Source organism: Aotus nancymaae, unplaced genomic scaffold, assembly GCF_030222135.1.
Source record: "Aotus nancymaae isolate 86718 unplaced genomic scaffold, 86718_ANA_hifiasm-v0.15.2.pri h1tg000006l, whole genome shotgun sequence".
Taxonomy (NCBI): Eukaryota; Metazoa; Chordata; class Mammalia; order Primates; family Aotidae; genus Aotus; species Aotus nancymaae.
This window is the reverse complement of record NW_026988417.1, coordinates 1,015,281-1,158,256: the sequence shown is the minus strand read 5'-3', so window position 1 is coordinate 1,158,256 and position 142,976 is coordinate 1,015,281. Positions and strand designations below refer to the sequence as shown.

Genomic DNA, 142,976 nt, shown 5'->3' with positions numbered 1-142,976 from the left:
GCACCGCGTCAGTGGCCGCCATCTTGACACCGGTGAGTAGCGGGTATAGACAGGAAAATGGAGAGGAGGAGCCCCGCAATAGTCCTGAAAGAGGGATTTGGGCCTCAGAGACATCCCTGGAGATGGTAAGAAGTGGATGAGTGTGGGTTTGTTTGGATGAAAAGGCAATGTGAATACTTATAGACCTGCATTTAACATGATTCCCAGAGGTATCTAAGCAGCCGACCCCATCCCAGCTTCAGGAAGGCCTTGACCCAAGTGGGTCAGCATGGGGAGCCTGAGCGAGTGAGGGCAGGTTCACACCTGAGGGTCCCATTCATGGCCCCCTGCACGCTGAGCAGCCACAGGTGGATGGGGGCACCTGGGCCAGAAGGAGGAGCCCCACGTCTGCACAAGACTGCATGCTACTCACATCAGTGGAACACGGGTACGTGGGCTCCAGGAGGCTGCTGGGCCTATGGGGTGGGGTTGGCCCAGCCCAGCGTGCTGAGGAGGAGGAAGTGGTCAGCAGTCCGCAGCATGCAAGCCATAGAAGGATAATCATGGGAATGGCCACTGTGCTAAGCCATGGGGACTGCGGCTGAGGGCTCTGTGGCACTGGGGCAGGAAGACAGAGGGTAGGACATGAAGAAGCAGTGAGCAGGGACTTCCTGGCAAAGATGGTGGACTGAGGAACTGGGCACGGACACCTGACTCCACTCCCGTCCATACTCCACTGGAGCTGCAGAAGAGGGTGTTGGGACGGCACAATCCAGATGCCTACCTTGGTACTTTCAGGTGACACCCTCCACTCACAGAATGGCAAAGCGGGATGGACTCAGCTCTGAGACACTGCCCTTTTCATAAGATGCATGGAGGACTCCACTTTCTACCGCCACTTCGAAACATAAGCAAACAAAAACATTGAGGCTGGAGCAAGGGGGAGCTGGTGCCAGGCCTAAGAAACAAGCTCACGGGCAGCGGGGAGAGGCAGGGCTCCTCAGGGCTGCTGTGAGCATGGCCAGCAGCAGAGTGAAAAGGTGAGCATGGCACCCCACACAGAGAGAGACCCTCGAGGCCAGCAATGCCCTGTGACACAGGCAAGTACAGGAGCGATTCTCTCCTCAGGAGCTTTCCCAGTCCCTAGTGTGAGCCCCAACGATCAATATCAGACGAGTGCAACACAAAGATTAAATAAACAAGAAAACAAGTCGCTATAATTGAAAGCCAGGAAAAAAAAAACTGAACAGACGCCTAAGATCTCAGGTAATTAACCTGTCAGAAAAAACAAGTAGAACAAAAATGACAAACCAACAAGGGGAATTAGAAACAAACAGATACATTTGGGAAAGAAAAATTATCAAATGGGGAAGCGTTCGTCAGTGAGAGCTAATTAGCATAGCTGGAGAAAGAATTAGTGAACTGGAAGATCTAGCTGGAGATATGCAGAATGCAGCAGAGAGAGACAGGAAATGGGAAATTTCAAAAATATGGAAGACAAGATGGAAAGTTCTAAAACGTTTTGAATCAAAGATTCTAAAGGAGATAATAGAGAGCGCGGAGAAGAGATAATATTTAAAGAGAAAGTAGCGCAAATTTACAGCACTGCTTAAAATTAAAAGCTATCTCCAGAAACAGAAAGCACAATGTACTCCAAAGAGGACAAATGAAAATAGTCCATGCCTATGTACAGCATATTGAAACTAGGAACACTAAACACAAAGGAAAAACCTTCAAAGGACTCGGGGGAAGGTGCAGATTGCTTACGAAGCATCTACTGAATGACAGCAGCTTCCTAGCAGCCCAAAGGGAGTCAGAAGGCAGCTGGATAATGACTTTTGAAACGTTCAGAAAAATTAACTGTCAGCCCAGAGTTGGGAACTCAGCAACATCTTTCGAGAATGAGAGAAAAACACAGACATTTTCCGATTAACAGAAAGGGAAGAACCTTAATACCCAGATAATTACAGTGAAAAACTTCTAAAGGATGTGGTTCAGGGTGGAGGAACAAAAAGATGGTCTGAGATTTCAGGAGTGGTGATACAATTTTCTTTTTAAATCTCTCAAATAACAAAAGTATAAATTCCCCAAAGATGGAGAAAAAAATAACAGCAAAATTAGAGAAGCTGAAAAGTAGTGGTAAAGTGAGAGCTGATCAACAGGCCTGAGGAAAAGAAATCGTAAGCTGGAAATTAGCTTCACAAATTCAAATAACTGGCAGGGCATCGGGGGGCACGCCTGGAATCCCAGCACTTTCAGAGGCCAAGGTGGATGGATCATTTGAGGTCAGGAGTTTGAGACCAGTCTGGCCAACATGGTGAAACCCCATCTCTACTAAAAATACAAAAAATTAGCCAGGCGTGGTGGCATGCGCCTGTAATCCCAGCTCCTTGGGAGGCTGAGGCAAGAGAATCCCTTGAACCCAGGAGGCGGAGGTTGCAGTGAGCCGAGATTGCGCCACTACACTCCAGCCTGGACGACAGAGTGAGACTCCTTCTCAAACAAACAAAAACCAAATTCAAATAACTAGGCAAATTTTCAACCACAGAATCTTTCAAAGCACAGGGAATTGTCAGTTCAAAACACATTTATTATTAGATTCTATAATGTCATAGTATAATTTTGGTATAGGATAATGTTGACTTCATAAAATGAATCCAAGTGCTCTCCTCTCTGAAAAACTTTGTGAAAAACGGATATTAACTTTTTCATAAATGTTTTATAGAATACTTCACAGAATTCACCAGTGAGGCCGTTGAGCCTAGAATTTTCTTTTCGGGAGGAGTTTTTAATTACAAATAAAATTTCTTTATTAGATTGAATGTATTAGGATAAAATTTATTAGGCTATTAAATTTTGTTTTCTTGTGACAGTTTTTGTAATTTCTGCTTTTGAAGATTTTGTCAATTTCATCTAAATTGTCAAATGTATTGGCATAAGTCATTCGCAAAATTACTTTATTTTATTTTTAGACAGGGTCTCCCTCTGTCGTCAGGCTGGAGTGCAGGGGCGCAGTGACTGCTTACTTCAGCCTCAACCTCCTGGGTTCAAGCCATCCTCCCGCTTTGCCTCCCAAGTAACTGGGACACAGTCACCCACCACTACACTCAGCTGATTTTTCACGTTTTGTAGCAATGAGGTCTCACTATGAGGTCCAGGCTGGTCTCAAACTCCTGAACTCAAGTGATATCCATCTTCCTCAGTCTCCCGAAATGCTGGGATTACAGGCATGAGCTACCATACCCAGCCCATAAAATGTATTACCCTCTTAATACCTGTAGAATTTATAACAACATCCCTGTTCATTCTGATATTGGTGATTTGTGGGTTTTCTCCTTTTCCCCGATGGGACTTACAATCTCACTGATCTCTCAAACACTTTGCTGTCAGCTTTCTCTGATGTTTGCTCGTTTCGTTTCAATGGTTTCCACACTTTGCGTTTACTTTTTCTTCCATCGGTCTTTAATACTTCCTTCCTTCTTACTTTAGGCTTAATTTGCTTTTCTTTTTGTAGTTTATTAAGGTAGAAGTTTAGGTCATGGATTTTAAACTTTTCTTCCGTTCTAATATAAGCACTTTTTTGTGAGACAAAGTATTGCTCGGTTGTCCAGGCTAGAGTGCAGCGGTACAATCGTAGCTCACTGCCACCTCAAATTCTTGGGCTCAGGTAATCCTCCTGCCTCAGCCTCCTGAGTAGCTAAGACTACAGGCACATGTCACCATGCCTGGCTAATTAAAAAAAATTTTTTTTACGGAGACAGAGTCTCACTACGTTGCCGGCTTGGCCACAAACTCAATATAGGTATTTAAAGGCATAAATTTTCCTTTAAAAATTGCTTTAGCTGGGTACCACAAATGTATTTTCATTGCAATTCAGTTAAAATACTTCCTATCTTCCCTGTGACATCTTCTCTGATGCGTGGTTTATTTAAAACTGTTTAATTTCTCAATATTTGGATTTTCTCATATATGTTTTATTACTGATTTCTAATTCAATTAAGATATGGTCAGGAACATATTCTGTATGATTTCAACCCTTTTAAATTTATTGATACTATTTTACAGCCCAAAGGAAGACCCATCTTGGCAAATATTCCCTGTGCATCCTGTCACGTCTGAGTGTGGTTTTTCATTAATGTTAGTCTGGTCAAGTTGGGTCACATTGGCTGATGGCGTTGTTCAGGTCTTCATTATCCCTCCTGATTTCCCTTTATCTGTTCTATTATTAATGGAGGAGTGTTGAAGTCTCCAAATATAATTGTAGATGTATCTCTTTCTCCTTCAGTTCCGGCAATTTTTGTTTCACGAATTTGGAAGTTTTATTATTAGGTAATATATATTTAAGATAGTTGCCATTTGTCATTAAGAAATGCTCCTTTATCTCCAGTAATATTCTTTTGTTTAAAAGTCTACATTGTCTGATATAAATGTTGGCACTCCAACTTGTTGGATTAGAGTTTGCATAGAGTATCTTTTTAAAAGCCCATTTCTTGTAGACAATAATTGTGGGAAGTAGAAAAGTTCCTCTTCAAAGTTTCCTTTCTTGTTTAAGAAAAATTCATAAGTGTTAGAAATAATAGCTTGTTTTAAACACTTTCTTCAGAGCCTTCTTGCTTTTTGCTGGTAGCTCTTTGTTAATCCCCATCCTATGTAGCTGTTAGACATGCTCACAGGCACGTAGTACATTCTATGTCCTTGTACTTTAACCAAGATATCTGTGCTGGACGTGCTCACAGGCATGTCCCAGCTCCCAGCCTATGCCCCTTGCTTATTTGGACTTCCTTTTTGCTCTCCCTCGCTTTTACCTGTTTAGAAAAGTTGTAAGTTATTAGCCAATCGGGTTTCAGTTTAGATTGGGAGGTCTGGCTCCAGCCAATGGAGTTGAGACACAGCAGTGAGGACAACCCCAAATGCGTAAGGGATAAATATGTCTGCTTTCCTTTGTTCATTGCACTCTTGTAGCAAAATTGCTAACAAGGGTACCCTTTCTGCAGGAAGTAAAAGGATCTCTTGCTTTGCTGAGAGATCCTTTGTCCCAGTACTAATTTTTCTTTTCAGCACCAAAAATTTACACATAACAATAATCATTTGGGTCTTGCTTCTTTACTGGTCTGATAATCTCTGCCTTTTATGTCATTTACATCTAATGGACTTACTGATATCATCAGGTTTAATCTACCAATTTCATTTTCATTTTTTTGTCTTATCTGTTGTTTCTTTTCTTACATATAATATTATTATTGAACCATGTAAATGTTTTACATAATTAAAAATAAAGTGGACTTTAAAAAGGCAAAACTACTAAACCATAAATATTGAAAACAAACTGACACAAATGAAATATACTTTATATGAAAATAAAATAATTAGTAACTTTAAATGGAGTTTTTGTGCATATATCCCTGGGAAGAGACTAAAGAGAATGGCAAGGAAATCGCCGATGACATTTAGCAGTCTTTTTGATAGTAGCGATGTTGGCGTGGCTCCTTGGAAACTCTTGCGGGCACCCCTGCTTTACTGTGCTTTGCTTCATCGTGCTTTGCGGATATTGTGCTCTTTATAAATGAAAGGTTTGGGGCAACCTTGAATTGAGCAAGTCTGTCCACCCTATTTTTCAGTAGCATGTGCTCACTTCATGTCTCTGTGTCACATTTGGTAATTCCTACAATATTTCAATGTGTATTATCATTATTATATCTGTTATGATTATCTGTGGCCAGTGATCTTTGTTGTTACTGTTGAAATTGTTTTAGGATGCCACCAGTTGTACCCATGTAGGATGGCAAACGTAGTAGATAAATGTTGTACGTGGTGTGACTGCTCCAATGACCGTCCATTCCTTCATTTCCCTCTCTCTCCTCCAGTCTATTTCCTGAGACACACCAATATTGAAATTAGGCCAACTAGTAACCCTAGAGTGACCTCTATGTGTTCAAGTGAAAGGAGGCGCCGTCTCTCTCTTTAAATCAAAGACTAGAAATGATTAACATAAGGCTGATATAGGCTGAAAGCTAGGCCTCTTGTACCAAACAGTCAGCCAAGTTGTGAATACAAAGAAAAAGGTATTGTTATTATTATTTTTTGAGACAGGGTCTTGCTCTGTCACCTATGCTGGAGTGCAGTGGCATGATCCTAGTTCACTGTAACCCTGAACTCCTGGGATCAGGGGATCCTCCTGCCTTAGCCTCCAAACAAGTTAGGACTACAGGCACACTGTATTTTATCAGCATATAAATATATATTATTTATATATTAAGTGTTAACATATCTTTACATATTTATTTGGTAATTCCTAAAATATTTCAATGTATTTTATCATTATTATATCTGTTATGATTATCTGTAATCAGCAATCTTTGTTATTACTGTTGAAATTGTATGTATTTCAATGTATTATACATAATATATACGTAACAATATATATATTTCTGTTGAGACAACGTTTTGCTATGTTGCTCAGGCTGGTCTCAAACTCCTGGCCTCAAGCCATCCTCCTGCCTCCATCTACCAAAGTGTCGGGATTATAGGCATAGGCCACTGTGCCCAGCCAAGAAAAGGTCTTGAAGGAAATTAAAAGTGCCACTCCAGTAAACACACAAATGATAAAGTGGAAGAGCCTTACTGATGATATGGAGAAAGTTTTGTGGTCTAGATAGAAGATCAAACGGGACACAACGTCCCCTTAAGCTAAAGCCGAATCCAGAGCAAGTCCTTTTCTTCAATTCTATGAAGACTGAGAGAGGTAAGGAAGCTGCAGAAGGAAAGTTTGAGACTAGAAGAGGTTGGTTTATGAGGTTTAAGGAAAGAAGCCATCACCATACCATGAAAGTACAAGGCTTTCCAACTACCCCACCCCCCCCAAAAAAAAAAGAGAAAAGAAAAAAAGAGGACAAGGTGAAGCAGCAAGTGCTGATGTAAAAGCTGCAGCAAGTTACCCAGGAGATGTAGCTAAGATCGTTGATGGAGATGGCTACGCTAAACAGTAGATTTTCAGTGTAGACAAAATAGCTTTCTATTGGAAGAAGATGCCATCTAGAACTTTTATACAAGACAAGCTAACTCTCATTAGGGGTAACGCACCTGGTGACTTAAAGTGGAAGCCAATCCTCATTGATCATTCTGAAAATCTTAGGTTTCTTAATTATTAAGCTAAACCTACTCTGCTGTGCTCTATACTTAGAACAGCGAGGCTCGGATGGCAGCCATCTGTTTACAGCTTGGTTTACTGAATATTTTAAGCCTACTTTTGAGACCTACTGCTGAGAAAAAAAAATTCTTTCAAAATATTACTGCTCATTGACAATACTGACAATGCACCTGGTCACCCAAGAGCTCTGGTGAAGATGTATAAGGAGATTCCTGCTGTTTTCACACCTGCCAATACAACATCCATTCTGCAGCCGTGGATCAAGGGGTAATTTCAATTATCAAGTCTTACTATTTAAGAAATATACTTTGTAAAGCTACAGCTGCGACAGATACGGATTCCTCTCGTGAATCTGGACGAGTAAATTAATAACCTTCTAGAAGGGATTGACTTTTCCGATGCCATTCAGAACACTGATGATTCACAGGAGTACATAAAAATATCAACATGAACAGGAGTTTGGAAGAAGCCGATCTCAGCCCTCATGGGTGACTCTGAGGAGCTGAAGACGTCAGTGGAGGAAGTCACTGCAGATGTGGTGGAAACAGCAAGAGGACTAGAATTAGGAGTGGAGCCTGAAGATGGGACTGAATGACTGCAGTCTCAGGACAAAACCTGAATGGATGAGCAAACAAAGTAGTTTACTGAGACGGAATCTAGTCGTGGTGAAGATGCTGTGAACACTGTGAAATGAAGCCGAGGGTTTAGAATATTCTATAAACTTGGTTGATAAAGCAGCGGCAGCGTTTGAGAGGATTGGCTCCAATTTTAAAAGACTTTCTACTGTGGGTAAAATGCCATCAAAGTGTCATATGCTACGGAGAAATCTTTTGTGAAAGTGTGAATTGATGTGACAAACTTCACTGTTGTTTAAGTCACTGAAACAGCCACTGCAACCTTCAGCAGCCACCACCCTGATCACTTAGCAGCCACCCACATCAAGGCAAGACTCCACCAGCAAAAAGGTTACCACTCCATGGAGGCTCAGATAACCATTAGCATTCTTTAACAATGCAGTATGTTAATTAAGGTACATACATTGTTTTTGTAGACGCACTGCTTATTACACACCTAGTAGACTACAGTAGAGTGTAAATATAACTTTTATATGCACTGGGAAACAAAGATCTGTGTGTGACTTGTTCGATTGCAATATTTGCTTTATTGTGGCGGTCTGGATCTGAACCCAGTGTCTCCAAGGTAAGCCTGGATAGCTATACCGAAGGATAAAGCAAATAATTAATGCCAGTAAGTAGATTTTTTTTTGCATAAAAGAGATACAAGTATATATTCAATGAAATTACGTAAAACTCTTTAGTCTTACGTTTCGATTGGACATGAGAGTATGATCTCATATTTAAATTTAAAAATAAGCCCACAAAAAAACATTTCCTAGCTCTGTCCTCCGAGAAAGCGCAGGGCAATGGCAATCTGCCGAAGCAAATGTTCCTCACGTGATCCCTTTTTATATTATACTAAAGAGCGAATGTTATTCTGTCTAAAGGACACAGGAGTGAAACTGAAGGGCCGCCATCGGCCAAAGGCTGAGTAATTTAAGTATTAAGAAGAATAATGATTGCAATATATCAGAAAAACACTAAATACCCAACAACTCACGGATTCATAATGATACTTTAAAGAATCCCCATTGGTTACCATGGTGGCTCTCATACTGCCTTGAAAACTGCTGATTTTAGGAAGAGAATCAAGCCCGTGGCCGGCCTTTCCTGTGCAAACTGCTTCAGGGCAAGCAGCTAGTTGGTGAGAAGTTCTCCTGTGGCAACCACTGAGGAAAGAGGGAGAGGGAGAGAGGGAGAGAGGGGGAGAGGGAGGGAGGGAGGGAGGGGGAGAGGGAGGGAGGGAGGGAGAGGGGGAGAGAGAGAGAGAGAGGAGAGAGAGAGAGAGAGAGAGAGAGGATGTCAAGACCGCCAGGCAGGGGCTGAGGGAACCTGACAAGGGGCAAGCTGGGGACAGTACCGAGCTCCTGACGGGCTGTGGTCACTCAAGACAGGACAACCAGACCTTGTGGCCTCCACTGCGAGGCACCAGGAGGCACTCACCAGTGACTCTAGCTTAAAGTCAGGCCAGTGTCATCAACTCCAGCTGCACATGCCAGTATCCGGGAAGCTGGAGGAAGAGCCAGCCGACCCCTCGCCACTCCCAGCACAGTCTCTGGAGCAGCAGCGTCAGCGCCCGGGCCCCATCCTAGCCTCCGGAGCAGGACGTGTGCGCAAGAAGAACCCCCAGAGATTTGCAGTCACGGCGAAGGTGTGCTGAGTCCAGTGGCACCTGAAGACGCTTTCATCCACTCCTGGGATGCTGGCCGCATGAGCAAGGGCCCCACGGCCTGCAACAAATTGCTGGGTTAAGAAAGAGACTGGCGTGGGGAAGGTAGACCCCATGAAGTAAAAGAGGTTTAACGGACATGGCAACGTGTCATGTGTGGATTCTGTTTAGATGCTCATCAAAATAAACCAACTGCGAAAAAGACCTTTTAAGGCCACCAGGGAAACGTGACTGTGAGCTGGTGATCGGATGACAGTTAGGGGTGATGATTGACTTTGTCGGGTGTTACCGCGTGGTGACTGTTCCCTTAGCAAGGTTCTCACTAGTTAGTGATGCATACTGAAGCGCTGATAGGTGGAAACGGCCCTGATCTGACGTACTTTAAAAATGCATTCATGAGTGTGTGCTAAATAAAACTAGTTTGGGGTTCATCACACAATTCTCTAGTAATGTGCTAAGAATACTCTAGAATATACGATTTGGGTTTTTTTTAGCTGTGCGTGGAAATGGAGAAGTGGAGCTAGCTTATCTGGCAACCCCTTCAAGATGTCAAGCTATAAAATAACCATAGCAAACATTTACATAGTGTGTGCTGTGTGCCAGGGGCTGTTCTTAGCACTTTACACGGAGAGTATCATTTCATCTTTACAACCACCACAGAAAGCGGGCTCTTTATTCTCTCAATTGTATAGATGAGGAAACTGAGGCAGAGAAAAGTAAGGAACTTGCCCAGGATCACACCGGAGGTAAGGGGCAAAGAAGGGACACTGGGACAGTGTGGCCCCAGAGTCCAGGCTTGTGAACATTGTGCTACAGATGTCTCTAAAGGAAAGCATTGGGGAGACTGAGGCAGAGGGCACAGGCCAGCAGAAAGGGAAAGAGAGGTCTCTGAGGAGGAAGGAAAAGGTGGGCTCTGAAACCAGAGTTGGGTTTAGGTAGGAGGAAGGGCAGGTCGTGGTAAAGACGGCTGCCCACGTGTGCCTGGCGGCCCCGAGCACACACTGGGAATCTAGCCGCAGCTCCACCCGGCACCAGAAAAGCAACAGCTACACCCTTCACCAGATGCCCTCTGTGCACCAGACCAGGGCTCAGAAGCCCACACGGCCCGTGTCGTCTGATCCCCGCGACGATGCTGTGGGGCAGCGCTGTCCTGCCTCATGGGTGACAATCTGAAGGGACGCTGACCTGTCCACACTCACGTCCCTGAGAAGCAGTGTAGTCAGACAGCCCAGGCCCTCGGCTGCCAGCCCTTGCGCCAAACCACACGACGCATTCTTTCCGTCTTCCCACTTCTTTCCAGAGTGCTCGTAAGGGCTCGCTGAAGCGTCGTCATAATGGTGCACTCACATACAAAAAGAGCTGTGATTTAAGGCATGAAATAGAAAACAAGTGTGTGCAAAACCAGCACATGAGCTCTCAGCTGAGCTAGCCACCCTGTGCCACCGCCAAAGGCCTGCTTCCTGCGACGCAGTCCTGCAGCGATCTTAGTCACAGACGTTGCACTGGGGGCACGGAGGGACGGGTCACAGGACCTCTCTGCACTATTTTCATAACTTTTTGTGAATCTACAAAGATTTTAAAATAAAAGGTTTGCAGGGAGGACAGTGGATGTCACAGCTGAAAGGACCTAACGGATCACTCAGTGATTTTCACTCCTTTAAATGCGGAAACAGACTTGGAGTCTCCTCAGGGCGCTGCTTCCTAGTCCTGGTGGTTCCATTTCAGCTCGCTGCCCTTCCTGCCACCCACAGGTGCACACCTGCCTCCCCACACACCCAGACTCCCCCAATACACCCAGACTCCCACACACACCCAGACTCCCCACTCACACCCAGATTCCCCACCCACACCCAGAATCCCACACACACCCAGAATCCCACACACACCCAGACTCCCACACACATCCAGACTCCCCACTCACACCCAGATTCCCCACCCACACCCAGAATCCCACACACACCCAGACTCCCACACACATCCAGACTCCCACACACACCCAGACTCCCCCCTTACACCCAGACTCCCCACTCACACCCAGATTCCCCACCCACACCCAGAATCCCACACACACCCAGACTCCCACACACACCCAGACTCCTCCCTTACACCCAGATTCCCACACACACCCAGACTCCCACACACACCCAGACTCCTCCCTTACACCCAGATTCCCACACACACCCAGACTCCCCACTCACACCCAGATTCCCCACCCACACCCAGAATCCCACACACACCCAGACTCCCACACACACCCAGACTCCCCCCTTACACCCAGACTCCCACACACACCCAGACTCCCCCCTTACACCCAGACTCCCACACACACCCAGACTCCCCCCTTACACCCAGACTCCCCACTCACACCCAGATTCCCCACTCACACCCAGACTCCCACACACACCCAGACTCCCCACACACCCAGACTCCCACACACACCCAGACTCCCACACACAGCAACTCCCCACACACACCCAGACTCCCACACACACCCAGACTCCCCCCACCCAACGTCCCCCCACACACCTAGCCTCCTACGACACCTGCCTCCCGCACTCACACCACGCTCCTCCCCACACACCCAGCCTCATCCCTCCAGACATAGCCTCCCCCCAACCCAGTCTCCCCCAGACATGCCCAGTCTCACCACCCCCTGCGCCCAGCCTCACCACTCGCCACACCCAGGCTCCCTCCCCTCCTGCCTACACCTGCCTCCCCCTTCTCACTCCTCAGCCTCCATGGCACCATCTTCATTAGAGATTTGTCCTTCACTCCATCAGAATACTTCAATATCTTTACAAAGTGACGGATCAGAAGGAACTCTGCGTCATTAGCTTGGAAAAGCCCCAGATTCAGACACCTTTTTATCTTGTTCATGGGATTTGCTGCAAATATCTGCCCAGTGTCAGTGCCATGTGTCACTTCTCACAAAAATCAATTTTACAAAGTTAGCCCATGAAATGCAAACACTCAGCAACCAGTAGTACTTTCACCGACCATTTCAAAGAAAGTATTACCAGGAGTGGCTCGAGCAACAGAAATGCAAAGGTTAACATTTCTGTTATGTGTTGGCTTTCCATTTTCAACTGCCTTTTATTTCCACGCAGGGGAACGCGAGGAGAAATGTCTAATAGAAGATCTTCCAAGCGACACGTTGGTAACAGGTAAGGAAAACGTGTTCCGTTAAACGCTGAGCTCTAGAAGTGGTTTTGTGGGACAATGCCACCCTCTTGAAATCTCTTTTACTTGGCAGTGACCATAATGCTGCGTGGTTTTCTCTTGATAGTTTATCAAGTCATTGAAACCTATAAAAATAGCCTTAAGAGAGAATTGTAAAATTCATACAACAGGAAACCCGGACACGGCTCCCTAAGATACAAGCTTGATTTGTTTTTCCAGTTGTCAACTTTTCTTAAGTAAAAGGATCTTGGATGCCGTTTTTCACTCAGATAGTGGTTGAACATTCAAAACGCAAGTGAGGTCTGTAGCCCGCGCAGCAAGATGGAGCACAAGTCGCACGTCCTCCGCACCCTCCCTTGCGGCGCCCACAGAGCCGTGGGGAGAAGGCATTGTGGCCGGCGGGCGGGCAAGTGCAGATCGGAGACTGCTTTCCAAGCAAAGTGCTCATAAAAGCTGCTGACACCATGGTGACTTTCACACATTTTCCACACTGCCACCAAGCACAGCCCCACACAGCTCAGCTTTCCTGCCTTCTGAGAAAGAAACAAGTGCTCCTGGTGCTGGAACTGTGTGGAAAATCCAGTATGTGCTTCACATCCAAGTCAGAATCAACGTCAAATTCCCTGGTGTTACTGCAAAAAAAAAAAAAAAAGGAAGAGGAGGAGGAGAATTTGGTGACATTCCTCATAAGTGCTGATAATGTATTTTATGTCCCATTCAATTTTACATTGAATAGTGTTGAATTCTCTTTTCAATTTATCTTGGTCATTACCTTTGAGTGTGCTATTGCAAAAGGTAATGACCCATCCTGCAAAAGATTAAATAAACGCATCAAGCATGGAGGCAGATAAAGAGAGAGCAACGTGAGATCAAGCTTTGGGACGAACAGAATGGAAGGAATACCCACAAGGAGAGCTGTGTGGTCTCTGAGCCCTCAATGCTGCTCCGTCACTGGGGATGAAGCCATGCTGGGGACTGTGGAGTCTGCACCAGCCTGCCTGAATCCAAATCCTAGCTCTGCCACCTGAGAGCTGTGTGCCACTGGGCTTCTGTTTCCTCATTTGAAAATGAAATGATGATTTAAAAAAAATGTACTTCTTTTGCTTGTGCTGATGATCAGGTTAATCTTGGTAAGGCGTTTAGAACTGAACCCTAAGTGTCTGCTCAGCATGTTCCCTGAGCCCAACGACCTCATCCCAGGGGAAGCTTGGCCCCTAGGGTGAATAGCCCTGGGTAGCTGGCTGTTTTCCTGGTAACGGGAATTTTCCATTCCGTCGAAGGGGCAGAAGAGGAAGAGGGATGGTGCTGGCCTGCCCACTTGCCTGCTGCCTCATGGCCTATCAGCTGGATGGGCTCACTCAGGACCCATTAGGATGTCTCGAGGAGCTGCAGCCACCTGAGCAATGGAGACATTGGAGGCAGGAAAGCAAGTGTGGCTAGAGTGTCCTGACAGCTGTGTCAAGGTGGGGTCTCAGTGATGGCAGCTCGGTCCGTCTGGAGTGGCCGCTGCCATCATGCCAGCAGCAGCAAGGAGACACAGCTGGAGATGCATGCTCCATGGAACTGGCAGCAGCGGGGGACAAGCAGGCACCCCTTCTGAGCTGGGGCGGGAGCTCTCTGCAGACTTGGGCATCCCTGTGCTCTCAGGGCTGGGAGCAGATGGGAGCCCCACTCCCCTGGGCACAGCTGCAGCCACTGAAGTCACAGCTGCAGACCCAGACCTCCTGCTCCACAGAGCAGGCAGGAGCCCCACCCTCCCAGGTGTGGCTGCAGCCACTCAAGTCTTGGCTCGGGCACAGATGCAGCTGCCCGAGTCTTGGCTGCAGATCCAGGCCTCCTGTTCCATGGAGCAAGCAGGAGACCCTCTCCCCGGGCACAGATGCAGCTGCCCGAGTCTTGGCTGCAGACCCAGGCATCCCTGTGCTCTTGCAGGAAGCCAGGAGCAGACAGAAGCTCCACCCTCCTTGGTGCAGCTGCATCTACCCAAACCATGGCTGTGGTCCCAGGCATCTCTGCCCTCTTGGGGGCGCAGGAAGGCCCCCCCAACCCTCACAGGTTCAAAATTGCCTCCTCCTGCTGCCTGGCCTCTCCCTGCTGTCAGTGTCCACTTTGATCTCAGAGTAAAGTCGGAACCAAGCCTGGGCACTGTCACAGCCTGGCCAGGTGTACACACGCTCAGGGCACTGCTGATATGCCAGCCCCTGCTGCCTCAGCCCCTCCAGACTTCGAGTGCCAACAAGAATAGGAGAGAAGCCAAGAGCGGGTACTGAGGGCAGCTTGGTGCTGGCCTACAGGCACCCTTTGGCACCTACAGCCTGGGAGCTATACACAGTAGCAGGAGGCAGACAAGTTCCTGGGTGGAAGAGGGCAGGTCCCTGGTGAGGCCCCCACCTTCAGGTCAGGGAGGTCTTAAAGGCTTGGGGCTGGGCTGTCAGTCCCACAGATGAGAGTGGGAACTTGTGGTGCCTTTACCCATGGCTGCTGATGGACCAATCAGAGTGCACTTCCTCCCCTCAGAGGCCCATAAAAGCCCCAGGCTCAGCCAGAGCTGAGCAGACATCAGGGCAGCCAGATGCAGAGAGGAGTTACCCACTCCAGGGCCTCCTCTCTGCTGAGCCACAGAGATGACGGAATGGCCTGCCTGCCAAGAGGAGCTTCCCACTCTAGGGTCTCCTCTGTGCTAGGAACTGAACATTCGTTGGGACAGTCTGGCTGAAGAAAGGAGCTGCCCCTGCAGGTTTCCTCTGAGCTGTTCTGTTGCTCAATAAAGCTCCTCTTCATCTTGTTCACCCTCCACTTGTCTGCATACCTCATTTTTCCTGGTCACAGGACAAGAACTTGGGACCCATCGAGTGGCAAGACTAAAAGAGCTAGTGTAACACAAGCAGGGCTGAAACATGCCCCTTTCTTGCCATGTTGTGGGTGGAAGAGAAGGAGAGAAGAGCTGCAACCCTTCAGAGAGCCCAGATCTAGGACCCCCTGAGCCAAGGACAAGCAGGAGCCCTGCCCTTTCTGAATTGGACTCCCTCTTTGTGGCCCTGTGGTTCCTGGCACCTCCAAGCTTCAGGGTGCTACTGCATTCCCCAGTACCAGCTGTGGAAGCTGCTTGTCGTGTGCTTGGTCCAGCCACAGCCTTGCAGAGAGCCAGTGCCCATGCCAGCACCTGGAGATACCCACCCCGCTGCAGCAGCTGGTATGCCTGATTGTGCAGTGGCTGGACCCCATGCTCACACACCCCTCACTGCTCTGTGCCTGACTCATCTTTGGCAGATGTGGGATCCTGACCAACAGCATGAGCTGAGTGCAGCATGCCAGGCTGAGTGGGCATAACAAGCCCAGGGGCCCAAGCAAAACTCAGGCAGAGGTGTCACCAGACACAGAGGTTTCTAGCCAGAAATGCAACACCCCGAGGACCCTGTGACACCAGTCCAGTTTGGCTGGAAGCCTGGAGCCTGCTATGGCTGGCTCCTTTGCCCAAGTCAGGAGCCTCTGGAGTCCTCCCTCCTCGGACGCTGCTGTCCACTCCTCCCTCCTAGGACGCTGCTGTCCACTCCTCCCTCCTCGGACGCTGCTCTCCACTCCTCCCTCCTCGGACGCCGCTGTCCACTCCTCCCTCCTCGGACGCTGCTGTCCACTCCTCCCTCCTCGGACGCCGCTGTCCACTCCTCCCTCCTCGGACGCAGCTGTCCACTCCTCCCTCCTCGGACGCTGCTGTCCACTCCTCCCTCCTCGGACGCTGCTCTCCACTCCTCCCTCCTCGGACGCTGCTGTCCACTCCTCCCTCCTCGGACGCCGCTGTCCACTCCTCCCTCCTCGGACGCCGCTGTCCACTCCTCCCTCCTCGGACGCAGCTGTCCACTCCTCCCTCCTCGGACGCCGCTGTCCACTCCTCCCTCCTCGGACGCTGCTGTCCACTCCTCCCTCCTCGGACGCTGCTGTCCACTCCTCCCTCCTCGGACGCCGCTCACCACTCCTCCCTCCTCGGACGCTGCTGTCCACTCCTCCCTCCTCGGACGCCGCTGTCCACTCCTCCCTCCTCGGACGCCGCTGTCCACTCCTCCCTCCTCGGACGCCGCTGTCCACTCCTCCCTCCTCGGACGCCGCTGTCCACTCCTCCCTCCTCGGACGCCGCTGTCCACTCCTCCCTCCTCGGACGCCGCTGTCCACTCCTCCCTCCTCGGACGCCGCTGTCCACTCCTCCCTCCTCGGACGCCGCTGTCCACTCCTCCCTCCTCGGACGCCGCTGTCCACTCCTCCCTCCTCGGACGCCGCTGTCCACTCCTCCCTCCTCGGACGCCGCTGTCCACTCCTCCCTCCTCGGACGCCGCTGTCCACTCCTCCCTCCTCGGACGCCGCTGTCCACTCCTCCCTCCTCGGACGCCGCTGTCCACTCCTCCCTCCTCGGACGCCGCTGTCCACTCCTCCCTCCTCGGACGCCGCTGTCCACTCCTCCCTCCTCGGACGCCGCTGTCCACTCCTCCCTCCTCGGACGCCGCTGTCCACTCCTCCCTCCTCGGACGCTGCTCACCACTCCTCCCTCCTCGGACGCTGCTGTCCACTCCTCCCTCCTCGGACGCAGCTGTCCACTCCTCCCTCCTCGGACGCTGCTGTCCACTCCTCCCTCCTCGGACGCTGCTGTCCACTCCTCCCTCCTCGGACGCTGCTGTCCACTCCTCCCTCCTCGGACGCTGCTCTCCACTCCTCCCTCCTCGGACGCCGCTGTCCACTCCTCCCTCCTCGGACGCCGCTCTCCACTCCTCCCTCCTCGGACGCCGCTGTCCACTCCTCCCTCCTCGGACGCCGCTGTCCACTCCTCCCTCCTCGGACGCCGCTGTCCACTGCTCCCTCCTCGGACGCTGCTCACCACTCCTCCCTCCTCGGACGCAGCTGTCCACTCCTCCCTCCTCGGACGCTGCTGTCCACTCCTCCCTCCTCGGACGCTGCTCTCCACTCCTCCCTCCTCGGACGCTGCTGTCCACTCCTCCCTCCTCGGACGCTGCTCACCACTCCTCCCTCCTCGGACGCCGCTGTCCACTCCTCCCTCCTCGGACGCCGCTGTCCACTCCTCCCTCCTCGGACGCCGCTGTCCACTCCTCCCTCCTCGGACGCCGCTGTCCACTCCTCCCTCCTCGGACGCTGCTCTCCACTCCTCCCTCCTCGGACGCTGCTCACCACTCCTCCCTCCTCGGACGCTGCTGTCCACTCCTCCCTCCTCGGACGCTGCTGTCCACTCCTCCCTCCTCGGACGCCGCTGTCCACTCCTCCCTCCTCGGACGCCGCTGTCCACTCCTCCCTCCTCGGACGCCGCTGTCCACTCCTCCCTCCTCGGACGCCGCTGTCCACTCCTCCCTCCTCGGACGCCGCTGTCCACTCCTCCCTCCTCGGACGCCGCTGTCCACTCCTCCCTCCTCGGACGCCGCTGTCCACTCCTCCCTCCTCGGACGCCGCTGTCCACTCCTCCCTCCTCGGACGCCGCTGTCCACTCCTCCCTCCTCGGACGCCGCTGTCCACTCCTCCCTCCTCGGACGCCGCTGTCCACTCCTCCCTCCTCGGACGCCGCTGTCCACTCCTCCCTCCTCGGACGCCGCTGTCCACTCCTCCCTCCTCGGACGCCGCTGTCCACTCCTCCCTCCTCGGACGCCGCTGTCCACTCCTCCCTCCTCGGACGCCGCTGTCCACTCCTCCCTCCTCGGACGCCGCTGTCCACTCCTCCCTCCTCGGACGCCGCTGTCCACTCCTCCCTCCTCGGACGCTGCTCACCACTCCTCCCTCCTCGGACGCTGCTGTCCACTCCTCCCTCCTCGGACGCAGCTGTCCACTCCTCCCTCCTCGGACGCTGCTGTCCACTCCTCCCTCCTCGGACGCTGCTGTCCACTCCTCCCTCCTCGGACGCTGCTCTCCACTCCTCCCTCCTCGGACGCTGCTCTCCACTCCTCCCTCCTCGGACGCCGCTGTCCACTCCTCCCTCCTCGGACGCCGCTCTCCACTCCTCCCTCCTCGGACGCCGCTGTCCACTCCTCCCTCCTCGGACGCCGCTGTCCACTCCTCCCTCCTCGGACGCCGCTGTCCACTCCTCCCTCCTCGGACGCTGCTCACCACTCCTCCCTCCTCGGACGCAGCTGTCCACTCCTCCCTCCTCGGACGCAGCTGTCCACTCCTCCCTCCTCGGACGCTGCTGTCCACTCCTCCCTCCTCGGACGCTGCTCTCCACTCCTCCCTCCTCGGACGCCGCTGTCCACTCCTCCCTCCTCGGACGCTGCTCACCACTCCTCCCTCCTCGGACGCTGCTGTCCACTCCTCCCTCCTCGGACGCTGCTCACCACTCCTCCCTCCTCGGACGCCGCTGTCCACTCCTCCCTCCTCGGACGCCGCTGTCCACTCCTCCCTCCTCGGACGCCGCTGTCCACTCCTCCCTCCTCGGACGCCGCTGTCCACTCCTCCCTCCTCGGACGCTGCTCTCCACTCCTCCCTCCTCGGACGCTGCTCACCACTCCTCCCTCCTCGGACGCTGCTGTCCACTCCTCCCTCCTCGGACGCTGCTGTCCACTCCTCCCTCCTCGGACGCCGCTGTCCACTCCTCCCTCCTCGGACGCCGCTGTCCACTCCTCCCTCCTCGGACGCCGCTGTCCACTCCTCCCTCCTCGGACGCCGCTGTCCACTCCTCCCTCCTCGGACGCCGCTGTCCACTCCTCCCTCCTCGGACGCCGCTGTCCACTCCTCCCTCCTCGGACGCCGCTGTCCACTCCTCCCTCCTCGGACGCCGCTGTCCACTCCTCCCTCCTCGGACGCCGCTGTCCACTCCTCCCTCCTCGGACGCCGCTGTCCACTCCTCCCTCCTCGGACGCCGCTGTCCACTCCTCCCTCCTCGGACGCCGCTGTCCACTCCTCCCTCCTCGGACGCCGCTGTCCACTCCTCCCTCCTCGGACGCCGCTGTCCACTCCTCCCTCCTCGGACGCTGCTCACCACTCCTCCCTCCTCGGACGCTGCTGTCCACTCCTCCCTCCTCGGACGCAGCTGTCCACTCCTCCCTCCTCGGACGCTGCTGTCCACTCCTCCCTCCTCGGACGCTGCTGTCCACTCCTCCCTCCTCGGACGCCGCTCTCCACTCCTCCCTCCTCGGACGCCGCTGTCCACTCCTCCCTCCTCGGACGCTGCTGTCCACTCCTCCCTCCTCGGACGCTGCTGTCCACTCCTCCCTCCTCGGACGCCGCTCTCCACTCCTCCCTCCTCGGACGCCGCTCTCCACTCCTCCCTCCTCGGACGCCGCTCTCCACTCCTCCCTCCTCGGACGCCGCTCTCCACTCCTCCCTCCTCGGACGCTGCTGTCCACTCCTCCCTCCTCGGACGCTGCTGTCCACTCCTCCCTCCTCGGACGCTGCTCACCACTCCTCCCTCCTCGGACGCAGCTGTCCACTCCTCCCTCCTCGGACGCTGCTGTCCACTCCTCCCTCCTCGGACGCTGCTCTCCACTCCTCCCTCCTCGGACGCTGCTGTCCACTCCTCCCTCCTCGGACGCTGCTCACCACTCCTCCCTCCTCGGACGCCGCTGTCCACTCCTCCCTCCTCGGACGCCGCTGTCCACTCCTCCCTCCTCGGACGCCGCTGTCCACTCCTCCCTCCTCGGACGCTGCTCTCCACTCCTCCCTCCTCGGACGCTGCTCTCCACTCCTCCCTCCTCGGACGCTGCTGTCCACTCCTCCCTCCTCGGACGCTGCTGTCCACTCCTCCCTCCTCGGACGCTGCTGTCCACTCCTCCCTCCTCGGACGCCGCTCACCACTCCTCCCTCCTCGGACGCCGCTGTCCACTCCTCCCTCCTCGGACGCCGCTGTCCACTCCTCCCTCCTCGGACGCTGCTCTCCACTCCTCCCTCCTCGGACGCTGCTGTCCACTCCTCCCTCCTCGGACGCTGCTCACCACTCCTCCCTCCTCGGACGCTGCTCTCCACTCCTCCCTCCTCGGACGCTGCTGTCCACTCCTCCCTCCTCGGACGCTGCTGTCCACTCCTCCCTCCTCGGACGCTGCTCACCACTCCTCCCTCCTCGGACGCTGCTCACCACTCCTCCCTCCTCGGACGCTGCTGTCCACTCCTCCCTCCTCGGACGCTGCTGTCCACTCCTCCCTCCTCGGACGCTGCTCACCACTCCTCCCTCCTCGGACGCCGCTGTCCACTCCTCCCTCCTCGGACGCCGCTGTCCACTCCTCCCTCCTCGGACGCCGCTGTCCACTCCTCCCTCCTCGGACGCCGCTGTCCACTCCTCCCTCCTCGGACGCTGCTCTCCACTCCTCCCTCCTCGGACGCTGCTGTCCACTCCTCCCTCCTCGGACGCTGCTGTCCACTCCTCCCTCCTCGGACGCTGCTCACCACTCCTCCCTCCTCGGACGCCGCTGTCCACTCCTCCCTCCTCGGACGCCGCTGTCCACTCCTCCCTCCTCGGACGCCGCTGTCCACTCCTCCCTCCTCGGACGCTGCTCTCCACTCCTCCCTCCTCGGACGCTGCTGTCCACTCCTCCCTCCTCGGACGCTGCTGTCCACTCCTCCCTCCTCGGACGCTGCTCTCCACTCCTCCCTCCTCGGACGCTGCTCACCACTCCTCCCTCCTCGGACGCTGCTGTCCACTCCTCCCTCCTCGGACGCTGCTGTCCACTCCTCCCTCCTCGGACGCTGCTGTCCACTCCTCCCTCCTCGGACGCTGCTCACCACTCCTCCCTCCTAGGACGCTGCTCACCACTCCTCCCTCCTCGGACGCTGCTGTCCACTCCTCCCTCCTAGGACGCTGCTCACCACTCCTCCCTCCTCGGACGCTGCTGTCCACTCCTCCCTCCTCGGACGCTGCTGTCCACTCCTCCCTCCTCGGACGCTGCTCACCACTCCTCCCTCCTCGGACGCCGCTGTCCACTCCTCCCTCCTCGGACGCTGCTCTCCACTCCTCCCTCCTCGGACGCTGCTCTCCACTCCTCCCTCCTCGGACGCTGCTCACCACTCCTCCCTCCTCGGACGCTGCTCTCCACTCCTCCCTCCTCGGACGCTGCTGTCCACTCCTCCCTCCTCGGACGCTGCTGTCCACTCCTCCCTCCTCGGACGCTGCTCACCACTCCTCCCTCCTAGGACGCTGCTCACCACTCCTCCCTCCTCGGATGCTGCTCTCCATTCCTCCCTCCTCAGTTCCTGCCAGGGCTCTTCCCTGACTCTGACTGCTTCTCCTCACCTGGTCTACCCAAGCCTCCCTCTCTGTTCTCACTGTGCAGTCTTCTTAACCATCGTCCTTGGGGCAATTACTTAGATTTAGAGCTCAGCTACTTAAAATTCACTGTTACAAAAAACTTTGAAAGTGCATCTGGGCCAGGCATTGTGGCTCACACCTGTAATCCCAGCACTTTGGGAGGCTGAGGTGGGTGGATCATCTGAGGTCAGGAGTTTGAGACCAGCCTGGCCAACATGGTGAAACCCCTGTTTCTACTAAAAATACAAAAATTAGCTCGGTGTGGTGGTGGGTGCCTGTAGTCCCAGCTACTTGGGAGGCTAAGGCAGGAGAATCACTTGAACCAGGGAGGTGGAGGTTGCAGTGAGCCGAGATCATGCCATTGCACTCCAGCCTGGGTGACAGAGCGAGACTGGAAGGAAGGAAGGAAGGAAGGAAGGAAGGAAGGAAGGAAGGAAGGAGATGCATCAGGCCGCAGTTTTTTCTTTAAAAGAGGACAATATGACCTTAAAGTCCAAGAGGTACAGACTCTGGTCCTGGAAGCCATACTGTGAGTCTGGTGCTCCTGCACCCTCTGCCCTGTGGTGGACGAGCCCACGCCTGCCCCACACCCTAGTGCCCAAGGGAACCTCTGCACTGCGCTTTGGGGTGGCTGCTCACCTCTTCCTCGCTGGGGAGCACAGCCCACCGCTGTCCGTGGTGGCAGGAACTACATCTCCACAACTGTAACCAATCATCCTTGTTCTGATATCTGGGTCTACTCAGAATAAATCCAATTTTTTTGCACCTTAAAGTCCTTCATAACTGAAGTCAAAGATTCCACTCGTCCCAGAGTGCTCTTTGCAGGCTAACTCTCCTTATTTGCCAAGTGCGCGGTTTCACTCCGCTCTGTAACACGCATGAGTGAAGCATCTCGTTTCGGCCAAGCTAAGAGCTGCGAGCTGGAGACTCCGCAGGGCAGGGCAGGCAAGGTCCCTGCCCCTGACCCTGGCTACAGCCAGCAGAGAAGCAGCAAAGCAAGTGACCCAAGAAAGAAGGACTCACCGCTGAGGAAGCCGAGGGAGCAGGCTGTGGAGACTGAGGCAGGAGGGTGAAAGGCTTTGGCAAAAGTGGTGGCTGGGCATAAAACAACAGGATTATTATTCAGATATGGAAAAACTGAGACCAGAAAACGGGCAAATAGTATAAGGAGAGAAAAGCAAACCAAACTCGTCAAAACGAATTAAACAAACAACCACAAGTAAGTCATGTTCCAAATATGATGCCCTCAAAATGGGCCACAGATTCCCACAGACTGAGCAGTGTGAAGCTGGCTGCGGGAAGAGCCAGAATTGGCCTTTTCTTTTGGTCGCTTGGTCCACCAGCAGCTGGGACACAGGCCCTGTGCCGGGGGACGGGGATGGGGACAGGAGGACATCTGGGTCCCTTACCAGTTTCACTTCGCTCAGAAGAGTGGTTGTTTTGCTCTGTGTCAGCAGGGACGCTTCAGGTTTGAAGGTGAATTAGGACTCAGCAAGCTCTTTGAGGCACGGACGTTTCTATTAACCTTTGTATACCCAAAGCGTACTGCAGTGCCTGGCACGTGGGGAATGAGTGCTTTTAATCAGAACTGAACTAACAGGTTCCATGATATCCACGGTGGTCTTAGCGCTCCCTGTTGGTACCATTTCCATGATATCCACAGTGGTCTTAGCTCTCCCTGTCGGTACCATTTCCATGATATCCACAGTGTTCTAAGCGCTCCCTGTTGGTACCATTTCCATGATATCCACGGTGTTCTTAGCTCTCCCTGTTGGTACCATTTCCATGATATCCACGGTGTTCTTAGCGCTCCCTGTTGGTACCATTTCCATGATATCCACGGTGGTCTTAGCGCTCCCTGTTGGTACCATTTCCATGATATCCACAGTGTTCTAAGCGCTCCCTGTTGGTACCATTTCCATGATATCCACGGTGTTCTTAGCTCTCCCTGTTGGTACCATTTCCATGATATCCACGGTGTTCTTAGCTCTCCCTGTTGGTACCATTTCCATGATATCCACGGTGTTCTTAGCTCTCCCTGTCGGTACCATTTCCATGATATCCACGGTGTTCTTAGCTCTCCCTGTCGGTACCATTTCCATGATATCCACGGTGGTCTTAGCTCTCCCTGTCGGTACCATTTCCATGATATCCACGGTGGTCTTAGCTCTCCCTGTCGGTACCATTTCCATGATATCCACGGTGGTCTTAGCTCTCCCTGTCGGTACCATTTCCATGATATCCACGGTGGTCTTAGCTCTCCCTGTCGGTACCATTTCCATGATATCCACGGTGTTCTTAGCTCTCCCTGTTGGTACCATTTCCATGATATCCACGGTGTTCTTAGCTCTCCCTGTCGGTATCATTTCCATGATATCCACGGTGTTCTAAGCTCTCCCTGTCGGTATCATTTCCATGATATCCACGGTGTTCTTAGCTCTCCCTGTTGGTATCATTTCCATGATATCCACGGTGTTCTAAGCTCTCGCTGTCGGTACCATTTCCATGATATCCACGGTGTTCTTAGCTCTCCCTGTCGGTACCATTTCCATGATATCCACGGTGTTCTTAGCTCTCCCTGTTGGTACCATTTCCATGATATCCACGGTGTTCTTAGCTCTCCCAGTTGGTACCATTTCCATGATATCCACTGTTCTGCACTCTTGCTGTAGGTACCATTTCCATGATATCCACAGTGGTCTTAGCTCTCCCTGTTGGTACCATTTCCATGATATCCACGGTGTTCTTAGCTCTCCCAGTTGGTACCATTTCCATGATATCCAGTGTTCTACACTCTTGCTGTAGGTACCATTTCCATGATATCCATGGTGTTCTTAGCTCTCCCTGTCGGTATCATTTCCATGATATCCACAGTGGTCTTAGCTCTCCCTGTCGGTACCATTTCCATGATATCCACAGTGGTCTTAGCTCTCCCTGTGGGTACCATTTCCATGATATCCACAGTGTTCTAAGCTCTCGCTGTTGGTATTCCCTAACAAAAAAAGGAATGAGACTTGCACAGTATAATCTGCTCTTGGTGAAGCCACAGGCTCGCTGCAGTTCTTCCTCAGCACTCGGAAACTACCACAGTTGCCTGGGACTTAATTTCAAGCTCTCTTAACAACTGAAGACTTGGAGTGTGTCTGAGGAAGAAGAAGGCAGCCAGTGAGGTTGGACCGGCTGGAGGATAGAAGGTGGAGCTGGGGGGTCAGCATCATGGCGACTTGGTCCACAGCCACAGACAGACTTTGAATTTGACTGTGAGAAGGCTTTTGGTACAATCCACACTTTAAATGCCACAAGGCTGCAGAAGCAGAAGTATCCAGGGACAGGTTACATTCTAAGAATAAGGACAAAACCGAAATAGACCAGCCCTGTTTGCTAGCAGGAAATAACCCTTGCTGGAGGAGTATAGCATTATTCAAACCCCTATGATATACAAATAAAATAGAAATAAAAACAAAAATGTAAACCTCTACGGTATACAGCATCCATTCCCAAATTATGAGGCATGCTTTTAAAAAAAAAAAAAAGACTGACCAGAAGCCAAAATATTAAACAGGCAATAAAAAGAGATACTCAGATAATTCAGAGAGAGACTTTAAACTTACCATTAATATGTTAAAGAAAATAGAGAAATTGATGGACAACATGGATGAAAAGATGAAGAATTTCAACAATTAGGATTTCTTTTTGAAAAACCAAATGGACATTCTGGAGCTGAAAAATACAATGTCTGAAGTTAAGAACTCATTGGATAGAGTCAACAAAAGACCAGGAAAGATTAGTGAAAGAGATTAGATTAGTGAACTGAAAGAGATTTCTCTTATCCTTTTTATTTCCAATTTTTAAACACACTTTAAGTTATGAGATAGACGCACAGAACGTGCAGAGTTGTTACATAGGTATACACGTGCCATGGTGGCTTGCTGCACCCATCAACCTGTCATCTACATTAGGCGTTTCTCCTAATGCTATCCCTCCCATAGTCCCCTACCCCCACAACAGGTCCTGATGTGTGATGTTCCCCTTCCTGTGTCTATGTGTTCTTATTGTTTAACTCCCACTTATGAGTGAGAACATGCGGTGTTTGGTTTTCTGATCTTGTGTTAGTTTGTTGAGAATGATGGTTTCCAGCTTCATTCATATCCCTACAAAGGACATGAACTAATCCTTTTTTATGGCTGCATAGTATTCCACAGTGTATATGTGCCACATTTTCTTTATCCATTGACTGGCATTTGGGTTGGGTCCAAGTCTTTTCTATTGTGAACAGTGCTGCAATAAACATATGTGTACATGTGTCTTTATAGTAGAATTATTTATAATCCTTTGGGTATGTACCCAGTAATGGGATTGCTGGGTCAAATGGTATTTCTGGTTCTAGATTCTTGAGGAATCGCCACACTGTCTTCTACAATGGTTGAACTAATTTACATTCCCACCAACGGGATAAAAGTGTCCCTCTCTATCCACAGCCTCTCCAGCATCTGTTGTTTCTTGACTTTTTAATGATCGCCATTCTAACTGGTGTGAGATGGTATCTCATTGTGGTTTTGATTTGCATTTCTCTAGTGACCAGTGATGATGAGCATTTTTTCATATGTTTGTTGGCCACATAAATGTCTTCTTTTGAGAAGTGTTTGTTCATATCCCTCATCCACTTTTTGATGGTGTTGGGTTTTTTCTTGTAAATTTGTTTAAGTTCTTTCTAGATTCTAGATATTAGCCCTTGATCAGATGGATAGATTGCAAAATTTTTCTCCCATTCTGTAGGTTGTTTGTTCACTCTGATGATATCTTCTTTTGCTGTGCAGAAGCTCTTTAGTTTAATTAGGTCCCATTGTCAATTTTGGCTTTTGTTGCCATTGCTTTTGGTGTTTGAGTCATGAAGTCTTTGCCCATGCCTATGTCCTGAATGGTATTGCCTAGGTTTTCCTCTAGGGTTTTTATGGTATTGGGCCTTCCATTTAAGTCTTTAATCCATTTTAATTTTTCTATAAGGTATAAGGAAGGGGTCCAGTTTCAGTCTTCTGCATATGGTTAGCCAGTTTTCCCAACACCATTTATTAAATAGGGAATCCTTTCCCCATTGCTTGTTTTTGTCAGGTTTGTCAAATATCAGATGACTGTAGATGTGTGGTATTATTTCTGAGACCTCTCTGTTCTGCTCCATTGGTCTATATATCTGTTTTGGTACCAGTACCATGCTGTTTCAGTTACTGTAGCCTTGTCATATAGTTTGAAGTCAGGTAGTGTGATGGCTCACACTTTGTTCTTTTTGCTTAGGATTGTCTTGGCTGTATGGGCTCTTTTTTGGTTTCATAAGAAAATTAATGTAGTTTTTTTTTAATTCTGTGAGGAAAGTCAATAGTAGCTTGATGCGGATAGCATTGAATCTATAAATTACTTGGGGCAGTATGACCATTTTCACAATATTGATTCTTCCTATTCACGAGCATGGAATATTTTTCAATTTGTTTGTGTCCTCTCTTATTTCCTTGAGCAGTATTTGTAGTTCTCCTTGAAGAGGTCCTTCACATCCCTTGTAAGTTGTATTCCTAGGTGTTTTATTCTCTTTGCAGCAATTGTGCATGATTTGGCTGTTTGTCTATTATTGGCAAATGAAAATGCTTGTGATTTTTGCACAGATTTTGTATCCTGAGACTGCTGAAGTTGCTTATCAGCTTAAGGAGATTTTGGTCTGAGATACTGGAGCTTTCTAAACATACAATCACGTCATCTGCAAACAGAGACAATTTGTCTTCCTCCCTTCCTATTCAAATACCTTTTATTTTTTTCTCTTGTCTAATTGCCCTGGCCATAACTTCCAATATTATATTGAATGGGAGTGATGAGAGAGGGCATCCTTGTCTTGTGTCAGGTTTTAAAGGGAATGCTTCCAGCTTTGCTCATTCAGTATGATATTGGCTATGGGTTTGTCATAAATAGCTTTGATTGTTTTGAGATATGTTCCATCAATACCTAATTTATTGAGAATTTTTAGCATGAAGGGGTGCTGAATTTTATCGAAGGCCTTTTCTGCATCTATTGAGATAATCGTGTGGTTTTTGTTATTGGTTCTGTTTATGTGATGGATTACGTTTATTGATTTGCGTAAGTTGAACCAGCCTTGCATCCCATGGATGAAGCTAACTTGATCATGGTGGATAAGCTTTTTGATGTGCTGCTGGATTTGGTTTGCCAGTATTTTATTGAAGATTTTTGCATCGATGTTAATCAGGGATACTGGCCTGAAATTTTCTTTTGTGTGTGTGTGTCTCTGCCAGGTTTTGGTATCAGGATGATGCTGGCCTCATAAATGAGTTAGGGAGAAGTCCCTCCTTTTCTATTGTTTGGAATAGTTTCAGAAGGAATGGTACCAGCTCCTCTTTGCATCTCTGGTAGAATTCAGCTGTAAATCCATCTGATCCTGGGGTTTTTTTTTGGTTAGTGGCTAATAATTACTGCCTCAATTTCAGAACTTATTTGTCTATTCAGGGATTTGACTTCTTCCTGATTTAGTCTTCGGAAGGTGTATGTGTTCAGGAATTTATCTATTTCTTCTAGATTTTCTAGTTTATTTACATAGAGATGTTTATACTATTCTCTGATGGTTGTTTGTATTTCTGTGGAATCAGTGGTGATATCCCCTTTATCATTTTTTATTGTGTCTATTTGATTCTCCTCTCTTCTTCCTTATTAGTCTGGCTAGCAGTCTGTCTATTTTGTTGATCTTTTCAAAAAACCAGCTCCTGGATTCATTGGTTTTTTGAAGGGTTTTCATGTCTCTATCTCCTTCAGTACTCCTCTGATTTTAGTTATTTCTTGTCTTCTGCTATCTTTTGAATGTTTGCTCTTGCTTCTCTAATTCTTTTAATTATGATGTTAGGGTGACAATTTTGGATCTTTCCTGCTTTCTCTTGTGGGCATTTAGTGCTATAAATTTCCCTCTAAACACTGCTTTGGCTGTGTCCCAGAATTCTGGTACATTGTGTCTTTGTTCTCATTGGTTTCAAAGAGCTTACTTATTTCTGCCTTCATTTCATTATTTATCCAGTAGTCATTCAGGAGCAAGTTGTTCAGTTTCCATGTAGTTGTGTGGTTTTGAATGAGTTTCTTAATCCTGAGTTCTAATTTGATTGCCCTGTGGTCTGAGAAACTGTTACGATTTCTGTTCTTTTGCATTTGCTGAGCAGTGTTTTACTTCCAATTATGGGGTCAATTTTAGAATAAGTGCGATGTGGTGCTGAGAATAATGTATATTCTGTCAATTTGGGATGCAGCGTTCTGTAGCTGTCTATTAGGTCCACTTGGTCCAGAGGTAAGTTCAAGTCCTGAATATCCTTGTTAATTTTCTGTCTTGTTGGTCTGTCTAATATTGACAGTGGGGTGTTAAAGTCTCCCACTATTATTGTGTGGGAGTCTAAGTCTCTTTGTAGGTCTCTAAGAACTTGCTTTATGAATCTGTGTGCTCCTGTATTGGGTGCATATATATTTAGGAGAGTCAAAGAAATATTAGCACCCCATGTTCACATCAGTACTATTTACAATAGTCAAAATGTAGAAACAGCCTACAAGTCCGTCGATGGACAAATGAGTAAAGAACATATGGTCTATTCATACAATTGATTATTATTTTGCCTTAAAAAATAAGGAAATTGTGCAATCTTAAGCAACATGGATGAACCTTGAGGATACTATGCTAAGTAAAATAAGCCAGTCACAGAGGGACAAACACTGGAAGATTCCACTTACATACGGTATCTAAAACAATGAAATTTATACAGTCAAAGCGTGAAATGGTGGTTGCCATGGGCTGGGGGGAGGGGGAAATGAAGAGTTACTAATTAATGAGTGTAAAGTTCCAGTTAGGTAAGATAAATAAGTTCTAGTCATCTACTATACGACATTGTACCTACAGTCAACAATACTGTACTGTAAACTTAAAATAAACCTAATAAAGTTTAAAAAAGAAAGAAAAAACACAAAGCCAGATTTCTAGATTTTTGTACTCAATGAAAATATCCTTCAAAAATGAAAGTGAAATAAAAATGCTTTCACACAAGCAAAAGCCCAGAGATTACTTCGCCATCAGATCTCTACTACAAGAACTGTGAAGGGAGCTCTTAAAGTATACATATATTGGCTTGTGGCGTTTGCAACGCACGTAGCAGTAAGACATATAACAAAAACAGCACAAAGGAGGAAAGCAGGTAAACGGAGTTAAACAGCTGAAAGATTCTCGCAACGTTCAGTAAGTGGTAAATATGCTAAAAGAGAAGAAATGAAAAAAAAATACGTAAACCAAAGAATGGCAAGAAAAGAATAAAGGAACAAGGAACAAACAGGACAAATGAAAAACAAACAGCAATATGATAGACTTAAACCTAAACATACTTTACGTTACATGAAGTGTAAATGGACAAAACACTCCAATTAAAAGACCAGACTGTCAGATTCGATTTAAAAACAACAACAACTACACGCTGTTTCCAAAAGAAAACTTTAAATATCAGAAAGTAAAAGAGTAGAAAAAGACATACCATGCAAATAAGAACAAAAAGAAAGATCGTGTAAGTAGACTTTAAGAAAACAAATATGACTGCAGTTAAAGGGGTACACATATCACCAATGTTGGTTTTAATAACAGAAAGATGTTTAGGGGGTGCCTCCTACTCAGCTGTTATGAACTTCATTTAAAAGAATGTTGAGGCCAGACGTTGTGGCCCACACCTGTACTCCCAGCACTTTGGGAAACTGAGGCGGGTGGATCACCTAAGGTCAGGAGTTTGAGACCAGCCCGGCCAACATGGTGAAACTCCATCTCTACTGAAAATTCAATAATTAGCCAGGCGTGGTGGCAACACCTGTAATACCACCTACTTGGGAGGCTGAGGTGGGAGGATCGCTTGAACCCAGCAGGCGGAGGCTGCAGTGAGCCGAGATTGCACCACTGCACTCCAGCCTGGGCGACAGAGCAAGACCCTATCTCAAAAAAGAAAATTCAAGAGAGATGACTTTAGAGCCAGTCATCAAAATCTACCTAAAAGTTTGTTTTTTCTCATTGGGACTAAAAATAGTTTGCAAGGAATTGGTCTTCCATCTTCCCCAAGTGGAGGTAGCCGAAAGCAGCACAGAGTAAAGGCTTTGTAGACAAAAACACAAGCCTCGAAATCCACCTTAATTGCCCAATAGCCAGGTGACTTTGACTCTGTCTCCTTCTCTGTAAACTGAAGATAACATTGACTTGGAGCAGCAGACACCGGGCACTTGGCACAGCCTTGGCAGTGCTGCAGGTGCCCCATCGGTGCGGGTCCCACGCTCTCTTCACCTTGGCCTCCGGGTAGCCTAAGACTGCGAGAGAGCAGGTGTGGCTCTGACTCTGGCTCAAAGCTCTCCCTGACAGAAAGAGCAGCTGCTCCGGAAGCAGAGAAAGGCCTGCATTCCCTGACTGGACACTGAGAGGGGCGATACAGGGCTTGTGCTCCTGCCCACAGCACCAGCTGACAAACCTGGGGTCGGAAAGCCTTACCCTGTAAACTTACCTGAAAGTTCCTAAGCCAAAGGTATTCTGTACTTTTTTGTCTTGTTTCTCTTCGGTCTTCTAATTAAGGTCCCCTAACAATAAATTCCAAATTGCCTGGAATTTTTTTTTTTTTTTGAAAAGGGATAAAGTAACTTTGATGGTAAGTTTGAGGGGTAGAGATGAGAGGAACAGGAGGGAAGACTCTGGTGGTAAGTAACTGTGTACGTTCTTCCCACGTGTCTAGTGAGTTTTAGTTTTTATCTTTGTTTTTGAACTTGTTTTGAGACCGAGTCTCCCTCTGTCACCCAGCCTGGAGTGCAGTGGCACCATCTTGGCTCACTGCAACCTCTGCCTCCCAGGTTCAAGCAATTCTCCTGTCTCAGCTTCCCGATTAGCTGGGATTACAGGCATGTGTCCCCATGCCCAGCTAATTTTTGTATTTTTAGTAGAGACAGGGTTTCACCATGTTGGACAGGCTGGTTTTGAACTCCTGACCCCAGGTGATCTGCCTGCCTTGATCTCCCAAATTGCTAGGATTACAAGCGCGAGCCACCGTGCCCGGCCACGTTTTAGTTTTAAAGCCTTTAAAGCGACTTGCTTTCTGGTCCTTGGGGCACTTAAAAAAAAAAGTTGTTGTCCCTTATAAAAAGCAAGGACTGTTAAAAAGGGAGAAGTGCCATGAAGCGTAGTGATCATAATGCAGGAGACTGTTGATTAAAAAGAAAATGTTCAGAATTCAAAACTGGCAAGCTAAAACATCTGCTCCTGGATGCTCTCTTTCAGAGGGTCCCCCGATCTACCTCAAACATTCTGCAAAATAGCCATGGTTTTATTTTTCAAAGTACAAGTCTTAGAGACTAGAAGGGGAAAAGGAGAGTGAGTTAAATGGGTATCGTCCTTCATCCTTCCACTGGGGCAGACTCCACTCCTGTCTTCATGGGAGACCTCTCGGCCTCTCTGCACTGTCTTGGGTTGGGTGGTCTCCGAAGCAGGCCCTGAGCCAAGGATTCAAGCGCAAGTGATACGCTAAGAAAATGCTCCCAGAAGAAGGGAGGGGAAGAAGCCAAGCAAGGGCATTATTTCAGGTCAACCCCAGACTCATTCTAAGCCCTGGAGGAGCCCAGGAGCATGAGATAACTACAGAAGCAGCAATTCTGCTCCTAGATCCATGCCCAAAAGAACTGAAAGCAGGGACCGAGGTCTTTGCATACCAATGCTCACAGCAGCCAAAACGTCGGAACAACCCAAGTGCGCATCAACAAATGAACGGATAAACAAGTGTGGTCCATCCATACGACGGATACAATTCAGCCATAAAACGAAGGAGACTCTGTTACCTGCCACAACACAGATAGATGAACCGTGAAAATGTCATGGTAAGTGAAATAAGCCAGACACAAAAGGAGAAATACTGTGCGGTGTTACATGTCAGGCACCTGGAGCAGTCAGACCCATAGAGGCAGAGACCGTCGGGAGTCGGGGGGCGAGAACTTTTGCTTAAGTGGGGAGACTTTCTGCTCAGGAAGATGAAAACATCCTGGAAATGGATGGTAGTGATGGTTACACAACAATGTAACTATACTTAATGTCATTGTATACTTAAGATGGTTAAAATAGTAAGTTTTCTGTTACATATATTTTACCACATTTTAAAAAAACATTTTTTAAAAATCTGGGTAAGATATGCCAGAGCTTGTCCCACCTCCAGGCAAAGGAGCTGGGCATTTGTACTTGCACGGCATTGGCTGGCACTGGTTCAGGCTGGGGCAGTGCAGACCCTGCTCAGGCTCTCCCTGTCCTCTGTGGGGGGCATGGCTTCGGCACCCGAGACCTCCGCTAAGGCCACAGGCTGCAGCCAAAAACCCCAAAGCCGGGGTGGCTACAGAGCAGGGAGGGACCTTAAGGGCCAAGGGGCCATCAGCAGTGGCCACCACAGCCCTGTGGGCCCGCGTCACGGCAGCTGTCTTCTCTGTGGCCAAGGAAAAGTGCTCTCACCTCAGGAGTGTTGCGGATGCCCTGCCAGGCCCTGCCACAGGCCCTCTGCAAATACTCATGGTTTCTCAAGATGCTGACTGGGGTAAGGTGTCTGCCCTTTCAGTGGTTTCTCTTTGGTGATGAAGAATGCCACACATCTAAGAATAAATGCAGTACAACGCCTGCACTGAGAACAACAAACCAGCCATGGAGGGCTATCCCACATTCACAGGACAGAAAAACGAACAGGCGATCAAGATGCTTCACATGAGAGGAGACCTCAATGGCCAGAAGTGGATGAGAAGGTGCTGGAGTTTCTTAATCGTCAGGAAAAACACAAAGCAAAGCCCACTGGGATATGAGTGCACACTCAACAAATGCCAAAGTGAAAGAGACAGAGAATAACAAACACACAAGCAGATGTGGAGCCCTCACACACCGTGGGCTGCCAACAGGCACCGGCGTTTTTGTATCTACCGCAGTCGAACACGGGCACATACCGTGACGGATAAACACAGGATGTGATCAACACGATGCAGGCACTGGTTCACCACGAGACATGCAAGGAATCTTCATGGCAGCACGAGGTGTAATAGCCAAAAACTGGACACTGCCCACATGTCCATCCATAGGAAACTGTCTAAGAATACATTGTGTACTCAAAGAAGCAGTATTAAACAGCAACGTCAGGGGTCTACGTGGACACACAGCAACACAGATGGCGCTCACATAGTGTCGATTAAAAGAAGCCAGACAGAGCATACGTTTTTATATGAAGTACAAAAACAGTCTGTCTTCAGAAGTCAGCGTCGTGGCTCCCTTGCTGGGGGTGGTGACAGGTGCCATGGCAGCTTCTGGAATGCCGGTGATGTCTAGATCAGGGGATTCTGTCTGTGAGAATGTGCCGAGCTGTACTCTCATGATCTTTCTGTCAGCAACGTGCTTCCTCTGCTGAGACTCTCCAAACATTATAGGGGAACAGAAGATCCCCCTGGGAAACGGGGACTTTCTACAAGAGCTCAACGTGTTCACAGCTCCTCTTGAAAGCCACTGCTTTCTATGCCCAGGTCTCCACCTCGCCAGCTAAATCAGAGCACGTGGAGCAGGAGCTGGGCATCGGCAGCACGTAAAGGTCCCCAGATGGCGCCAACGTGCAGCCAACTTCAGGACCCGCTGGACAATCTTTCCTCCCACCTGACAGTGGGAATTTACAGACCTCGTCCTCCAGCCTGGAAGTCTCCCCTCACCTTTGGAGTCTCAGTCTAAATGTCACTCACCCTCCTCAAGGCTCTTCTTACCCCCAGGATAGGAGTAGGTGGTATGATCAATGAGAAAAAACGGCCAGATGCTAGAGGTCTGAGGAGCTCTTTAGTGAATCTGGATTTCGTTCTGAGAACAAGGAGGCATTGAAGAAACTAAGCAACCATCATCCCTCTTCCGTCACTTAACCCATTCTGCCTCAGGTAGACACGAATTAACTGTAGTTAGCACATTTTGAGTGATTACTATAGGCAGGCAGCGTTCTCAGGGCATGCATTGATTAATTTCCATGAACACCCTTACACAGAGCCTGCTACTCCTCCTCCTCTGACTTCTGAGAGGTTTCGTAAAGTCACTCGAGATCACACAACTTGGAAGTGGTGGAGCCACAGCCAGGGTCAACCAGATAACTCCGCCTTAAACTACCATGTGGCCGGGCCTCCCATTCCCTCATCCATTCCTCAAGCACAGAATGACCCTCAGTGTCTGCCACGCTGAGCTCATACTCAGCACTGGGAAGATGATGTTGAGTCTTTCTTCAGCCCTCTGAATAGACCTGGATTCACGTTACAGAATAATATTTAAAACAGAAACACAGTCACAAAACATTGGGCAGAAAAATCAATCTACAGATACTATGTGCAGTATGATCTCATTTTTTATAAAATATAAAAATGTAATTATAGGAAAAAGGCTAAAAGGATAATATGAAATACCAAAAACTTCTAGAGATTTTACTTTCTAAAGCCCCTACAATGAATGTATTTTATTTTTCTTTTTTTTTTTTTTTTTTTTTTTTTTTTTTGAGACGGAGTTTCGCTCTCGATACCCAGGCTGGAGCGCAATGGCGCGATCTCGGCTCACCGCAATCTCCGCCTTCTGGGTTCAGGCAATTCTCCTGCCTCAGCCTCCTGAGTAGCTGGGATTACAGGCACGCGCCACCGTGCCCAGCTAATTTTTTTGTATTAGTAGAGACGGGGTTTCACCATGTTGACCAGGATGGTCTCGATCTCTTGACCTCGTGATCCACCCGCCTCGGCCTCCCAAAGTGCTGGGATTACAGGCTTGAGCCACCGCGCCCGGCCTTTATTTTTCTAATACCAACCCAAATGACTCACAGCGCCAGCCTCAAGGACTCATCGTCTGAAGCCAATGGGGCAGCCATGCCAGGGATCACAGGGAAAGGCTGGCTGCCTTATCAAGGGTGAGCACAGGGTACCAGGGAGAGCAGGAGAGGTGCAGCCTGGGGACAGCATCTGCATCCCTGGGGCAGCTCCCCTCCACAGGGTCCAGATGCTCCTGGCACCCAGTAGGTGCCCAGTGTTTACTGAACACCCAGGAGGAGTAAGGCCTCTACCTGGAGGCTCTGCAAGAACCACATATGGGTTGGTTTACAACACACACCACAACCAAGTCTGTAGGGAGTGGGGTGTGGCTTCTGGTGGCCAATGCCCTGAATGGGGGAATCAACCCTGTTAAATTCTCATCTTGGTGCTGCCACTCATTATCTGGATTTTAGACATGTCATCTTAGCCTCTTCAGGCCTCAAGCCCCACCTCTGTCAAACTGGGTATTGCTAGACCCACTTTACAGGGTTATGGAGTTAAATGAGACTGTCAGTAGAAAAACTTTGTGAGTTAAAAGCCTAATAACAATGTAAAGAATTATGTATCCAGGCTGGGCTGGGTGCAGTGGCTCACGCCTGTAATCCCAGCACTTTGGGAGGCCCAGGTGGGCGGATCACCTGAGGTCAGGACTTCGAGATCAGCCTGGCCAACATGATGAAACTCCGTTTTTACTAAAAATACAAAAATTAGCTAGGCGTGGTGGCAAGCACCTGTAATCCCAGCTACTCGGGACGCTGAGGCAGGAGAATCACTTGAACCCAGGAGGAGAGTTCAGTGAGCCGAGACATGCCATCGCACTCCAGCCTGGGCAACAGAGCAAGACTCCGTCTCAAAAAAAAAAAAAAATAACGTATCAAGTACTTACATGGAGCTTCATTTCCAAAGTGCTAATCTCTGTGTTAAACGGCACACAGATATTAACCCACATGAGTTACGCCATGATTATCCTTGCTTTACTGGTGGGGAAACGGGCACTGGGCAGCTAGGTGTCTGTCCAAGACGGCAAGGCTAGTAAGCTCCGTCCCAGGTCCTAGCAGTAAACCCTGCAGCCTCTCTCGTCACGCAGTAGGCAGCATGACACAGCATCTCATCTGTGGATGTCTGTGTTCTGTACACACACCTCCTGTCACGAATATTTCATCTACACTGCACTGAGCGCTCGCCCAGGCTCACTCAGCCCAGGAGCAATGCTTCTCTTCTGCCATCTGGTGGCAACCACGGGGCATGACACCTGAGGGGGGCGTGTGCTTAGGGCTGGAGGATCTCGGCAAAATCAAGAAGAAATTCTCCTCTTCCATTCTGGTAACTCAAGGCAGCATGCCAGGAATACTGGCATTTTAATGGAGGGAGGGGCAACTGGCACTCACTCATTCAAAATCATTTGCTGAGCATGTACTGTAGGACACACTTTCATTCATTCCACAAAGATGTACTGGTCCCCTACAAAGGAGCCAAACACCACCCTAGGCTTACTGCCAGGCTCTAGACAGCCAAAGAAAGAGGAATAAAGTACATCTCCTGCTCTCCAGTACCTTACAGGATACAGGCAAGGGGGGCCACCAGAACATGTGGGTATGCTGACAAGCTTAGCATATGAGCAAGTGGGGGCAGCAGCAAAAGCAAAGTCCTAGAAAATAAGACGGGGTGGCCACTGACAGAACAGGGAACCCCCACCCATCCCAGCAAGAGGGAGCCAGAAAGGGTAAATGTGTGGGGTTAGGACATTTGGTGTCTCATTCTATTTTATGCTACTCTGACAGAATACCACAGACTCGGCAATTTGTAGAGTTTGTTTGGCTCACAGTTCTGGAGGCTGGAAGGTCTAAGAGCATAACAGCAGCGTCTGGGAAGGGTCAGCCCATGGTGGAAGGCCAAGTCCGTGCCTGAGACAGAGAGAGAAGTAGGCCAAACGCATCCTTTTTATTAGGACTCACTTCCATGATAATGGTTTAATCGCTTCCTGAGAGTGAAGGCTTCGTGATCTAATGACTTCTTGAAGACTCCACCCCAAACATTGGTAAAATGGCAATTAAATAGCAACATGAGCTCTGGGGGAGGCTTTCAAGCCACAACAGGTGGAGACTCTTACCATTTCCATAAGAAGCAAGGTAACCATCTGAGAAGTGGGAGTGGGGCAGGAAGGTACTAGAATAGGCTAAGGAGAAAAGACACCCATGAACCAGGTGTTTTAGAGAACAGTGAGCACACGTAACAGTGATTTCTAGGTGGTCATAAATTCGGAAAGTGACTTGGAAAGCTTGGCTGTGTGCTTTTCTCCAGGAACATTCAGCTGCCTCAGCAATGGTACCTAATCACCTTTAGGGCTTTGTTGTCTGTGTTGTGAAATGTTTCAAATGCACTCTAAAAGAAATGCGTATTCTACTATACAGGAGAATGCTCACAAAGTGGCAAGTAGGTCCTGCTGGTTGATGATGTTGTTCAGTTCTTCTGTATCCTTGCTAATTTCTGTCTAGTTCTATCAAGTACCAAGAGAGGAGTACAGAAGTGTCAGCCAAAAATAGGCATTTCTCTTCTTCTCCTTTCAGTTGTCAGTTTTACTCCACGTTTGGAAGCTCTGTTGTTTGGTGCATTTAGGGTGGTTATGTCTTCTTGGTGAAGTGATGCCTTTATTATTGTGTAATGTCTCCTTTTATTCCCGGTGATTTTCTTTGCTCTGAAGTGAATTTTTTTTTCCCTTTTTTTGGTAGGGCCTCACTCTGTTGCCCAGGCTGGAGTGCAGTGGTTCAATCATAGCTCACTGTTAACCTTGAACTCCGATGCTCAAGGGCTCTTCCCACCTCAGCCTCCTGAGCAGCCAGAACTACTGGTGCACGCCACCACACCTGGCCAATTTTTAAACTGTTTGGTAGAGACATGGTTTTGCTATGTTGCCCAGGCTGGTCTCAAACCCTAGCCTCAAGTAATTCTCCAGACCCAGCCTCCCAAAGCACTGAGATTATAGGTATGAGCCACCACACACAGCCCTCTGAAGCCTACTTTGTCCGATATTTACATACCCACCCAAGATTTTCAGAAATCCATGTCAAAGTGGTATATTTTACTTTTAACCTGCCTATAGCACTATATTCCAAGTGATTTTCTTGTAGACTGCATTATAATTGGGTCATTTAAAAAAATCTACTCTGACAATATTTGTCTCATCTGTTTTGGCTACTTACATGTAATGTAATTACAGGTGTCAAGATTGAGGTCTGCCATTTTACTATGTCATTTTTATTCTCTCCCTCTGTTTTTTATTCCCCCGTTTTCCATTTCCTGCCTTCCTGTGGGCTACTGGAACATTCATAATACTCCATTTTGCTTACCCATAGTGTTTTTGACGTTATCTTTTTCCCTATATTTTATTTGTGGTTCTCTAGGGATTATCACACACATACTTACCAGTCCAGTAATATCAGTATTTTACCATTTCAAGAGAAATGCAGAAACCTTAACACCATGGAAGTCCCTTTGCTCTCCCATTCTTTATAACATAGTTGTCTTAACTATTACCTCTATATACACTGAAAAGCGTATCAGACAATGTTATAATTTCTTTTTTAAAATTTTTTCCCCATAGGTTATTGGGGAACAGGTGGTGTTTGGTTACACGAGTAGGTTCTTTAGTGGTGATTTCTGAGATTTTGGTGCACCCATCACCCAGGCAGTGTACACTGCATTCAATTTGTAGTCTTTTATCCCTCACCCCCCCCTTTTCCCCTGAGTCCCCAAAGTCCACTGTGTCATTCTTATGCCTCTGCATCCTCATAGCTTAGCTCCTACTTTAAGAACATACAGTGTTGGGTTTTCCATTACTGAGTTACTTCACTTAGAATAATGCTGACCAACCTCATCCAGGTTGCTGCAGATGCCAATAATTCATTCCTTTTCATGGATGAGTAGTATTCCATGACACAGTTATTTAAGGTGTGCCTCTGGAGTCGGGCAGTAAGGTAGTTTGGATACTTGTCCCCACCCAAATCTCATGTTGAATTTTAATCCCTTGTGCTGGAGGTGGAGGCTGGTGAAGGGTATTTGGATCATGGAAACAGATTCCTCAGGAATGGCTTGGGCTATGTCTTTGGTGGTAACTGAGCTCTCACTCCGAGTTCACAAAAGATCTGGTCGTTTAAAAGTGCGTGGCACCTCCCCCTACTCTCTCTCCTGCTTGCTCCTGCTTTTTTCCTTTTATTTTTTCTTGAGACTTTCACTGGTCTTGATGCTTCTGCTTTTGCCGTGTAATGTGCCTGCTCCTCCTTCACCTTTCACCATGCTTGCAGGCTTCCAGAGGCTTCCCTAGACATGAAGCACATGTCAGCACCATGCTTGGAGGCTTCCAGAGGCTTCCCTAGACACGAAGCACATGTCAGCACCATGCTTGCAGGCTTCCAGAGGCTTCCCTAGACACGAAGCACATGACAGCACCATGCTTGCAGGCTTCCAGAGGCTTCCCTAGACACGAAGCACAGGACAGCACCATGCTTGCAGGCTTCCAGAGGCTTCCCTAGACACGAAGCACATGACAGCACCATGCTTCCTGTAAAGCCTGCAGAACCATGAGCCAGCCAAACCTCTTTTCCCTATATTACCCAGTCTTAGATATTTCTTTACAGCAATGCAAGAACAGCCTAGTACAGGGAGGTATACTCAAAGAAGTTTCATCTTGCAGGGCATCTTATTCCAGATCTTTTGGCTAGAGACATTAGGTTCTTTTTAAAAATTTAAAGTCTGCAGTTGTAGGTTGCAGACTGCCATAGCACCCAGACCAGGATATACAGGAGGAGGAACACAGATAACCCACCGCTGAGCTGTGCTGTGAGTCCTGAGGTCCTCGGTAATTCTATCTTCTTTTCTCCACCTTTCAGAGTCTTCTGGTAGTTGATTTATACATTTTGCCCAGAATTTTTAGTCGTAATCAGCAGGAAAAATAGGGTGGAATGGACCTATCCCATCTTGTCCAGAGCCATCAATGATATATTTTTAAAACTCTTATTAAAATGGATAATACTAAAAAGTACTGAATACACATCACACATACAGTTAACAAACTTTGGGATGCAGGGTGGGGAAGGTGGGCCATTGAAAGATGCCTAAGACTGAGGTCACTCTAGAATGCAGGCAGAGCTTGAAAGTTAGTTGAAGCTTTCTCATCCCTGGAAGTGTTCCCTCTAGTTGTCTCTCAAAGAGTACAGATTCCATGGGATGCCCGCCATGGCCAACATCCAGGGTCACATGCCCTTCTCAAGCCCCTGTCAGGGAATTGTCTCTCTCTTGCCTTCCAAAGAGGCACTGTGATAATGGAGTTAGTAGTTCCAGGCTTTGGAATCAGACTGCCTTAGTTCTAATTCTGCCTCTACAACTTCTTGGTTATGTGACTGTATCTGAGAACCAGTTTCCAACCTGTAAGATGGGGACAATAATACAGAAACCAATACTTTTTACAACCTCTACCATGATCACATAGTCTAAGCCACTTAGATTACAACAGTGCCACTGCTTCCACCGCTGACCCTTCTTCATCCTTTTCTCCACATAACAGCACAATAAGCAACTTAAAAGGAAAGTCATATCGTGTCACTCCTCCACCCAACTGCTTCCCCAGATCCTTACAATGGACATACGGACTCTGTGATCTGGCCCCCGCTACCTCTTCAACCCCACCTCCTACCATTCTTTCCCTGCTAATCTCACTCCAGCCGTTCTGCTTCTCCTTGAATACTCCAAGCATGCTCCTGCCCTCAGGACTTTTGCATATATGTTCCTGCATGGAATTTCCTTTCTCCAGAGGGAGACAGCATAACGTGGTGGAAAGGGAAAAATCACCTTGGTTACTAAAAAGTGTGTGAGTGTATACAGTGGGCCCTCCATATCCACAGATTCTGCACTGGCAGATTCAGACAAATGCATATGGAAAATATCTGGGGAAAAAACAATAACAATACCACAATAAAAATACAAATAAAAAGCCAATACAGTGTAACAACTATTCACACAGCATTTATGTGCTAGGCCTTATAATAGAGTTTAAAGTAAATGGGAGGATATGCACAGGTTAAATGCAAATACTATGCCATTTCACGTACGGAACTTGTGCATCTGTGGGTTTTGATGTCCTGAGGACATCCTGAAACCAGTCCCTCATGGATACTGGGGCATAATTGTATATATGTATTTATAATTTATATATATATGTGTATATCTATATTTGTATATAACACATTTATTCAGTGCTAATTGTGTCAAGCACCATTCTAATGAAGCAATTTACAAACATCTGATTCTTCATAACAATAACCCCACATAGGTAAATACTACCGTTTTTTTTTTTTTTCGAGACAGAGTCTTGCTCTGTCGCCCAGGCTGGAGTGCAGTGGTGCGATCTCAGCTCACTGCAGCCTCCACCTCCCAGGTTCAAGCTTTTCTTCTGCCTCAGCCTCCTGAGTAGCTGAGATTACAGGCCTGTGCCACAACACCTGGCTAGTTTTTGTATTTTTAGTAGAGATGAGGTTTCGCCATGTTGACCAGGCTTATCTCGAACTCCTGGCCTCAAGTGATCTGCCCACCTCAGCCTCCCAAAGTGCTGGAATTACAGGCACGAGCCACTGTGCCCAGCTGGTAAATACTACTTTTACCTTTATAATGATTTTAGATACAATGAAACTAAAGTATAGAAAAATTAACTTGCCCACATAGCCGGCAAGCAGTAGTCAGGACTCAAACGCAGGCAGTGTAGTGCCTTTTCCCTTACCCTTACAAAATTGTATGGTATTTGCACTTTATAGGTATATTATTATAGTTACATAAATCTATACATGAGTGATGCATGTTTAGTGTTTAGCATAGTGCCTGGCGCATAATATGGGTCCAACAGATGTTAGCTGGGTTTTCATTCCCATTGCACCTTTCAAGGGCATGGGGGAAGTTAAGCCATATGATAGCTGCCACATCCTAATGGGAGAAAGCCGGAGGTTCCTTCAGATCCCAATTTCAGCAGAAACCTCTGGAGACAATGAAATGAAAGATTTGACATGACGACACCAATGTTTTAGCAAGGAACTCTGGTGGAAGTGTATGGCATTAAGTTGTAAGAGGAAGAAGTTAAAGGGAGGAGAACCACTAGGGAGATACTGGAAAAGGTCTAAGAGTTCTGTCTCTCAGGGGCAGCTCACATGGAGTTTACATTCTAGGTGGGAACCTTTCATAGGCTTATTTTCGGTAGTTTTCATAACTCTCAGAATTGAGAGGGAGATGTATTACCACTATTTTGCTGAATAGGAAATGAGGCTTAGAGTGGTGAAATAATTTGTCAAGTCACCTAGTTAACAAGAATAAGAAACGAATGAAGAACTCAAGTCTTCCTCTATATTCCAGAGTCCTCTACTCTGTTAGATACCTAATCACCAAGCTATAGCTGTTCAGGCTAAGAGTGCTTTATGATTTAGGTAAACAGAAAAAGAAAAATTCATTTAATTTAGCAGTAACATCTAATAAGCAATCTTGCTGTTTCTTACATCTTGTAATGTCTTCTATTTCTGAAACAGGGACTCTCAAGGTACAGCAGTGGGACACAGGCAGACATGCGTTCCTTGAGTCTGCTCCTGGTTTGGGAATGTTTGTAACTGTTACAACTTACAATGACGAGGTAAAACATTATTTTATACTTTCTGACTAAAATTTTTCACTTGCCAAAAATTCAGGTATCATATAGCCCAGTTTTAAAACCTCTACATAAGCACTCACTAACCAGCACTAACAATTTTTAATGCATATAGCATTGAATGAGAGCATGACACAAAAACAAAGAAAATGCCTGCCCTCAATGAGCCTATAGTTTAGTTGAGAAGCAGAGACAGGCTTCATAACATAAAAGGCTTAAAAAACCAAAATATGGAGCCTCATATTTGTTATCTTGAGGTCTGCTGATCTTGCTAGGCAGAAGGGACCTTAGGGCCAAAGCATCTGTGTGGTTTTGCACCAACCAGGCCCCATCTGCTTTGCTGGTGCTGCGGCCCTACCCAAGCAGAACGGTCAGATAAGCCAACTCCTCCTTCCTCCCATTTTGGCATGGGCTTTCTCTAGTAATGCAGCAGCTTCTGGGACTGTCTGGTCTTATATACCTCTTACTCACTAGCAGTTAGCAGAGCAGTAGAAAAGGCACCAGATAATGTGAAAAGAATAACAGAGAGATCCATCCCCCAGCGTGTAAGCTCAAGAAAATGAATTGCTCAGTCCATTAACTCAAACCTAGTTGTCTAGGAGCTGTGCTCACGGGGTAGCAGAATAGTGGTGGACTAAAGACTTGTAGAGCAGAACAGGCCTCTCTCTAGCTGGCAGGAAAAGGGTGCTGAAAGTTGGCAGGACAGGACTCCCATTCTCATGAAACTGGATAGTTGCTTGGCCCACGCTCAGGAAGACACTGTGACCCCCCCATTTTTGTGGAGACAGAGAGCGGTGCTGTTGAAGACTCCAATCCAGTTGGATTTTTGGACACTTGATTTTTACCTGTTCAACAGTCTTCTCTTGGCACATCTGGCACCTCCCTGACAACAGTTCCACTGGGACTGTTTTCCTAGCTCCAGTCACCTGAAGAGACATCTGCCGCTCCTCCCTATACACCCACGTCTATGCTTCTAGCCCATACTTTCTGTTTCTTGTTATATCAAAACCCAATTCTCTTTTGTACTTTCTCAATAATCCTTAATGACCAATCTGAAAATGTTTCCAAAGCATATTAAACCCGGAGCCAAATTTTAGTTGGGCCAAAAACTATCATATTAAAACCCATTCACTGTTTTAAAAAGACATAGAAGACTTATTCTTTGAAAATTGAAATTGCCTGAAATAGCCCTTTCTAGAAGGGAGGAAAAATATTTTCATTCATTCTGCAAACATTCAACAAATATTTATTATGGGCCTAATATAAGGAGAGAGACAGAATTCTCACTATAGGCCTTATTCTCAGGAAGGCTCTCTCCATTTGCAGGTAAGATGACAAGAACGAGCTCTAGTTGAAGCATTTCTTACAACCTAATGTTCCCCTTTAAGATCCTTAAAAGTATGTGGCAAGTGCTCTGACTTTTTCTGTCAATGTGTCTAGGAGCACAGGTTACTCCAAGCTATCAACCTGATTGTGTACCCATTCTTGTGGCAGCCCAAGGGAATAACATGGCTGCTGTGGTGGGTACAGCAGACAACAATAGACGTGTATCATAAAAACTTATACATTCTATATTCCATTCTCCACTTCCATTATTCCTATCCAGTTTTGTAGAGGAATCTGTGGTTCTCATGTTAAATTCAAGGTCACATTGTCAACAACTGGCAACACTAAGATTTAAACTCAAGTATTTTTTTTCCAACACATGAAGCTAACAGGAATTCAAAAAATGTTTGCTGACTTGAATATTCACTGGAACAAGGCTATGTAGAGCCTTGAATATGAAATTAAATTTCAGAAATGTAATTTACTAGGTAGTAACTAGTCACGGTGTTTTTTCAGGGAGGAGTTTTTATTCATACAAAAATAAAATTAACTATAAAACCTGACCTTTGAATGCAGTTTTATTTCACAAAGTTTCCCTTTCAATTGTCAATTAAAGAAAATTAACTACATGTGAAGATTCTTCAAAAATGGTTTTAAAAAGGATAATCTTCATCGCATTTCTCTATGTTTGCAATATTTTCCTTTTAAAAAACGATTTCATAGACTTCACTTTTTAGAGCAGTTTTAAGTTCACAGCAAAACTGAGGAGAATTAGTTTACTCATTTCCTCTGCCCCTACACACTCACAGCCTCCCGCCACTATCAACATCCCTCACCAGAGAGGTCTGCTCATTACAACTGATGAATCTACACTGACACGCGTTATCACCCAAACGCCACAGTTTACAATACATTCTGTTGCATTACGTTATTCATGGTGTTCTATACTCTGTGTTTGGACAAATGTATAACTCGTATCCCCCATTACAGTATCACACAGAGTAATTTCACTACCCTAAAATTCCTCTGCTTTGCCCATTCAGCCCTCCCCTTCTCCAGCTTTTGGCAACCAGTGATCTTCTTACTGTCTCCACAGCTTTCCGTTTTCCCAGAGTGTCACACAGTTGGAATCATACAAAGTGTATGTAGTCTTTTCAGAGTGATGTCTTTCACTTGGTATGCATTTAAGGTTCCTCCATGTCTTTTCATGGCTTGAGAGCTCATTTCTGCTTACTGCTGAATACTATTCCATGGTCAGAAGTTACCACAGTTTATTTAGATATGCATCTACAAAAGAATGTCTTAGTTGCTTCCAAGTTTGAGCAATTATGAATAAAGCTGCTATAAACATCTGTGTGCAAGTTTCTGTACGGACCTAAGTTTTCATATCATTTGAGTAAATACCAAGAATTATGATTGCTGGATCATAAGGCAAAAGTATGTTTAGTTTTGAAAGAAACTGCCAAACTGTCTTCCAAAGTGGCTCTTCCATTTTGCAGGAATCAGAGCTCCTGCTGCTCCACGTCCTTGTCAGCATTTGGTGTTTTCAGTGTTTTGGATTTTGGCCATTCTAATAGATGTGTTATGGCATCTCATTGTTTTAATTTTCAATTCCCTAATGTTAATGCTGTCGAGCATCTTTTCACATGCTTATTTGCCATCTCTTGGTCTTCTTCTTTGGTGAGGTGTCTGTTCAGATTTTTGTAACTTAAAAATTAGGTTGTTTTTTATTGTTGAGGGGTTTTGCTTGTTTGGTGTGTGTGTGTGTGTGTGTGTGTGTGTGTGTGTGTGTGTGTGTGTAAGAGATGGGGTCTCAGCTGGGCACGGTGGCTGATGCCTGTAATCCCAGCACTTTGGGAGCCTGAGGTGGACAGATCACCTGAGGTCGGGAGTTTGAGACTAGCCTGACCAACATGGAGAAACCCCATCTCTACTAAAATTACAAAAAATTAGTGGGATGTGGTGATGCAGGCCTGTAATCCCAGCTACTTGGGAGGCTGAGGCAGAAGAAGTGCTTGAACCCAGAAGCAGAGAGCTGAGATTGTGCCATTGCACTCCAGCCTGGGCAACAAGAGTGAAACTCCACCTAAAAAAAAAAAAAAGAGACAGAGAGAGAGAGAGATGGGGTCTCACTATATTGCCTAGGCTGACCTTTAATTTCTGGGCTCAGGTGATCCTCCTGTCTCAGCCTCCTGAGTTGCTTGGGACTACAGATATGCACCAAAGCATCTGGCCTCTTATTGTTGAGTTTTAAGGGTTCATTGTTGGCTGGATGCAGTGGCTCATGCCTGTTAATCCCAGCATTTTGGGAGGCCAAGGCAGGCAGACCACCTGAGGTCAGGAGTTCAAGACCAGCCTAACCAACATGGTGAAACCCCCGTCTCTACTCAAAATACAAACATTAGCTTGGGGTGGTGGCAGGCGCCGGTAATACCAGCTACTCTGGAGGCTGAAGTAGGAGAATCGCTTGATCCCGGGAAGGGGAGGTTGCAGTGAGCCAAGATCATGCCACTGCACTCCAGCCTGGGTGACACAGCGAGATTCTTAAAAAAAGAAAAAGAGTTTGTGGTGTATTTTGGATAACAATCCTTTCCAGGGATGTCTTTAACAAATATTTTCTCCCATCCTCTGGCTTGTCTTCTCATTCTCTTGACAATGTCTTTTGCAGAGCATGAGTTTTTAACTTCTTAAGTGCAGCTTATCAGTTCTTTCATGGATCTTGCCTTTGGGAACGTAGCTAAATAATCAACATGGAACCAAGATTACCTAGGTTTTCTCCTGTGTCATCTTCCAGGAGTTTCATCGTTTTCCATTTTACATTTAGGCTTATGATCCATGTTGAGTTAATATTGTAAAAGATATAAAGTCTGTGTCTAGATTCTTATTTTCTCTTTTGCTTGTGGCTGACCAGTTGTTTCAGAGTTTTATTTTTTTTTTCTTTTGTAGAGACAAGGTCTCACCATGTTTTCAGGGCTGTTTTTGAACTCCTGGGCTCAAGTGATCTTCATTCCTTAGCCTCCCAAAGTACCTGGATTACACAGATGAGCCACCATGCCCAGACCCAGCATCGTTTTTTGAAAACATCTTTTGTCCATTGTATTGCCTTTCTTTGTCAAAGACCAGTTGACCATATTCCTGTGGGCCTATTTCCGGACTCTCTTTTCTGTTCCATTGATCTGTTTGTCTATTCTTTCACCGATAACACTCTCTTGATTACTGTAGCTTTATAGTAAGTATTAAAGTTGAGTAGTCTCAGTCCTCTTTTATTCTTCTCCCTCAATATTGTGTTGGCTATTGGGGGTCTTTTGCTTCTCCATGTAAATATTAGAATCAGCTTGTCAATATTCACAAAATAGTTTGCTAGGATTTTATTGGAATTCTGTTGAATCTATACATCCAGTTGGGAAGAACTGAGATTTTGACAATATGAAGTCTTCTTACTATGAACACGGACTTCTCTCCATTCATTTAGTTCTTTTATTTCTTTCACCACAGTTTTGTTTTCCTCATATAGGTCTTGCAAATATTTTGTTAGATTTATAAATAAGTAATTTGGGAGAGGGTGGTAATATAAATGATACTGTACTTTTTATTTCACATTTCACTTCTTCATTGTTAGTATGTAGGAAAGTGATTCACTTTCTTATATTCATCTTGTATCCTGCAACCTTACTATAATCACTTAGTTCTAGCAGTTTGTCAATTATCTTGGGGTTTATACAAAAAGTCATGTCACCTGTGAACAAAGACAGTTTATTTCTTCCTTCCCAAACTCCTTATGTTTTATTTCCTTCCACTGCATTAGCCAGGACTTCCAATGCAGCAAGAAGACGCTTCTAGTTTCTGACCAGTAATCATATCAGCTGTAGGTTTTTTATGTAGATGTTCTTCAACAAATTAAGTTCCCCCGTATTCCCAGTGGGATGCATTTTTATCACAAATGGGTGTTGGATGTTGTCAAATGCTTTCTCTCCATCTAGTTACAGGATCACGTGATTTTTTTTTTCCACTTATTAATGTGATGGATTACACTAATTGTTTTATTATTATTATTTTAAAAGATGGGGTTTCACCCTTATGGCCAGGCTGGTCTTGAACGCCTGACCTCACGTGATCCACCCACCTCGGCCTCCCAAAGTGCTAGGATTACAGGCGTGAGCCACCGCGCCGGCCACACTAATTGATTTCTAATGTTAAACCAGCCTTGCATATCTGCAATAGACCCATTTGATTGTGGTATGTAAGTCTTTTTACATATTGTTGGATTTTCATCTGCTAATATTTTGTTAAGGGTTTTTGCATCTATATTCACGACATACTATGATCTGTAGTTTTCTTACAAGGCTTTGTCTGGTTTTGGTATTAGAGTACTGCTGGTCTCATAAAATGAATTAGGAAGTATTCCTTCTGCGTCTTCTGGAAGAGACTGTAAAGAACTGGCACAATTTCTTCCTTAAATGTTTGATAGAATGCACCAGTGAACCCATCTGGGTCTGGTGCTTTCTGCTTTGAAAAGTTATTATTGATTCAACTTCTTACTAGACATAGGCCTATTTGGATTGTCTACTCCTTGTATTTTATTAGATTGTGTATTTCAAGAATTGTTCTGTTTCACCCAGGTTATCAAATTTGTGGGCATGGAGTTGTTCATAGTATTCATTATTCTTTTAACGTTCATGGGATTTGTAATGGTGTCCCCTCTTTTGTTTCTGGTATTTACAGTTTGTGTCATCTTGTTTTCCTAGCTTGGCTAGAAGCTTATTAATCTTTTCTAAGAATCAGCTTTTGGTTTTGCTGATTTTTTCTATTTCTTGTTTTTAATTGATTTCTGGTTTACTTTTTATTATTTTTCTTCTGCTGCTTACTTTGCATTTTATTTCCTCTCCTTTTTCTAGTTTCCTAAGGTGGAAGCTTAGATTATTAATTTTAGATCTTGTTTCTTAATACAGTCATCCCTTGGTATTTGTGGGGGACTGGTTTCAGGACTCTGCAAACATATAAAATTCTGAAGATGCTCAAGTCACTTACATGAAAGGTGTGGTTTGCAGCTAACCAGTGCACAACCTGCTATTAATTTAAATCACCTTGGCCGGGCGCGGTGGCTCAAGCCTGTAATCCCAGCACTTTGGGAGGCCGAGGCGGGTGGATCACGAGGTCAAGAGATCGAGACCGTCCTGGTCAACATGGTGAAACCCCGTCTCTACTAATACAAAAAAATTAGCTGGGCACGGTGGCGCACGCCTGTAATCCCAGCTACTCAGGAGGCTGAGGCAGGAGAATTGCCTGAACCCAGGAGGTGGAGGTTGCGGTGAGCCGTGATCGCGCCATTGCACTCCAGCCTGGGTAACAAGAGCGAAACTCCGCCTCAAAAAAAAAAAAAAAAAAAAATCACCTCTAGATTACTTATAATACAATGTAAATGCTGCATAGTTACACTGTAGTTTTTCATGTGTGTTATTTTTTTCAAATATTTTCAATCTACGGCTGGTTTAATCCACGGAGGTGAAACGTGGTGATACAGAGAGCCGACTGTATAGGCATCCAACACTTTCGGTTTCCCTCTAGTCACGGCTTTTGTTGCATCCCACACATTTTGAAAAGTTGTAGTTTCAATTTGTCTTGAGATTTCTTCTTTGACCCATGTGTTAATTAGAAGTGTGTTGTTTAATCTCCAAGTGTTTTGGGATTGTCCAGCTACCTCTCTGTTACTGATTTCCAGTTTAATTCCACTGTGGCCTGAGAACATCCACTGATTTCTGTTATTTTAAATTTGTTAAGGTATGACACATGGCCCAGAATGCAGTCTATCTTGGTGAATGTTCTATGTGAACTTGAGAAAAATGTGTCCTCTGCTATCATTGGATAAAGTAATCATAGGTGTCAATTATGTCCAGTCAACTGATGGTACTACTGAGTTCAACGATGTCCCTACTGATTTCGGCCTGCTGGATGTGTCCATTTCTGACAGAGGGGTTGAAAACTCCAACTATAATAGAGTGTTCATTTATTTTTTCCTTGCAGTTCCATCAGGATTTACTTCACGTATTTTCATGCTCTATTGTCAGGTACATACATACGGAGGATTGTTAAGGCCTTCTTAGAGAATTAACCCCTCTATCATATGTACTGCTCCATTATGTAATTAACCCTGATAATTTATATTGCTTCTGAAGTCTACTTTGCCTGAAATTAACAAAGCTACTCCAGCCTTCTTTTGATTAAGGTTAACATGGCGTATCTTTCCCTATCCCTTCACTTTTAATCTATGATCTTTACATTTCAAGTGATTTTCTTATAGACAACATATAGTTGGGTCTCATTTTTTGATCCACTCTCTTTTTTTTTTTTTTGACAGAGTTTCGCTCTTGTTGCCCAGGCTGGAGTGCAATGGCGCGACCTCGGCTGACCAAACCTCCACCTCCTGGATTCAAGCGATTCTCCTGCCTCAGCCTCCTGAGTAGCTGGGATTATAGGCATGTGCCACCATGCCCAGCTAATTTTGTATTTTTAGTAGAAGATGGCATTTCTCCATGTTGGTCAGGCTGGTCTTGAACTCCTGACCTCATGTGATCCGCCCACCTTGGCCTCCCAAAGTGCTGGGATTACAGTGAGCGCCACCACACCTGGCCCACTCTATCTTTTACCTGGTGTATTTAGACCACTGACTTTTTTCCATGTGTCCAAGGCATGAACCAGGTATGGGTACAGATCAAAAGCTAAGCTGGGATGAACAAGGGGTTGCTTTGTCCCTGGCTGATAAGACGGGCACCACCAACCAGGTGCCACTCTACCCAGGCCAAAGACACAGACCATTAACATTTAAAGTGATTATATATAAAACTCGATTAATATCTGCTATATTTGTTACCATTTTCTAGTCACTGCCCTCACTCTTTGTCCCATTTTTTTTCTTCTCTTTTTCATGCTTTTTGTGGTTTTAATTGAGCATTTTCTGATTCCATTCTCTCTCTTATCATATCAACTTGCCTTAGAGTTTGCTATATATAATTAGCCCAAGTCTACTTTAAAATAACACTATACACTTTACCATTTCACAGGTAGTGCAAGAACCACCCCCTTTTTTTTTTTTGAGACAGAGTCTCACTCTGTTGCCCAGGCTGAAGTGTAGTGGTGTGATCTCAGCTCACTGTAACCTCCATCTCCAGGGTTCAAGCAATTCTCCCTATCTCACCCTCCCAACTAGCTGGGATTACAGGTGCCCACAACCCTGCTCGGCTCATTTTTTTTTTTTTTTTTTTGTATTTTTTTGTATTTTTTAGTAGAGACGGGGTTTCGCCATGTTGGCCAGGCTGATTGTGAACTCCTGACCTCAGGTGATCTGCCTGCTTTGGTCTCTCAAAGTACTGGAACTATAGGCGTGAGCCACCATGTCCGGCCACAAGTGCCTTTTAATCACAAAATACTTGTAATTCTTCCCTGCTGCCCCTGGTATGATGGCTGTCATTAATTTCACTTACATGTAAACTGTGATCATTGGATACATCGTTGCTATTATTTTGAATAAACTGACATTTCTTAGGTCAGTTTAGAATAAGAAAACAGAAAGTTTTAATTTTACCTCCACTTAGTCGTTTTCTAATGCTTGTTCTTTATGTAGATTTGAGTTTCTGACCTACATCATTTTCCTTCTTTCTGAAGAACTTCTTACATTTCTTACACAGATCTACCAGCAAAAAATTCCTTCAGTTTTTGTTTGAGAAAGGCTTTATTCCCTCTTATCTCTTGCAGGATAATTTTGCAGGATACCAAAGTCTAGGTTAGTGGCTTTTTATTCCCAATACATTAAATATTTTACTCTACTCTCTTCTCGCTTGCATATCTCTGAGAAGTCAGATGCAGTATTCACGTTTGCTGCTCTGTAAGTAAGGCTCCCCACCCCACCCCACCCCACCCCACCCCTGGCGGCTCGAGATTTTTTATTTGTGTTTGCTTCTCTGCAGTTTTCATGAGATATTCCCAGGTGTAGCTTTGGTTTCATTTTGGAGTTGGGGGGCTGAGGGGATTAATCCTGCTTGGTATACTCGGAGCTTCCTGAATCTATGGCTTGGTATCTGACATTAATTTGGGGGAAAATTCTCAGTCATTATTGCTTCAAATACTTCTTTTCTTTTCTCTGTGTCTCCGCCATCTGGTACTCCCATTATGTGTCAGGTTACACCTTTTGTAGTTAATTGTCCCACAGTTCTTGGGTATTCTGTGGGACAACAGTAGTGGGAGAGTGTTTATTTCTCCACACTATCCCTGCAGACTTTTAAATCTTTGTCAGTCTGACAATGAACAAGGGCTATCTTACTACAGTTTGAATTTTTTTAATTACTAGCAAGGCTGAATATTTTTCCTGTTTATTAGCCATTTGATTACTTCTTTAGAAACTTTGCAATTTTTAACTAGATAATATAGAGTAGATTTATTTTTAAGAATGGAAACTAGAAAATAATAAACTCCATCTATGGAAATTCTTAATCCTAGGTAATACTGTCGAAGTTATATGGCCCACAAGGAACTTTCTATTTTACTTCACATTCACCTGGTGAACACATCATTTGCTTAGAATCTAATTCTACAAAGCTTGTGTCATTTGGAGGGAGTAGGCTGGTGAGTATATGCTTCCCACGTCCCTGTCGATACACACAGCGTCAGCACTATTCAAGCATGACATTGGTATGCAGAACCATTACACTCAAACTGGCTAGAAACTTATTAAAGTCCTACGTCCAGATACCAGCACAGCGACCAAAGAGGGAGCTGGAGAGCTTGGAAGGGGTTCAAAGGAGAGCCATGAAGTTGATTAAAGGGTTTGAAAAATAAGAGCTGTGAGAGAAGGTTAAAAGAACTGTGATTATTCAGGCTTGAAAACAAGTGAAGGCTGAAGGGTGAATTAATAATGGAATTCCAATAAACAAAACTCTTACACAGTAGATGGTGATTGGCTATTTTCTAAATGGGTTCAGAACTGATGAAAACCATTTGTACTAAATAGGAAATTTAGTTATACGTAAAGAAAATTTCCCTCAGAACATTAATCAAATTTTCTCCACACCAAAGTCATTTACCTAATAGTTAATCTGATGTTCAGGAACGTATAAATGTACTGTAAGGTCAGTAATTTACCACTTAATGCATTATTATTACAAGAAAGACTACCAAGTAGAATAAGGAATAGAGTGGCAATGAGGGGAAAAGGGAGCTCTAGAATGAAGTAGTGCCCCTGCTTATGGAACGGGTGAAGGGAAAGAGAGGAAAGACAGAGGAAAGGGAGGACACAAGAGGGAGAAAGTACGGAAAGAGAGTGGAGCTGTTTTTAAAAACACGCCGTTTTTCCTTTTTACTGTTGATACAGCGGATCCACTTAGATATTCGAGTTGGAGAACACGACCTTGATGCGGCCATTGCTCAGGCAAAGGACAAAGTTAATGAACTTACCTTCGAGCTTCAACATCTAATTGAACAAATTGAGCAAATAGTCAAAGAACAAAACTATCAAAGGGTCAGTCTGCCTACTCAGCTTATTTTATCTCTTGCTGCCAGCAATGCATTTCTCAACGCAAAGCCCCTGGACCAAGGAAAGAATGAACGGCCTGTTCCTCACTCTCTCTCTGAGGTAGAACGGTGTGGACACAGGGAATGGAGAGAGCAATCTTTCTTCACTCTGTCTGCTGGACCATGAGCTCCTCTAGGAAAGAGAATTTCAGTTAATTCATCTTTTTATGCCCTGTGCCTAACAAAGGGCCCAGAAGCACAGGGTGTGAGCTTGCAGAATGAATATATGCTTTCAAATGCATCCCATATATTTGTAGAGGCTCATGTATGCCCGCTTTCCAAGTCACAATTTTATTCTTATGACATTAGGTGCTTTCTGAGTCACTTCACTAAGTGGATGCTGGTCAGATATGGGCTTAAATCTGATCCACCTGTCAGTAATCTGTGTCATCTCTAAGCTTCAGTTTCCTTATCAGGAAGGTAAGGACAGGGTGTGACATCAGATAAGGTATGGAAGCGCTTGGCCTAATGCCTGGCATAAAGGCTGGACTCAAATGATTAAATCTGTCACTACTGGGTGATGTCCACTTTGCCTGATAGTAGCAAAGAGAACATATAAATGGGTCAAATTCCTGGTATTTTACACCAAAACACAAAAACATCTTTTATAAGATTGGTTTTTACTCTTTTATACTTGGCTAAGCAACAGATTCCAGCTTAGAAAAGCAGACAGCACATCTACGTTGGTGTAAGATACTAACTGGGTAATATTAAATACCTCGAATTGCCCACAACGACCCTCCCCTCGAAATGATGAGTTAAGTACTTTATGACACTAAACCTGTCTATTTCTTTTCTGCATAGGACCGTGAGGAAAATTTTCGAATGATCAGTGAAGATACAAACAGCAATGTTTTATGGTGGGCTTTTGCACAAATACTAATCTTTATCTCCGTCGGAATTTTCCAAATGAAGTACCTGAAAGACTTCTTTATAGCTAAGAAGCTTGTTTAAAATATTATCAATAAGTACAAATAATTTGGATAATGTTTTAGTTAATAAATCAAAATACCTGCATAAATGTGTATTACTGTAATGATTTCAAAGACACCAGAAATTGAAATTAATGTTACATCATTGCAACATTGATAGAATGTTACTTTTATAATGCAGCTTCTGAATTTGATAGATTAGGCACCTCACCCTATTCTTACTTATTTTTGAGACAGAGTCTTGCTCTGCTGCACAGGTGCCGTCAAGCTCACTGCAGCCTCGACCTCCAGGGCCCAAGCGATCCTCCCACCTCAGTCTCCCAAGTAGCTGGGACCCCAGGAGCCCACTACCACACCTAGCCAATTTTTGTATTTTTTGTAGAGATGGGGTTTTGCCATGTTGCTGGTCTTGCTATTTTAAACTTGGTATATAGATCAGCACTGTCAAACAGAAATAAAAATGTGCTACATATATGATTCTAAGTTTGTTTCTTTGTGTTTTTTTTTTTTTTTTTGAGACAGAATCTCATTCTGTAGCCCAGGCTGGAGTGCAGGGGTGTGATTTCAGCTCACTGAAACCTCTGCCTCCTAGATTCAAGCAATTCTCCTGTCTCAGCCTCCTGAGTAGCTGGGATTACAGGTGCCCGCCACCATGCCCGCTAATTTTTGCATTTTAAGTAGAGAGGGGGTTTCACCACGTTGGCCAGGCTGGTCTCCAGCTCCTGATCTCAGGTGATTCGCCGGTCTCAGCCTTAGTGCTGGGATTACTGGCGTGAGCCACTTTACCCAACCCATAGGTAGTTCTAAGTTTTCTAGACTCCACAATAAAAAGAATTTTTTGAAAGGGTAAAATCAATGCTAGTGATATATATACTTAACCTAATATATCAAAAATATCATTTTAACATGTAATCAATATAAAATTACTAAGATGTTTTTCATATGAAGCCCCGGAAACAGCTGTATTTTACCCACGCCTTTCAGGGCACGGGGCCACTTGGCCCGCAGCTACCAGGAACGCCCCAAGCTCTCCCCGCACAAGCACGTGCCCGAGCCTCTCGAGGATCCGAACTTCGTAGTGTTCCCGCGGGTGGAAACTCGCAGCACCAAGCGGAGGGCAATTTTGTAAAAAGTCACTTCCCCATCCTGGAAGCTGGAAGCAGCAGAGGCCCTTTTCCCGCCATGTCCTCTGTTTCAAAGGGAAGCAGGCTCAGGGCCTCCCGTGGTCAGGTCTCTGCACCAGCAGTCACCTGGACACTAGCCCCACAGCGATTGGTGCAGAGCGGCCCGACCCCACCCCAGCTCCCGCACCCCAGCTCCCACACCTCAGCTCCGACACCCCAGCTCCCGCACCCCAGCTCCGACACCCCAGCTCCCGCACCCCAGCTCCGACACCCCAGCGCCCGCACCCCAGCGCCCGCGCCCCAGCCCCGACACCCCAGCCCCCGCGCCCCAGCCCCGACACCCCAGCTCCGACACCCCAGCCCCCGCACCCCAGCCCCCGCGCCCCAGCTCCGACACCCCAGCGCCCGCGCCCCAGCCCCCGCGCCCCAGCTCCGACACCCCAGCTCCGACACCCCAGCGCCCGCACCCCAGCCCCCGCGCCCCAGCTCCGACACCCCAGCCCCCGCGCCCCAGCCCCCGCGCCCCAGCCCCGACACCCCAGCTCCGACACCCCAGCGCCCGCACCCCAGCTCCGACACCCCAGCCCCCGCGCCCCAGCCCCCGACACCCCAGCCCCCGCGCCCCAGCCCCCGCGCCCCAGCTCCGACACCCCAGCGCCCGCACCCCAGCCCCCGCGCCCCAGCTCCGACACCCCAGCGCCCGCACCCCAGCGCCCGCTCCCTCCCATCCTCCCATTCCTCTCCCAGGGCCCCCACGCCCACTCTCCGCACTCCTCCCCGTCCCCACCCCACGGTCCCCTGGCCGCCCCGGCCTCCAGCCCAGCTCCCGGCCCTCGTGGTGGGCCTGCCCGCGCCACCTGCCCTCGGCGCTCCCACAACCCCTCTCCCACTGCGGTCGCGCCCGACGCCTCCTCAGCGCAGCCGCCATTCCGCGCGCCCACCACCCAGGCCGGGCCTGCACAGAACACCTGAGGACCCCAACGACAGGGGCGGCAGGTCAGTGCTCGCGGTGCAGTCCTCCGCCTACTCCAGCCGAAACGACCGACGACAGGCGTCAGAGGCACCCTCCGGGGTGCCGCGGTGCAACCCTCACGGTTGGCGGGAAGGCGCGAGCTCCAGGGCGCAGGCGCGGAGCTGCCGTCGAGTTTGCGCAGGCGCGGAGCTGCCGTCGAGTTTGCGCAGGCGCGGAGCTGCCGTCGAGTTCGCGCAGGCGCGGAGCTGCCGTCGAGTTCGCGCAGGCGCCTCGCGTGGGCCTTGAGTGGGCCCGGCCTCGCCGCGGCAGTCGCCTGCCTGGCATGGCCAACTGGGTGTTCTGTAATCGCTGCTTCCAGCCGCCCCACAGGACTTCGTGCTTCAGCCTCACCAACTGCGGGCACGTGTACTGCGACGCCTGCCTCCGCAAAGGTCAGGGCGTCCCAAACGCAGGCTGGAGGCGGGAGGGCCGTGGGGGCGCGTGGGAGTCTGCAGGGAAGAGAGCGCGCGTGGAGTGGGGGGTGAGGGACCGCGGGAACAGGGAGATTCGGAGGAAGGGCCGCCGGGGACAGGGGGACAGCGGGGAAGGGGCGAGGAGGGAGGGGGAGAGTGAGGGGCTGCGGTGTGGGGGTGCAGGGAGGAGGGGGACGCCAGGGGAGTGGCCACGCGGGATGCGAGGGGGTCTGAGGGGGAAGGGGGCACCAGGGTGCTGGGGGGAGGGGACGTGGGCAGGAGGGGCCGTGGGCAGGAGGGGACGTGGGCAGGAGCGGGCCGCAGCGGGGAGGGGCAGCCGGGAGGAGGGCTCGGGCCACGGTCCCGTTAGCCGGGGGCTCTGGCTTGAGGGCCGTGGGTCCCACGCGGAGGACCTGGGGGAGAAGCGGGCTGGTGGCAGCCATGCGCTCGTGAAGGACCCTGTCCCTGTTCCATGGTGTCACACCCGAGCGAGTTTAAGCAGAAGCGCCGCGCTCCGAGTTCGAGAGTCCACTTCTCATACCGGTGTCCGAGAGTCAGCTAGAGCTCAAACCTCTCGGCCACGAGCCAAGGGCGGTCAGCATTTTTACACCAGTTAAGGGTCAGGGGCGGTAAGCAGAAGGACCAGGTTAGGGGAAGGGGGTGCCTAACGAAAAGCGTTCTACTTAAAGTTGTTTCTTTACTCGGGATGTGGGAGTAAGCAGTTGCACGGTTTTGCAAGTTAGAGGCCACTGGGCCCTGTTTCTCAGAAAATTGGTTACAAAGATGCAGGTGTCTCAAACCACAAGCTGTCAGAACAGAATGCCCGACGTAGCTCAGGGTGGGCAAAATGGAGTTAGCAGGACTGTTCGAAATGTATTCATTACAGCCAAGCTAGGGCATTTCAGTGGGGAGCTCTGGGTCCCGGTGTCAAGCTGGCAGTCGCATTGTCAGGGAGGTGTTTATTTTTCTTTCTATGAAAATCTTGTGTTGAAGTGATGTTTATACTAGAACAGAAGCAAAAGCTCATGGAGCTTTTACCAAGCGAACTTCCCTGTGAAAGCAGCCAGCTGGGTGCCGGTGGCTCACAGCCCTCCAGCCCCGGGGCTGTGCTGACCTCCATCCTCGGAGATGGCCTTAGACCCACGGGGTATTGGTGAATGCTGCCCTAAGACCAGCCCTACAGCAGAGCAGCTCTCCGTGGCTCCCCCCTCTTTCTTCCTTTCCCTCCCTTCCTCTCTTTCAAGGCAGAGCTCTGCTCTGTCGCCCAGGCTGGAGTTTGGTGGTGAGATCTCCGCTCACTGCAGCCTCCGCCTTCCAGGCTCAAGTGATCCTGCTGCCTCAGCCTTCAGGGTAGCAGGGGCTACAGGTATGTGCAGCCTAGCACCCAGATTTTTAAACTTTTCACAGAGAGGGGTCTCCCTTTGTTGCCAAGGATGGCCTCAAATTCCTGTCTTCTAGTGATCACCCGCCTTGGCCTCCTGAAGTGTGGGATCAGCAAAGTTCGTCTTTGTATGTAACAGTAGTCCATCTGCTTTCACTGTTATGTGGTATTCCATTGTATGGATACACCCAGGTTATTCATCCTTTCCACCTTCTGTGGTCATTCGGGTTGTTTGCAGATTTGGCTGTAGAAATAGCGCTACTGTGAACCTTCTTGCTCCTGTCTTTGGTGATCTTAGGTACACATTTCTGTTGGGTGTGTAATTAGGAGTGGAGCTGCTAATTTCAGGTGTGTATTTAAACACAAGTCTCTGGCAGCCGGTGAAAAGTAGATTGGAGGGAGATAGAAACCGGGGCGGGGGGACTGTGCAGGTGAGCACAGGAGAGGTGATGGGGAGCAGTGATGGGTTCAGAAGTTAGGTGGGTTCAGCAGACTTTTAGACAAGGGCTGGTGAACTGGACAGGGTTTTTGCTGCTAGACAGAACACTGGAGAGGAGCCCAGCGGGAGGGAACCCAGCACGATGGGGCGCAGCAGGATGGGGTGCAGGGCCACTGAGCTCACGTTTGGACATGGCATGTGTCCTGTGAGAGCCATCCGGGGGAGACAAGAGACAGCGGCACATGTGGGTCTGGAACTCAAGACAGCCAGGAATGCATCTGCGGAGCCATTAACATGGGATGATAATCCCAGACACTGGAGCGTAGAGAGCCCCGAAGGCGAAGGAAGCTAGAAGATGCTGTCTTCTTGGAAAGAGCATTTGTTGAGGGAGGTTCGGAAGGTAGAAGGATGTCAGGTCAAAAAGAAAGATGCTGATGAACTGGACATCCCAGTGAAGTCAAAGCGTTGGTTTGAAAGTATCCATTGCCAGTGAGGAGGGCACTGGTGACCCAAGTTAATGTTCCCTGAAGATAATGTTGTTGGGAATGATGGACACACGTGTCCCTTCGTGGTGTTGGGAAGTGTGAAGACAGGGCTCAGAGTGTCATAGCTTTTGAGGTCAGCATACCCAGGTCATACCATACGTTGGCAGGTAACTGTTTAAGGGCCTGGGGCAGGTGTAGATTCACAGGTTTGTCTAGCTCTTAAAGCCTGAGGTCAATGCAGATTCTAGTGGCCTGAGTGCATTCCTCCAAAAAGCCACAGATGCTGCATGTTGGGACCACACCAAATCTGAGGACACACAAAAAATGGTGAAAAGGGCTGGAGGCTCCGGGCAGAGCCCTGACTAGCTCCGTAGCTGTCCGGTGGTGTGTCACTTGGAGGGAAGCCCTTGTTAAACTCTGGTGTGTATCCTTCCAAGCATTTCCTGTAGATGCCAATTTTTAAAACAGAAACAATACAGTGTGTCTACCATTCAGTGATCTGCTTTTATTACTTAGACACGGACCTCTTTCCATGTTAAAATAAGTCTGTTTCATCATTCCTGCGGTTGCATGATATATCTTTTGGTTATCATACCCTAATTTATTTGATTTCCTACTAAAAGACATTTTCTGCTCTTTTGCTGTGAGATACCACGTGTTCTCTTACTTGATTTTTTTCTTTGGAATATATTCTTAGAGGTGGAGTGGCTAGGCTGGGGGTGCGCACATTAGCACTGACCCAAATGTTCCCACAAAGGATGCGCCTGTTTCTGGTCACTGCAGTGACACTGGACCCATATGTTCCCACAAAGGATGCGCCTGTTTCTGGTTACTGCAGTGACACTTGAGCACCTGTTCTCTTCTCTTTGGTGTCTCTTAATAGTGACCTTGACCTTCATTTTATGTGTTTATTGGCTGTTGCACTTTTTCCTATGTCTGTTCAGGTCTCCTCACAGCCTTTTATTGGGGTGTTCCTTTTTAGTTGGCTGTAGGCACTGTTTATAGGTCAGGTATCAGTCCCTTTGTCTGTCAGCTGCACATGATTCCTCTCTGTCATGTCCGAATCCTCCTCCCCTGTAAGAACTTTTAGATTTTTACGAGTCAGCTCTGTTAATCTTTTACTGCATGCTTTCTGGCTGTGAGGGTGCTTAAGAGAAATTTTCTTGCTCCAGAATTTCTAGTCAAAGAGCTAGAAGGGAGGGGACATACTTTCAAGGGTAGAGGTTTTTAGGATGAGGGCAACTTGATGAAGAGAGGAGGCTGGGTACGGTGGCTCACGCCTGTAATCCCAGCACTTTGGGAGGCTGAGGCGGATCACGAGGTCAGGAGATCGAGACCATCCAGGCCAACATGGTGAAACTCCATCTCTACTAAAATACAAAAAATTACTTGGGTGTGGTGGTGTGTGCCTGTAGTCCCAGCTACTCGGGACGCTGAGGCAGGAGAATTGCTTGAACCCTGGAGGCAGAGGTTACAGTGAGCCGAGATTGCTCCATTGCACTCCCCGCCTGGTGACAGAGCAAGACTCCATCTCCAAAAAAAAAAAAAAGAGACAATTCTGGAGGCTGTTAGAAGGGGACCTCCCATTCCACGGTAGGACTCCATTCTGTGTGCTGGGTGCTACAGACACTGAGGGGAGTGTGGATGCACAAGTGAAGCCTGGGCTTGGGCTGGAAGAGATGCTCCCTCCAATGCAGAAAGGAAGGTGGTAGACTGAAGTGGGTTGTTCTGGGGTGGGTCAGTCTAGAGGAGAGGGCAGAGACATTGAGGTAGTTCATGGGCCAGGGCTTCTTTCTCCTCAGTAGGTGGTATGAGGGGCCTGGTTTGAACAGCCCCATGGGAAATGGAAAGCAGGATTGCCCAGCAGCGTTGCTGACTCAGCAGTGTTGGAATCCGCAAGTCTGTGAATCCACCTCTCACTTAAGGGATGTTTGTTTCTAGTTCTTAGCCGCGTTGGCCCAGAGGAAGGGAGAGCGCCACTGGGCTCGTTCAGGTTTGGGCCCGGTGTCCTCCCTAGAAACACAGGAGCGTGAAGGCTCATAGCGCCTGATCAGTCCTGGCTCCAAGCTGACTAGTGAGAAATTCAAGCTTGAGATTCATTTTGAATAGTTAAAAATTTTAGATTTAAGATATCACTGTAAAGCCTAATTATGGACTGGGCATGGTGGCTCATGCCTGTTAACCCCAGCACTTTGGGAGAACAAGGCAGGCGGATCACCTGAGGTCAGGAGTTCAAGACCAGCCTGGCCAACATGGCAAAACCCCATCTCTACTGAAAATACAGAAATTAGCCGGGCATGGTGGCAGGTGCCTGTAATCCCACCTACTTGGGAAGCTGAGGCATGAGAATCACTTGAACCTAGGAGGTGGAGGTCGCAGTGAGCCGAGATCGCGCCGTTGCACTCCAGCCTGAGTGACAGAGTGAGACTCTGTCTCAAAAAAATAAACTAATTATGGTCAGGCACAATGGCTTATGCCTGCAATCCCAGTACTTTGGGAGGCTGAGGTGGGAGCATTGCTTGAGCCCAGGAGTTCGAGCTCAGCCTGGGAAACATAGTGAGTCTCCATCTCTACAGAAAAATTAAAAATGAGCTGGGTATGGCGGCACATGTCTGCGGTCCCATCTACTCAGGGAGGCTGAGATGGGAAGATGATTGAACCAGGGCAGGGGGGCGGTCAAGGCTGCAGTGACCTGTGGTCATGCCACTTGCATATCAGCCCAGGCAACAGGGCAAGACCTTGTCTCAAAAAAAATTTTAGTTCTATTTTTTTAAAGCCTAATTGTGATAAACACCTGGGATAGACTTAGCCTTAAGTGTTGTTAATCTTTATGGTCACTATTTTTGTGCATATCTGCAAAGCAGGGGAAAAGGATGTTAGTGCGTAAATGTTTGCAGCTGTGCTCATACCCACAGCTTCGTCCTGTCAGAACATGAGCACCTGTGCTGGAACACTGTCTGTTTCTTGAATAAACATTGTGAAGTCTGCATGCATGCATATTTAAAAGCAGTGATCAGTGTAATATAATAAAACCTATTTTTATTCTATAGGTGAAAAGAACGAATGCTTGATTTGTAAAGTTCCTTGTCGTACAGTTTTACTTTCAAAACATGTAAGTTGAAATATATAGTATCTGCATCTTGATCACAGTCGTATCTCCTTTCAAACTTGATATTTAATTTTTAGTCATTTGTGGTGTCTAAAATTTTCTGTCCCTTTGCTATGTTAACAAAGATGACCGAGTAATCAAAATGCAGTTAGGGTTTGGTTTTTTAAACTTCGGTACAAGCTTCTTTCTCAGCTATAGATCGACCTTATTCCTAGGTTGTTGAATCATGCTGTGTTCCTGGAAATGAAAGTGGGTTAAATAGATTTCTTCAGCACAATAGAAACTCCTTGAGAGGGCGATAGAGTTTGGATTTGTATAGGGGTCATATATAATTAAGGGTGTTGTTCGGGCCGGGCGCGGTGGCTCACGCCTGTAATCCCAGCACTTTGGGAGGCTGAGGCGGGTTGATCACGAGGTCAAGAGATCAAGACCATCCTGGCAACATGGTGAAACCCTGTCTCTACTAAAAATACAAAAATTAGCTGGGCACGGTGGCACACCCCTGTAGTCCCAGCTACTCGGGAGGCTGAGGCAAGAGAATGCTTGAACCCGGGAGGCGGAGGTTGCACTGAGCCGAGATTGCACCACTGCACTCCAGCCTGGCGCCTGGTGACGGAGCGAGACTCTGTCTCAAAAAAAAAAAAAAAAGTGTTGTTCATAAAGTAAGTTTAAAATCAATTACTGCTGAAGGCTTAAAACAATGCCTTTGTTCTCCAAAAGATTCATCTTAACTCGTTACTGGTATAAACAAGGATAGGTCTCTTCTATGCCTGATCTCCAAAATGTGCATTTGGCCTGATGATTTCAAATATAATCATTGGTTTTTAATCTGATGACAAATATAATACAAAGTTACACAACATTCAAACAATACAGAAAAGTATACTGGCAGATGTGAAAGTCCCCAGGTGCTGTTTCCCAGAGATGACAGTGACCCGGGGTTTGGCACCTGTTCTATGTGTGTTATTGTGATTTACCTTTTCATAAAAATGGTGTCTTCTCAGTTGACATCATATTTTGGGCACACTCACTCTTAAAACGACTGTGTTGTATTTTACCATTTTCCTATCGGAGAGCCTTCGGATTTTTTGTTTTTCGCTGTTTCAAACAACCTTCCAGCGAACAAATATTCACCAATATCTCTCCACACTTGTAAGAATATTTCTGTGGCATAAATTCCTGAAGTGATGAAAAAGCAAAGGCAAAAGATTTAAATGTTTACACTTTTAACAGAAAATGCTTTCTTTTCCTGAAAACGCGTGGCAGCTCGGCGGCTCAGTGACTGCCTGTTTCTGCCCCTCGCACTGAGCCCTGTCACAGGGTTGGGCTGAAGGCGGGTGGGAGGAGCCCTTGGCTTCTCTCTAGCGTGGGTCGAATGCTCAGGTCATTTGCTCACTCTCTTGTCTCCTGGTAGATATGTTTAAGGCCATCATTTCCTTCTGTGCACACTATTCTGTATCCCCTGAGTACTGCTTTTCTGTATCATTGCTAAATAATCTCTAATCAAGAATTATTTGAAAGAATATGCTTTAATTTGTAAGTGGTTAGATTTTAGGTCTCCTGTCATTTGCATCGTTAATTCTTAGTCCTGTGACGTTCTGATGAGAGAATACGGCTATGTGGGTTATTTTAATTATCAGTATTTTCATTGTGGTTTAATAGGTAATTGTTCATATTGAATGTGTGTTTAAAAAAAGCATGTGTTCTTTTTTCTCTGTGTCTGCGTGTGTGTGAGCGTGTGTGTCTGTATGTGTGTGAGTAAGTAAAGTTGTTTAAAATGTGGAAGTTGTTTCTGCTTCTCTCTCTCTAAACCATCACAGATTGTGTGGGCTCTTCCTTCAGGAGTCTTTCCTCAAAGCACGTCTTCCTTTCCCTGTTGCTCTACCCGCCATGGGAGGTGCTGGTTCCCCCTCCTCTCACTCTGGCTTCCTAGAGCCTCTTCTCCACCCTGCAGCCAGAGGGAGCTGCTCAAATGCCAAAGTCCCCCACGCCTGCAGGCCCTGTGGCCAGGCAGCACCTCTGGCCTGCAGCCTCTCCAGGAGCCAGGGTCTTCCACCTCAGGGCCTGGCATTCCTGCTCCCTCTGACTGGAATGTCCTCTCAGATGGCCACAGGCTCTATCCCGCGCAGCCTGAAGGTCTGTGGAATGTCAGGAGACATCACCAACTGCTCTGTGTCATGGTGGCTTCTTTGACTCTGACCTGCGATAGAAAGGACACTCAACATCATGGCAAGGTGTGCATTTGCACGTGGAGGCATCGTGTGTGAGCACATCCGTGAAAGCAGTTTCACAAAGCAGTTCTTATCCTAAGTACGGGATCCTCTGATGGTTTCTATTCTCATGTTGTTTATTCTTTAAAATAAAATATGTTGTTTTTTCTTTAAAATAAAACATGTTGTAAGCTGACTTCCCCAGACCCGTGTTGTGGCAGACACCACCGTATAAAACTGACCCTCCAACACTGAGTCCCTGGACCTGTGTTATTCTGCTTCACAGCGTGTGTCACCACCTGAGATATATTTATATATTGATTTGTTTGTCATTAAAATCCTCCATTACTCCACTGAGCGCATGAAACGGGGCACCACCATGTTGGCCAGGTGGTGGATGGCCAGGGAGCAGGGCAGACTGAAGCCGGTGCCTGTGGGATGCAGGAGGCGGCCAGGTGCCAGGAAGGAAGACTCTGTGAGCACGGAGCAGAGCAGGGGTGTGCTCCCCCTGCCTCCGCCTCCTCGAGGGGGGAGAGTGTAGGCTAGACCAGGCCGGTTTTTACACAGATGTGGAAAGGAGTAGCTACAGGAAGGAGATGAAGGACGAGGACGCCCCACGTTCATGGACATGCCAGTTACTTTTGAACTCCAAGTGGTAAGAGATGCGTCTCTAGGGGGGAGGGCCCCAAAGGCTGAGGCAGCACTTCTGCCTCACTTCACTTGAGGAGCCCCAGGAAGCAGAACCAGGGTCCGGACAGAGCAGACAAAAGAGCTCCCCCAGGAGGCAGAGCTGCAGTCCAGCCGAGCCTCTCCCCAGGGGAGGAGCCCCGCAGGGTCTGTCCTTATGCGCCTCGTGACGTGGACCTGTGTTCTTCCTTCTTGCTCGGTGCGGCTGGGAGCGTTGCTTAGTCGTCCTGCCGCATGCCCCCATCAAACGTCAGATTATGGCGAGGATGCAGACACATTCCTTGTCTTTCTGGCTCATAGATTGCAGGCCAGACCAAGACCTGAGGGAAGGGACCACCTGCTGCCCAAGAACCTGAGCTATGGCAGGGACAGTGACGGTGGTGTTGGGGACCTTCCTCTCTTGGGGAGTGGCTTCCTGTGCAGGGGAGGAGTGATGTGGATACCAGTGACCAGAAGGGCAGACCAGGCCAGGCTGGGTGGTCGTCCACACACCTGCTCCCTTTCTTCCAGGACACCTGGCTGTACTCATTCTCCACACCTGCCTCCCCATGCTGGAATGCAGGCAAGAGCCATGAAGGCCACTTCCAGGCCTGGCCCATAAAAACAGCCCCCTGAACAGCCCTCCACCTCCCTTCCCTCACCACAGATGCCCAGGAGAAGACAGCAGAGCTGCTGGGGGCAGGTGACCTGGGCCCAGGGCCTGCGTGGAAGGCCACCCACCTGGTCTTGAACTGTTGTATGGGCAAGAAACAAGTGTCCCCACAATAAGCCACTGAGATTTGGGGTTGTCTGATATAGCAATTGGCCTGCATTTATCTTCGCATGTCCATATACATTTTGGAGGCAACTCATCAATTTACACATACACAGAATCCTGCTGGGATTTTTATTTTGCACTTACTGTTCTTTAGAGAGGCTTTGGACATCAGCGTTAGTTTTTTTTTTTTTTTTTTTTTGAGTCGGAGTCTCGCACTCTTTGCCTGGGCTGGAGTGCAGTGGCATGATCTCAGCTCACTGCAACCTCCACCTCCAGGGTTCACATGGTTCTCCTGCCTCAGCCTCCCAAGTAGCTGGGATTGTAGGCGCACATCACCACACCCGGCTAATTTTTTGTATTTTTAGCAGAGACAGAGTTTCACTATGTTGGCCAGACTGGTCTTGAACTCCTGACTTCATGACCTGCCCACCTCGGCCTCCCAAAGTGCTGGGATTACAAGCATGAGCCACCGTGCCTGGCTTACTGTTGTAGTTTTGAAAAAATTTATCTCAAATGCTTATTGCTAGTATGTAAAAATGCAATTCATTTTCTTAACTTTCAGTAGTGACCTTGCAAAATTTTACTTGATAACTCTGTCGGTTTGTGTGTAGATTTTGCCAGAATATTTACATATGCAAACATGTTATCTTTGAATAAGGACTGCTTTAGAGCTCTCTTTCTAATCCTTCCTTCCTTTTTCTCCAGGTCAGGACTGAGTAGAAATGGTCGGCACTAGCTGGCACCTTTGTCGTTTTCCTGATTTCAGGGTCGAGCTTTCAGCATTTGCCCAAGTATTACATCTGCATCGAGTTTTTTTGCTAAGGATTTTTTTAAATCATCATGAATGGTACTAAATTTTGTTAATTTTTCTATAATTATTGGACTATAACTATTTTATTAGCTTTTTCTACAGCTGGCAGGAGTATCATTTCATTTTTCTGCTTTATTTTGTTAATGTGGTGAATTGCATTTATTTTTAGAATTTGAAACCCACATTAGATTCTAGGAACAAATTCAACTTTGTAGTGATATAAGATAGCTTGTATATGTAAGTAAAATCAATTTGCTACTATTTTGCATGGGTTTTTCGTACCTTTGTTCATATGAGAGCCGGACCTGTATATTTTTTTTCTTGTAATGCGTTTTTCACGTTTTGGTAAATCAGGTTTATTCTGGTTTCATAAAACAAGTTGTAAATTATTTTTATTTCTCTTTTCTCTGGAAAATTTTTTGTAAGATTGGGGTTAGTTGTTTACATGTTTGGTAGAATTCAGGAGTAACACTATTTAGGCCTGGTAAGTTTTTTGTGGAAAGATTTTAAACTAGGGATTTAATACCTTTATTAGACATGCAACTATTTAAAGTTCCTAATTCTTGGGTCAATTTAAGTAAATTGTATTTTTCTAGAAATTAGTGCATTTCATCAGAATTTTCAAATTTCTTGTCATCAGTTTGCTTGTAATCCTCGCGTATTCACGTCTAGGAGATCTGCAGTGATGCCCGTCATTGAATAGTGGCCATTATGAATTCTCTTTTCTCTTGACCAGTTGTGCCAAATGTTAGTGATTTTCATTGGTACTGTGGACTCTCAAACAACACGGGTTTGAACCGTGTGGATCCATGTATGCATAGATTTGTTTTCAGTCAGATGCAGATCAAAAATACAGTATTAAGGGGATACAAAAGCTGCTCAGATGAAGGGCTGACCTTTGCTATATGCAGGTTCTACAAGGCCCGCTGTGGAACTTCAGTGTGCTTGGATTTTGGCACATTTGGGGTCCTGGAAGCAGCTTCCCCTCATGTACTAAAAGACAACTGTATTTTCGAAAAACTAATTTTTAGCTCTATGGATCGTGTCCGTTTTATATTTGATTCTGATTTTGCTAATTCTCTTTATCATTTCCCTTTTGTCTGGGCTTAATTTGTTCTTTCAGGTGGGTGCTTAGGACTAACTTTCAGCCTTCTCTTTGTAACCTTTACATGATAGGCTCATACTTTGCCCTCTGTTCAGTTTTGCCTGCAGGAGACACATTTGATGATGTTACATTTTTATCGTCAATTTTGAAATTTCTACTCAGTTTCTCCTGTGACCCGTGTGTTACCTAGAAGTATATTAATTTTTAAATATTACTTCTGTGAACTTTGAAGTATAACACAGACAAGTACACACATTGTAAGTGTTTACCTCAGGAAATTTTTCACAATCAGGTTGTTATCAACATTTAGGTCAAGGAAAGTAGTTTAGCCCCTGCTGCAAGCTTTGTTAGGTGTGTGTGCAGATACTTTCGCACTGGGAAGGACGAGCACTCCACAAGGCGACACGTGATGGCGGCACGTGTGCGTTTCGTTGCCCCACTGCAGGAGCTGGAGGAGGGAAGGATAGCGGTGGTCTCTGAGGTGAAGAGAGCGTGAATGATGATGTAGCAGATGATGTCAGGAGTGGTGTTGAATTTTATTAATTTTTCCGTAACTTTTGACCACAACTATTTCATTAGCGTTTTTCTTCCATAATAGAATTTAATCATTCTGGAGAATTAGTGGGAACTGGAGGTACAAGTGGCAGAGTCATGATCCTTCAACAGGAGCAAATGAACAAACGCTCATCTCAAGCAGAAGGGAACACCATGTTTACGGAACCTTTCAGAACCATGAGCCCGAGTTCCACCACTTGAAAAGTTTGGAAAGAAAAGAAAAAGTTCAACAAAACTAGGTGGTTACCTGAGAAAACTTCCGCTTAGTTTTGATTGTCTACCAGTAGTAAAAGAATGAAATTATGGAAAGTCAGTGAAAGGGACAGAGGACCAGGAGGATGTCACTTGGAGAGGAAGATGGCATGTGTGGAGAAGCTGCCACGGTTACTGCACTGTGAGCGCCAGTCTCTAGGCCCCCGGGTCGAGCGGTTGAGGTCACTTCGCAGAGGGCATCTGCCAGCGCTTGTACTCGTCACATCCACGCGATTCCTGCTACTCGTGATTTTGAAACATACTTATCTGTAGGTGATTTGCAGATTAAAATCAAATCTTTGACATCTGGAAATTATAGACAGGAGTTTTAATATTGTAGCTATCAAGCCTGACAATATGGGAGCGTTAACAGATGCTTTCAGCCACAGAACTCCATCCGAACAGCTGTCGCACGTCTGTATCTAGCAGCAGTAAAGGAAGCATTCGCTCATGTGACGTGAGAGCGTCTGCCCTCTGTGATAGGTGTTCTGCACTGAAGAACCTGATGATTCTGGAATGGGTCATTTTTGTCTGAAATCATCTTCTTTATTTATGATGTAAAATTCAGCCATAGTGGTCAAATATGAAGATGGAGACCATTTGTTAGTCAGAAGTTGGAACTTCAATATGTAAAACACGCCGGGAATCCCAACACTTTGGGAGGCCGAGGTCAGGAGTTTGAGACCAGCCTGGCCAACGTTGTGAAACCTCATCTCTACTGAAAATAGCAAAAATTAGCTGGGTTCAGTAGTGCACCCCTGTAATCCCAACTACTTGGGAGGTTGAGGCTGGAGAATTGCTTGAACCTGGGAAGCACAGGTTGCAGTGGGCCAAGATCACACCATTGCACTCCAGCCGGGGCCATAGGGCGAGACTCCATCTCAAATACATATGTGTGTGTGTGTATGTGTGTGTGTGTGTGTGTGTGTGTGTGTATGGAAAATGCCTATGGAAATGTAACAGGTGCATGAGTAGCTCAGAAGTAAACTGCACTGTGTGAAAATGACCACATGTCTGACAAATTCAGTGTTGTTGGAATGGATCTGACAGGGTTGTGACTGGGTCTTAACAATAACTTCAGAGTGTTTGACAGAAACACAAAATGAGACAGAACCCTAGAAGTATCACGGGAGCAATCAGCTTTGCACAATTCTGAAGCCATGCAAAGTCTGTGCAAGCGGCAAGCAGAAGATGAAATCAGCGTTGACAGCCGAGACTCCAATCCTGTGTAAGCCTGGCACCCCATAAGCCTGGCACCCCAAGGAAAGTATGCGGTAGCCAGTACAGTCTGTGTCTATTTCAAGACAGTAAAGTAGGGCTGGCATTCCTAGCCAGAGAACCCCGCCTCCCGCCTACTTGGGGTGGCTGAGTCAGCCTTCGTGACGGGAAGAGCGCTCTTTCGCAGCGCCCCTTTCCCGTGTCTGACAGCGAATCGCCGGCAGCACGCCTTTATAGCTGCGTGGGGAGAGCTCTGTGGACCCAGCGCTGCGGTGCCCCCGTTCCGCTTGCGCCGTCGGGCCTAGGGGCCTCGATTGGTCAGCACCAGCATTGATCTTCTCCGCTAAGGCCTTCGGTCACGCTGTGAGGTTTAATTGTGTATGCCCGTTACGGTACCATTGTGGAGCACACACCCCCCTTTAAAAACTAAATCCAAAAAGAAAATATTAGCTTATGATTTTCCTGGGGATTGTGCAAACAATCTTGACTTTTAGAAGTCTAACGTAACTTATGATGCGGGGACCTCAGCTCTCACCAGGTTCGCCCTCTGCTGGCCTTTCCGCACTGCTCCTCCAGCCACACTGGCTCTCCCTGCGCTAAAGCCCCACAATGCAGTGCTGCCGTGGACGGCTAATACTCATTTAGATTTCCCCCTGTTTTCCTCTCTTCCCTCCTCCTCACTGCCTCCCAAACCTCCGTGCTTCTATCAGGAACTATTTTTCCTACCTACAGGGAATTCCTTTATTATTTATTTTAGTGCTGGGCTGTTAGTGACAAATTCTCAGTTTTTGTCTGAAAAAAATGCCTCTTTTTCTTGAAGCTCATTTTCATAGACTTTAGAATTCTTTGTTGAAAATAAATGCACCTTAGCACTTGGAAAACTGCAGCTCTGGCTCATGGCTGACTCTCTGCCACATGAGTGCTGGGGCTGGAGGAATGGCTGTCCGTGTTCTCCTGCCCAGGCCTCCCTGAGGTCTGTGCATCTGTGCTGTGATGTCATTTGTTAGTTTTGTAGACTTCTTGGCTGTTCTGTCTCCACTTCATCTCCTGGACCGTTCTGGGGTCTCTGTCATGTGTAGAATGACTCAGTTCCCTTCACCCAGAAGGCAGCGGGGCAGATCGATCTGTGACAGCTTCTTCAGTTGCTCCCACTTTTGGTCCATGGAGCCCTTGGTCTTGTTTTTGAGGCATCTGTGTATTTATAATACACCTTAGATAACAGTGACAGTCCTCACTCCATGTGCACCCACATGGGCCACGCTCTGCTGGGGACACTTTTCCTGTATTGTGTCACTTGGTGCTTGCCATGGCCAGAGGTGAGGGGGTACCGTTTCTGCTTCTGTTGTATACACGGGGAGACCGAGGTGCGGAGGAATTAGGTGAAGAACCAGGGTTGCAAGTGAAAGGTGTTCAGAGCTGGATTTAGGCTGGACTCTGAGCTCCTGACCCCTGACCCCTTGGATACACTGCCTGTGCCTTTGCAGTTTGGTGTGTATGGGGGGTGCTACGCAGGAACTCCAACCCCATCCGAGCCAGAGCAGGTCTCCCCTCTGCTGGGTCTCAGTCCCTCGTACAGAGGAGCTCACCTCCGTGATGCTCTGCTTGGCCTCTGCCTGTAGGGGCCTGGGAGTGGGTTCTGGAGTAGATTCCAGGACCTGTTCACCTGCACTTGCCCTGGGTGTTGGCACTGGTGCCTTAATCCTGATCTAAGCCAGTCTATACTCTGTCTTCCGGAATTCCTCAGAGGCTGGTCGATTCAAGATATCATTTCCTGTTTTCTACCACAAATTGAGTATTTTTTCCTAAATTTAATTTTTCTGTCATTTCAGTGAGATTTGGGGAGCCACAGGTGGTCGGTGGAGGGGCTCAGATGACTGTCTTGACCCTCTACGCGCTCACCGTCCTGAACCACAGAATGGGAGGAGGCACAAGGCTCTTCCTACATCTTGTCATTCCGGTGTTTGTCCCTAATAGTTTTGGTTTTGGGGTTTGTTTATTTTTTTGAGATGGAGTCTTGCTCTGTCGCCCATACTGGAGTGCAGTGGTGTGATCTCGATCACTGCAACCTCTACCTCCCAGGTTCAAGCGATTCTCCTGCCTCAGCCTCCCGAGTAGCTAGGATTACAGGCACCTGCCATCATGCCCAGGTAATTTTTGTATTTTTGATAGAGACAGGGTTTCACCATGTTGGCCAGGCTGGTCTTGAACTCCTCACCAGGATTTCACCATGTTGGCCAGGCTGGTCTTGAACTCCTCACCAGGATTTCACCATGTTGGCCAGGCTGGTCTTGAACTCCTCACCAGGATTTCACCATGTTGGCCAGGCTGGTCTTGAACTCCTCACCAGGATTTCACCATGTTGGCCAGGCTGGTCTTGAACTCCTCACCAGGGTTTCACCATGTTGGCCAGGCTGGTCTTGAACTCCTCACCAGGGTTTCACCATGTTGGCCAGGCTGGTCTTGAACTCCTCACCAGGATTTCACCATGTTGGCCAGGCTGGTCTTGAACTCCTCACCAGGGTTTCACCATGTTGGCCAGGCTGGTCTTGAACTCCTCACCAGGATTTCACCATGTTGGCCAGGCTGGTCTTGAACTCCTCACCTCAAGCGATCTACCCACCTTGGTCTCCCAAAATGCTGGGATTACAGGCGCTAGCCCCTTTTCTTTGGACTGCTTGAGATTCTGGCTCACGGCAGCTCCATGCCTAGGACAGCTGTCGCTGGGTGTTTTGTGCTAATGTGGTCCTGGTTGGGGAAAGTGAGGGAGGCCAGGGGTGTGAGGAGGTGAGGCAGGGCATGCTGTAGGCACTTTAGGAGGAAGTTGGGAGTGTCTGCATGAGGGCTCATAACCAGACACTGTTTCTTAAACCTGCGTCCTTTCTTAAGTTCTTACACTTGCTTTTTAAATAACTCAGCATGTACTTGTGACTACATAGTGGTAAGTTACACTTGTCAGCTTACCATCATCCTGATTTTAGTATGTCACCGCTGTGCAGGAGGCTGGGCTGGAGGCCTTCACTCACGGCGACCTTCTGCCCTCACCAAGAGCCTTTTGAGGAGCGAGCGCGTCTTTGTCGTACCCCAGAGGGGCTCGGCAGCTACCAGGCCGCTCTGCCTCCCAGCCCTCACCACTGCCCAGCCCAGCCCTCAGAGGGATGCAGCCAGGATGAGGGGCTGTCCCTGGCAGGGCCCCTGAGAGGCCATTCACAATGGACTGAGTCGTCTACAGCTAGTTCTAGGTCTTGAAGTACGGTTTTTAACTGGTGGCCGGAAGCATTTATTAGACGCCAGAAATGTAGAGTGATTTCTTTCTCTTTCAGACTGACTCAGATATCCAGGCATTGTTCATGAGCATAGACAGTCTGTGTAGGAAGTACTCCAGGGAGACCTCGAAGGTGAGTGTGGGAGGGGCGGCTTGGTTCTGTGGTGGGCCAGCTGCACTGCCCCAAGACCACGTGTTTCACATGTTCTGGAGGCAAGTTCCTTTGAAGATATTTCGTCAGCAATATTTTCTGCCAAAATGCTTGTGGCTTGCACGTTTACTTTCCTGATGGTGATACATTTACATACAAAAGGTTTTGGTTTTGACAGAGTCCATTTGATCTATTTTACTGTCATTTGCGCTTTTGGTGTCCATTGAGACAAAGTGGTCTCGGTCAGCTCTGGGGTCCTTTGGGAAAGACAGCCCCTCCCCATATTCACACCTTAGAATCTCAGGCTTGGGAGTCCTCCTCACAGGTCAGGGCTCTCTGGGTTCGGGGAAGCAGGTTTCTTCTTGACGCTGTCCTTTCCTGACAGTTGCCCGGGCCTTCTGCTGGCCAGGCCCGCGATTCCCGCTGAGCCCCATGTGGCAGTGTTGGCTCCATGGTCCCCATGCTGGCAGCTCTGCCAGCTGCTGTGCCGGTCCTCATGGCTGTGGCTTGTCCATCCTCTACCTGTTTCTTCCTGACCCTCTTCCCAGTCAGCACGCACCTGCATGCCAAGCCTCCCCACGCCAGCTTCTGATGCAGGTCACTGTCCTCTGTGCCCACCCACATGCTGAGCGGCACTTCGGGCCTCCTTGGATGTCACTGGACAGTCTGGGGGGAAGCTGCCAGGAGAGGAAGGGGTCTTTCCCCTGGCCCCCACCCTGCGCTTCCTTTCCTTCTTCTGTGAAGAGTACAGATCCCACCGTTGGCCACCTCCCATCTGCCTTGTGGGGAAAGAGGCCTAGTCGGGGCAGCCAGGAGCTGACGCAGGAGGCTGAGGAAGGACCCCAGCATGTCACTCTCCTTCCCAGGCTTGTGCCTTCGGGTTGTCGTCAGCCAGATCACCAGGACTATCCTCTCTCTCCTCTGGGAGGCTGTCCTCCTGCAGCAAGACTCCTTGGTTACGAAACAGCCTGAATCACCCACAGTATCTCAGACTGTCCCAAGGCTGTTCTTACGTAGCCTGAATCACCCACAGTATCTCAGACTGTCGCAGGGCTGTTCTTACGTAGCCTGAATCCCCCACAGTATCTCAGGCTGTCCTGGGGCTGTTCCCATCTCAAGTCATGCCCAGCCATATCCTCCCGGGAGGTGCTCAGAGGCTCAACACATGGAAGCCGAGCAGCAGCTGGAGATGCCAGAGAACACTGGGCCAGCACAGCAAGGCACGCAGACCAGGACGCTGGAATCCGGAGCCCAGCCAGAGTCCCGTGGAAACACCATCCAGGACGCACCTCGCCTGCCCACCTTGCTCCGTCCCAGCAGGACCCTCATTCAAGACAAGTCCCCTTGGGGCCAGAAGTCACTGAGTTCATAAAACACATACGTTATCACAGGCTCATGCTCCGGTGTAGTTTTGCCAAGTGCAGTGGCCTTCCCAGAGCAGCCTCCACAGAGGCCAGGCGCTGTCTCGGGAGAGAAGACCCAGCTGACCAGACCAGCCCCTCCAGCCACCATGTCTGCTCTGCCTCTCAGCCCTTAGGCCTGGACGGTGGAGATGGCTGGCTCCAACCTGGGCAGCACAGTCTCTGCCCAGCAACCTCACAGCCCCACTGTTTGTCAGTCACACTGCAGAGTTGGGTGCCACAAGCACAAGGTGGAATTTTCCAGCAGCTACGTGACATGTGATACTGTTAATATTTATGCTCTTGTATCAATATAACATAAATATTGTAATATTTGTTACAATATGTTAACATATAATAGATTTATTGTTATTTTTAAATGAATAAATACATTTAAATCTGTCTCAGTCTTAATTTCTAGTAGGGTAAAAATCGACAGATAAAACCCACATAAGCAAAGCTCTTTGGGGTCCTCAGTGATTTTTAAAAGTGCAAAACTGGCCCAAGACCGAAACTCTGAGCCCCAAGGCCCAGGCCCTGGAACCCGCCCTGGGACAGTGTCAACAAACCACCTCAGCACCGACCTGCCCCAGTCCCCTCCCTAGTCTAGTTGGTAGCGATTAAACATCTTCCTCTTCCCGATAACCCCTCTAAGATCCGTCCTGTCCACCCAGCCTCTGCCCTCCCACAGGCTTTGTCAGCACTGAGCCTGCAGCCCCTGGTCCTGGCGTGGTCAGGAGCTCATGCTGACGAACGCAGGCACAGGCCATTCGAGGAGGAGAGCTGGTGGCGAACCGAAGAGTGAGAAGCGTGCTCTGGACCGGGCAGCTGCCTCTCCTGGCCTCTCGGCACAAATGCCTCACGAGAGGCCGTGTGAGTGACCTGCGCTCTCACCCACTGCCTTCACTCTCAGGCCTTCGCTGCCCGCCGGTTGACGGGATGTGGGCAAAGCACGCGTGATCACCGGACAGCTCTTCCCTGGGGCCCTGGGCCGACCTGGCCCAGCACAGCCTCCGTGACCATCCCAGCCCTGGAGTTTTGCAGTAATTTCATTGACCTGTTTCTCTGGCTCAGTTCAAGAGGCATATTCTCTGCAAGATAAATACTCACTGTTCCTTTTAAACTGTTTTATTATTTTAAAATTTATCCGCTTCTGAGGCCACACACAGTGTCTCAAGTCTCTGGGGCCCAACACTGGTCAGAGTTCAGACAAACCCCAGAGGCAGCGCGAGGCCGCAGGCCTGTGTGGCTCCCCTAGCACAGCCCACAACACACGGACATCAGCTGCCCCCCAAGCTCATGAGAGGCTCCCCAGCTCCGCACGCAGTAGAACTCATCCCATCTGCTGCTCAGGTGCCCTTAGAGCCCTTCCCTGCAGCCCAGTCCTTGCTGCAGCCATGCCTGCCGTGCCAAATCAGGGCCAGCCAGACTGACTGTCGTCTCACCAAGGCCCTTCTCTAAGAACAGCCAGACTGGGCACCCCCTACAGTCCGGACCAGGCGCATCTGCCTGCAGGTCCCTCCGCGAGCGTGAGAAGCTGAGGAGCAGAGGCCCTCGCCTGCAGGGTGGAATGTTCCCACTGAGGGTGCTTGGGAGAAGCTTCACAACACGCACAATTGAGCGGAGCCTTGAGGGCACGTGCAGGTGCCTCCGACAGGCAGCAGGACTTGAGAAGCATCGGCACAGGTGGCAAAGGTGCCCCGGCTGTGGCCAGTGATGTGCATGAGAACCCGTCAGGGCGGCCGGGAGAGTTTGTCCACTCCTCTTCATAGCCCATGGGGCAGCATCCAGGACTGGCTTCCCTCCTTGGTGGACAGACAGTCCCCTGTTGAGTAGGGGAGATTTCAAGAGCTCCGAGTCACTCCGAGGACGCAGCAGCCAGGAGACCCTAAGACTGTTGTCCCTGCTGTCCTGGAGAAGGGCTCCTGTGCAGCCCTGTCCTCTGGAGACGGCCTCTCATGGAGGAGGATGGGAACAGGCCAGCGTGTGCCGGGCCTGCCTTTCCACAGAAGGGAAGAAGCCTGCCCTGTGTTTGCGCCGGGCGTGAGCAGTGGGCAGACGCAGGCCCCTCCGTCATGCTTGTTACCATCGCAGGCAGGTGGTGGGGTGCAGTGCAGTAGGGGATGGAGCTGTAGGATGCTGGCGTTCAGCCCCCGTGTAGCCACAGTCAGCCCTGTGGTCTGTCGGCCTTTCCAGAGGGAAGGTACCGTTGTCTGAACAGTTGGCTTGTATGGAGTAGCTCGCTCTTCCTCTGAGTAAATCACAGGCCTCTCTTTCTTCCTTATGTTGGTACTCTCAGAAACCCAGTTCAAGCTGTCTAGACAGCAGGCATGGAATCTGGGGCTCCTGTAACCGGGAAGACCAGGGAGGGTGCCGGTGTCAGGCATGGCTGGCTCTGGGAGTGCAGGCGGGCCCACTAGGCATGTGCCGGCTCTGCAGGTCGCGCTTGGCCTCTTTCTGTGTGCTGGCTCTTTCCACCCGCTCCCGACATTGGTCCAGCACTGTTTGGTCAGGAGGCCATTCCTTAAACCAGTTGCCATTATCAGAGGGACAGCACCCTGTGGTTGGCCCGGCGGGAGCACCACTCACAACTCAAACAGAGCAGGTTGCTGGAGAGACTTTCCTGTTGTGCCCGGTAAGCCTCGCCTGTGTTTGCCCTTGGCCCTGCCTGCTGGCACTCACGCTTTTTCTGCCCACCTGTGTGGGGCATCTGCCCTGGGCAGGCAGTGGTCCTGGGCATCTGTGGGGGCAGGACACACGTGAAACAAGCACTGTGAGCTGTCTTGACGTTCCCTCCAGCCTCATCCCCCAACAGAATTTCAGCCACAGAAACCATGCACCGGTCAGCAGCTGAAACGTACGATCTTTTCAGATATCAGAATTTCAAGAAAATCACAGGAAGAGATTGTTAGCCTTCTACAGAGAAAAGGTAAGTCAAGTCGATTCATTGCCACTTGAATTCTTTTGACCTTTAGATTTAAATGTCAGACTTGTTAATTAACACCTCGTTCTCAAAGGGGACAGGCTGCTGCTAGACGCAGTATCTGTTTCCCTGTGTTTCCAGCTATGTGGATGTCGTCACAGTCGCCTTCTGACCATCAGCCTGTTTGCCCAACCCTTGTCTGTAGTTCACCAAGTGGCCCCTTGGGTGCGGCACCCATGGGCCTCCCCGCTTGGCCACCCTTTCCCCCTCAGCCACTGGGGGCACCGTTGGGGCCTTTGGAGCTTGGGAGGCAGCTTAAAGGCTTCTCTGCTCAACCGTCTCATTTTTAAAAATAAGTCCTTTTCAAAAAACTTTGAAGGTTATGTAGTAGGTAAAGTAAGGAACCCGGCTTTAAAGACAAGGGACCCTGGGGTCGCTTCCCCGAGTCCGGAAGCCAGCTTGTGACCCTGATGGCTCCTGTCTGTGTGTGAACATTCTATGTACACCCAGACCTGGAGGGGACAGGTCACCCCTGCCTGGCTTGCCAACTGGTGACCCCCTTCCATCTCGTCACCCCCACCCTGTCTTGTCACCTTGCCCTGTCACCCCCATCTCACCCCTTACCCCATCCTGCCACCTCATCCTGTTACCCGCTCCCTGTCCTGTCACCCAACCCCATTCTGTCACCACTCACCCCATCTTGCTATCCCCACCCTGTCCTGTCACCTCATCCCATCCTGTCACCCCTCACCTCATCTTGTCACCCCTACCCTGTCCTGTCACCCTGTATCAGTCTGTTTTCACACTGCTCTAAAGAACTACCTGAGATTGGGTAATTTATGAAGGAGAGAGGTTGAATTGACTCACAGTTCCACATGGCTGGGAAGGCCTCAGGAAACATGCAGTCATGGCAGAAGGCAAAGGGGAAGCATGTCTTACATAGCAGCTGGAGAGAGGCAGGGGGAACTGCCAAACACTGAAACCATCAGATCTCGTGAGAACTCACTATCACAAGAACAGCATGGGGGAAGCTGCCCCCATGGTCAGTCGCTTCCCACCAGGCCCCTCCCTTGACACATGGGGATTGCAATTCAACATGAAGTTTGGGTGGGGCGCAGAGCCAGACCGCATCACCCCACCCCGGCCCCTCCCACCCCGGCCCCTCCCACATCTCCTGTCCTGCCACATTTCAACACAGTTGTATCTTCCCAGCGGTCCCTCAGAGTTTTAACTCACTTGAGCATAAACTCAGAAGTCCAAGTCCAAAGTCTCATCTGAGTCAAGGCAAGTTCCTTCCACCTCTGAGCCTGTAGAATAAAAAACAAGTTAGTTACTTCCAAGATACTATGGGGGTACAGGCATTGGGTAAATGTTCCCATTCCGGATGCGAGAAGTTGACCAAAACAAAGGGGCTAGAGGCTTCATGCAAGTCCAAAACCCAGCAGGGCAGCCATTAAATCTTAAATGTCCAAAATAATCTCCTTTTACCCAGTGTCTCACATCCAGGACATGCTGATGCCAGTGGCGGGGGCTCCCAAGGCCTTGGGCAGCTCCCCTCTGGCTTTGCACGGTACAGCCCCAGTGGCTGCTTTCTGGGCTGTGGTTGAGTGCCTGCAGCTTTTCTAGGCACACAGTGCAACCTGTCAGTAGATTTACCATTCTGGGATCTGGAGGACAGTGGTGCCCTTCTCACGGCTTCACTAGGCAGTGCTGCAGTGGGGACTCTGTGTGGGAGCAACCACCCCACATTTCCCTTCTGCACTGCCCTAGCAGAGGTGCTCCATGAGGACTCTGCCTCTGCAGCAGACTCCTGCCTGGACAACCCGGCATTTCCATACATCCTCTGAAATCTAGGTGGAGGTTCCCAAACCTCAACTCTTGTCTTCTGCACACATGCAGACCCAACACCACATGGAAGCTGCCAGTGCTTGGGGCTTGCACTCTCTGAAGCAGCAACTCAGTTGTACCTTGGACCCTTTTAGTTACGGCTGGAGCTAGAGCAGTTGGGATGCAGGGCACCGTGCCCTGAGGCTGCACAAGAGTTGGGCAGTGGGCCTTGGCCTGGCCCATAAAACTACTTTTTTCTCTCTGGGCCTATGATGGGGACGGGGGCTGCTCTGAAGAGCTCTCACATGTCCTGGAGACATTTTCCCCACTGTCTTGCTGATTAACGTTTGGCTCCTTGTTACTTATGCACATGTCTTCAGGTGGCTTGACTTTCTCCCCAGGAAATGGTTTTCCTTGCTCCTGCGTGGTCATGCTGCAATGTTTTCAGACTTTTACGTTCTGCTTCTCTTTTAAATGTAAGTTCCAATTTCAGGTCATCTCTTCGTGAATGTATATGACTATATGCTTTCAGAAAAAGCCAGGTCACCTCTTGAATGCTTTGCTCCTTAGAAATTTCTTCTGCCAGATACCCTAAATCACCCCTCAAGTCACAGATCTCAAAGGTAAGGGCAAAATGCCTCCAGTCTCTCTGCTAAAGCATAGCAAGAATGAGCTTTGCTCCAGTTCCCAGTGAACTCCTCATCTGAGACCTCCTCAGCCTGCACTTCGCCATCCATGTCACTGTGAGCATTTTGGTCAAACCCGTTCAACAAGTCTCTAGGAAGTTCCAAACTTTCTCACACATTCTGTCTTCTTCTGAGCCCTCCACACTGTTCCAGCTTCTGCCCATTACCAGTTCCAAAGTTGCTTCCACATTTTTAGGTATCCTTTATGGCAGTGCCCAACTCTGCCGTTACCAATTCTCTATATTAGTCTATTTTCACACTGTTACAAAGCACTACCTGAGACTGGATGATTTATAAAGGAAAGGGGTTTAACTGACTCAGTTCCACATGGCTGGGAAGGCTTCAGGAAACTTAACAATCGTGGCAGAAGGCAAAGGGAGAGCAGTTAATGACTTATACAGCAGCAGGAGAGGGGATGGAAGGGAACTGCCAAACACTTTGAAACCATCAGATCTTGTGAGAACTCACTGTCATGAGAACAGCATGGGGGAACCACCCCCATGATCCAATCACCCCTCAGATTCTTCCCTTGAAACATGGGGTTACAATTTGAGATGAGATTTGGGTAGGGACACGGCCAAACCATATTGTACCCCCACTGCATCCTGTCACTCCACCCCCATTCTGTTGCCCCGTTACCCCATCCTATCACCCCCTCCCCTCTCCTGTCACACTCACCCTGTCCTGTTAGCCTCTTCCCTGTCCTGTCACCCCCCCTTTTCCTGTTACCCCCACCTCATCCTTTCACTCCCACCCCATCCTCACCCCACCCCATCCTCTCACACCCACCCAATCCTCACACCCACTCCATCCTCTCACACCCACCCCATCCTCTCACCACCACCCCGTCCTCTCACACCCACCCAATCCTCACACCCACTCCATCCTCTCACACCCACCCCATCCTCTCACCGCCACCCCGTCCTCTCACACCCACCCAATCCTGTCACCCCCACCTCATCCTCACCCCCACCCCATCCTCTCACACCCACCCCATCCTGTCACCCCCACCTCATCCTCACCCCCACCCCATCCTCTCACTGCCACCCCATCCTCTCACCCCCACCCAATCCTCACACCCACTCCATCCTCTCACACCCACCCCATCCTGTCACCCCCACCCTATCCTCACCCCCACCCAATCCTCTCACCCCCAACCTATCCTCACCCCCACCCAATCCTGTCACCCCCACCGCATCCTCATCCCCACCCCATCCTCTCACTGCCACCCCATCCTCTCACACCCACCCAATCCTCACACCCACCCCATCCTGTCACCCCCACCTCATCCTCACCCCCACCCCATCCTCTCACTGCCACCCCATCCTCTCACACCCACCCAATCCTCACACCCACTCCATCCTCTCACACCCACCCCATCCTGTCACCCCCACCCTATCCTCACCCCCACCCAATCCTCTCACCCCCAACCTATCCTCACCCCCACCCAATCCTGTCACCCCCACCCCATCCTCACCCCCACCCCATCCTCTCACACCCACCCAATCCTCACACCCACTCCATCCTCTCACACCCACCCCATCCTCTCACCACCACCCCGTCCTCTCACACCCACCCAATCCTCACACCCACTCCATCCTCTCACACCTCATCCTCTCACACCCACCCCATCCTCACCCCCTCCCCATCCTCTCACCTCCACCCCATCCTCTCACCCCCACCCCATCCTCTCACCCCCACCCCATCCTCTCACCCCCACCCCATCCTCTCACCCCCACCCCTGTCCTGCCACCCCCATGCCATCCTCTCTCCTCCACCCCTCCAGGTCACCACAGCCCCATCGTACTCCTCGACAGCCACGTAATATCCTGCCTGGAGACTTCTTGCAGGGCCAGCCTGGGCTAAGCTTTTGTCACATTTTGTGTATGTTACCTCCTAATCCTCCCAGCAAACCTCGAGGATGGTCATGAGCCATAATTGCAGACAGAACAGTGGGATCCCCGAATCTAGTCACTCCCTTGGGGTCTGGCAGCTGCCACACACAGGGCCAAGTTCCAGCCTGACAGCCGAGGCTGGCAGTGACGGACTGTGGAAGGTACTTGTGTCTGACTTCGAGGCTGGGTACTCCCCAGACAGGGCTGACACTGATTTCGCGTCGTGCCGGCTCGTGGAGGGCGCTGCACTGAAACTCGTCTCCTGGGGCTTGGCCTTGACTTAGCTCTGCATGGCCCCCAAGGCCAGTTTCCTAAGTACCTGATGGACGGGCCTCACGGCAGGTTTACTCCTAAACAGCGTGCGGGTGACTCCTTGCAGAGTAGCCTACACTCAGATTCACGGTTTAAGAAGTGTAGAGGGTCGCCATCTGCTAACAAGGTTGTGTGATTCTGTTTAGATTTCTAGGTTGGAAGAATCCCTTAGGAAGTCACTACTGCACATAGAACAGCTACAAAGGTAAGGCCCCGCCTCCCCCGGTGAGCGCAGGCGAGGCAGCCGCCGCCGTGTGCACTGGCTGTCTGGCTGTCCAAGATCGGGAAGGAAAGATGACTGCAGATGCAGAGAGAAGACTCGTTCATTCACTGGAAACTTGTGTCAGAGCGAAAATGCTGTCGGAAAACTGAAGGAAAGAAGGGAGACAGAAGAGAAAAAGTGAAAAAGACGTGAATGGTTCCCCTCGGGGCAGTGGGAAGGGCCTGGGAGCACAGCAGGCACCCCAGCCTCCCCAGAGTGACCCCGCACAGCCAGGGTGGCCCTGCAGCAAGGGACCTCGGGAAGCCACCCGCAGCCTGGCGGCCTGCTTTCTGCAGGAGTCAAAGTGTCTGTGAAAGGCACGACTTTGTGGCATGTTCTGTGTGTGAAGGCGCTGCTGTGAAAGGGTGATGCAGCTTAGGAAGAGACATCCGGAGTTGCTAGGATTAAGCAAAAGCATTAGCTCTCAGTGTCTAGAGAATCGAGGCATTCGAAACCCTCCCCGTGCGTGGTACTCACCCGTGCCTCTGCCGTATTGCGTCTGCTCTGAGCGCACTTGTATTGCATTCAGCGTCTCTGGAATTTGGAATCAGGAACAGGCCAAAGTTCGGTTAACACAGTGCGGCACAGATGCGGTGCGTCAGGTCTGGCGACACTTTGGATTTTATGAGCTGTGCTTTGCGTAGTCACTAGTCCCCGTTTGGTGGCTGCACACTAACTTGGAGGTCGAGGAGTCAGTGGCCGTGTGGGTGCTTCTGTCTCCCACCTGCTGTGTGTGCAGGGGCAGGTGAGCCTCCAGCGTGTGGGCAGGTGCCCGCCTCCCTGCTGTGTCAGGCAGCTGAGCGTGGCATGGCCTCACCGGGGCCATGGGGCCTGAGGGAAGCTGGGGATGCCAGTCACACTGGCTGGTGGCCTGCTCCTGATACGAGGTTCTGATTGCCTCTGGCAAAAAGGGGCTTCTTTCCCCTGTCATTATTTTGGGTTCTGAGAGTCGCCATGGACTTGTCTTGTGAAAGGTGTGTTTCAGGTGTCAGCAAACTCCAGGCCAAATCCAGCCTGCAGTGTGTTCGCTTTCCTTCCCTTTTCTTTTCTTTTCTTTTTTTTTTTTTTTTGAGATGGAGTTTCGCTCTTGTTACCCAGACTGGAGTGCAATGGCGCGATCTCGGCTCACCGCAACCTCCGCCTTCTGGGTTCAGGCAATTCTCCTGCCTCATCCTCCTGAGTAGCTGGGATTACAGGCATGCGCCACCACGCCCAGCTAATTTTTTGTATTTTTAGTTGAGATGGGGTTTCACCATGTTGACCTGGATGGTCTCGATCTCTTGACCTCGTGATCCACCCACCTCAGCCTCCCAAAGTGCTGGGATTATGGTCGTGAGCCACCGTGCCCAGCCTCTTTTCTTTTTTTTTTTGAGACAGGGTTTTGCTCTGTCACTCAGGCTGGAGTGCAGGCATGATATCGGCTCACTGCAGCCTCAACCTCCCAAGGCTCAGGTGATTCTCCTGCCTCCGCCTCCCACGTAGCTGGGACCACAGGCACACACCACCACACCCAGCTAATTTATTTTCTTTTTTGTGGAGATGGGGTCTCACTATGTTACCCATGCTAGCCTTGGACTCCTGATCTCAAGTGATCTTCCCACCTCAGTGTTCCAAAGTGCTGCGATGAAGGATGTGGGCCACAGTACCCGGCCACGTGTAGTTCTGTGTACCCCCAGGCTGGGCGTGGCTTTTACATTTTTAAGCGATTGTAGACACGTCGCAACAGAGACCTTACGTGGACAGCAAAGCCCCTGCAGTTACTAGCTAGCCCTTTGCAGAAACATCTGCAAACCCCTTTAAAGATCACAAGAGAAAAGACAGACACTTAGAATGCAGTGAAGGGCGGAATTACTTTCAGTTTTTCCTTCTTGGTGTATAATTTTCTTTCTTTCTGTGGATTCCTGTTTTTCATTAATTCTGTAAAATTCCTGGCCGTGATCTTTTCAGGTAGTACCCTCTGCGTTCCCTGCCACAGCCTGCAGCTCCCGCCCTCCATGTCAATGTCCCGCTGTGATTCCGCCATCTTAGACCACCTGAACACTTGCTGGCTTGCTTCTTCCAGCTCCCTGATTTCCAGGTTAAGCCAGTGAACCCCACTGAGTTTGTTTTGTTTTTGAGATGGACTGTCACTCTGTCACCCAGGCTGGGGAGTGTAGTGACGCCATCTCAGCTCACTGCAGCCTCTGCCCCTCTGGGTTCAGGCGATTCTCCTGCCTCAGCCTGCCACGTAGCTGGGATTACAGGTGCACACCACCACGCCTGGCTAATTTTTGTATTTTTAGTAGAGACGGGGTTTCTCCATGTTGACCAGGCTGGTCTGGAACTCCTGACCTCAGGTGATCAGCCCGCCTCGGCTTCCCACAGTGCTGAGATTACAGGCGAGAGCCACCGCGCCCGACCCCCATTGAGTTTTTGTTCTGACCATTCCAGTTAACATTTCTAGAACATTCCTGCTCATTTCACCATTTGGAAAATAGTCCTTGCTTGCTGCTGCATCTGCGTCTTTCCTGCAGTCATTTCCCAGGCCTCTTACTTCCCCTACCTAACACCCTCGGGAATCCAGGTCGGCCCTCCCTCTTTCCTTCCACTCTCACGCAAGGAGTGTACTTCTGTGACCTCTGCCGAGCTTGCGCAGGTCAGTCCCACTTTCTGCATACCTGCTATCGCCTGCGTTTTCCTGCAGAGAGGGCTCCCATGTGCTCTGCCAGCCCAGCTGACCCACCCCGGAACACTGCGCCCCGCCCGCCTTGCCAGCCCCGCCGGGGTGGTGCTCCTTCTGCCCGCGTTTGTCGTCGTCTTGTTCTCATTGTCGTCTTCCTCACGCAAAACAAAGTGTATTTTAGAGTAGCTGGAAGCAGGAGCAAGGGCCCTTCAGAGGAGCCAGGCCACAGCCCTGCCAGACGCAGAGACTCAGTCCCTTACACCCACCACAGCCCTGCCAGACGCAGAGACTCAGTCCCTTACACCCACCACAGCCCTGCCAGACGCAGAGACTCAGTCCCTTACACCCACCACAGCCCTGCCAGACGCAGAGACTCAGTCCCTTACACCCACCACAGCCCTGTCAGACGCAGAGACTCAGGTGCTTCCACCCACCATGGTCCACCTCGCAGCAGCCAGTCTTCTCTGAGCACCAGCCGCATCAGCGCTCTTCTGGGCGCTGGCAATTCGGAGTAAGCCGAGCAAGCCAAGTGCCCATCCTCTGGGAGGTTCTGTTTGGGGGAGAGGAGGTAGAAAGTGAACCTGTAGATCAGGCTGGGACACAGGCTGCCGGGGTAGGTGACTCTGGGCGAGGAGATTGAGGGGCAGTGCCGGGGCGGGCTCTAGGAGGTGATTGCAGAGCAGAGGCCCACGTGGTTCAGCTGCTGCACAGCTGCCTGTTTCTAGCTAGTTTCGTCCCAGTTGCTGAGGGCAGACTGTTCATATCTCAGAAGCCCAGCCAGCATAGACGGGCACTCGGTGCCAGGAGACAGCCCCCCTCCTCATCTGCAGTCCTGTACCTCAGTGTGTCTGCGGAAACAGACACGCTCCCCAAGTCTTGCACGTGTATCTCAGCATGTCCACCAGGCCCCATGAGGCGGAGAGGACCCAGGGGTGGCAGCCTTCTGTGGCCGGAGTCACAGGACACAGCAGGCCATCTCTGCTACTGGCCATCATGGAGATCAGCCAGGGCTGCTAGACAGGAAAACATGACCAAGTAACTTGTCCGTATTTATCTTGCTGGCCTGTTTTTCTTTACTTTCTTTTTTCTTTCCCTTCGCTTTCCCCTTTTTCTTTTTTGAGATGGGTTCTTGCTGTGTCGCCCAAGCAGGAGTGCAGTCGTATGATCACGGCTCGCTGCACCCTTCAACTCCTGGGCTCAGGCAATCCTCCCAGCCCTGCCTCCAAAAGTGCTGGGACGATGGACGTGAGGCACCATACCTGGCCTCTTACTGGCCTCGAAAAGCTGGTGCATTACTGGCTCCTGTTGTCGGGTCTTCATTTCATACCCTTACACCAGCAGTGGCCGTCTGCTGAGTGACGATTGCAGTTGCAACAGCCAGTGATGTAAATGGCCGCGAGTGTTGATTTCACTTCGCTTCAGCGCTGGGGAGAGCGGGGCCTCACAGGACGCTTTGGGAACTGTTGAACTCACGTGAAATGCCCTTTGCAAACCCAATAAGAACATTGCACTGATTCAGAGCCTTCTTACACGTTCAGTTGGAGTGACTTACGGGGCAGTCAGTTTTTATGGTTTAATTCAATACCTTTTCTCCATCTATTTAGTGTGAGATCGTCGCAACAAACAGCTTTCGGCACAATAAAAAATTCAGTTTCAAGTAAGTAAAATAATGCCAGAAAGAGAAACAAATAAAGAGATGCAGGTTGCTGAATCACAGTGTGCACTGACGTCAGGATGTCTGTCGTCACCCTTCCAGCAGGACCACAGGGACGCCCGCTGCTGCTGCCTCGCTCGTCAAAGCCCGACAGGTGTGTGGGCCGGGTGGGAGGCGCCGGGGCCTGCAGAAATCACAGCACCCGCGGTTCTTTTCTGTGCACGCTTCTGCATCTCCTCCCATCCCAACCCCATCCCCTCTGCAAGCCCCCAGGTTTTTCTAATCCAGACGGCTGACTGGAGTCCAGCTCGCTTTGGTCCTTACTTCCTGTCCCGGTGAGGCTGAGGTCCCAAACCACGCGTGTGATCCCGGCTGGCCAATCAGAGCACTCCATCCCTGCAGCCACAGTGATTGGTCTGGGAAGGATCATGTGACCTAGTGTTCTGAGTGCCCCCAGCTAAGCTGGGGTCCCAGTGACCCAGCAGCTGGCAGCCCTGCCCTAACAGGAAATGAAGGGGGCTGACGTAGTGCCTTTCATGGGACCTTTTTCACCTGGTGGATGGCCTGAACCCCAGTTACCAAACCCATGGCCGGGGGCCCCTCCCACAGGAAGCTTGTCTATACTGACAGATGCCCGTGGCTTGTGTCTGCCCTGTGTCCAGGCCATGCCTGCCTGGCCATCGCTCTGGCACAGGGAGCCCAACCTCACGTTCCCTCCAGTGTCCCAGCAAAAACCCAGCCTGGGGTCGCTCCTGGCTCTTGAGATGGAAGCACAAATTTAGTCCACCCCTGTGTTAGGAAACACATTCAGATATGTTACTTACAGGTCCCTGACAGGGAAGGCACCATGCGTGGGGAGGACAGTGCTCTGTCCACAGGTAGCAAGAGGCAGGAATGAAGGGTCAGGCAGAGAGGGGTGGCCCCATGGGCCAGCAACACTTTACTGGGGCCCAGGGCGTCATCCAGGCAGGTTTCCCATGGGGAGCTTTAATTGGTGGCTTTAAAGCAGGCAGACGCAAGCTCCATTGGGTCCCACTGTGACTGAGAGGGTGTCACTGTGCATACCTGCATGGTCCATGCAGGGCGAGGGGTCAGCGGGGCCAGCCAAGTGGGTTGTGTCCAGTCTCCCACAGGGAGGTGGCCACGAGGAGGCAGTGGGGGACACCAAGTGTCTGGATGGACCGTGATGAGGCACTGGGAGCAGGTGGAGAACTGGAACCGGTTGAAGGTGACTGAGCCCTGCTTCTGCTCTGAGAAAGTTAAACCTGGCCAGGCGCAGTGGCTCACGCCTGTAATCCCAGCACTTTGGGAGGCCGAGGCGGGTGGATCACCTGAGGTCAGGAGTTTGCGACCATCCTGGTCAACATGGTAAAACTCCATCTCTACTAAAAATACAAAATTAGCTGGGCTTGATGGCCACTGCCTATAATCCCAGCTACTCGGGAGGCTGAGGCACGAGAATATAATCTCAGCTACTCAGGTGGCTGAGGCACGAGAATCGCTTGAACCCGGGAGGCGGAGGTTGCAGTGAGCCAAGATCGTGCCATTGCACTCTGGCCTGGGCAACAGAGTGAGACTTTGTCTCAAAAAAAAAAAGATAAAAAGTTAAACTTGTATTCAAAATGGATGCGGAGGCCACCTAAAATGATAAAAATTCACTCCAGCCAGGCTGAAGTAATGGGAGTCATCCCTGGGCCTCTCGCTGGAGCCGTTGGTAAAGAAAGAGTGAGTCTGTTTCTGCAGAGACCACGAGCCGTAAGGATAGCAGGGCCGGGGAGGGCCGGCTCAAAATGAATCAGATGAGGTCTTCCCGTCTCCCTTTGGCAAATGCAGGAACTCACGCATATTGCGCATGCGTGGTGTGGTATGTGTGGCCAGGCAGGGAGTGATAACAGAAGTCAGTTTGGTATCCTACTCTCAGGAGGTCCTAGTCCTGCAGGCTCCAGGCAGGTGCTGGCAGAGAGAAGAGAAGGGGTGGTCTGGAGGGAGAAGCCGAGTGTGCAGAGGCACAGGAGAGGCACGCCAGGGAGACCTCAGCCAGCGCGGGCCGGCCAGCGGCCTCTGTGTCCTGGAGTGGCTGCTTCCCAGTACGGATGGCGGGTGGCCCTGAAGAGGGAGGGAAAGGACAGTGATCAGATGCCTGCTTGACTAAGCTCTGACTGCGGCACGAAGCTAGAGCAAGTTTAGACACTTAGGCGTCGTCTTGTCGTGTGTGTTTACACTGGTGGTGTTAAAGGTAAGTCCTGGGCTCACTCAAAGCGTTTCAATGTGTTTAACAGAGTGGAGTCGATGGACGTCGATCTCTCTCCTTCTCCGATTAGAAAGGTAAGTGTGTTTCTCCTGCTGTGTCCCTCATTGCCCGTACACTCCATATGTGGCATTTGCCACTTTCCTCAGCACTGAAAAACGTAGCCACCCGTGCAGCAGTAGACAGCCTTCGTCCTTTCTCACAGAGTTTGGATCCGCGTTGTGTGCCGGCCCCAGCGGGCGAGAGGGTTGGGCTGTGGGCATAAGCTGGGTCCTGAAAGACCGTTATGAGAATGCTCCTGTTCTCCCTGAATAGCTGGGACCACAGTGGCATCTGGAAACACAAAAGTAAATGCAGAGCGTGGCAGGGTCCCACACAGGTCCTGTGTTGTCCCCGTGCAGGGCCCATGTTGATCTCATATTAGTCCCAGGTTGATCCTGTATTGATCCCATGTTGATCCTGTGCTGGTCCCATGTCGGTCCTGTGTTGATCACACGTTGGTCCCATGTTGGTCCTGTGTTGATCTTGTGCTGGTCCCATGTTAACTCTGTTGATCCTGTGCTGGTCCCATGCTGGTCCTGTGTTGATCACATGCTGGTCCCATGTTGATCCTATGTTGATCCTGTGCTGGTCATATGTTAATTCTGTGTTGATCCTGTGCTGGTCCCATGCTGGTCCCTGTTGGTCCCCATTGGTGTTAAGGAGAAATGGCAGCAAAGCTAGTGGCCCTGTGCTTTACCTGCCTTCACTTGCTGTCTCGAGAAGTGACAAACAGTGTTGAAGGAGGCAACAGTAAACTTTGTCGGCCCAGGAAAAGAAATGGGCCAGAAAAGCTGAGGACTCTGGGAAACAGAAAGCAACCACTTCAAGTTGGAAAGGAGCAAGACCAGGGGAAACCTGACCAGAACGCAGGGAGACTCCCGGCCCGGCTCTCCAGGCATCTGTGCGGCGGGCAGAGCTCAGCGCCAGATGTACTACGTCAGCCACACACCAGGCATCTCGGCAGCGGGAGAGAGGAGGTGGTTTGGGAAGGACCCAGGGCAGAGTGAGCTGCACCCGTGGGAGGGCTCAGGGCATGGGAAGCCTGTGGGGCAGGAGGGGCCAAGGAGAAAGGGCAGGAAAACCGAGTAGGTTCTAAAGGCAGGAGTGTCTGTGTGCCACAGTGCCCGGTATTGGCTTATTTGATGTATGTGTTGCTTAGGGTTGTGTGACATAGTGTGACTCATTGGCAAGCCCTGTTCTCAGCCCTTTATAAACATGAATGCAGTCGTCCTAGCAGCCCTGTGAAGTGAGTGATCACACCCGTTTCCAGGGAGATCACCCGGAGCCAGATGATGGAGGAACCTGGAGTCCAGGGTCAGAAGGCAGAACTGCGCTCAGTAGGGAATAGAGAGCCGTCACAGCGTTGGTGAAGGAGAAACTGCCGTTCTCTGGCAGTTGGGTCAAACGCATGTGTCCTCTCCCGCCCGGCTCACTTCCCCCCGCTCATGGCCACGCCCACACCCACCGGCAACACGGGAGCTGTGCTTCCAGAGATGCACACTGCCTCGTGAGTGCCCCTCCTCCCTAGGCAACTGGCCCACACCGAGGACAGGGTGTGAGGTAGGGAGGTGCAGGAGGCTGAAGGCAGGCTGATCGCCTAAGCCCAAGAGTTTGAGACCAGCCTGGGTGACACGGCAAGACCCCATCTCCACAAAAAATTAGCTGGGCATGGTGGTGTGCACCTGTAGTCTCAGCTACTGAGAAGCTGAGGTGGGAGGATCACCACCCAGAGGTTGAGGCTGCAGTGAGCTGTGATTGCCCCACTGCACTCCAGCCTGGGCAAGAGAGTGAAACCCTGTCAGAAAAAAAGAAGAGGTTATGAGTTAATGAGGGAAAACCAGTTCATACAGTGTGAATTTGTGTCCCTGCCGAATCTCGTGTTGAATTAGAATCCCCAGTGCTGGAGGTGGGGCCTGGCAGCCGATCTTTGGATCATGGGGGCAGATCCCTCATGGCTGGTGCTGTCTTTGCTGTGGTGGGTGAGTTCCCACACCGCCCCCAGCCACTTGCTTGCTTCCACCTGATTGTAGCCTCCTGAGGCCTCCCCAGAAAAAGATGCCACCATGCTTCCTGTACAGCCTCAGAAGCATGAGCCAGTTAAACCTCTTCTCTTCATGAATTACAGTCTCTGGTATTTATAGCAGTGCAAGAATGGCCTAATATGCCAGTCAAATAGAAAACTGGCTTAAAGGAGAATCCAAAGAGCAAACATGCGCTTAAGCAGCCAGGACTGCAGATGGGAGCACGCTGACGGGAACACAGCTCCTCCCACACGGCAGGAACCAGTGTCTGCGCCCAGCCAGGTCCACCATGGCGCATGGACAAGACAGGCTTGCACCACTCTCTCCTGCAACTCAGAGCTGTCAGGCAGCACCCGGGCGGGGAGAGGCGCCAGCACTCCAACACTCCGTGGAGGAGCTGTTCTCTAAATGGAGCGGCAAATGGAACATAGTTCAACGGGGCGGTGATGTCAAGGGGATTCTTAGGATGACTTTAATGTTGCAGACATCATAGCAGGTGGGAAGGATCCAGAAATGATGGCATAGCAGCACTCCAGGCAGGTGAGAGGAGGTACCTGGAGCCTGTCCCGATGAGGCAGGAGCATGTCTGATGTTCACAGGGTGGCAGGCAGAGGCTGAAGGTACAGTGACAAACCTCCCGACTTCACAAGATTCTGTCTTGGTGGGGGTAGGAATGAGGTCATGAGCTTCAGGTGGATGGGGAATGTGCCCAGTGGACAGCTCTGTGAGAAAGCTGGCCCACAGGCAGTACAGAGGGCCATACCAAGCGGGGGGGCGCTCCGTCCTTCCAAAGTTAGAGTCTTGCCAGCGAGCAGGAGCAGAGGACTGGCAGGGTGGGGCCAAGGGCGTGGCAGAGAGTGCCCCTGGAGCAGGGCACTCCTGTGCTGGTAGAGAGGACACGAGGACACAGGGGTTTCCAGGGTATATTGGAAGGGCCTGTGGATTAAAGGATCTGTGGGGTGGCTGTGCCAGGGGCAGGAGCCAGGAGGATGTGCAGTAGAGGTCTTGATGGGGCACAGTTGATGACAGCAGAGCCTGGGGACCCGCAGGGTGAGGCAAAGAGCCTGTGAACAGGAGATGCCAGCAGTGAGTGGAGAGCCGGAGGAGTGAGCCCAGGGAGGGGCGGCCACTAGAAATAGCTCCCTGTGCGGTGGCTCGGGCCTGTAATCCCAGCACTTTGGGAGGCCAGGGAGGGTAGATCATGAGGTCAGGAGATCGAGACCATCCTGGCTAACACGGTGAAACCCCGTCTCTACTAAAAATACAACAAAAAGGTTAGCTGGGCGTGATGGCACACACCTGTAGTCCCAGCTATTCGGGAGGCTGAGGCAAGAGAATCCTTAATCCGGGAGGCAGAGGTTGCAGTGAGCGGAGATTGTGCCACTGCAGTCCAGCCTGGGCCACAGAGCGAGACTCCATCTCAAAAACAAAAAAAGAAAGAAAGAAAGCACCTTGCCACGCCCATAGGTCATACTGAGAGGCAAGAGGGGCTCAGAGCAGAGCAGCCTCCCTCACCAGTCTCAGAACCGGGGCTGGCAGCTCTGGGCTCACAGGTTCCTGTGGGTTGAGGAGGGATGGTGGCAGCAGCAGCCTCGTGGTTGCTGGGCAGGGGGAAGGGTGGGCACAGAGCCGGGCCCAGCGCACACAGCTCCACGCAGCATTAGCTCCACCCTGTCCATCAGTATGTGGATTTCAAGGTGACAAAGTTATGCACCTAAGATGATTACTCAGGATTTCACATTCAGTAACATTCGCTTCTTTCTCCTGAAATTCCTAGTAGAGTCCTTTCTCCATTCACTGTTTTAGGCCCTGGTGGAACAGAGGCAATAAAACGGGTAATACCCACCACACCCCCTTACCACCAGCAGGCAGTCGGGAGATGAACACAGAATCGAGCCGGATGGAGCTTGTCAGAGGGCGATAAAGATGAGGGAGATGGAGTCTCGGGAACGTCTCCTAAATGAGCGCTGGGAGCTGGAATCTTGGAAGTGGCAGTGTTGGAGTCTTATCCTTGTTTTCTTGTTCATACTTAGCCCGAGATAGCAGCCGGCCCTGCGAGGATCTCCATGATTAGTCCACCTCAAGATGGACGCATGGGTAAGTAAAATTCCCGTAACCTTACCTCACACTGATGCACGTATCAGTTAAAATATATTCCCTGAAAGGTCATTTTAATCAAAGCTGTCAGAACTTACCCAAGTGGGTGTGGTCCTTCCACCAGGTCAGCTTGGGAGGCTACACAGTTACCAACATGGTGCAGCTTCTGAGTCCTTCCAGGGAGAAGCTCCTGATGACCGTGTTCAGAAGTCACAGGAGAAAACTGGCTCCTTTGCACTCTGTCCTCTTGGTTTTAAACAAAAATAGTGTCACTGGATTTGCTTCCTGGTCATTGGCTTTGAATTGCTGGTCTGTTTTCAAAGTGCACACCTCCATCACCACCTCCGCCTCAGTGGCACAGGCCATCTCCCCACACGCTGTCTCCTGCGTCTTCCCACGGGGCCAGGTCTAACAGCTTCTTTCTGTTCCATCCCACGGTTGACCTTGTCTAAGCCCCCTGTTCCCGGAGTGTGTGTCTTCCAGAGGTTCGCTATATTTCTGTGTAGACGTCCGTCCTCACTGGATGTTCCTCCTAGCATTCAATTCTAGAAGGCACAGGGAACACACCAGCTCTCTAAACACTTCCAGTATACGCTGAGTTACAAAGGGCCAGCTTGTTTCTGCCCAGCAGGCCGAGGGCTCCCTGGACACGCTCAGAACACCCACTGTGTCTGTTTCGTTTCCTCTCTGCCAATCTGAAAGGAAAGTCACTTTGATTGCATTTATGTGACTGTTAATGATTCCAAATGTTTTAAACTTACTCCTGTGTTTTCTCTATGAATTATCTGCTTTATTTCTTTGTTGCTTCTGTGGAAGTCCCTATGCGCAGGATATTAACCTTTTACCCGCTTTGCTTTGGAATTTCATATTTGACCTTTGAATTTTAGAGACAGTATTTTTATGTACTCAAATCGATTGTATTATCCTTTTTATTTCATAGGTTCTTATGCTTAGGGAGGGTTTTTTCACACACCACAACCTCCGTCTCCCAGGTTCAAGCGATTCTCCTGCCTCAGCCTCCCGAGTAGCTGGGATTACAGGTGTGTGCCACCACACCCGCCTAATTTTGTATTTTTAGCAGAGATGGGATTTAACCATGTTGGCCAGGCTGGTCTCGAACTCCCGACCATAAGTGATCTACCCGCTTTGCCACCCAAAGTGCTGGGATTACAAGCATGAGCCACTGCACCCAGCCAATCACTATCTTCTAATTGGGTGTTTTTTTAAACTTTTTCTAAGAGCAGTTTTAGGTTCACAGAAAAATTGAAAGGAAGGTACAGATTTCCCATATACCCCATGACTCCACACATGCACGCCCCCACCATCATCACATCCTCCACCAGAGCACTCCGTTTGTTAGAACTGATGGTCCTACGTCAACACCTCACTATCACCCAGAGCCCGTGGTTTACACTGGGGTTCACTCTGGGTGTTGTATGTTCTATGGGTTTGAACTAGTAGTGACATGTATCCCCGCCATTGTAGTAGCGTACGGAATAATGCCGCTGCCCTAAAAGTCCTCCATGCTCCCCCTGTCGTCCCTCCCCCACCTCCCGCCAACCCTGGGCAGCCACTGATCTTTTATTGTCCCCCAGTTTTTCCCTTTTCCGGAGCATCCTGGAGTTGGCATCCTGCAGAATGTAGCTTCTCAGCTTGGCTGCTTTCACTTAGCAATGCACACTTACGCTTCCTCCATCCTCCTCATGGTTTGTAGCTCATTTCTTTAGTCGCTGAATAATATTCCATGATCTGGATATATCACAGTTTATCCACTCACCTACTGAAGGGCACCTTGGTTGCTTCCAAGTGTGGGCAGTTAGGAATTAAGCTGCTGTAGGTGTCCATGTGCAAGGGTTTTGTGTACACACGTTTCCAGCTCCTTTGGGTAAATACTGAGGCATGTGAATGCTGGATCAGGTGAGAGGGTGTATAGTTTTGAAAGAAATTGCCAAACTGCCTTCCGAAGTGTCAGCAGCTTGTCCTATCCCCACCAGCAGCGAATGAGAATTCTTGTTGCTCCACATCCTCACCAGCATTTGTCAGTGTTCTGGATTTGGGGCGCTTTAGGTGTGTAGTGGTATCTTGCTTTTTTAATTTACATTTTGCTGATAACATGACTAGGAGCATCTTACGCTGATTTTTCATCTGCATATCTTCTTTGCTGAAGTGTCTGTTAAGGTATTCGGCCCATTTTGTAAGTGGGATGGTTATCTTCATGTTGAGTTTTAAGAGTCCTGTGTTTATTTTGGATATTTCTTTTTTTGTTGTCTTTTTTGTTTTTTTTTTTTTTATGAATTTATTTATCAGCTATGTATGCGTCTGAAAATATTTTCTTCCATTTTGTGGCTTGTTCTCTCATTCTCTTGACATTATCTTTCACAGAACAGAATTGTTCTAATTTTTAATGTTTACCTTCTGAACTATTTGGAGTTTATCTTGAGGTATGTTGTAAAATGAGCATACAACTTTTTTTTTAATAATTTATTTTGAAAATACTTCAAGCACACAGAAAAAATTGTAAGAATAGTACAAAAAAAAAAGTGTATGTTTCCCTTGCCCAGATTCCCCAACTGTTAACATTTTGTTAATTTGCTCCCTGACTGTCACCATTGGTATTTCTCTGAACCACTGAGCATGTTACCTATGTGGTACCCTAGCACCCCTAGAAAACCAAGAACACAGTTCTACAAAACCACCCACAGCTCAGGCCAGGCGTTCACACTGACACAGGTGTACCATCCCATCAGCTGTCGCCACAGAGTCTCTCTCCTCCTCTGGTCCAGAATCTCCAGGAAAGATGAGCTACATCCAGCTGTGACATCTCTTCAGTCTCCTCTAGACTGGAAGATTCCTTCTTACTTCTTCTTGTCCTCAATAGTTTTGAAGAATAATGGCCTCAAATTCTAAAGGGTGACCCATACTCTAGGTTGTCTGGTATTTCTTCAGGAGATCAGACCATCCTCTACTGGCAGGAATGCCCTACCTCCAGGGATATGTTCACCTTGGTCTCCTGACTCCTCCAGGGATATGTTCACCTTAGTCTCCTGATTCCTCCAGGGAGATGTTCACCTTGGTCTCCTGATTCCTCCAGGGAGATGTTCACCTTGGTCTCCTGATTCCACCAGGGAGATGTTCACCTTGGTCTCCTGATTCCTCCAGGGAGATGTTCACCTTGGTCTCCTGATTCCACCAGGGAGATGTTCACCTTGGTCTCCTGATTCCTCCAGGGAGATGTTCACCTTGGTCTCCTGATTCCTCCAGGGAGATGTTCACCTTGGTCTCCTGATTCCACCAGGGGGATGTTCACCTTGGTCTCCTGATTCCTCCAGGGAGATGCTCACCTTGGTCTCCTGATTCCTCCAGGGGGATGTTCACCTTGGTCTCCTGATTCCTCCAGGGGGATGTTCACCTTGGTCTCCTGATTCCTCCAGGGGGATGTTCACCTTGGTCTCCTGACTCCTCCAGGGAGATGTTCACCTTGGTCTCCTGATTCCTCCAGGAAGATGTTCACCTTGGTCTCCTGATTCCTCCAGGGGGATGGTCACCTTGGTCTCCTGACTCCTTCAGGGGGATGTTCACCTTGGTCTCCTGATTCCTCCAGGGAGATGTACACCTTGGTCTCCTGACTCCTCCAGGGAGATGTTCACCTTGGTCTCCTGACTCCTCCAGGGGGATGTTCACCTTGGTCTCCTGATTCCTCCAGGGAGATGTTCACCTTGGTCTCCTGACTCTTCCAGGGGGATGTTCACCTTGGTCTCCTGATTCCTCCAGGGGGATGTTCACCTTGGTCACCTGACCACACAGGCACCTCTCAGCCTTCCCCACTATAGTCACTATGTTCCCCATAATGGATGAGTGTCTTATGGAGAGAGAGTCCAAATGACACTGCCGCCTTCTTCCTCATCAGGCCTCACCCCTCCACAGTCAGCCACCCCTCTGATGACCGCCTCGTCCATTTCCCATTCCCACACTTGCTTCTGTATGTATTAATTGTCACTCTCCTATAAAGGCTCTTTCTTTTACCCAATTCAGGTATCTATATATTCACTAATTTATAACAATATGGATTCATGGATTTCTTTTTTCTTTTTCTTTTCTTTTTTTTTTTTGAGATAGAGTCTCCCTCTGTCACCCAGGCTGGCGTGCAGTGGTGCAATCTCAGTTCACTGCCACCTCTGCCTTCTGGGTTCATGCTTTCCTTGTGCCTCAGCCTCCCAAGTAGCTTGGCCCATAGGTAAGTGCCACCACACCTGGCTAATTGTGTGTGTGTGTGTATTTTTAGTAGAGATGGAGTTTTGCCATGTTGTCCAGGCTGGTCTTGAACTCCTGGGCTTATGCAATCAACCTGCCTCAGCCTCCCAAAATGCTAGGATTACATATGTGAGCCACCACTGCACCTAGCCAGATTCATAAATTTCTGTTTTGTTCAGAGGCTTGTATTTTCTGCTCAAATCCTCCCAGATACAGTCGTGTTCAAAATGCATTTTTAAAATGTCGACCAGGAGTTTCGTATCCAGTGAAATCAACATTTTAAAATGAAGACTAAATGAACATTCACAGAGTAACAGAAACAGAATCCATTGCTAACAGGCCTGCTGTACAGGAAGTGTAAAGGAAGGCATTTAGGCTGACACCACACGGTCACTCCCGTCTGTTAGAAGGAATGAAGAGCATCAGGACTGGTGAATGTGGGGATGAGAACAAGAGACTATATTTTCAATTGTTTTATCTTCTCATTACTTTACAAAACACAAAATTGAAGCAACAATGATAACATTGTATTGTTGAGGTCATCAGTAGATGAAATACATAGGATGATACGCACAAGGGAGGAGCGAAGAGATGGAGCCGCAGTGGGGCCGAGGGGCCAGACGGGGCTAGAACTCAGTCAGCATTAACTAGAATTAGACTCGTTCGGAGCAACCACACCAGACGTAACTAAAACACACAGCTGAAGAATCAAGAGGAATTTTTAAATGACGTTGTAAAGCGTTTGTTAAACACGAAGGCAATAAAGACAATAGAAGGAAAAAGGAGAAATAGACGGTAGGCAATAAATAGCAAAACGGCCGGCGAGGGCTTCCTTCTGGACCCTGTGTTCTGTTCTTTCACAAATACCACGATATCTTGGTTACATTTGCTTTACAGTAAGTTTTGGAATTAGGTGGCATAGCCCTCTAACCTTTTTGTTAATTTAATCAGTATAATTTTGCCTATTCCAGGTTCTCTGCATTTCCATATAAATTTTGGGATAATGTCAAATTCTACAAAGAAAGTGTGCGGGAATTTGATAGGGTTTTTGCTGAAGCTCCACATCAGTGTGGGGAGAATCGCCGTCTTCACAGTTGTGACTCTCAGTCCATAGATGTGCTGTGTCTCTGTCGCTACTTATTAGAGCTTCTTCAGTTTCTCTCAAGAACCTTCAGTGACTTTCAGTGTACAGGTCTTGTACTTTCTTGATAAATTTATACCTAGGTATTTCTTCTTTTTTCTATGTGTGACAGAGTCTCACTCTGTCGCCCAGGCTGGAGCTGCAGTCTCAGCTCACCGTAACCTCTGCCTCCCAGGTTCAAGCAGTTCTTGTGCCTCAGCCTCCCAAGTAGCTGGGATTACAGGCACATGCCACCACACCCAGCTAATTTTTGTAATTTTAGTAGAGACGGGGTTTCACCATGTTGACCAGGCTGGTCTTGAACTCCTGACCTCAAACCATCCGTCCACCTCAGCCTCCCAAAGTGCTGGGATTACAGGCGTGAGCCACCACACCCGGCCCTAGGTATTTCATTATTTTTTATGGTGGAATTTTCTTCATTTAATTTTTATGTTGGTTATAGTTCACATGGCATATCTTTTTCCATCCTTTTATTTTCAACCTGTCTGTGTCTGAATCCATGAAGTGCCTCTGATAGACAATATATGGTTAGATCTTGTTTTCTGATCTGTTCTTATACTCTAGACCTTCTGATTCAATCGCTTAGTCCATTGACATTTAACATAATTCTCATTTTTTGTGGTTGGATTTGTGCCTGCTATCTTGCTGTTTTTTGTTTTATGTATAACAGGATTTTTAGTTTATCGGTATCTCGTTAACTGCCTTTGTTTGCAATCAGTTTATCAAACCATTTTGCTATAGACTGATTTGAGTCCCCCCAAAATTCATATATTAAAGCCCTAACCCCAGTGTGACTATATTTTGAGTTAGAACCGTTAGGAGGTCATAAGGATGGAGCCCTAATTCAATAAGATTCATGTCCTGTAGGCATAGGCAAGGACTTCATGACTAAAACACCAAAAGCATTGGCAACAAAAGCCAAAATACACAAATGGGAGCTAATTCAACTGCAGAGCTTCTGCACAGCAAAAGAAACAATCATTAGAGTGAACTGGCAACCAACAGAATGGGAAAAAATTTTCGCAAGCTACCCATCTGACAAAGGGCTAATATCCAGAATCTACAAAGAACTAAAGCAGATTCACAAGAAAAAAACAACCCCATCAAAAAGTGGGCAAAGGATATGAACAGACACTTTTCAAAAGAAGACATTTATGTGGCCAAGAAACATATGAAAAAATGCTCGTCATCACTGGTCACTAGAGAAATGCAAATCAAAACCACATTAAGATACCATCTCATGCCAGTTAGAATGGCGGTCATTAAAAAGTCTGGAGACAACAGATGCTGGAGAGGATGTGGAGAAATAGGAACACTTTTACACTGTTGGTGGGAGTGTAAATTAGTTCAACCACTGTGGAAGACAGTGTGGTGATTCCTCAAGGACCTAGAAATAGAAATACTATTTGACCCAGCAATCCCATTACTGGGTGTACTTAAAGGATTATAAATCATTCTGTTATAAAGACACATGCACACATATGTCCATTACAGCACTGTTTACAATAGCAAAGACCTGGAACCAACCCAAATGCCCGTCAATGATAGACTGGACAAGGACAATGTGGCACATATACCCCATGGAATACTATGCAGCCATAAAAAAGGATGAGTTCATGTTCTTTTCAGGGACGTGGATGAAGCTGGAAACCATCATTCTCAGCAAACTGACACGAGAACAGAAAACCAGACACCAGGTGTTCTCACTCATAGCTGGGTGTTGAACAATGAGAACACATGGACACAGGGAGGGGAACATCACACGCTGGGGTCTGTTGGGGGATGGGGGGCTAGGGGAGGGATAGCGGCAGGTGGGGAGGTTGGGGAGAGAGAACATTGGGAGAAATGCCTGATGTAGGTGACGGGGGGATGGAGGCAGCAAACCACCATGGCATGTGTATACCTATGCAATAATCCCGCAAGATATGCACATGTACCCCAGAACTTAAAGTATAATCATTAAAAAAAAAAAAGATTCATGTCCTGGAAACAAAAGACACTATTCAATGGAGAAAGATACTATTTAGTGAGGGAAAGGACAGCTTTTTGGGAAACTGTGTTGGGTAAACTGGATATCCACCACAGAGTAATGAAGGTGGACTCCTGCCTAACACCGTGTGCAAAAATTAACTCAAAATGGGTCAAGGACCTAAAACTATAAAACTCTTTGAAGAAAACACAGAGCAAAAGTTCCATCATGTTGGATTCAGCCGTGATTTCCTGGATGTGATACGGAGCACAGGCAGCATCAACAAAAAATTAAACAAATTGACCTCATGAAAATTTAAAAATTTTGCGCGTGAAAAGACACTATCAATAGAGTAAAAGGCAACTTGTGGAATCAGAGAAAATATTCACACGTCATGTGTATCTAATAAGAGATTCCAATCCAGAATACATAAAGAACTAAAACCTAACAACAAACAACCTGATTCAAAAATGGGCAGAGGCTGGGCGCGGTGGCACACGCTTGTCATCCCATCACTTTGGGAGACCGAGGCAAGAGGATGGCTTGAGCTCAGGAGTTCAAGACCAGCCTGGGCAATGTGATGAAACCCTCATCTTTACAAAAAAACTTAAAAAGTAGTTGGGCATCGTGGCACATACCTGTAGTCTCAGCAACATGGGAGGCTGAGGTGGGAGGATTACTTGAGCCTGGGGGGCAGAGGCTGCAGTAAGTCGAGATTGCACCACTGCACTCCAGCCTGAGTGACAGAAACGCAGGGGGAGGGGCAAATGACTTGAATGAGCAAAGTACACAAGCGATCAAGAAGCACATGAAAAGATGCCGTCGTTAGCCATTAGAGCAATCCCAGTCAAAACTGTAGACAGAGCTGGGTATGGCGGCTCATGCCTGGAGTCCCAGTTACTCAGGAGGCTCAGGTGGGACGATTGCTTGAGCCAAGGAGATGGAGTCCAGCCTGGGCAACATAGCAAGACCTCATTTCCAAGAGGAAAAAGAACCCAGCAAGATGCTGTCGCACACCCATTAGGATGGCTACTATATATTTTAAAAATCACACCTGTAGTCCTAGCCACTTGGGACACAGAGGTGGGATTGCCTGAGCTCAGGAGTTCAAGGCTGCAGTGAACTATGATTACACCACTCCACTCCAACCTGGATGACAGAGGGAGATCCTGTCTCTTAAAAACAGGCCGGGCACAAATGCCTGTAATCCCAGCACTTTGGGAAGCTGAAGCGGACAGTCACTTGAGGTCAGGAGTTCAAGACCAGCCTGGCCTACATGGTGAAACGTGTTTCTACTGAAAATACAAAAATTAGCCAGGTGTGGTGGCACACACCTGTAGTCCCAGCTACCCGGGAGGCTGAGACAGGAGAATCGCCTGAACCCCAGGAGGTAGAGGTTGCAGAGGGCTAAGATCGCGCCACTGCACTCCAGCCTGGGCAACAGAGTGAGATTTTGTCTCAAAAAAAAAAAAAAAGTAAAATAAAACAAAAACAGGCTTTCAGATCAAATTGGCTGGCAGGTGTTGAAGCATCAGGCTCATGGCTAGATGGTATTCAAAAGCGGCATCACAGTGCTGCAGGATTCAATAACCTGTGGTTAATGCATGCTAATCCAGTATTATGAGCATGAAGACGTAAAAATAGCCACAAGAAGCCTTCCTGAGAACCTTTCTAGTGACAGGATGTTTTGCATTAGGAAAGCAGCGGGCCTGACCGTGAGGCAGCAGATCCTGCCCAGTGAGCAGTGGACAAATGGAAGAGGATAAATTCCACCTTAAACTACACTGAAAGAGGTTATCTGAGAAAGAAAAGAGGCCGGGCGAGGTGGCTCATGCCTGTAATCCCGGCAGTTTGAGAGGCCGAGGTTGAGCCCAGGAGTTCCAGACCAGCCTGGGCAAAACCCTCTCTAGAAAAAATTATCCAGGCATGGTGGCGTACACCTGTGGTCCCACGTTCTCGGGAGGCCGAGGTAGGAGAATCGTGGGAGGTTGAGGCTGCAGTGAGCCGAGATCATACCACTGCACCCCAGCCTGGGTGACAGAGTGAGACCCTGTCTCAAAAAAAAAAAAAGAGAGAGAAGAATGGACAAAGACGTAATCACATAGCTGGAGTCTGTGGATGCAGCTGTCCTCAAAAGTATTTTTATGAAGATAGTTAAACCTGAAACAACCTTAATTTAAGAATTATTTGGTCTGCAGATATTTGACTTCAAATAAATGTTATTGTAATCATTTTTAAAAACCCGAAATAACAAGTGTTGTTGAGGACACGGAGGAATTGGAGCCTCGTGCGCTGTTGGTGGGAATGTGAAATGGCACAGCCGCTTTGGGAAACAGTGTGGCAGTTCCTCAAAATATTAAAAACAATTACCATCTGATCCTGCAATTTCAGTTCTGTGTAAGTGCTCAAAAGAATTGAAAGCAGGGTCTCCGAGAGATGCCTGTATACCCAAGATCATGTTAGTAGCATTCACATCACAGTGCTGAAACATGGAAGCAAACTACGTGTCCGTCAGCAGATGAATGGGCGGGCACAACGTCTGTATCCGTACAGTGGACTGTCCCTCAGCCTTCCAATGGAAGGAAATTCCGGCATATGCCACCGCCTGCACGAACTCGAAGGGCGTAATGCTAAGTACATAAGCCATTCGCAAAAAGACAAGGGCTGTGTGATTCCACTTCTGCGAGGTACTCAGAGAAGTCAAGATCGCAGAGACAGAGAGGAGAATGGTGGTTTCCAGGGGCTGCGGGATGGAGGAACGGGAAGTTTCTGTTTAGTGGGAACCAAGTTTCAGTTTTACAAAATGAAGAGTTGCAGAGATGGATGGTGGTGATGCTTGCCCGGCATTAGGAATGTATTTAATAGCACTGAACTGTACCCTGAAAATGGTGAAGGTAGTAACTTTTATCATAATGAAAACACTGTCAGAAAACAAAATGAGACACCAGCGAGCTTGCTCACTCACTCTCTGGGCACACAAGAGGTCCCAGGAAGACAGTGCGAAGGCAGCCGCCTGCAAGCCAGGACCCACATCAGCCACCATCTTCATAGACTTGCCGGTCTCAGAACTGCAGGAAATCAGTTTCTGTTGTGTAAGCCACCGGTCTGTGGTATTCTGTCATAGGACGCGAGCCGACTAGCACACGTTTTAGTCCTGCCGATGCTTCACCTGCGGCTTCATTATTTTCTTAGTGATTCCTCTAGAGCTTGCAACATGCGTCTTGAACTTATCACGGTATACTTGAGGTCAGTACTGACTTCGTTCCAGTGGAACATAACCACGTTGCTCCCGTGTGGCTCCACTTCCTCCCACCTGCTTTGGAATATTCATTTGTATACATGTACATGTGGTCTCTGTCTCATAAACCTAGCAATACGGTGCTGTAATTATTTCCTGAATTAAACATGTTTCTTAAAGCCCTTAAGAGAAAAACACCTTTAATTCCATGTTTTATTGTATCTACAGCGTGCATATGAACCATTTCCAGAGCTCTTCATTCCTTCCCGTGGATTCATGCTACTATCTGGTGTTGCTTCCTTTCAGACCGAGGTGCTTTTTGTTTTTCTTGCAGGGAAGATTGGGTAGAAGTGAATTCTCTTCATTGTTTTTTTTCCATATTTGAATGTCTTTGTCTTCATTTTGAAGGGTAATTTCACTGAATATAGATTTTCTTGGTTAACTTTTTAGCATTTGGTATATGGTGGCATTCCTCTGCTTTCTGGCTTCCATCATCATTATTATCATTATTTCCGAGACTGGGTCTCACTCTGACACTCAGGCTAGAGTGCAGTGGCTTGACCATAGCTCACTGCAGCCTGGACCTCGTGGGCTCAATCGATCCTGCCACCTCAGCCTCCTGAGTAGCTGGGACTATAGGTATGCACCACCACACTCAGCTAATTTTTCTTTTTTTTATTTTTTTGAGACCGAGTCTCACTCTGTCGCCCAAGCTGGAGTGGAATGGTGTGATCTCACTGCAACCTTCGCCTTCTAGATTCAAGTGATTCTCCTGCCTCAGCCTCTGGAGTAGCCAGGATTACAGGCATCCTCCACCATACCTGGCTAATTTTTATACTTTTAGTAGAGATGGGGTTTTACCATGTTGGCCAGGCTAGTCTCGAACTCCTGACCTCAGGTGATCTGCCCACCTTGGCCTCCCAGAGTGCTGGGATTACAGGCCTGAGCCACCACGCCCGGCCAATTTTTCAGTTTTTTGTAGAAACAGGGTTTCGTCATGTTTCCCAAGGCTGGTCTTGGACTCCTGATCTCAAGCCATTCACCAGCCTTGGCCTCCCAGAGTGCTGGGATTACAGGCATGAGCCACCGTACCCAGCCACTTCCATTATTTCTGATGAGAAGGCGGTGGTTGATCATACTGTTCTCCTGTAGGTGAGGAGCTGCTTTTCTCCTGCTGCTCTCAGGAATTTTGTCTTTCACTTACTACAGCTTTTTAGTAATTTTTGAAATCATGAAGTGTGCGTTTTCCAATTTTGTTTCTTTTTGAGATTTTTTTTTGGCCTATTCTGAGTTCCTTGCATTTGCGTGCATTTTAGGATCCATTGTCCCATTTCTGCTGGCAAAGCAAGTGGGAGAGTTTTAATTCACCTCGTACATCCGTTTAGGAAGTATTGCCACGCAATACTAATCCTGTGTCTCCCCGTCCGTGAATGTTGGACACAGCTTTCCCTTTATTAGGTCTTTGATTTCTTTCGACATTATTTTGTAGTTTTCAGTGAAGAGGATTTGCAGTTCGTTGGTAAAATTTATTCCTAAGTAGTTTGTTATTTTTGGTGCTATTGTAAATATGATTGTTTTCTAACTTTTGTTTTCAGATTTTCATCGCCAGCACGTAGAAATACAGCTGATTTTTATAGATGGGCCTCGTGTCCTGCGGTCTACTGAGTTTGTTTGTTAGCTCCGGGGACTTTTCGTGGATTCCCTAGACTTTTCTGTGTGTCAGATCATGTCATCTGCAAGTAGAGATGGTTTTCCTTTTTCCTTTCCAACCACGGCACCTTTTATTTATCTTTTGCCTTTATTTTTATTTTTTCACTTCCCATCCCACTGCAGGGCTTGGATTTATTTTTCTCACCTAACTGCCCTTGCTGGAACCCACCTCAACACAGTGTTGAATACAAGTGGCAAGCGCAGGTGTCCTTGTCTTTGTTCTGTTCCTGATCTCAGGAGGAATCATTCAGCCTCTCTCCATGGCACGTGGTGGTCACCGAGGGCTTCCTGGAGGCACCGTTTAGAGGGCTAAGAGCTCCCCCTGGTCCTTTCTTGTCATGAAGAAGTGTTAAGTTTTGCCAGCGCTTTTTCTTTATCTTTTGAGATGATCGTTGGGTTTTGTTCTTTGTTCTGTGACGGCTGTGTGTTCTCAGATGTCATTCCATCCGTTGATAGAGTATGTTAATATGGTGTTGACCTCTGTATGCTGAGGTAACTTTGCATTCCTGGGATGAATCCCGGTTGGTCATAGCGTACGATCCTTCTTACGCGCTGCTGGATTTGCTTTGCCGGCATTTTGTTGAGGAATTTTGTGTCTGTATTCACGAGGGATACTGGTCTGCAGCTTTCTTTCCTTGTAACGTCTCTGTGCGGTTTTGGTATCAGGGCCTCATCCTGTCCTCGTAGAATGAGTTAGAAAATGTTCCTTCTTGGTTCTCTTTTTTTTTTTAGTGTTTCTGTTTTTGTGTTGAAAAGCCCTGTCTGCTGAGTCACAGTCATCCTATTTTCCTGTGATTCTTTAGGTTCACTTGCAGTAGCCACTCTGGAGTCCTTAGGAAATGCAAGCCGGGCCACGCAGCGTGGGCTTCTGCCGTCGGCCGTTTGCCCAGAGTGTGGTCACACTTCTGTTTCTTTGCTGATCCCATAATTTGGGGCTGCAATCTGGACAGTCCAGGTACTGTATTTCAGCAAGTCTGGATTCTCATATTTTTATATGAGGTTGTTTGATTGGTTTTCGTTTGCTTGGGTATTTTACCTGGACCTAAACTGGAGAATGTGTGGCCACGGCTGCCGCAGACGTGTTCACGTGGTTTCTGCTGTTGGTGTTGAGCCGGGTGTCCGCTCGTCTTCACAGCTCGGCAGCCGGCCCGTGCTCTGTCCATGGTTGTGCTCCAATAGTGCACGTTCCTGCAGCTCCCCACGGCCGACAGTCTGTGCGTGTGGGGAGCTGACGCCCAGCTGGTTCCCGCCCCCCGTGGGGTCACTTCTGCGGCTGCGCTGGGTTTCCCTGCGCTTGCTCTGGGTTCTGAGGGGCTGCCTCTCTCTGGCTCTCTGGTTCTCAGCATCTCCCCGCTATTTTTCTGACTGGTCCTTCCTCTCCCCAGCCCTCCTCAGCCAGGGCTGTGGGCCTCTCCAGGTCCTGCAGGTGGACCCCTCGTGGCTGATGAAAGTGTTCTCCTCCCACCTTGAGCCCACCCCCTCTGGAAGCAAAGCTGCTGGTCCTCAGCCGTCCACCCTGGCGCGGCTGTGCTCTTGCTGGGCAGCGTGAGGCAGGGGCAGGTGGAGCAGCCGCAGGCCGGGAAGCCCAGTCCTGCTCCTCGGAAGGCTGCAGTGGGTTTCAGGAGTCAGTGTTTATAGATTTGTTGTCTGCCTTGAGTTGACTTCCAGAGGCCTGGACTGTTGTTTCTACCATTTTGTCCAGTTTCATACTGGTTTCGTAGAGATAACTTGCTGATTCTACCCCACCGTAGCCAGCAGTCCTCCTCAACAAGCCTCGTTGACTGAGTGAGGGAACGGCAGGTCCCAGACCCCTCACGTGCCGGAGCGGCAGGCGGGCCTTCTGTCATCGTCTGCCCTGCAGTCACTGTGCAGCGTGTGGGGCTGTCTGACCTGTCGGCAGGGGCGCAGGGCACCCACTCCGCAGCACGCAGTCCCCTCCGGAACACGACACGGCAGATCTGGTGTCACTGGGAAGCAGGCTGTTCCACACCCAGATTGTGAAACTTACCCTCTTCAAATGTCAGCATGTTTTTAGTTACATTGTTCAGATGGGCATCTTTGTGAAATGCATCACGTCGCGTTACCGTCCTGAGCAGAGGTCTCTGCGTGGCACTGGGAGGTGTCGCGGGGATGGATAATCCCTCTGCTCACCCACCTCTTAGCGGGGCTCCTCCCACACCTGCACGCTGTGCTTTCGAGAGGGGCCCGCCTCTGGGTGGCTTTCGGGCCTTCCTCTAGCACTTCCAGGGCCCCTGTCTCTGAGTTGCTGCTCTTTGAGATGATGCCTGGTGTGACTTGATTCTCAGTCAGAACCTGAAGGACTCATCAGGATTCCGGGCGCCCTGTGGGACACGCAGGGGCCTGAGCGGCGGGGTCTTTTGGGTCCGAGATCCCACAGCCCACACTTGGCTCTCCGAGCCCTGCTCGCCGGACCAGGGGTGAGTTGCTGGCCTCTTGGGTCCTCAGTCTCGTCATCTGTGTTGATAATAGTTATCTCAAAAGCTTCCCATTGAGTAAATAGGAAACAATTTCAAATAACCTGTAGTATTGAGCATAAGTTAACAGAAGACATCTGCCATTGTTGCTATTTGTGGTTCTGTGTGTTAAATGTGTAGGGTTTTGTTTTCACAGGTGGTGTGAAGCCAGCAGATGAGGAGGCAATGGCTGTGAGGAAAGAGGGGAGCCCCCCGGGGAGAGTGAGGGGGGACCTAGCAAGATCGTTGTTGTGGTTCTCATGGGGGATCAGGCGGGTGGGCGGAACGGGCCGTCCAGGCTTGGGAGTGGCTCTGGACACGGGCTGAGGATTTGCTGGCATTCATATCAGAGGTGTGCTCACCGTGGCCTCCTGCCTCTAGGAACGGGCTGTCCTAGGAGGACAGTCTCTGCAGGTCCACAGCCTCCTGAGGCCAAACTGCTATAAAAGACAGTGAAGGCTGGACCCGCACCGCTTTCCTGCTCGTTCTTAGCTGCTCTTTGGAGTCTTCTCAGGGTCACCTGCAGACTCGGGAGATGTGGGGCCTCTCACAGGCAGCCTCCTCGCAAGGTCCGCACCTTTGCCGCTGCACGGGGGCAAAGACAAGACCCCAGTCAGGGGTATGGAGGCTGCCTCGTGCTCAGGGCCTCCTGCCCCACAGGCCAGCGTCCCCCAGTGTGCCGCAGCAGGCAGGGCACTGGCCGGTCACCAGCCACTGAGCTGGGGAAGCCTGACGCTCGGGCTCCCCTGCCCGGGGCTTTCCCCGCCTGGGGTCTGCTGATCCACGAGCAGTGCTGCCTGAGAACCGAGTCCTCGCATCTCCCCTTTCACGTTACAAGGCGCCTGGAGAAGGCAAAGCACGGGTCAGCCGCTGAAAGACCTCTGGACGCACTTCTGCCCTTCCGGCAGTTCTCCGGGTAGCAGGAGCCAAGGCCTGGGAGAGGCGGGGGAGGAGCTCCTGCTGCAGATGCCCATTGAGCACCTGTGTATGCCAGGCATGCTCCGCGTGCCCACGGCTGCCCACGGGACAGGCAGGCCCCCCTCGAGGAGCCCACGGGCCGAGAGCCCCTAAGTGAGGCTGAAACTCAGCCGGGACTGGCCGGTTCGTTTCCAGGCCTCGCTGTCTGGCTGCCAATGATTCACGTGGCTTACACAGTCACTAAGCCGCACAGGTGCCTAAAAGTAGAACGGTTAAAATGCAGGATATTTACGCCCACGCGGAAGACCCAGGGCTTCCCATGGTGTCGTGTTTCCACCAGGGTGTGAGCGACCTGAGGGACCGGTTTTCGGTGTGGTTTGCAGCTCCGCCTGCTGCTGCCCTCGTGGCGGGGAGGGAGAGACGGCTACCGGGACGCGCGGCAGGCTGGCCTGGTCGTGGCACTCAAAGCACCGGGCCGGGCCGTGCGAACGCGAACAGCTCATGTTTTCTCCCTGTTCCACCACAGGCAGTGTCTCCTCCTGGGGCCCAGAGCATCCCAGCCTGACGCCGAGTCAGAGGAGCGTGGGAAAGCCTCCCAGGTATCTTACGGCGTCTTCGAGGAAATCGCCGGCCAAATAAAACTGCTCATCATCTCACGCACCAGAGAGAATTACCGCTAAAAGTTTAATATGTTGCTTTTCAACCCTATTTTTACACGCTTTGAGTGAGGTCTTGTATATGCCACTTTATAGTTTGCTAAGGCATTTTCCGTGTTGCTGGAAACTTCACAAGACCCATGTCATGGCTGCATGCTGTTTTACCAGAGGAACAGGCCGTGGCACAGCAGGTGGACCTAAAAAGGGCAGGTAGAAATCCTCCCGGCCTCCCGGGCAGCTGCTCGGCTCTGCCTCTGTACTGAGGAGGCTGCGGCAGGCAGCGTGTAAATTAATGAGCGTGGCCGTGTTCCAGTGACACTTGGTTTACAAAAGCAGGTGGCAGGCTGGACCCGGCCCCAGCACCAGGACAGGCCACAGTTCACCTCCCCGTGCTCCTCTTCTCAGACTTCTGGGCGGCCTCCCACTCCATCTGCTGCACAGTTACGCTCACACCGATGTCTCTGTCAACAGAACTCAAGTGTTCAGAGGTCCAGTGGTCTCTCTAAAAGGCAGACTCTCCCACGTCAGGCCCCGCAGAGCCCTTGAACGCCCTTTGCTGCCTGTGGTCCAGTCCACCCTGGGTTGCCTGCAGGCCTCAGCGTTCTCTCATGCCCTCACCTCCTGCCCCCGCTGCCCTGGGTTGTCCACCCTCCTGGGTGCCCATGGACCCTGTGGCATGTGCCACGTCCACCACCGGCTGCCCTCATCGTCCAGGGCAGGTTCCTGCCATGGCAGCCCCTCACCCTGGCCTCTGTCTCCCTCTAGTAAATGGAAGCATGGATGGACAGGCAGCCCCGGGATGGACGGGCCGCACAGGCAGCATGAGGTGGTGCGGGGATGGACTGGGGTGTGGGGATGGACAGGGGGCGTGGGGATGGACGCGGGCCGCGGGGATGGATGGGGACCCAGGGATAGACGGGGGGGCGTGGGCAGCACAAGGCAGCGTGGGAATGGATGGGGACGCTGGGATGGACGGGCAGCATGGGGATAGATGGGAAGTGGGGATGGACGGGAAGTGTGGGGATGGACGGGCGCGGGGGATGGACGGGAAGTGTGGGGATGGACGGGCGCGGGGGATGGACGGGAAGTGTGGGGATGGACGGGCACGGGGGATGGACGGGAAGTGTGGGGATGGACGGGCACGGGGGCGCGGGGGATGGACGGGCGCGGGGGATGGACGGGAAGTGTGGGGATGGACGGGCGCGGGGGCGCGGGGGATGGACGGGCGCGGTGGATGGACGGGAAGTGTGGGGATGGACGGGCGCGGTGGATGGACGGGAAGTGTGGGGATGGACGGGCGCGGGGGATGGACGGGAAGTGTGGGGATGGACGGGCGCGGGGGATGGACGGGAAGTGTGGGGATGGACGGGCGCGGGGGATGGACGGGAAGTGTGGGGATGGACGGGCGCGGGGGATGGACGGGAAGTGTGGGGATGGACGGGCGCGGTGGATGGACAGGCGGCACAGGCAGCACGGGTCTTGGCAAGGCAGAGACGAGTTTGGTTGAACACAAAGCTGTCCACGTATGTGTTTTAAAACAACTCAGGCTTCTTGTTGGAATCAGGTATGGTGGGATGACAGCAGGTGCAGCAGCTTTGTAGGGGAGCTCCCTCGCAGTTCCCTCGAGGCAGGGGCGAGGGGCGTGTGCGCCAGGCCCTGCCGTGTGTCCTGGGGAAAGGCGGGGCAGCACAAGCGGTTCAGGGTCATCTGCGCGGTTTGTGTGGTGGATCTGGCTGCGGAGGCAGGCCTTCATGTCCGGTCTGCAGGGCAGGGGAGCGTGGCTTGGTGAGAATGAGAGGAAGGAGGGGCTTAGGGACTGCGCCCGGGGCCGGGGGCTCGCCTGGGAACCGTGCGTGCATGAATACTGTTGGCCACCTCCAGGAATTAGCCAGCTCTGGACGGAGCTGTGTTTTCAGGAATAGCAAGTCCCCAAGACAGCAAACCGTCATAAAATACAGAAAATAAAGGACTCATAGAGCAGCAAAATCCGGGCGAGGAAACAGCCCTGGGAGGAGGCTGAGGCTGGATGTGAGCTGGGGACATGATTCAGGACTCATCACCTGGAGGGCACAGGCAGAAGCATGCGGATGGATAAGCTTGCCACAGAAGCTTCTGGAGCCTTGAGAGTGCTGAGAGTGGAAACTGAGAGGACCCTGAGGTTAAGGGGCGAGCAGAGGATGGCTGTGGGGGAGGGCGGAGTGAGGGCCTCGTGATGAGGGGGCGCCGGCCTTGACGAGCAGCCACGGGCCAGGGGACCCCGGCGGTCTCTGCCGACTCCTGGGGACGAAAGCGCAGATCTAGGTGTCCACTGCAAATGGGAGTCGGCAGAGACCCTGGACGCCTTCTCTGTTGTTTCTGCTCAGCCACTTAGTGATACTGGCCCCGGGAGAAGGCGCCGATTGTAACTCGCCTCTGTCAGCACCATGCAGGGAGGCCTCCAGCAGGAGGGCCCTCTCACCACCCTCTCAGGAGCCATCCTTGTAGGTCCTGCCCATAGGCAGCCCGGCCAGAGAGGGCCTCCCCTGCCACTGCCAGCGAGAGGCTGCCCATGTGGCCATCAGCCCTGGGCGTGGCACGGGCCCTGCTGGTCCGAGGTACTCAGGGGTGCTTTTTAATCCCAGCCTTTAAAACCGCAGAGTGGCCAGTGCTCACGTTGTCATGTCACCAAAGATGCTCGAAGCATTCGTTATCTTGTGTTTCTTGAATTTATTAGGATTCCACCTCTGCAAATCCCCTACAAGGGACCATCGCTAACACCAACACTACAGTTACCCAATAGAGTGGGAAGAGGCGGCTCTCCGAGCTTCGAGGGCTCCCAGGCCGGGCTGCCCCCAAGGCCGCCCATCAGCATCTCGAGCCTGCTGCAGAGGCAGCGTTCAGGCAAGTGCTCTGCCAGCCTCGGAAGGAGAACGTTCTTGGGAAAGGGCATGTGTCACGGAACTCTTTAACTAAGCGTGTGCCAAGGGCAGACGCGGGGCTCTCAGTGTTCTCAGGAGTTGTGTCTCTGAGCTCTGCCTTAGTAGCTCAGAAATGCAGTAATGTTCACTTTTATATTCATTGTGAATTTCCAAAAATTATGACTTAAACATACTGGTAATACTTTATGAGAACACTAAGATGACATCTGGATTTTTTAAATACTCATTTGAGTGAATGAACTCCTCTTCCCACTTATTTTGTGTGTGTAACACGTGCACCCTCACTTTCCTCCACAGTGTGAAGCTGGAAGTCCTTCCAGAGAGAGCTGGCGTGTTCTTATTGTGCCTCGATGCTTCCCGTGAAAGATGAGCAGCCCGCCACCCGCTCTGCCACCTTCCTGCCCTGCAGCCCTCGTCCCGCCAGCACGTGCACCTGTCCTTTCTCTCTTGAAGAAATAATTAATGTAGTTGAATAAAGTATCTTTCTGACTATCGGGGTGGCATATATGCGATATGTTTAAATTTGTAACACCTTGGAACTTCCTGAAAATGTTGACACTGGAGGCAAAACGAACACCTGCCTGTTAGGTCACTGTGAGAAGGTTCCGGCTGTGGCTCTGGGGGGACAGGGGGCGCGGGGATGCACAAGCGGTGCAGGGATGGGCGGGCAGGTCTGCTGTGAGGTGGGCGCGCAGCGCGGGTCAACTCTGCTACACGCTGTGTTACCCAATGACGACACATTCTGTTCTCATAATACAGCTGGCATGTGATGCCAGGTTCAGTGGGGGAATCTCTGTCAGGTCCGGAGATTAATTCTGGACCTGAGTTCACCTCGCGGGCATGCCCTGCATGTGGGGAGCCTCCCCCTCCGTTAGGCGGGTGGGGCCCCTGCGGATACGCCCCCGTGCACGCGGCTCCCACCAGTCTGGACCATACTGGGTTGGAAAAGAAGCTCCTGGGGTTAGTTCTCATCTTTTAGTTTGCATTTACCTAAAAAGTGGCAAAGAACTTTGTTACCTCACTCGAGTTGGCCTCGCAGCACCCGAGCACCCCATGGGGCAGGAGCATCCTCACCTTCACTGCAGGTGGAGCTGGGGCACTGCAGGCTGCAGAGACTCTTGCAGCCGAGGCATGCACCTGTCGCACCTGCCTTCACAGCAGCCTCCCTCGCCTCCCCTGGGCCTTCCGGACGCCAGGATGCCTGGGCTGCCCCATGTGCCTTCGGTCCTTCCCGAAGCCACGCACACTCATGGCTGTCCCCTCCATGAGCTTACTTTGTCCTGAAAACTTGTGCTGAAGCCAGATGTGCAGAAATCTTGTAGTGACATGCATGTTCTAAGTTTCGTTCCAGAAATTTCAAAATGTTGTAAAATCATGAATCGAATTTTGGCATCAATGTCTCATTTCTGTGTGTTATGTGACCTGTGCATGTTTTATGTGATCTGCACGTGTCATGTGACATGTGTTATGTGACTTGTGCATGTTATGTGACCTTTGCATGTCATGTGCCCTGTGTCATGTGCCGTGTCGTGTGACCTGTTATGTGATCTGTGTCATGTGACCTGTGCTTATCATGTGACCTGTGTGTTGTGTAACCTGTCATGTGACCTGTGTCATGTGACCTGTGTGTCATGTGATGTGTGCATGTCATGTTACTGTGTCATGTGATCTGTGCATGTTATGTGACCTTTGCCTGTCATGTGCCCTGTCATGTGACCTGTCGTGATCTGTGTTGTGACCTGTATGTTATGTGACCTGTGTGTGTTATGTGATCTGTGCATGCTGTATGATCTGTGTTATGTGATCTGTTATGTGACCTGTGCATTATGTGACCTGTGCATGTCATGTGACCTGTGCATGTTATGTGACCTGTGCATGTCATGTGACCTGTGCGTTATGTGGCCTGTGTCATGTGACCTGTCATGTGACCTGTGTCATGTGATCTGTGTGTTGTGACCTGTGCATGTTATATAACCTGTGCATTTTATGTGAACTGTGTGTTATGTGACCTGTGTGTGTTAATCTCTATATATGACCTGTGTGTGTTGTGATCTTTGCATGTCATGTGACCTGTCATGTGATCTGTTATGTGACCTGTGCGTGTTGTGTGATAACCTGTATGTGACCTGTGTGTATGTGGACTGTGCGTGTTGTGACCTGTGTGTTATGTGATCTTTGTATGTCATGTGATCCATGTGTGTTACGTGATCTGTTATGTGGCCTATGTGTTATGTGATCTATCACGTGACCTGTCGTGTGACCTGTCATGTGATCCGTGCATGTTATGTGGTCTGTGTCATGTGACCTGTGCATGTCATGTGATGTCATGTGGCCTGTGCCTGTCATGTGACCTGTGTCATGTAACCTGTCATGTGACCTGTGCCTGTGTGACCTGTGTGTCATGACCTGTGCGTGTCATGTGTGTGCATGTCGTGATTGTCATGTGAACTGTGCATGTTATGTGACCTGTGTTATGTGGCCTGTGCATGTCATGTGATCTGTGCGTGAGGGGTCATGTGTTAAGCTCTAGGCTACAGGTGAAGTATAAGCCATAGAAACCCATTATCTTCCCTCAGCCACCATTCTCACGGTTCACCTCACAGGCCTGGGTCTGCAGCAGCTGCCTTGGTTTCGGCAGGTGGATTTGTGGGGCTGGCCCTGCGATGGAGCATGCCAGGGCTGGCCTCATCCCTGTGGTGTTCCTTAGGGGATGTCTTTGAAAACTTTGCCCAGACATATTCCCCCCGGGCCACCTGCCACTGCCTCACCCTCTCTTCAGGCAGTGCCAGCTACTGTCTGGGAGCTGATGATTGCCCCTGATTTTAAAATTTCAGTTTCTTCCATCACTTCACCTTTTGTAGGGCACGTTGGGAGCCCGATGTAGGGCTGAGTGCCCACAGGGTCGCCGGGTGAGCCTTATGCTGTGCTGAGGCGCGGGATCTGAGAAATAAAGAGACAGGACACAGAAGTACAAGAAAAATGCAGCTGGGCTCGGGGGGCCACGCCACCTATGAGCGGAGTCAGACGAGGCCCCGAATGTCCAGAAGCCTGAGTATTTATTGTGTATAGGTTAGGGGGCAGGGCAGTGAGTGAAATCATCTTTAAGGATAGTGATAGGGTCGTGAGCAATAAAACATGGGGTCCACCCCCATTAGGTCACCTAGGCCAGGAGGTGGACAGTGCACAGCAAGGGGCCCGTTCCCACGAAGGCAAGGGCCGTGTGCAGTAAGGGGTCCACCCCCCTTAGGTCGCCAAGACTTGAAGGTGGGCCGTGCACAGTGAAGAGGATGCATGTGCAATACTTCTATCTATGGGAAACTACTTCTAAGAAGATTTATAGGAGGATGCTTTAAGTCACATAGCAGTGACAGAGCTGTCAAGGTTACCTCCACCTTCTGGCAGCTTCCAATGGGTTCTAGGGGAAGATGCTTTTCAAGCAGCACCGTAGCAAGAGCTGATAAAGTTCACAGTCACCAAGGTGGATTGCCGTTCTGAGGGCAGCCTTCCACAAGAACTGGAGCAAGGTCCTACAACTCCTTTATCAGGAGGAGTGGCTCTCGCCCCAAGCCTGCCACACAGCGGGTATCTTTACGGTACTGAACGCTGCCGCCTGGGCCATGGGTTCTTGTCCTGGTGTAACTGTTTTCCCTTAAGTCATGCTCTGCACTGTGTCTGCTCTAGGCATTCCTCTGATTATGAACTAAGATATAATTATAGGTATATATGTAGGGAAATATTCTTTAGGCACTCATACTATCAACTCTTATATGATTATATATAGAGGATTATATAAAGGGATTCTTCAAGCCCTATTTCTATAAACTAATATATGATTGTATAAAGGATTATATAAAAGGAAATGGCTGAGTATTAACACTATAAAGTGAGATATTCCTCAGGCCCTAACTGTGCCAGGGTTCTGCTTAGCTCTCATTCCTCGGTGCCTATATGGGGGGTTACCCACACCTTTGTAGACATAACTTGTGGCCATACTCGTAGCATTTCCTATTCTTTATTTTTGTCATTTTTCACAGTTGAGCCTGCATTTGGCAGACATTCACCAGGGGCAGCCCCGTGCCTGGATTTGCCGCTGACCTGCCTCAGCACACCTGTCTTTCCTTTCCAGTAATTGTCACGAAAAAAGGCAATTTAGTAAAACATCCAGACAGTGGCACAAGCCTAGTCCGTGGATAGAGGCGACAGATGCACTGCGTAGGCGGGACTCCCACCTGTCCTCATGCCGTGCATGAAGCCCACGTTCAGCCTGGCACAGGCCTGAGGGATGATTCAGGAAGCTGCCAGCTGTGTGAAAGTAATACCGTGGGAGCCCAGGGCCAGCCGAGCGGTTGTGATGGGGCACAGAGGCTGACAGGGGGCAGGACTGCGGAGGAAGGGGCAGTGCCCTCCGCTCTTCATGTGCATCCTGGGCTAGAAGTGGGCGGCGCCTCATCTGCAGGCCCCGCTGCTCCCACGGGGGTGCACAGCAGCCAGGCCCTCACCCCTGCCCCCCACACACTGCCCATGAGTTGTCCTGCCTGGTGGTGTCTTGTGGGCTGGGCTGCAGGCAGTGGGGGCTGTCTCCACTACTTCCGGGGTGGCTGTGATTCAGGGCCAGGACATGACCTCGGGCTGAGTGGCCCCCCAGCTGTGCAGCCTCACACATCCTCCCTCCGGCCCGCGCTGCTGTTCTGGGCTGCGGGCGCTGCGTGAGGACAGGTGGGAGTCCCGCCTCGGCAGTGCGTCTGTCGCCTCTATCCATGAAGTAGGTTTGTGCCACTGTCTGGATGTTTTATAAATTGCCTTTTTTGGTGAAAAAGTGGTTCCCTGCTGTATTAGTCTGTTCTCACGCTGCTGATAAATGTAAGGTTTGTTCTTGCCGAGTTTAAAAGGAAGAAACTGAGGCCAACACAAGAAGATCCAATATGAAGGAATTTATTCAGGCTCCTGGGCGAGGTTCTGCGGTCCGACGGGAGGGGCCGGAGAAGTCGCACAGACGCCTCTCAGACGTGGGGTTTTATAGGGAGTGGAGGAGCTCGATTGGTGGTGGGAGAGCAGGACTGCTATTGGGTAAGGTTACAAGCCTTTGTTTGCATACAGGACTTGGCTGCTATTGGTTAGAATTACTCGGCTGCTATTGGCTAGAATCACAAGACCCTGCTTGCATACTGGGTTCTTTAAGGGAAAGCCAGGCTGTGCGAGAAGGGGAGAAGGGAACGTGCCCGAGCATGTCCGAGCTTTCAGAAAAACGGGGGTGTGTGCATCCGAACTCCCAGTGAGGCAACCGGTCTTACAATAAAGACATAACCAACCAAGACTGGGTAATGCATAAAGGAAAGAGGTCTAACGGGCTCACATTCGTGGCAGAAGGCGAGGAAGGAGTGAAGGCGTATCTTATATGGCACAGGCAGAGAGCATGTGCAGGGGAACTCCTCTGACAAAACCGTCAGGTCTCATGAGACTCACCATCATGAGAACAGCACGAGAAAGACCCACCCCCATGATTCAGTTACCTCCCACCGGGTCCCTCCCATGACGTGGGAATTATGGGAGCCACAGATGAGACTGGGTGAGGACACAGGTAAACCATGTCACCTGCCCGTCCGAGCACCACGTCCATCTCATCAGCCAGCACAGCAAGGCCCTCACAGTGACGGCATGGGGAGGCAATTGCCGACAAGAGCATGTGTTTCCAGCTCTCTGCCTGTGTTGCGGGAAGTCCAGAAGTGCCAGGGGAGTGGACACATTTCTCTTTTTTCTTGTTTTCTTTTTACTTCTTTTTTTTTTTCTAGAATTACCACAGTTATGCAAGTAGGATTTTTTTCAAGTAAATTTTTTTTTTTTTTTTTGAGATGGAGTCTTGCTCTGTCCCCCAGGCTGGAGTGCAGTGGTGCAATCTCAGCTCACTGCAACCTCCACCTCCCAGGTTTAAGCAATTCTCCTGCCTCAGCCTCCTGAGTAGCTGGGGTTGCAGCCACCTACCACCACGTCTGGCTAATTTTTTGTGTGTGTTTTTAGGAGAGACGGGGTTTCACCATGTTGGCCGGTGCGGCAGGGGAGCTGGTCTCGAACTGTTGACCTCGTTATGCCCGCTTTGGCCTCCCAAAGTGCTGGGATTACAGGCGTGAGCCACCGCACCTGGCTGACACATTTCTCATTGTAATTTTTCTTTTCTTGCTAAGCTTCTGAGTTTTGAGGGAAAAAAATATTTGAAACTAAAACTAGTGTTCATAGACAGATGTCCCTAGTGCTGGGCAGGATTTGGAGGTAATGCTGGGGAAGGAACTCAGCCGAGAGGAAAGAAACCGTTCCCTGGATTGACAGATGCCGACAGAGCCCCCGAGTTCACGCAGCATTCTTTGGGAAAATAACGCGATGTTTGCTCGACTTGAGCACACTTTGTTTCCTTCAAGGCGTTCGCTATCAGTAATGCCGTTGTACGCGAATTACATGAAAAATGGTCATTTCGCCGGCAGTGGGAGAATGTCGAGTTTCATAGCTAGTTAACAAACGCAGGCAAAATACTTCGGGGTCAACAGCGGCCTCAGCCACGTGTCCATCCACTCCCATCCGAGCGGCCCACGGCCTCTGTGGCAACGCTGGCCGGCTACACCAGAGGGCACTAGACCGAGGGGCCTCCGCGGTGCCCGAGCCTGGCTGGGTTTGTTCCACAGGAAGGCGTTGGAGGAAGGAACGTGGCGGCAGAGGCCGTGGTGCTCAGAGGCCACGCAGAGCCATAGGCTAAGTCCTTAGACCGGATTCTTGTTTTTACAAGAGGTGCAGACCCCAGAACGGTCCTCATAAGCAAATGCACAGCATGGACATAAAACAATGAGCCCAACCGCGACCTGCTCAGGTGGCGCGATGCATCTCGTCCAAATGCGCCCAGTGGCGCGGTTTGCACCTTCTACCTGATCCATCCAAGCGTCGTCGGTATTTCACTCCAGTGGGCACTGAGTCAATATTGGACTGACTCTCTCGCTACCATGATGGCTTCTGATCCTCGTGGCCCCAGCTGTGGCAGGCGCCTGGAGATGGAGTGGCTGAGGGGCGTCCCCGGGCCTCCTCCCTCAGGGGCTCCTGTACTCACAGCACAGCACCTTCCGGAACTGTTTCTGGTCTCTCAGAATTCCTGTTTTGTGGGACTGAGGTCCTTCGTTTTGATTTTAATAAAAATGGTGTTACACTTAGCCTGGCCAACATGGCAAAACCCCGTCTCTACTAAAAATACAAGAATCAGCCTGGCCTGGTGGTGCACACCTGGAATCCTGGCTACTTCGGAGGCTGGGATGGGAGAATCACTTGAACCCAGGAGGCGGAGGTTTCAGGGAGCCGGGATTGCGCCACTGCACTCCAGCCCGGGCAGCAGACTGAGACCCTGTGTCAAAAAAAAAAAAAAATTGGGTCGCGCTTTCGGCTGTTCCATGGCCTGGCCCGTTTGCGTGGCGTGAGCTGTTGCAGCCCAGTCACAGGAGTGAACCACGTCTGTGCGTTTCGTTCCGAGAGGCGCCGGGGCCTCCTCTCCTCCCAGGCACAGCAGCACAGCCGTGAGCGGCACTGCATCGTCCTCAGTGGCGAGCCAAGCCCGGGGTCCTCCTGGGCTGCATCTTCTGCCAGCCCCAGCCTCCTCCACGCATTGGCACTCACCAGCCAAGCTGCAAGGGGCACACTGAGGGGCAGACAGGCAGTGCTTCCACATTGGTGCCGTGCCCAGCACCTGATGGAACACGTGACGGAGGATATGGGCACAGAGGGAGGCCCGGGGCTGAGACCCTGAGCAAGCCATGAGCAGGCAGTGCCTGAAAGACCCTGTCCCAGGACAGCGGGAAGTCAGCAAGGCCGAGGAGCGTGAGGGGAGCGGGAGGCTGGCTCTGGGCTGCGGGGGCCGGTTCTGGGCTGCCGGTTTGGTGCTGGGGGCTGGGCAGGACCCAGGCAGCCTGGGGTGGGGGTGCCTGGGTTGGAGGGGAGGGGAGAGCTTGGGAGGCCTGGAGGGGCAAGGGTGACCAGGATTCCTACAGCTCCCCGAAGAGTTCTGCCAGCCCTGTCAGGACGGGCTGGGGAGCAGGGCTCAGGGCTGCTGCAGAGGAGGGCGTCGGTGACGAGGCGGACTTGAGCATCGCCTGCCTGAGTAGTGGGACAGGAGTCGGGAACTGTGGCCCCAGGCCCCTGGGCAGGCGCTGCCGGCTACGCTGGGAGGCAGTGCCAGAGAAGAGGGCAGGAAACCTGAGGGAAGCTGAGACCCCACCCAAGTCTCACCTTGAACTGTACTCCCCACAGTCCCCACATATCAAGGGTGGGACCAGGTGGAGGTGACTGCATCATGGGGGTGGTGCCCCGTGCTGTTCTCGTGAGAGTGAGGGGGGCGGTTCCCCCCCATGCTGTTCTCGTGAGTGTGAGTGGGGGCGGTTCCCCCCTGTGCTGTTCTCGTGTGAGTGGGGGCGGTTCCCCCCCGTGCTGTTCTCGTGAGAGTGGGGGGGGTGGTTCCCCCCCGTGCTGTTCTCGTGAGAGTGGGGGGGGCGGTTCCCCCCCATGCTGTTCTCGTGAGTGTGAGTGGGGGCGGTTCCCCCCTGTGCTGTTCTCGTGTGAGTGGGGGCGGTTCCCCCCTGTGCTGTTCTCGTGTGAGTGGGGGCGGTTCCCCCCCGTGCTGTTCTCGTGAGAGTGGGGGGGGCGGTTCCCCCCCATGCTGTTCTCGTGAGTGTGAGTGGGGGCGGTTCCCCCCACCCCAGTGCTGTTCTCATGAGCGTGAGTGAGTTTCAGGAGAGCTGATGGTTTCATGATTATCTGGCGTGTCCCCTGCTTGCTCTCACGCCGTCCTGCTGCCCTGTGGAGAAGGTGCCTCCTTCTCCTTCCCCTTCCGCCATGACTGTAAGTTTCCTGAGGCCTCCCCAGCCATGCAGAATGGTGAGTCAATTGAACCTCTTTCTTGTATAAATTACCCAGTCTTGGGCAGCTGTTTACAGCAGCGTGGGAATGGGCCCCAGCCCGGCCAACATGGGGCGGGGCGGCAGGTGGGAGGCCAAGGGGCAACGCTGGGGCCGGGTCGGGTGCAAGTCAGCAACAGGGACGGAAGGAGACAGTTGCCAGTGCCACTGGGCTGGGGCATTTGGGGGTCTCCTGCAGCCTAAGACTGGCGGGTGGAGAGCCACAGCCAGGCCTGGTTGAGAAAGTCTCTCACTACAAAGCAGAAGCAGCCACGTGTGGCCAGAGTGGCCGGCGTACGGCCCCCGGCCCAGGAGAGTGCGTGTCTGGCCACATCCGAGCCTCTGCCGCACACAGCAGCCTTCCGAAGGGACCCTCCCAGGAGACCCCCGTGTGGGCACCTCCCACTGGATCGGCGGAGAGGCGCAAGGATCCTGGTGCCTGGTGCTCCGGGAGGCCCTTCAGTCTAACTGAGCCGCGTCACCTGGGTGCAAGAGGCAGACCCGCCCACAGGAGCTCCCGCAGCGGACGGGCGTCTGTCCGGAACACTCACTGTGCTTCCAGTTCTAATGGGAGTGAGTTCATATTCAGGCCCCTCTGGCTGGCACGAAGCCCCAGGGGCAGCAGACACTCCCCACAGATGCTGGGGCCCCGCCCTCGGGACAGCCTTCCCCTTCCCTTTCCTCCACCTGAACTGTTTTCACCGCCACGGCCCTTCCCCGCCTTCTTCACCTGAACTGCCCCCAAGGGCATGCTGCGCACTTCTTAGACAGAGACCGGCCCTCCCGACTGAGCCTCTCGCTCCGCGTGGGATCGGGTGGCTTGCCGACACCGAGTGCCCGCTGCACACCGTGGCAGCCGGCTGGGGCTGGGCTTCCTTGGCGGGCACCTCAAGGAGTGCAACTGGCTGCCATCTGGCAGAAGTCTCACTCCTAGATTGAAAATCTCCATGGATGAATAGTGTAAAGCGAGGTCTTGGTTTACAATCGCTAGATGTGCTTTTCAAAAGTGAAACTATCTCCAGCTCGAACTATTTTCCCAACTGCAGCAAAGGAAACACCTGCAGGCTGCCGGGAGAGGGTGATGATTGGATCTTGGTGAAGTTGGCGCCGCCAGGACACAGCGCCTGAGTGGGGCTGCCCTGCCCTAGGCCTGGCATTGGGAACCCGGGAGCAGGCGAGCCGGGCCTGGGGTGGTGGCAGCAAACAGGCTGCCTTGGGGAGGGGGGAGCCCTGGGCTTCCACCACCAGCCCCAGCAGACCTCATTTTATTGAAAGAACAATGCAATAAGCCCTCAGAACTGACAGGAAGGCCAGGGAGGAGCCGGGCTCAGGAAGTGGGCAGGCTGGGAGGAGATGGGCCCAGTCACCCTGCGGACCTGTCACAGTGGACGCCCCTGCAGCCTGCGCTCGCCTGGACGCTCGCAGCCTCCGAGGGACGCTCAAGTCCCTGCACCCAGGCCTGAGCCGCCTCCGCGGTCCCCACGGCTCCGCACGGACCTCCAGGCAGGTATGCCCACCCACTGCCAGGCAGGAGGAGCCGCGTGCACCTCACCAGCCTCCTGGGTGGCACCCTGCCACTGACCTGACCTGGACCCCAAATCACAGGGAGCTGCGGCCCGGCAGCCTGAAAGCACAGAATCCCCTCCCCAGGTGTGAGCTTGGGTGCCAGGAAGCCTCTGCTGCCGCTCTGGAGAGGACGAAAATGCGTTCAAACCCAAGCAACCATAAACACAAAGAGAGGGTTTGAACTCGTTTTCCTTTCAGACTTAGAGGAAATTCCTAAAATTCTTCGGGGGTAATTCCAAGACTGCACACCGACCTCGCGCTGGAGAGGGGCCGGGAGGCGCAGCTCGGGAAGGGCGCGGAGGCGGAGGGCACCGGACTGAGCCCTGCTCGCGGAGGCGGAGGGCACCGGACTGAGCCCTGCTCGCGAAGGCGGCCGATTCCCTGAGAGCCTCCCTCGACAGGAAGCTCGGCGCACGCCCCCACCAGGCTCCGAACTCCAGGTCCTGCCACTGCGCACAAGGACATCTCCGAAGCCCTGGAGAGGCCCCCACGTCCCAGAAGAGGAATGACCAGCATTGCATACGCAGCGCACCCAGACAGCCCCGGGACCCGCCCCGGTAGGGGCGCTGCACCCATCCATACCACATCCGCTCAGGGACCCCCTCTGCCCACACCCCCATCAATAGTGCCTTTTGTGATTTCCAGCTAGGAAAGAATTCCACACTTAAAGGAAAGTGAATGATATTAGAGTTGATACCGGACCCCAGCTGCCCTAACAGGGACTTCCCCGCTGCTGACGGCTTCTCCGCTGGCTGTGTGCACGGGGCTGCACACACTCACACTCTGCTCAGAACTCCGATGGTTCCTAGGATCGGCCCTGCTGTTGGCCTGCCCCACACGCATGGCCACCTCCGCCGTGACGCCAGGACGGGGCAGGTGCCTGCTGCAGAGACGGGTGTCCCCACCCTGGCTTTGATCTGGCCTCAAGCGTCTGGGGCTGTTGGACAGAGAGCAGTGCAGAGCCAGGACCCCAGGGGCCGGGACCTGCTGTTCCCACCATGAGGGGAGGGAGGCCATTGCCGTTAACACCAGGGGCTCCCACAGACACCGGGGTGAGGACGGCCAGAGCCATTGGAAGTCATAACAAAACCTTGAATCTCCGGGCGAGCAGAGGCCACCCCTGGCCTGCATTGTGGGGAGGGGCTCAGTGCTCAGATGCCTCTCAGGGTCAGGCTCGTTCAGACATGTGGCTGGGTCTGTCCAGTCTCAGGCGATGGGCACGGGGCAGGGGTCTGAGGCTGGGAGCAGACACTTGGCCCCTCTCGGAGTCCCGCAGGAGGGCAGCTCGGGAGCTGGCCTGGGCCAGTGGCCAGTGGCAGCACCCAGACAGGGCCGGGTGATTCCAGAAGCACAACAGATTTTCTCCAAAGCTTCCTGTGAGCTAGGACAGGGGCTGCAGGTCCATTCCTCATTTTTCCAGATGTAGCAGACAAATATTCACCATCTTTACCTGGAAAACTGCTTTCACAAAAGCCCATCTGACCGCAGGGGCAGAAAACACTCGAGTCAGCGCGGCTGCTTTGCGGATCCCCGCCAGGTGGCCCCACCAGGGCTCACAGCACAGGAACTGGCCTTAATCAGGGCAGCTCCAGCTCCGGCAGAGCAGAGAACGCCCAGCTCCTTTCCCAGCCGTCCAGACCGCAGAAAGCAACGCAGGACCCAGCTCCGTCCTCACAGAACGTGTGAGGCAGGGAGGCCCCTCACATGCCTGGCAGGGGGCTGGGGCTCCCCAGGACCCTCAGAGCACCAGGCACCTGCCCTGGCAGCTAGGAAGGCGGGACTTATGAGACCTTCATCTGCTCCAGACCTTCAGACCAGCGTTGTCCCCAAGGGAAGGGAAACGTGGCTGCAGGAGCTCAGGAGGGCTGGAAAGAATATAGTGCTTGGAGTCACGGCCCTTCAGAAACCCCAGGAATCCAGGCTCAGGAAATGTGTTTTCTGCCATCACAGAAACACGGAAATGTGACCCTAAGCCCCGCAGAGCCCAGGCCTGGGCACCTGCATCTGGGGTGGGTTGGGGGGCTTGGCGCCAGAACACCAGGATGGGCGGGGCCAGGCTCAGCCCAGCTCAGCGCCTCCTGGGACCACGGGGTGGCTGGTTCAATCTGCATGAGCCCTGGAGAATGGGGCTTCAGAGAGTCCCTCAGACCAAGCAAGAGAGCAGAGTGGGTGCTGTGGAGCGGGGTGGGAGGCTGGGTTCAGAGCGGCCCTGCTCCCGCCGCCCCACCCTGGCTGCCTCTCTGCCCCCAGGTCCCTGCCCCTACTCTGCCGTCCCAGCCTGGCCACAGCTCATCCCATGCCTGTCTGGGCTGGGGCGGGGGCATCCATGAGTCAGCAAGTGACAGAGCAGGGGTTGCATCACCTCGATGACGCACACGCCTCCCTGCAGAGGGTCCCTCGGCTGACTCAGGAGTGGGTGAGTGATGGTGTGAGTCATCGCTCGCAGAGCCAGTGGTCACTGGAGCCGTCCAAACAGACTGTCAGTGTTGGCGTTGGCAGGCGCCGTGGGGATAGACACGCTCAGGCCTGTGGCTGCGGTCGGGGAAACCAAGCCCCTGCTCCCCTCCAGCCTGCACACCGTGCACTGGAGGCCTGCCTCTGCTGGACGACGTCCTCCACGCTGCCTTTGCCCTCAGTGTGTGGACCCTTCAGGGTGTGGCCCAGCCCCTTCTGACCCCTTGGGGCACGCCCCAGCCACAAGGCACCACACGCAGCCAACTAGCCCTCAGGCAGCCTGGGAAATGTGCCTGTACATCACGGCTCTGTGCCAGTGTACACGTGTGTGTGCACACATGTAGGTGTGTGTAGGGCTGTGTGTGTGCACATATGTATATGGGGTGTGCATGTGTGTGTGCCTCTGTGCACGTAGGGGTGTGTGTGCATGTATGTGTAGGTTTGTGTCCACATGTGTAGGTGTGTGGGTGTGTCTGTGTGCGTATATGTGTGTGTAGGTTTGCAGGGGTGTGCATGTATGGTTGTGCACGTGTGGGTGGTGGGGTGGGTTGGTGTGCAGGGAGAGGTGGGTGTGTGCATGTGTGTAGATGTGCATATGTATGTATAGGTGTGCCTATGTGTAGGTATGAGGTAGGTGGGTGTGAATGTGTGTAGGTGTGGGGGGGTGGGCGAGTGTGCCTGTGGGTGTGTGCTTGTGAAGATGTGGGGGTGTGGGGTGGGTGTGCATGTGGGTGTGCCTGTGGGCATGTAGGTGTGGTGGGTGAGTGTGTGGGTGTGTGCATGTGTAGGTGGGGTGGGGTGGGTGTGCATGTGGGTGTGTGGGGGTGTGGGGAGTGTGCATGTGGGTGTGTGCATGTGTGTAGGTGGGGGTGGGTGAGCATGTATGTGGGTGTGTGCGTGTGTAGGTGTGAGGGGTGGGTGGGTGTGCATGTGGGTGTGTGTAGGTGTGAGGGGTGTGCTCATGTGCATGTGGGTATGTGTGTATGTGAGGGGTGGGCGGGTGTGCATGTGGGTGTGTGCGTGTGTATGTGTGAGGGGTGGGCGGGTGTGCATGTGGGTGTTTGCGTGTGTAGGTGTGAGGGGTGGGCGGATGTGCATGTGGGTGTGTGTATGTGTGAGGGGTGGGCAGGTGTGCATGTGGGTGTGTGCGTGTGTAGGTGTGAGGGGTGGGCGGGTGTGCATGTGGGTGTGTGCATGTGTAGGTGTGAGGGTGGGCAGGTGTGCATGTGGGTGTGTGCGTGTGTATGTGAGGGGTGGGTGGGTGTGCATGTGGGTGTGTGTAGGTGTGAGGGGTGGGTGGGTGTGCATGCGGGTGTGTGCGTGTGTGTAGGTGTGAGGGGTGGGCGGGTGTGCATGTGGGTGTGTGCGTGTGTGAGGGGTGGGTGGGTGTGCATGTGGGTGGGTGCGTGTGTAGGTGTGAGGGGTGTGCTGGTGTGCATGTGGGTGTGTGCGTGTGTAGGTGTGAGGGGTGTGCTGGTGTGCATGTGGGTGTGTGCATGTGTATGTGAGGGGTGTGTGCGTGTGCATGTGGGTGTGTGCGTGTGTAGGTGTGAGGGGTGGGTGGGTGTGCATGTGGGTGTGTGTAGGTGTGAGGGGTGGGCGGGTGTGCATATGAGTGTGTGCGTGTGTAGGTGTGAGGGGTGGGCGGGTGTGCATGTGGGTGTGTGCATGTGTAGGTGTGAGGGTGGGCAGGTGTGCATGTGGGTGTGTAAGTGTGGGGTGGGTGGGTGTGCGTGTGGGTGTGTGCGTGTGTAGGTGTGAGGGGTGGGTGGATGTGCATGTGGGTGTGTGTGTAGGTGTGACGGGTGTGCTGGTGTGCATGTGGGTGTGTGTATGTGTGAGGGGTGGGCAGGTGTGCATGTGGGTGTGTGTGTGTTTAGGTGTGAGGGGTGGGCAGGTGTGCATGTGGGTGTGTGCGTGTGTGTAGGTGTGAGGGGTGGGCAGGTGTGCCTGTGGGTGTGTGCATGTGTAGGTGTGAGGGGTGGGCGGGTGTGCATGTGGGCGTGTGCGTGTGTGTGTGCACAAACTTCTGCCCAGCCCCTGCTGGGGGTCACTCTCAGTATTTGAGGAGGCTGAGAGAGTGGAGAGAGCAGCGGGACCCTGGACTTGGAGGCAGTGGTCTCTGGTGGCGGCTCGGCGACTTCTGGCCCCAGGTGCAGGTGATGGGTCCTGACTCCATGTTTCCGGCCAGCAGGGGTCTGTGGGGGCAGCAGCAGCAGCCTGGTGGGTGGGTGGTGGGTGGGGGCCTCCGGGGAGGCAGGACTTGTGGGGTGTGGGAGCACCGGTGTCCCTCCTGCCTGCTGTGCTGCTCGCTTCTCAGATTTTCTTCCCACCCGTGGTGTCTCCCTTTGTTTTCTCTTCACTTTCGGTGCTTCTAGTTTCTCCACTTTTACATCTTAGACTGAAATTTGGCAGAAAATGATGCAGCATAGGACGTCTGTGAGCCAAGACCCCTTTGAGGACAGGCTGGCTGCTGATTCGTGAGCACGGCCGGAGCATCCAAGGAGAACCTCCGTGCTGCTGAGTTTGTTTTCTTTGCCAAGTGGAGCTGTGGAAGCCGACGGACCCTCCCGGCTGGCTGCAGTCGGGCAGCGCAGAGCGTGTTGGAAAGCGTCTGCAACACCCACTGAGCGGTGAAACAAGATGGGCGGCGTCGTGCTCGCCCTTTGTGAAAGGGAACAAAAGTGCTGGCGGATTCCTGGCCTGGGTGGAGCCCCATTCACATGACCCCCAGGGGCTGGGGTCACCCCCTGAGGTCCCCTCTGTGGCTCCTCGCCTGCTCTGGTGGGGCTGGGGGAGGTGGCTTAGCTTCGGCTGCACCCTGGGGGGAGGAGCTGAGATGCGCCAGCACATACATGTGTGTGCGTGTACGTGTGTATGCATTCACCAGCTCCTCACCCCGGGGGTGCAGCCTCAGCCAAGTGCACACACACACCCCTACGTGCACACACCTGCACCGGCATACACATACACACACCGCTATGTGCACACACCTGCACTGACATACACACATGCGCACACACACCCCTACATGCACACATCTGCACCAACATACACACATGCACACACACCCCTACGTGCACACACTTGTGCTGACATACACACATGCACACACACCCCTACATGCACACACCTGTGCCAACATGCACACACACCCCTACGTGCACACACCTGTGCCGACATACATGCACACACACACCCTTACATGCACACACCTGCACGGACATACACACATGCACACACACCCCTATGTGCACACACCTGTGCCGACATACACACATGAACACACACCCCTGCATGCACACACCTGCACCGACATACACACATGCACACACACCCTGATGTGCACACACCTGTGCTGACACACACATACACACACCCCTAGGTGCACACACCTGCACCGACATACATGCATGCACACACCCCTACGTGCACACACCTGTGCCGACATACACACATGCACACACACCCCTATGTGCACACCTGCACCTACATACACACATGCACACACACCCCTACATGCACACACCTGCAGACATATACATGTGCACACACCCCTACGTGCACACACCTGCAGACATATACATGTGCACACACCCCTACGTGCACACACCTGCACTGACATACATGCACACACACCCCTACGTGCACACACTTGCACCAACATACACACATGCACATACACCCCTACGAGCACACATCTGCGCCGAAATACATGTGCACGCACATCCCTACATGCACACAGCACCGACATACACACATGTACACACACCCCTAGGTACACACACTTGCACCGACATACACACATGCGCACACACCCCTACAAGCACACATCTGCGCTGACATACATGTGCACGCACATCCCTATGTGCACACACCACTGACAGACACATGCACACACATACCCCTAGGTGCACACACCTGCACCGACACACATGTGCACACACGCCCCTAGGTGCACACACCTGCACCGACATACCTGTGCACACACACCCCTAGGTGCACACACCTGCACCAACATACACACATGTGCATGCACACCCCTAGGTGCACACACCGGCACTGACATACACACATGTGCACGCACACCCCTAGGTGCACACACCTGCACTGACATACACACATGTGCACGCACACCCCTAGGTGCACACACCTGCACCGACATACACACGTGCACGCACACCCCTAGGTGCACACACCTGCACTGACATACACACATGCGCACACACCTCTAGGTGCACACATCTGCGCCGATGTACATGTGCACACACCCCTAGGTGCACACACCTCCAGCGACATACACACATGCGCACGCACACCCCTAGGTGCACACACCTGCACTGACATACACACATGCGCACGCACACCCCCAGGTGCACACACCTGCCCTGACATACATGCGCACGCACACACCTACGTGTGCACACCTGCACCGACATACACACATGCACACACACACCCCTACGTGTGCACACCTGCATCGACACACACGTGCATGCACACCCCTACATGTGCACACCTGCACCGACATACACATGCGCACGCACAACCCTACGTGCACACACCTGCGCCAACATACATGCATGCACACACCCCTACGTGTGCACACCTGCACCGACATACACACATGTGCACACACACACCTAGGTGCACACACCTGCACCAAAATACACATGCACACGCACAGTTCTAGGATGACCACCCTCACCATCTCAAGACTGGCCATCAGAGGAGCCACACTCAGAGGCACGGGGGCCTGAGTGGCCAGCGTGAGCAGGCGAGGGTGGCTGGAGGGGATCAGCCGGGGCCGCTGGAGGGGACCAGGTGCCGCCAGCCCCACAGTGGCGTGAACCTTCCACCTATGAGGCTGAATTGCTCGTGAAACTCGGCCCCAGCTCCAGCCTTGCAGAACCAGCGGCCCTCCACCCTCCACAGGGGCAGCCGAACTTCCAAAGGCGAAGGCTGGAATCCAGTTCTTGGAATAATTTCCAGATGTTTCTGGCGTTAAAGTGCCTCCCGTGAAATTGGGGGTGCAGCCGGGCTGCAGACCTGGGGTCTCTGGTCTACCCAGTGGGCACATTTGTCATCTGGTCTGGCAACCATACCACTCCAAAGAATGCTCTCTGCCCTCCGAGGACAGCCGCCAGCCAGTGGGAGGCCTGTGCTGGGCAGGGGCCCTGATCCGACTTGGGGGCGGCCTGGCATGGCCAGATCGTCCCTCCAGTCCCCAAAGCTTCGGCACAGGCACCCTTGGCACAGCACCCTTGGGAGCCTGATCCCAGTGGCACCGGGCCGACCAGCACCCTTGGCAGCCCACCCTGCCTGGGTGGACAGACAGAGCCGGCTTGGGACCCCCTCACCTCTGGAGTCCTGGCTGCCCCATTGTTAAAGGGGTGCTGGGACACTGAGCACTGCCCTGACCCTAGGCAGCACACTCATGCCATGCACACTCACAACTGCACATGCCATGCACACTCACATTCGTACCATGCACTGGCCCATGAAAGCACACACACACATGCCATGCACACACTTGCCCACAAATGCACACACACTTGCCATGCACACCACTTATGCCATGCACACACACACATATGCACACTCACATTCATACCATGCACTGGCCCATGAAAGCACACACACACGCCATGCACACTCACATTCGTACCATGCATTTGCCCATGAAAGCACACACACACATGCCATGCACACACTTGCCCACAAATGCACACACATTTGCCATGCACACCACGTATGCCATGCACACACACACATGCCATGCACACACTTGCCCACAAATACACACGCCATGCACACCACATATGTCATGCGCACACACATGCCATGCACACATTTGCCCACAAATGCACACACACTTGCCATGCACACATTTGCCCACAAATGCACACACACTTGCCATGCACACACATACATGCCATGCACACTCACATTCGTACCATGGACTGGCCCATGAAAGCACACACACACATGCCATGCACACACTTGCCCACAAATGCACACACAAACACTTATCATGCACATACACACGGGCCCCACATGTATGTGCACTCAAGTGTGCACAGACTCCCGTGCACAGACATGCCAGTACACATGAGTACATCCCCACTCATGGACACCTGCATGTGTGCACATACACACACATACACACACACATGTACACACAAAACCCCAGTCCCCCACACACAGCTACAGCACCAGGTGACAGCCGTGCAGAAAAGGGATTGTGGAGACTCAGAGCCAAGTCAGGACTCAGAGCCTGGAAGCCTGGGTCTGCACCGGGGGTCTCTCACCTGCTGCCAGGGAGGCCCAGCCGGGAGGGGGAGGGCATGAGCGAGCGGCGGGAATGCAGAACCTGGGGCGCACCTGGGAGCCAAGGCCCCGCACGCCGAGCCCCCGACTTGGTGTGGGCTGGTGCTGCCCACTTCAGGACACCGGGACCACCGCCCAGGACCCCGGTCTCCTCAGTGACAGCCCCCGAAGGCTCCAACCACAGGGCCTGTTTCCCCACCTCCCTAGACAGGGGCCCAGTGTCCCTAGGCTGTGATGACAGGGGTGTTCCCCAGAACTGTAGTGCCAGCCCTCCCCTCCCTAGGCCCCAAGCCCGTCACTCCCCTGGGCCAGGAGCCCACCCTCCACAGAGCCAGCAGAACAACCACATTTGCCTGGTGAGCACTCATTTGGGAAACTGGATATATTTGCAATTTTTAAAAAGCTCAGAGCCAACATGCAAAACGGGGCTGTTTTTCCAGTGGAAAGTGTAACACGAGCCCAGAACCACTCCCGCTCAGAGGCCCAACCCCACCACCGCAGCCACGCCTGGGGCCAGCTCCCATGCCCCGGCCCAGCGTCCGCCACCCCCACACACCTGAAGCCTCAGACTCGTGTGCCAGAGAGGTTCAGGGCAGCTGCCCGGGGCAGATGTGGGCACAAGGGCCAAGCGGGAGGCCCTGAGGATCCCCTGCCGAGGCTGGGTGGACTCTGTCTCAGTAGCGGTCACGCAACTCAAGGGCAGCTCGGCACAGGCCCCTCTGCTTCAGGTGCCATGGAGGGCCAGCAGCCGAGGGCCAGAACCTTCCCCTCCACGGGGCCCTTGTGGCCGACACGCCGTGGATGAAGCCCGCAGGAGCGAGGTTGCCTCCGGGGTCTGTGGGCCCGGGTGCCACCCGACGTGGCAGGACCTCGTTGCTCCCACACTCCTGGGGCAGCTGGGATGGCTGCTGTGATCTTCCCACCTTGGAGGGGCTGTGCCCACCAGGCGGGGTAAAGCTCGTCCTGGAAGGAACGGCGCCCACCCTGCCACCAGCTTCAGCAACACATGCAGCAGACAGCAGCCGTGACTTCAGCCTCTCCCCACACCCGGGAAGGGCTTCGGAAGGCAGCGCGCCCAGTGCCGTGTGGGTGTTTGTGGAGATCAAACAAACGGTGGCCCTCTGAGACCTCAGCTGCGGGTGCTGGGCAGAACATCAGTGGCTCCCGCCTGTAATCCCAGCACTTTGGGAGGCCGAGGCGGGCAGATCACCTGAGGTCGGCAGTTCAAGAGCAGCCTGGCCAACGTGGCGAAACCCCGTCTCTGCTAAAAATACAAAAATTAGCCAGCATGGTGGTGCACGCCTGTAATCCCAGGTACTCGGGAGGCTGAGGCTGGAGAATCACTTGAACCTGGGAGGCAGAGGTTGTGGTGAGCCAAGATTGCGCCACTGCACTCCAGCCTGGGCGATGAAGCTTGAGTCTGTCTCAAAAAAAAATAAAAAACAGAATTTCAGAGAAGCTTCCCGGGAGCGGGGCCCCGCAGGTCCGCCTGTCCAGCCCCATGTGAACCCAGCAGGGCTGCCGTCCTGGGAGCAGGTGGGGCTGCTGGGGGAGGCGGGCAGGCAGCCCTGTGGCGGGGGATGGGTCAGGCTGTCTGCTGGGGCCCTGACCCAGGCCTGCTGCCCTGTCTCCCGTGGCCCTGACCTACTCGGGAAATAATTAAGGTTGTGGCGTGAAACTTCCCAGCTCTTCATCTATTCCTGCCAGAGAAAACCCTCTGTTCCCTGGCTTCATGGGGTGTCAGGGACAGGAGGTCCCACCCCACAGCTCTCCCCCTACCCCGCCCCAAAGCTCAACCGTCTCAGCTCACCCTCGGCCAACACCACTGGGGCCTCCTTTAAAGTGGTCACTGTCTGTGGGGGGGGGTGTAGGACCAGCCCGGGGTGGGCCGGGGGTTTCCCGGCACCTGCTCTACAGCTCCCCTGAAGTCAGGGACGCACCGCCCTTTATCCTGAGTGTGGCATCCCCGGCCCTTCCCACCAGGTAGTGGAGGGGGCACGGTCAGCCCCCTACAGCCCAGAAGGGTCACCCGTGAGACGGGGTGGGGGCCACCGGAGCCTGCAACCTGCTGAGCTTGGCTGTGCCGCTTCCCTGGGTAAGCCTTGGGGCGCCAGGGCAGAGGGGTGTCTGGAGCCTCGTCTGGGGACACAGGCCTGTCGTGGAGACTCTGTGACCCTGGGCGGAGCTGGGGCCCCAAGCTCAGGCCCCTCGTTGAGTGACGTCACAGACGCTCCAGCCCGCACTGACTGAGTGGGCATCAACGCAGGGGAGGCGGGATGGGCCGGGACCCCCAGCCCTGGGGTCTCCCAGCCAGAAGGCCACCCAGGCTGGCTGTGGTCCGCCTGGGCTGTGGAGGGGGTAGCCAGGAGGAGGTGTCGGGAACACAGGGCAGCCAGGTGGGCTGGGTCGCTGCAGAAACCAGGGGCGGGGTCCTGGGGAGGGCCCTGTGTGTGGCCCCCACAGTGGCAAGCAGCCGCTGGCACCTCGGCCTGGCCCCAGGGCGCTTGCAGGAGCCTGGCTGGGCCGCTGCCTCCATGGCCACACTCACGTGCATGCACACACACGGCCGTCCAAGCCGGGGCAGACCCCCTCCACCTCGGGTAGGGAGCTGGGGTCCCAGGCCTTAGGGGCCCTACTCTCCCCAGCTCACGGGGCCCCAGATCCTTGGTCCCACCACACTGGGCGGCCGAAGCTGCGCCCTCACTGGAGGCGGCTCCACAGCTGCCCCATCACCCTCCCTGGGCAGGGCCCCTCAGCCCTGGGGGCTCCACTCAGGCCCATGCATCAGTCCGAGAGTCGGCCGGCCCCTGTCTGCCTGGCACCACTCCAGGGACATAGTGACAGCCCCCAGCCCCCAACAGGCCCTGCTGCCCCTCCCAGGTCCCTCCCAATCAGGGGGGCTGTCCCCAGCTGTCTAGCAGGTCCACACCACTGAGGGCTGAGCCCAGGCCCCGAGCAGGAGCTCACGGCTGCCGACAGGAAAGCCTCTGCCTACAAGCGCGTTCCCCTTGGGAAGTCCAGGCTGCCTTCCTACAGGGTCACGGCCAGGCTGGGGAGGAGCTGAGGCCGAGATAAGGACCCAGCCCATCGAAGGGGCTGCAGGGACCACCTTTCTGCTGGGCACAGGGGAGGCTGGAATGCATCCTGAAAGGGCTCAGGAGACGTGTGGACCTCTCAGCTGTCTTGACTCAGCCCTGGGCCGGGAGACCCCGCAGGCAGCCGCTAGCCAGGGGGCAGTGCTACGTGAGCGAGGCCCCTCGGGGCTCCCCAGCACCCAATTCCCCGGCCCTGGCCTCACCAGGGAAGGGGTATGAAGGAAGGGGTGAGGTAGGGGACAGACGGTCTCAATATCCACCCTACACACATGAGCGCACATCCAAACCCCCATCAGGGCAGAGAGTGGGACTTGAGGTGGCCGGGGACGCATCCCTGAAGACCTGAAGGCCTGCTGGTTGAGACCCCCGTTGCCCTTTTGCAGCGAGGGCCAAGGGACACGGGAGCTGCTGAGGTGCGTGGCAGGCCCCTACGCCACATCCCGGGGCCCTAGGGCGTGGCAAGGAGAGCAGAGCCCCCCAGACTGCCAGGCTGGGCACTGCGCTGACCCCGCCTCCCACTGCAGCCAGGAAAAGGCTGGGCCCAGAGGGGTGAAAGGGCAGAGGAGTGTGGGCTGCCGCCTGGGAAGCTGGGTCTGAGAGGACCTGCACCTCAGAGCTGCCTGCAGCCAGCACAGGGCACATGCAGGTCTAGGCCAGGCCAAGCTCCTGTGAGTGCCCGGCACAGTCACCCAAAAGGTCAGCACACAGCGGGGGCGTGTGGGGAGGGCAGGAGGAGCAAGGGCTGGGGCAGGGAAGGGGAGGGCGGGGAGGGTGTGGGGCCAAGGGAGGGGTGTGGGAGACTCCTGGGTGGGAGGCTGGGTCCCAGGCTCAGGGAGCAGTCAGGGATGGAGCTTCCCGGCCCACGCATTGGGACCCTCACCCAGGGCCACCCTCTCAGGGCCCCTCCATGGGTCCAGCACTGTCTCTACTCCTCGGGGGCTCTCTGGGCCCACCCCACCCCAGGCCTTGCAGGGCCTTCCAAATTCCAGAACCTTCCTTACTCCTGACAGGGTGGCCCTGGGGCTGTGCTCCAGGACCCACGTCCTGATGCCAGCCTGAGGCCGTGCCTGCTCCCCTGGAGCAGGGCCCCCGAGGCTCCTGTGCAGGGCCGGGCCCTGGCAACCCAGTCCTGCCCGGTGGGCGGGGGCGCTGCCTGGCTCGTCTCTGCTTTCCCCTTGGCCTGCAGGCCGGGCGCCTCAGAACAAAGGCTGGATTGTGCCTCACTCGGGCCGATCGCCGCCCCGGCCGGCGCTCACTCCTGCCTGCTTTCGCCCCGGCAGCACTCTGCAGACGACGTCTGTGCTCCCAGCCAAACGAGCTCCTCCGGCCGGGCCAACCCTCGTAGGCCCCGCCAGCCGGGACGGCGCGGCAGCACCAGCCACAGGCCAGGAGCCCGGTCACCAGTCCCATGCCACGAGGACCACGGCTCCTTCCCGGTGGCCTCCACACATCCGGGCAGTGGCCGGCCTCTCGCCTGTGCCCATGGGCACCTCCTGTGCGGTCACTCAGTGCCATAGCCCCTGGCTCAAGGGTGTCGGGCCCTGGCCCACCCTGCCTGCACCCCCATCTCTGTGTCTGGCAGTGCCCATCTCCTGTGCCAGGCCAGGAGCCAGTGACTCTGTGGTCCCTCTGTGGCCAGGCCTCCCTGACCCCAGACCCCTGGGGTGCCCATGTACAGGGTTGCCTTTTGGAAGTCAAAGGGGACCAGGAGGGGAGAGTGGCCAAGCCTCGCTGACACGGCCCTGCGTTACAGGCCTCAGTGTGCCAGCAGCTTCTCCCACTGAGCGTTTAACGGGTGCCACTGTGCGCGAGCCGCCCCAGCCCTCGGAGGCGGACAGGCGATGCAAGGGCCGGCACCATCCCGTCCCAGGTGGACCCAGGCATCCACAGGTCTGGTCCCTGGCTGGCTGGATGCCCACACTCAGGACCCAGCTCCGAGGAGGGACAGGGGTCAGTGGAACGGTACTCCAAGGCCTCGGGCCAGGCGGTGCCAGTGAGGTCCAACCTGCCCCAAAACTACCTGGGGCACAAGGGCGAGCCTGAGCAGGTGCTATCCATCCGTTCTTCCCCCAGAGGAGCGGGAGGTACTGGGCTCTGGGCACGCAGCTCCCGGCTGGCCAGGCAGGGAGCACCGATGTCACAGCAAGCTCATCTGGGCAGACTTTGGCAGGGGAGTCTGGGTCTGACACCAGTGTACAAGGGACACCCACACCCCAACACCCCCCGGGGCTGACTCAGCCCTCACCGGCCCCAGCAGAGGACCCCTCTGTCCCGTCCCGCCCAGCCGGACCCAGCCCAGGCCCTGCGGTCCTCCAGCGTCTGCCGCCCAGCCTCCACCCCCGCCGCCCGCTGTGGGAGCCCGGGCCGTCAAAGAGGCTTTGTGGCCGCCAAGTGGAGCCGGGTGCCGATTGTCTTGGAGGGGCTCCAGGAAGGAACGGTGGAGGAAGAAAGAGGAAAAAAACTGGAGGAAAAGCTGTGAACAGAGAAGGAATGTGCCTCTGTGAAGGCCGGCGCCACCCTGACCGCCCCACCCCTCCCGAGCCTGGCCCGCGCTGAGGTCCGCGGGCTCCAGAGCGACTTGGACTCACCTCCTGTCCACTCAGTCGCCAGCAGCTCCTCCCTTTCACAGATGACGCCAAGGGTCAGAGGGCCCAGGTGTTTGCCTCGGGTCTGACAGTGCAGAGAGGCCGCCCGGCCCCAGAGGACTTGGCTAAGGGGCACCGTGGCTGGGGAGCTGCTCAGGGCACTGGCCAGGACACACGGAGCACAACGAGGATGGAGGCTGGGGTCCTTGGGCCCTGCAGCCCGGGGCCAAGAGGGAGTGGGGTGGCCACCCCTGGGACGCTCCACCTCCCTGCCACACATCAGAGGGTCAGAGTGCAGGCCGGGCACAGGCTGCATCACGAGGGGACCACGGCAGGTGCCCGGCCCGATGCTCAGCCCTCAGGGAGGCTCACGGGGCAGGTGGCTCAGGGCGGGGCCTGGGAGGGTCCTGCTGGTCTTGCCGCATTGAAGGCGGTCTACCCTCCATGCTGGTGCTGCCTGAAGCCAGATGCCCCTGGGGTCCCGGGCACAACTCTCCCACCCTGCCTGGCCCCCAGGATGCTGAGGGTGGAGAGTCTCAGCCCAGGGGAAGCACCAGGGCTAACCCGGGTCAGTGGTCCGGAAATGGCTGCTGAGATGCAGCTGGGCACAGGTGGGAGGGGCCGGAGGACGATGAGGCCACAGTCCCCACCCCTGCCCCTTTCTCCCCCCCGGTCTAGGCGGTGGGAAGAGCTGCTTGCTGGAGACCCTGGACCCCTCCAGGGAAGTCAAGGTTAGGGTGGTCTCTGCTGAGTTCTCCCGGACGAGCCTGTAGTTTCTCCCCAGGGCCTCCCAGCCCCAGGCCACCTGGCCTGGTCCCACTGTGAGGCTGCCAAAGACCTGCGCCTTGGGGAGAGGCTAGGACCCCAACTCCAGACAGCCGCCATCATTCATCTGCCCTCTGCTGCTCTGCTCCCCAATAGGGGAGCCCCAGGCCCCAGAGAGCCCCCAGAGGCAAACAGAGCCTCTGGGGTCCCCACACCTGCACGGCACCAGGGCAGATGGCACCAGAGCAGACCCCACCGGTCCCCCGAGCTCTGCACTGCACTCTGTCTGCAAAGGTCCTTCACGGCTGGGGGTAGGTGGTCCTCCCTTCCCTGGGCCACCACCCACCCACTCTAGCTCTGGGGGGATCCTGGAGGACCCGGGTGCACAGCCCCGCCTCCACTGCCACCCCAGACTCAGGCCAACCCTCGTCCAGCCAGCTGCTGGCGGCTGTCACCACCTGCTGGCTGGGCCAGATGCGGCTGCCACAGGGAGCAGGCAGGGCTGCAGCTGCCTCAGGCCTCCCCCTCAACAGCCCTCACCTGGGGCCCCGGAGTGGGCATCTTGCCCCTATCTGGTCCCAAAGTTCCTCCCGGCTCTCCCAGCACATCTGCACAGAGCACGCCTTCCCTGCGGACATGCCCCAGGATCTGCCTCAGCCCCCAGCAAGCCCTGCAGGCCTGGCAGAGAGGCCGACCTACCCCTCTCCTTCACGGAGTGGAAGACTTTCACAGAGGCTGACGCTGAGAAGACGCTGGGGCCCAGGCTGGCTGGTGGGGTCGTCCCTCAGAACCACACCCAGGCCACGCTCAGCCCACTGAGGCGGGCACAGGGTGGGGCACGGCCAGCACAGAAGGGGTGTGAACTCAGCCAGACACCCCTTTGTGGGCTGGTCTCCAGCAGGGTGAGGCCCCAGGAAGCCTCAGGCCACGGTACCTGCCAGGTGTCTGAGCCAAGCCTGCCTCTCGGTGCGGGGTACCCCAGACCCAAGATCCCCCAACGGGAACCAGCCCGCCCCAGCCAGGAGTGCGCAGGGGCCCGACACGGGCCTCTCCCTGCCCCGGGCTGCTGCTGAATTCCTGCTGGGGGTGCTGCCCAGGGCGAGGGCACCAATGAAGGCCTTCCAATACCCAGGAAGGAGAGGCCAGGCCAGGGCAGGCGCCTCGGGGTGGACAGGCACTCCGAGCCCACCTGTGTCTTGGCTTTCACACGCTGATGGCCTTGGCCACAGAATGCAGACGGGCCTGTAGGCCCAGCAGGGCACATCCAGGGCAGCCCTGGTCCCAGGATCCCAAGACAGCAGCGCCCACTCTTAGCCCCGCCTTACTCCGGGGTCCCAGGCAGCTGAGGCCTTTCCAGGATCCGGGGCTCCCTCTGTGGAGCGGAGCTTCCCCTCCCCTTTCCTCAGCTGTGGCCCTGGCCGCACTGCCAGAGGCCAGACCTCCTGTTGAAGAGAATACAATGGCACTCTGGCCACCGTCCAAGTCCCGGCCTTCCTTCTGGACACCGGGGAGTTTCTGCTGCCGTCCGCACACCAGCACGGGGGGACAGACAGGCTGGACCCGGTTCTGTCACAGAATCCTGCAGGGCTGGATGTCGCGGGCACCCACTGGGTGCCCATCTCTCGGGCTGCAGGAGCCACCCAGAGTGCCCCACCCTAGCCTCACTGCACCCAGGACTCACGTTCCCAGAAGGACCCCTGAATTCGGCCCCTAGGGAGAGGTCCTGCTGGGGACCCAGGCTGCAGTTCAGGGTGAGGGGGCCAGAGAGGTCACCTCTTGACCCCCAGACGAGCAGTCTTCCCACGGATGCTGGATGCTGCGTGCCAAGCCCGGCCATCCCAGCACTTTGCCATGGGGGCAAGGAAGCCTCAGAACCTGGCAGCTGCTCTGGGGACCCCAGCCCCTCCTTCTCCTCCTGTCACTGAATGGGTGGCCCCAGCACACGCCCCCAGGCCCAGGAACCCAGGTCTGAGGGTTTTGGAGCCCAGGCAAGGACTGAAGAGAGCTGGGGGTCCCCCGGAGGGCCTGAGTCAGGAGGAGGACCTCTCTCTGCCCCACTTGGGCTCTAGCGGGGGAGCTGGTGCTTGAGAACAGAGCCACCATGGGGTCAGGACCCCTGAGGAGCTGCATCTGGTCAGCCAGTAACCAGAGGACCAGCCCCAGCGGGGCCCTGGCCCAGGTCACAAGGAGGCCACCTGGACACCTGCTGGGGGGTTGAGGCCCTGGCTGGCCTGTGTGGCGTGAGGGTGGGTCTGCGGGCTGACAGGGCTCGCCAGTTGGCACTGGAGGTGCTCCCTTCATGTGCTCCCCAGGAGAGCGGCAGGCTTTGCTGGGTGGGAGGTGTGTCGAGACCAGCCTGGGTCACAAGGCCAGAGGTGGGACCAGACCCAAGACCCGCCTGGGCTCCCACCCAAGGGTGCAGTCGGGCCTGGGAAGCCGTCCCTTGGGGCGGAGACCACCTCTGCTTCAGGAGACCACGGGTGCCCCAGCCCTGGCCACACCCACTCGGGCCCAGCACAAAGCTGCCGGCACAGTGGGGCCGTCCAGGGAGGCCCACCTGCCCACCCTCCCTGGCCACGCTCCTCCCGAGGCAGGAGGCAGGGCAGGGACAGGCCCAGCGGAAGCGGCAGCAGTGGCCAGCTTGGGCCCTCCGGGCAGAGACAGTGTTTTCAGGGAGAAGTTTTTCTCCTCAGGCACAGAAATGCAAGCCTAAAATTACTCATCAGCACCCCAGGGCCCTCGAGCACAGGCCTGGGTCCCGCATGGCTGAGCTCCAGGCCCCACGAGGCCCAGCAGCCCCAAGGAGAGCCCCTTCCCCAGCATCCCCGGCCACCTGGGCCGAGCACACTGTGAGACCAGCACAGGACACGGCCCGACACCACCAGACCCCGCCCGCTGCGCCCACACCCCAGCCTTGCCCAGCATGGCTCCACTGGACATCTGGAAGCTTCTACCAGAAGCCGGCTCCAGGCATGGGAGGGGGCTGCTCCCCATGTCCCAGCCCAGCCCGAGGGGCCCAGCACCCTACACACCTGGCCCTGCGGCCTCCCTGCCTCTGCCTCCAGGAGGAGCTCCCATGTTTAAATCCTAGGGGCCCCTAGCCCCACCCCAGGCCCAGGGCAGGTCCTGGGCCCACACGGTGCCCCAGGGAGGCTCAGGGCAGCTTAGCTGACCCCTGCGTCCTGGAGCACCACCACCCAGGGTCAGATCTCTGCCACATAGGGAGTCCCGTCCTGCACCCCAAGCACACAGCCTGCACCCCGTCCCTGGCTGTGACCCCCCCGTCTGTGTCCCTTGTCCCACATTCCCGACCCGGTCCCTCTGCCCCCAGCCCAGGCCTGGGACAAGGCTGTGATCCCCTGCCAGGTCCTCCGACACGGTCCTCCAATCCACAGGCCCGGGGCGGGGCTGCCCACATCCCCATCTCTGCCTGGTGCTGCCACCCTGTCCCCGGCAACAGGTTCAGGCAACCCCAGGACAGCTGCAGGCGGCTCGCAGGCATCCCTTTGAAGCCACGAGGGCTGGGCAGGGGTGGGTCACACCGGGGGTGTTACAGCCTGCACCACCCTTTCAAGTTCACCGGACTTCACAGGGAAGCAGCTTATCACCGCCGGGATAGGGCCAGGGAGGACCGTGGGCCTGGCCCCATGCCCACACCCCTCCCCGCCCTGCTGAGCCTCCCCCGGGGCACCACCATCTCCTCCTCAAAGGGCCTGGCCTCGGGGCTGCCCTGATGACACAGCTGGGGCCCTTCTCTGACTCCAGGACTGTAACCCTGAGGGCCGGGCTCCCCACACAACCCCCAGG

At 51.7% G+C, this 142,976-nt stretch overlaps 1 protein-coding gene, 1 non-coding gene and 1 pseudogene across 7 annotated transcripts; 2 read left to right on the top strand and 1 right to left on the bottom strand.

Annotated features, from left to right (window-relative positions):
- Positions 1–51,360: 51,360 nt before the first annotated feature.
- On the bottom strand, positions 51,361–51,493 carry LOC135272143 (small nucleolar RNA SNORA48). Its single transcript, XR_010340241.1, has one exon. It is a non-coding gene; the product is annotated as a small nucleolar RNA SNORA48 (small nucleolar RNA).
- A 6,066-nt stretch (positions 51,494–57,559) lies between these two features.
- Positions 57,560–113,950, top strand: LOC105731852 (probable E3 SUMO-protein ligase RNF212). 6 transcript variants are annotated; one of them, XM_064365211.1, is made up of 12 exons: positions 57,560–57,709; positions 63,086–63,147; positions 74,060–74,134; positions 78,425–78,481; positions 83,342–83,400; positions 87,724–87,776; positions 87,876–87,927; positions 90,053–90,098; positions 94,118–94,181; positions 110,409–110,481; positions 113,252–113,418; positions 113,754–113,950. In XM_064365211.1, exons 1-12 carry the CDS (start codon positions 57,601–57,603, stop codon positions 113,756–113,758), a joined length of 822 nt encoding a protein of 273 aa, XP_064221281.1. In that variant the 5' UTR covers positions 57,560–57,600; the 3' UTR covers positions 113,759–113,950. The 6 variants fall into 6 exon arrangements, with proteins under 6 accessions (XP_064221281.1, XP_064221284.1, XP_064221269.1 ...); XM_064365199.1 differs by lacking the exon at positions 57,560–57,709 and adding an exon at positions 58,132–59,096 and having other exon boundaries at positions 87,879–87,927; XM_064365196.1 differs by lacking the exon at positions 57,560–57,709 and adding an exon at positions 58,134–59,096.
- On the top strand, positions 74,604–78,329 carry LOC105731850 (uncharacterized; annotated as a pseudogene).
- Positions 113,951–142,976: the final 29,026 nt, after the last annotated feature.

Bases quoted from the DNA above. Each gene is read 5' to 3' on its own strand.
- LOC105731852 (XM_064365196.1), top strand. From the start codon at position 58,859: ATGGCCTTAGACCCACGGGGTATTGGTGAATGCTGCCCTAAGACCAGC. The intron at 87,777-87,875 runs GTAAGTAAAATA...TCACCCTTCCAG, and splicing joins AATAAAAAATTCAGTTTCAA to CAGGACCACAGGGACGCCCG. The intron at 90,099-94,117 runs GTAAGTGTGTTT...GTTCATACTTAG, and splicing joins CTCCTTCTCCGATTAGAAAG to CCCGAGATAGCAGCCGGCCC.